The 101,376-nt window shown below is 33.6% G+C and overlaps 15 protein-coding genes and 2 pseudogenes across 22 annotated transcripts; 6 read left to right on the top strand and 11 right to left on the bottom strand.

Annotated features, from left to right (window-relative positions):
* Positions 1-19,012: 19,012 nt before the first annotated feature.
* LOC107929570 (protein DOWNY MILDEW RESISTANCE 6) lies at positions 19,013-22,978 on the top strand. The gene is made up of 4 exons (XM_016861037.2): positions 19,013-19,410; positions 19,502-19,749; positions 22,079-22,403; positions 22,473-22,978. Exons 1-4 carry the CDS (start codon positions 19,213-19,215, stop codon positions 22,713-22,715), a joined length of 1,014 nt encoding a protein of 337 aa, XP_016716526.1. The 5' UTR covers positions 19,013-19,212; the 3' UTR covers positions 22,716-22,978.
* A 298-nt stretch (positions 22,979-23,276) lies between these two features.
* LOC107929569 (caffeic acid 3-O-methyltransferase) lies at positions 23,277-25,379 on the bottom strand. 2 transcript variants are annotated; one of them, XM_041083642.1, is made up of 4 exons: positions 24,848-25,379; positions 24,036-24,346; positions 23,886-23,950; positions 23,277-23,812 (listed from the first exon to the last, which is right to left on the bottom strand). In XM_041083642.1, the coding sequence occupies exons 1-4, from the start codon at positions 25,330-25,332 to the stop codon at positions 23,510-23,512; spliced, it is 1,164 nt and encodes a 387-aa protein (XP_040939576.1). In that variant the 5' UTR covers positions 25,333-25,379; the 3' UTR covers positions 23,277-23,509. The 2 variants fall into 2 exon arrangements, with proteins under 2 accessions (XP_040939576.1, XP_040939575.1); XM_041083641.1 differs by having other exon boundaries at positions 23,886-23,953; positions 24,848-25,370.
* Positions 25,380-40,502: 15,123 nt separating this feature from the next.
* LOC107929518 (uncharacterized) lies at positions 40,503-41,858 on the top strand. The gene is made up of 4 exons (XM_041083640.1): positions 40,503-40,810; positions 40,882-41,055; positions 41,146-41,232; positions 41,330-41,858. The coding sequence occupies exons 2-4, from the start codon at positions 40,918-40,920 to the stop codon at positions 41,411-41,413; spliced, it is 309 nt and encodes a 102-aa protein (XP_040939574.1). The 5' UTR covers positions 40,503-40,810; positions 40,882-40,917; the 3' UTR covers positions 41,414-41,858.
* Positions 41,807-43,997, bottom strand: LOC107929519 (caffeic acid 3-O-methyltransferase-like; annotated as a pseudogene).
* A 1,420-nt stretch (positions 43,998-45,417) lies between these two features.
* On the top strand, positions 45,418-47,195 carry LOC107929592 (nascent polypeptide-associated complex subunit alpha-like protein 2). The gene is made up of 4 exons (XM_016861068.2): positions 45,418-45,661; positions 45,748-45,859; positions 46,424-46,542; positions 46,629-47,195. The coding sequence occupies exons 1-4, from the start codon at positions 45,578-45,580 to the stop codon at positions 46,974-46,976; spliced, it is 663 nt and encodes a 220-aa protein (XP_016716557.1). The 5' UTR covers positions 45,418-45,577; the 3' UTR covers positions 46,977-47,195.
* A 138-nt stretch (positions 47,196-47,333) lies between these two features.
* LOC107929591 (F-box protein FBW2) lies at positions 47,334-49,024 on the bottom strand. The gene is made up of 2 exons (XM_016861067.2): positions 48,455-49,024; positions 47,334-48,043 (listed from the first exon to the last, which is right to left on the bottom strand). The coding sequence occupies exons 1-2, from the start codon at positions 48,844-48,846 to the stop codon at positions 47,500-47,502; spliced, it is 936 nt and encodes a 311-aa protein (XP_016716556.2). The 5' UTR covers positions 48,847-49,024; the 3' UTR covers positions 47,334-47,499.
* A 3,034-nt stretch (positions 49,025-52,058) lies between these two features.
* LOC107929536 (F-box protein FBW2) lies at positions 52,059-53,967 on the bottom strand. The gene is made up of 2 exons (XM_016860978.2): positions 53,569-53,967; positions 52,059-52,270 (listed from the first exon to the last, which is right to left on the bottom strand). The coding sequence occupies exons 1-2, from the start codon at positions 53,862-53,864 to the stop codon at positions 52,255-52,257; spliced, it is 312 nt and encodes a 103-aa protein (XP_016716467.1). The 5' UTR covers positions 53,865-53,967; the 3' UTR covers positions 52,059-52,254.
* A 614-nt stretch (positions 53,968-54,581) lies between these two features.
* LOC107929494 (peroxidase 5) lies at positions 54,582-56,177 on the bottom strand. The gene is made up of 4 exons (XM_016860929.2): positions 55,879-56,177; positions 55,611-55,802; positions 55,365-55,530; positions 54,582-55,298 (listed from the first exon to the last, which is right to left on the bottom strand). The coding sequence occupies exons 1-4, from the start codon at positions 56,098-56,100 to the stop codon at positions 54,889-54,891; spliced, it is 990 nt and encodes a 329-aa protein (XP_016716418.1). The 5' UTR covers positions 56,101-56,177; the 3' UTR covers positions 54,582-54,888.
* A 605-nt stretch (positions 56,178-56,782) lies between these two features.
* Positions 56,783-59,791, bottom strand: LOC107929488 (pentatricopeptide repeat-containing protein At4g14820-like; annotated as a pseudogene).
* Positions 59,792-62,044: 2,253 nt separating this feature from the next.
* LOC107929533 (uncharacterized) lies at positions 62,045-62,987 on the bottom strand. The gene is made up of 2 exons (XM_016860974.2): positions 62,653-62,987; positions 62,045-62,459 (listed from the first exon to the last, which is right to left on the bottom strand). Exons 1-2 carry the CDS (start codon positions 62,774-62,776, stop codon positions 62,182-62,184), a joined length of 402 nt encoding a protein of 133 aa, XP_016716463.1. The 5' UTR covers positions 62,777-62,987; the 3' UTR covers positions 62,045-62,181.
* A 1,949-nt stretch (positions 62,988-64,936) lies between these two features.
* LOC107929600 (heavy metal-associated isoprenylated plant protein 9) lies at positions 64,937-67,039 on the bottom strand. The gene is given in 6 exon segments (XM_016861086.2): positions 64,937-65,411; positions 65,414-65,628; positions 65,849-65,939; positions 66,014-66,186; positions 66,287-66,467; positions 66,558-67,039. Coding segments are annotated over 6 exon segments (927 nt in total). The 5' UTR covers positions 66,579-67,039; the 3' UTR covers positions 64,937-65,165.
* Positions 67,040-75,216: 8,177 nt separating this feature from the next.
* Positions 75,217-78,517, bottom strand: LOC107929478 (WAT1-related protein At1g43650). Its single transcript, XM_016860911.2, has 7 exons — positions 78,006-78,517; positions 77,841-77,903; positions 76,877-76,993; positions 76,534-76,783; positions 76,266-76,424; positions 75,692-75,843; positions 75,217-75,597 (listed from the first exon to the last, which is right to left on the bottom strand). Exons 1-7 carry the CDS (start codon positions 78,197-78,199, stop codon positions 75,381-75,383), a joined length of 1,152 nt encoding a protein of 383 aa, XP_016716400.2. The 5' UTR covers positions 78,200-78,517; the 3' UTR covers positions 75,217-75,380.
* A 1,090-nt stretch (positions 78,518-79,607) lies between these two features.
* LOC107929520 (stomatin-like protein 2, mitochondrial) lies at positions 79,608-82,943 on the top strand. Of its 3 annotated transcripts, none has more exons than XM_041083638.1 (9): positions 79,608-80,047; positions 80,165-80,388; positions 80,479-80,628; positions 81,230-81,287; positions 81,375-81,467; positions 81,593-81,691; positions 81,942-82,033; positions 82,328-82,387; positions 82,488-82,943. In XM_041083638.1, exons 3-9 carry the CDS (start codon positions 80,554-80,556, stop codon positions 82,725-82,727), a joined length of 717 nt encoding a protein of 238 aa, XP_040939572.1. In that variant the 5' UTR covers positions 79,608-80,047; positions 80,165-80,388; positions 80,479-80,553; the 3' UTR covers positions 82,728-82,943. The 3 variants fall into 3 exon arrangements, with proteins under 3 accessions (XP_040939572.1, XP_016716452.2, XP_040939573.1); XM_016860963.2 differs by having other exon boundaries at positions 80,152-80,388; XM_041083639.1 differs by having other exon boundaries at positions 79,608-80,388.
* A 206-nt stretch (positions 82,944-83,149) lies between these two features.
* LOC107929479 (uncharacterized) lies at positions 83,150-84,018 on the bottom strand. Its single transcript, XM_016860912.2, has one exon. The coding sequence runs from the start codon at positions 83,653-83,655 to the stop codon at positions 83,260-83,262; it is 396 nt and encodes a 131-aa protein (XP_016716401.1). The 5' UTR covers positions 83,656-84,018; the 3' UTR covers positions 83,150-83,259.
* Positions 84,019-85,379: 1,361 nt separating this feature from the next.
* LOC121211179 (uncharacterized) lies at positions 85,380-86,105 on the top strand. The gene is made up of 2 exons (XM_041083637.1): positions 85,380-85,641; positions 85,713-86,105. Exons 1-2 carry the CDS (start codon positions 85,549-85,551, stop codon positions 85,929-85,931), a joined length of 312 nt encoding a protein of 103 aa, XP_040939571.1. The 5' UTR covers positions 85,380-85,548; the 3' UTR covers positions 85,932-86,105.
* A 1,178-nt stretch (positions 86,106-87,283) lies between these two features.
* Positions 87,284-96,549, top strand: LOC107929573 (endonuclease MutS2). Of its 5 annotated transcripts, XR_001692852.2 has the most exons (22): positions 87,284-87,588; positions 87,684-87,812; positions 87,931-88,098; positions 88,273-88,356; positions 88,461-88,511; positions 89,018-89,074; positions 89,164-89,246; positions 89,935-90,052; positions 90,141-90,200; positions 90,613-90,855; positions 91,137-91,212; positions 91,297-91,479; positions 91,858-91,985; positions 92,246-92,293; positions 92,416-92,546; positions 92,749-92,831; positions 93,017-93,120; positions 93,403-93,473; positions 95,285-95,583; positions 95,729-95,904; positions 95,988-96,029; positions 96,249-96,549. XR_001692852.2 is itself a non-coding variant. In XM_016861041.2 (21 exons), exons 1-20 carry the CDS (start codon positions 87,367-87,369, stop codon positions 95,884-95,886), a joined length of 2,496 nt encoding a protein of 831 aa, XP_016716530.2. In that variant the 5' UTR covers positions 87,284-87,366; the 3' UTR covers positions 95,887-95,904; positions 96,249-96,549. The 5 variants fall into 5 exon arrangements, 3 of the variants coding, with proteins under 3 accessions (XP_016716530.2, XP_016716529.2, XP_016716531.2); XR_001692851.2 differs by having other exon boundaries at positions 95,729-96,029; XM_016861041.2 differs by lacking the exon at positions 95,988-96,029.
* A 476-nt stretch (positions 96,550-97,025) lies between these two features.
* Positions 97,026-98,253, bottom strand: LOC107929574 (uncharacterized). Its single transcript, XM_016861043.2, has 2 exons — positions 97,926-98,253; positions 97,026-97,830 (listed from the first exon to the last, which is right to left on the bottom strand). The coding sequence occupies exons 1-2, from the start codon at positions 98,091-98,093 to the stop codon at positions 97,255-97,257; spliced, it is 744 nt and encodes a 247-aa protein (XP_016716532.2). The 5' UTR covers positions 98,094-98,253; the 3' UTR covers positions 97,026-97,254.
* Between the last annotated feature and the right edge of the window lie 3,123 nt (positions 98,254-101,376).

Raw genomic sequence — 101,376 nt, 5'->3', positions numbered from 1 at the left:
CCGATCTTTGGACGTAGCTATCCGTCCTATTTGAGTCGTCGGCTTATAAGGAGTCAGCCCATCCCGAATTTTAGCAGAAACCTTGATCTCTAAGCGCATGTGAAGAGCGGGAGGGAGTCATCGGATGCGCAAGTACTATTGTGTGGTTTATCACTTTGGAAGGTGGAAAGATCCTATCGATTTCTCGAAGACTCTCCCATTGAAGACAAGTTGCTACCAGACGAGGACATCACGGAGAGAAGTGGATGACGATTCTCCAAAATCTTCAGGAGGATGCGTTGAATGGAAGTCCTTGGATGGTACCCGACGAGATCCTGTATCGATGTGGGGATTTCGACTGGGTCCCTTTACTCGGAATTTGGGAGCTGTCGGTTATGCCCTTATCGTATTAAGACAATATAGATCGAGACAGTTCATACCAGCAACACAAGGGCTGGCTCAATGTGAGTTTTCTTATAAGGATGAAACTACAAGAGAAAACTCGAGAAATATCTAACGCTTGGAAACAGGTTCACCGAATGAAAAGATTACCGTAGGAGCGATGACAACTCAGATATTATGGTGTGGAGTAAAAGAGTCAATGACAACATCCCTAAGCCGAGGGAAATTGCGTTCAGTCTATAGAGGAGCATCTACAAGTAGTTCCGTCAGAATTAGAGATCATCAAACGAGACTTTGAGAAAAGAAATTCTGAGTTGGGAAAGAGGATAGAACAGTTAGAGAAGAAAGAGTGCATTGGGATTAGACATCGATATCCACAAGCTAGAAGCCGAGAAATTAAGGAAGGGAAAGAATAAAGCTGAAGAGGATTGGATAGTCTAAAAACAGATTACAAGAAGCTGCGTTCGATGAGAACGTGTCTGGTAAATCAGAGATGGCGAAGAATCAATGAAAAGATAGCCGATCTGGAAAGAAATTCAGATGCGAGTCGAGAACGTTTGGAAAGGAGTTTTAGGGCGAAATGAGAGGAGGATAAGGCAAGGTGCAGAGCTAGAAAGTCACTTCACTCGACCGAGTCGCAACCATGATCGAATAAGAGCAAGTTTAATAAGATCGAAGAACTGAAAGAAAAGGTAGAGGAGTGAGGATGCATTACACATTCTGAGCTACGAATGGAGCTTCTTGAGAGGAGTAATGATCAATGGCAAGAGCAATTCCATCATTCTCAAGGCAGATTAGAGATAGAGATTACGTTATGGCGAAGCTGTGACTCAAGTGCGGGAAGTGGCTGATCATCTGCAAACATTAGCAGTTCAGGCCGATGTATTGAGTTTAAAATATGAGTCAGAATCAAGCCGAGGTCGAGATTTAGCTTGGCTTCTTAGGAAGGTTAAGGCCTTGGGTATAAAGGCGAGGTCGTATATGTAATTTATTTTATGTAAATAAATTTGCTTTCTAGTTGAGTTTTCTAATGAAATTGAATTCGAATCAATGCCTCTTTTTGCATTCATCTCATACATTTGCATTACATCATATGCAGTAAGTTTCATAAAATGACCCTAATAAATTAAATTATGACAGTTACCCTGGAAACCAACAAAAATCTAATCAAATATCACTACGGTACTCGTCGCCAAACAAAAGTAATGGATCAAAGGTTGGAAAGATTGGAACAGTTGCAACGAGAGATGCAAGATCAGATGCATGAACGACTGGAAAAAATCCAGCAAGACATGTTAGAATCCCAGAACACTGTGATGAACCAATTAAAGCAGTTATTGGCTGGAGGAAATAACAAAGGAAAAGACCCGTAGTCGATGCGGGGGAAGATCACGATGACCCTATTTATCCTCCAGGTTTCACCCCAACTAACATTCAAGCACAACCAGAGGTGTACCACAGAGGGTACCGGTTACCATTAGACCTCAATATCTGGCTGGTGCCTCGGTACCATTGCATTTTCAAATGGGCTCGGGTTCTAATCCCGGGGATAATCCCACTAATCCTGTGGTCCCGGACCTCGATGATGTGGCAGAAACAGAAAAAACAAGAATGAACCTGCCAAAACAGCTGGAGGACCGATGTAGATGGTTAGAGGAAAAATTTAGAGTCATGGAGAACATCGACTATCATCGCGGGGTTGACGCCAAGGATCTGAGTTTGGTCCCTGATTAGTACTCCCACCTAAGTTCAAAATGCCGGAATTCGAAAAATATAATGGGACTAGTTGTCCTGAAGCTCATATAACTATGTTCTGTCGAAGAATGACAGGATACGTCAACAATGATCAGCTGTTAATCCACTGCTTCCAGGACAGTTTGATCGGATCTGCAGCCAAATGGTACAACCAACTGAGTCGTGCTAAAGTTAATTCATGGAGAGACTTGGCGCAAGCTTTATGAAGCAATACAGTCATGTAACGGATATAACACCCGATCGAATTACGTTACAAAACATGGAGAAAAGCCTAGCGAGAATTTCAGGCAGTACGCCCAACGATGGAGAGAAGTGGCAACACAAGTCCAGCCACCTCTTTTGGAAAAAGAGGTCACCATGTTGTTTATCAACACTTTGAAAGCCCCGTTCATCAACCACATGTTGGGGAGTGCTACCAAGAGCTTCTCGGATATGGTAATGTCCGGTGAAATGATTGAGAACGCGGTAAGGAGCGGTAAAATCGACACGGGAGAAAGCTTCAAAAGACCAGCCCCAAGGAAAAAGGAGGGCGAAGTAAACAACGTAAGCACATATAGCAAGAGCCATTCAAAACCGATTACTGTTGGCCCTCCAAAAATGATAACCACTAGTCACCAAGCCCCCTCGAGGCAGGAACCCAACACAAGGCCCAACACAAGGACTAACACAGAGAGACTTCAGTTCACGCCCATTCCAATAACATACGGGGAACTGTATCAAAAGTTATTTGATGCACACATAGTATCTCCATTTTATCTCGAGCCCATGCAACCTCCATATCCCAAATGGTATGACACGAATGCCCAATGTGAATACCATGCAGGGATACCAGGACACTCAATTGAGAACTGTATTGGGTTTAAAAAGGCGGTGGAAAGGTTCATTAAGATGGGGATTGTGAAGTTTGACGACCCATTAGACCCAACGTAGCAGCGAATCCGTTACCCAACCATGCTGATAAAGGGGTAAACGCAATAATCGAAGGTGAGAAAAAGAGAATCAAAACCGACATTGCAGAGATAAAAACCCCATTGAGTTGGGTCTGGAGACAAATGATAGAAGGAGGTCTCATCAAACAAGGTTCAAAAGAAAGGCCCGAAGGAACGAAGACGTACTGCGAGTTTCATGCTGAAGAAGACCATGACATTTAAAACTGCACTGAATCAAGGCCATGGTGCAAAATCTGATGAACAACAAAGAGCTAGAATTTATGAAGAGATCAAAGGACTTGAAAATGGAGAAGTTTATGCCTCGGAGGAGGGGCCTACGGGAAAGGCCCCAAATCACCCAGTGGTGATTATTTCAAGGCCAACGAGTACAGGATCTGGAATACAACTGGCGCCAAGGGTCATAATCCAAAAACCTGTAGCCTTTCCTTACAAGGATAGCAAAAAGGTTCCTTGGAATTACGACTGCAATGTGATGATCACGGGAGAGGAGAACCCGATAAATGCTTCAGAAGAGGCTAATGACGCAGGTTTCTATACGCGTAGTGGAAAACGTTACGACCTGGGAAATACAAAAAGGGAACTTATAAAAGGAAAAGCCTTGGCGGTTGAACAAAATAAAACGAAGACGACCGGAATTGAACCGCAAATTAACACACCGGTGACTGAAAATGAGGCTAGAGAATTCCTAAAATTCTTGAAGCATAGCGAGTATAGCGTGGTGGAACAATTGCATAAGCAACCCGCTCGCATCTCAGTGCTCGAGTTACTTCTAAGTTCAGAGATACATCGTAATGCGTTGGTAAAAGTGCTAAATGAGACCTATGTCGCTAAAGATATCTCAGTGAACAAATTGGATCGCCTGGTTAACAATATAAATGCCGATAATTTCATCTTCTTCAACGATGATGAGATCCCGCCAGGTGGTATGGGATCTACCAAGGCCTTGCACATCACGGCCCGTTGCAAGGGGTGTATACTACCGGCGGTACTCGTGGACAATGGATCGGCCCTGAATGTTTTACCCCTGTCCACATTAAACAGGTTACTTGTGGATTGTTCTCACATGAAATCATGTCAAAATATAGTGAAAGCATTTGATGGTACTGAGAGAAAAGTGATGGGGAGAATCGAGATACCTCTATTGATTGGTCCAAATACATACGAGGTGGACTTTTTGGTAATGGATATTAAACCATCTTACAATTGCCTATTGGGGAGGCCTTGGATCCATTCTGCAGGAGCTGTACCATCGTCACTTCACCAAAAGTTAAAGCTGGTGATACAGGGTAGATTGGCGACTATAGGTGCAGAAGAAGACATCATTGCATCAGTCACCGATGATATGCCATACATAGAGGCTGATAGTGAAGCAATAGAATGTTCATTCCGATCATTGGAATTCGTAAATGCCACATTTGTCATCGAGATGAGCAAAATCCCAGAGCCTAAGATATCCAAAGCTACGTCAATGAGCTTACAGCTAACGATGGGAAAGGGAGCATTCTTGGAAGAGGATTGGGAAAATACCTCCAGGGAAGGGTTGGAGTACCGATCCTAGTTAACAAACAGGACCGTTATGGTTTGGGATATAAGCCTAATGCGAGGGAAAGGAGGAAAGAGATGGAGAAAAAGCAAGAAAAGAGAAGAGCACATTTGGGCGGGATAGAAGTCAAGTGGGGACCGATGACCTTTCCCCATATATCTAAGACTTTTGTTTCAAGGGGAATTGTCTACCCTGAAGAGAAGGATGAGGTTACAGAAGGAAGGATTGAGAGGTTGGACATCAATGCCATATCCGCGGAAGAAAGGGTGGAAAGGAATTTATCAGGCATTCGTCCTTGCGAACCTGGAAGTGTTTTGAATAACTGGACTGCAGAAGAGATCCCTGTAACATTTAGAACTAATTCAGAATAATATTCAGAACACTTGTTGCCCTAAGCCTGGGGGTGATAAGAATCTTTTGTAAAAGGCACATGTCCAAAATCTAATTTCAGTGAAAACTTATCATTCAGTTTCATCTTGAGCAAATATTCTTTCATTCTTTTCATTCCCTTTATAATCATAGTATGCATACAAGTATTCTTAGATTCTTTTATTTGGGCCTCCATTTGTTCCAATAACAGGTCTTCAGATATCAACGAGATGAGCGACTCTGTTACTAATTCAGAGTCTCTATTTGAGCAAGACATGAGTATAGATAATCCTCAAGATTTTGAAGGTGACCAAGACAGCGTTTTATCTCCGGATTTGTTAAGAATGATGGAAGAAGAAGAAAAACAAATTCTACCCTATAAGGAATCAGTAGAAGTCGTGATCTTAGAAAAGGGCAGAGAGGTAAAAGTTGGCGCTTGCATTGCCAAGGAAACAAGGCGAGACCTTGTTAAGTTGCTTCAAAATTTAAAGATGTCTTCGCATGGTCCTACCAAGATATGCCAGGTTTAAGTACTGATATTGTGGTGCACCGATTGCCTATAAAGGAAGAATGCAAACCAGTCCAACAAAAGCTTCGAAGGATGAGGCCTGATGTCTTGCTAAAAATAAAGGAAGAAGTCAAGAAGCAATTCGATGCTGGTTTCTTACAGGTGGTCAAATACTCAGAATGGGTAGCCAATATAGTCCCTGTTCCTAAGAAAGATGGGAAGGTGCGAATGTGTGTGGACTACAGAGACTTGAACAAAGCCAGCCCAAAAGATAATTTCCCACTGCCTCATATCGATACCTTGGTAGACAACACGGCCGGATACTCACTGTTCTCTTTCATGGATGGTTTCTCCGGGTACAACCAAATTAAGATGCTTTCTGAAGACAAGGAAAAGACCACATTCATAACGATGTGGGGGACGTTTTGTTATAAAGTGATGCCTTTTGGATTGAAAAATACGGGAGCAACGTATCAGAGAGCCATGGTAGCATTATTCCATGATATGATGCATAAAGAGATAGAAGTTTATGTTGATGACATGATCGCAAAATCCAGAACAGAAAGGGAACACGTGCAAGTTCTGAGAAAACTGTTTCTGAGGTTAAGGAAGTTCCAGCTAAAACTTAACCCAGCCAAGTGTACTTTCGGGGCTAGATCAGGAAAACTGCTAGGATTCTTAGTCAGCGAAAAGGGAATTGAAATTGACCCAGACAAAGTTAAGGCCATACAAGAATTACCTCCGCCAAGTACTCAAAAGAAGTTCGGGGTTTCCTAGGAAGACTGAATTACATCGCTCGATTCATTTCACAATTAACTGAGAAATGTGACCCCATATTCCGCCTTCTTAGGAAACACAATCCAGGTGTATGGGATGAGGAGTGCCAGGAAACTTTCGAAAGAGTTAAACATTACTTGTCCAACGCCCCAGTACTGATGCCACCTTGCCCTGACAAACCACTAATACTATACTTGGCAGTATTTGATAATTCCATGGGGTGCATGCTCGGCCAACATGATGAGTCAGGACGAAAAGAAAGAGCGATCTATTATCTCAGTAAGAAGTTCACTGAATGCGAAACGAGATATTCGCCAATTGAAAAATTATGTTGCGCATTGGTTTGGACTACTCGGAGATTGAGACAATACATGTTGTACCATACGACTTGGTTAATCTCAAAGTTAGACCCTCTGAAATACATGATGGAGTCAACTGCTCTAAACGGAAGGATGGCTCGATGGCAAATTCTACTATCTGAATTCGACATAACCTATGTGAATCAAAAGGCTGTAAAAGGGAGCGCGATAGCAGATTTTCTAGCAAGTAGAGCCCTGGACGATTATGAGCCTTTGAACTTTGACTTCCCAAATGAGGATCTGATGTATGTGGCAACTACTGAAGCGGGCACAAAAGAAGGCAATACTTGGAAATTAAATTTTGACGGAGCCTCAAATGCCATGGGCAACGGGATTGGGGCAGTCTTGGTATCTCCAAACGGTGATCATTATCCTTTCACCAGTAAACTAGATTTTGATTGCACAAATAACATGGCGGAATATGAAGCATGTATCATGGGAATCCGCGCGGCTATGGAACGCAAAATCAAGGTACTTGAGGTATATGGGGATTCGGCATTGGTAATTTATCAGCTCAAAGGCGAATGGGAAACAAGAGACCCTAAATTGATTAGTTACCGAAGGATAGTCCTAGAATTGATTGAGGAGTTTGACGACATCACTTTTTGTTATCTCCCACGAGACGAGAATCAGATGGCCGACGCTTTAGCTACATTGGCTTCCATGATCAAAGTAAATAGACCAGAGGATGTGAAGCCTATCCAAATGAGCATTTATGATGCTCCAGCCCACTGTTGTAATATTGACGAGGAAGAAGAAAAGGACGACAACCCTTGGTATCAGGACATATTGCGATACGTGAAAAATTGTGAATACCCAAACCAAGCAACTGAGAATGACAAGAGAATGTTGAGGAGGCTGGCCAGTGGTTACGTCTTAGATGGGGAAATCCTGTACAAAAGAGGAAAAGATCAGGTGCTGTTAAGATGTGTAGACGCTGTGGAGGGCAAGCAGATCTTGGAAGAAGTCCATGATGGTATTTGTGGAACACACGCTAACGGTTTCACAATGGCCAGACAGATCATGAGATTTGGATATTATTGGTCTACCATGGAAGGAGACTGCATCAAGTATGCTAAGAAGTGCCATAAATGCCAGATTTACGGAGACAAAATTCATGTGCCTCCATCACCTCTTCACGTCATGACTTCTCCATGGCCTTTCTCCATGTGGGGCATGGACGTCATTGGGCCGATATCGCCAAAGGCTTCAAACGGACATCGTTTCATTTTTGTAGTGATTGACTACTTTACTAAGTGGGTAGAGGCTACTTCTTACGCCAACGTCACAAAGACAGCTGTCAGCAAGTTTTTAAAGAAGGAAATCATATGTCAGTATGGAATGCCTGAAAGGATCATATCAGACAACGCATTAAATTTGAATAATAGCACGATAGCAGAGGTTTGTAATCAATTCAAGATCAAGCACCACAACTCATCGCCATATCGTCCGAAGATGAATGGTGCGGTGGAGGCAGCCAATAAAAATATCAAAAAGATTGTAGGGAAAATGACTGAGACCTATAGAGATTGGCACGAGAAGTTGCCATTCGCCCTCTATGCTTATCGAACATCCGTCAGGACTTCTACCGGGGCAACACCATTCTCTTTGGTTTATGGAATGGAGGCAGTGCTACCAATTGAGGTTGAAATTCCCTCTCTCCGAGTTTTTTCAGAACTAAAGTTAGACGAAGCAGAATGGGTCCAAGCCCGATATGATCAGCTGAACTTGATTGAAGAAAGGAGGTTAAGAGCTATCCGTCATGGTCAAATGTACCAGAAACGAATGATGCGAGCTTACAATAAGAAAGTTCGTCCTAGAAACTTCCATGAAGGGGACTTGGTACTGAAGAAGATCCTTCCCATACAAAAGGACTTCAGAGGAAAGTGGATGCCAAACTGGGAGGGACCTTATGTAGTAAAAAAGGCCTTTTCAGGAGGGGCATTAATTTTAACTGGGATGGATGGCAAAAGCTTGCCCAATCCTGTGAATTCGGATTCAGTGAAGAGGTACTTTGCCTAAAAAAAAAAAAAAAGGGAGAGGCCAAGGCGAAAACCCGCAAAGGGCACCTTGAGACCAAAGGGGCTTTGAATTGAAAACCCAGGAATGGGCAATTCGAATTTTCGATCAAAGTTGAGGCATAGAGTGGTTTTGTCTTCTCCGAATTAACAAGAAGGAGAGATGCTACATCTTGGGGCATCAACAAAGTCTTTTAGGATTTCTAAACACAGAGTTTGTGCGGAGAAGCTCACGCTGCGATATCTGGGGCACCTGTTTTTTTTATCTTATTTACATCTTAGCAAAATTTGCTATTTGTTCATTTAGAGCTCTGCTCTCAATAAAATTCCATCTTATTCATTGTGATAATCTTTTTCATCATATCTCAGCAAAGTTTGCTATCTTGATTGATTTATTCATTTCGAGCTTTGCTCTCAGCAAATTTTATTTTGTCCATTTTGATAATCTTTCAAGCATTTTTCCTTAAATAACGATTAATGGATTGACAATACACATGCAGAAGGAGTTCTGCATATTACTCTGAAAGTTTCTAAATAACACGAGGACCTGAAAAAGGACTGTTGTTTAGAGCTGACCAAACTTAAGGGTTAGAAGCATTGGAAGAAGAATAGTCCAAATTGCATCTATTTCTTTAGGTTTTCTGTCAAAGGTACTGGCTGAACAAGAAGACATCAGTGATAGAACCTTGATGAACAATGAGGAATGATAACCTGAGCATTAAAAATGGACCATTCTCATGACATTCTACAAATATAATACATACACATCTAGTTAGGAGCATTTGATTCATTCTGATCATGTCATCCTAAACACTAGGCATAAATAGGTCCATGAAATGGATTTTGCAGGTCATGTTCCCCCAGAGAACAGATCAAAGAGACAAATCCTATACCCCTGAAGTTACAGTGGGATAGATTGAAGTCATTAAAGTAGATCTTGTCTTCATGTATTGGCGTGAAGTAGATCGAAGATATCAGATCCTATCTTCCTATATTGGTAGGAAGTGGATCGAAGATGCAGATCTTGTCTTCCCATATTGGTGGCGAAGTAGATCGAAGAAAGCAGATCTTGTCTTCATGTATTGGCGTGAAGTAGATCGAAGATATCAGATCCTATCTTCCTATATTGGTAGGAAGTGGATCGAAGATGCAGATCTTGTCTTCCCATATTGGTGGCAAAGTAGATCGCAGAAAGCAGATCTTATCTTCATGTATTGGCGTGAAGTAGATCGAAGATATCAGATCCTATCTTCCTATATTGGTAGGAAGTGGATCGAAGATGCAGATCTTGTCTTCCCATATTGGTGGCGAAGTAGATCGCAGAAAACAGATCTTGTCTTCATGTATTGGCGTGAAGTAGATCGAATGTAGCAGATCCTATCTTCCTATATTGGTAGGAAGTGGATCGAAGATGCAGATCTTGTCTTCCCATATTGGTGGCAAAGTAGATCGCAGAAAGCAGATCTTATCTTCATGTATTGGCGTGAAGTAGATCGAAGATAGCAGGTCCTGTCTTCCTATATTGGTAGGAAGTGGATCGACGATGCAGATCTTGTCTTCCCATACTGGTGGTGAAGTAGATCGAAGAAAGCCGATCGACGATGGCAGATTTTACCTCCCTGACTACAGTAGAGTACATTGAAGCCAATAACTCTATCTCCCTACATTCAACAGTGGAATAGAGTGAAGAGCACAAATCTTGTCTCCCTAAGCAGTAATTGAGCGGACGAAGGAAAACACAAATCTCATCCCCATGGAATTGTAGCAGAGTAGATTGAAGCTACAAGGCGTATCTAAAGTTGCAGTAGAGCAGATCGAAGAATCATAAGACGCAGTGGACTAGAATGAGGTTACTTGAAGAAAGGAAGCACCAAAAGAAGTCAAAACTCGACGAGCCCGGGCAAAATTGGCCTTTCTTAGTCTTTGCTCTGTTCTCGTTACACGATAACAAGCAAAGAGGGGCAGCTGTAAGGCCCAATTTTATGCCCAGGCCCGAATATTAAAACAATAAACAACAGTCCAATTACAAAATAACAAACCAACCCACTACCTAGCCCAATAGCAGAAACCCTAGCCCAAATAAAAAAAACAAATGTTTGCAGCAGAAAACCCTAGGCGCAGCATGCCTAGGGCGCGCCGCTCAGCCTCGTCTGTCCCCCTCACGCTCGCACGCCTCAGCCTTGGCCACCACGATGCCCACGCGTCTGACACTCCCACCTGCTCCACCGTGCCCACCACCTGCAACAAGAACAGACACCACAGCAAGGAAAGCATGCAAATGATGGGGAAAACAATAAACAAAAGGAACAAAACAAATATATTGGCTTTAAAAGCCGAAATCGGTCATGGGAACGGGGGATTTTTCCTTTCATTTTTCAATTGTAGTACTACTTAAGAATACAAGAATAAAAGCAGATTCAAGCAAGAAAGACCAAAAACAGAAAAGGCAGAGATCTAAGGTCTTTTTTTTTATTTCAAAAACTCATCTATTAGATATTTTTTACATAGCATAGGTTTATAAAAAGGAAATAGCAAAAAAAAATAAAAAATTTTACCTTTCCGGCCACCGCGTGCGGTGGCCGGCGCCGGCGAGCCTCCGGTGGCCGTCCGGTGACCCCCCCTTGGCCGGAAATCGCTCCGTGCCCTCCCTCTCCCTCTTTCTTTCTTTTTTTTTCCCTCACCTGGTCTCAAATGAATTTTTCAAAAAAACTTAGCTTTTATAGGGGACCAAAACGCACCGTTTTGGTCCCCCCTGTTTAATGATAAAACGACGTCGTTTCGGACGTGGGGCGGGTCGACCCGACCCGCACCAGGGCAGGATCCGCGTGTTTTTGAGCGGAAGGGCTATTTGCGCAATTGGCCCTTCCGCATTTTTATATTTCGCAATTAAGTTATTCGTTGTTTATAAATTGACCCCGAAATCCATTACACTTTGCGATTTAGTCCCCTTTCTAACGGTGTCGTTTCAAGTGTTTGGATAAATTACTTATTTGATCCCCCATAGTTTAACGCGCGTTCTGATAAGTCCATTCTCCTTTAATTTCTTTCAAAATTCGCCCCAGAGATTTGGTTTTAATCCAATCTCATCCCTTTTTCATCTATTTTTTTTACCTTAAATTTCATAATATTTTTGGCTGTTTAATTCAATTTTAAATATTAATCGTTATATATAATATTATTATCATTGTTGTTTTATTATTATTGTATTATTTAACTATGTATGTATTTTGTTTCGTTTCTACTATTATATACATATATCATATATTCTTTAATATTAATATTTGTTCACATATTTCATTACATATATATATAGGTATTTTTGTGTATATGGTATTATTTTCATGTATTCATTTATTTATATCATTTTTTAAATAATTATATTAAGCATACACTTGTAAATATCGTGCTATTCGTATATTTCCCATTATCTCATACAAATATCTTTGCATTATCCGTCATACATTTCTTTCATTTTTATGTATATGTTTTTAGATATCACAACATTTATATATTTTTGCATTATGTTACGTGTACATTTTTTATCTTTACTATTGTGATTATTAGTATATGTTTTCGTATTTATGAATATATCTTTAATACATATAAGTATATATTTATTATTAATAGATGTTTTCAACATTATTATTATATATATTATGTGAATATTTTAACATTACATTATATATGTATTTATATATATTACGCATATATATATACCCCTTTTTTAATATTATATTTTTTACACATATATATAGATATACGTACTTATACCTACTTAAATATATTTTTTCACATTTCATAATTCTTATATACTTACATATATTTATGCATATTTTACATCATATGCATACTTATATATTTTATACTCTTAAAAATGTTTTTTGTATATTTCACATATTTTATAATTCACATACATATATTTTATATTATCACGATTTGTAAATATATAAATACACATTTACATTTTTTATAATATTTACCGATTTTATATATATGTACGTACTTATCCATGTTTTCATATTCTGTAATTTATATATATTTCTTATTTTATGGTTTTAAATTATACATGCACATATATATATTTTACATAATTGTATTCATTGTCATCATTGTTATTTGGTGTTTGTTTATTTATCCATGTACACTTGTGCTTTTTCTAAAACGTTAGTTCTATTTATTTATTTGTATGCTTTGTTTATGTAATCGCCTCGTCATTTCATTTTGCCTATTGTATTGTTGTTACTCACTTTACTTTGCTTACCTTGTCGTATTCGTTATTGTTTCGTCAAGCATTAACACCAAACATCAAAAGGAAAATTTTTCTAAATAAGGCAATATTTCGCGTTTGGAAAATCGAGAAAACGTGCCCTAACGTGCTGGGTTTCGATTTCTCGTTCGACCAAATAGCCAAATATCCTTTTTAAACTTTTAAATAAGGCAATATTTCGCGTTTGGAAAATCGAGGAAACGTGCCCTAACGTGCTGGGTTTCGATTTCTCGTTCGACTAAACAGCCAAATATCCTCTTAAAGCTTCAAAATATGGTTTCATTAAACTATAAGGTGATCTTGGTTTCGATGGTTTAGGGTATCGTGTCTTAATGTGCTGGATGTGATATTCCTTCGGAACAAGAGAATCTTATATTTCAATTCACGTTATCAGAGTTTTCTTTTAAGGATCGTATTTTTAAAACCCTTCAAATTTTCAATTTTCGACACTAAGACACTAATTAATCAACTAGGTACCAATTTTGGGCGTATCGAGGGTGCTAATCCTTCCTCGTGCGTAACCGACTCCCGAACCCGTTTTTTAAATTTCATAGACCAAAATCTTTGTTTTAATAAAAATTAAATCGTTTATTAAAAACAACCACTTTTCAAGGTGACCCGATCACACCTCATCAAAAAGGATCGGTGGCGACTCCCGTTTTCATTCTTTTTTTAATCCAAGTCGACCCCGTTTTCATTCAAAAAATGGTGTCAACAAATAATAATAACAAAAACACTAAATCATCAAATTTAATACATATTTTAGAAATCAAAATCAATAATCATAATACATATATTTAAAAACCAGTTTTGAAGTATACCACCAATTTTCTATTTAAATAAAATCAATTTTAATTACTCCATTGAATGAATACTAAACTCCCAAATATTGTTTCACGTCATATTTAACTAGTCAATATTTTCAAAACTTTCATTTTAATTTGTAAATCTTTCACATATATTTCAATATAATTGATTTATATCCATACACAATTAAATCTCTCTAAATCAAACATTTTGAAATAATAAAATTTATACCATTTTGAAAGAGTTAGAACACAGATAATCTAGATTTATTTTACAAATATTATTTCCAAAATAGAAAGCATAAATATTAAATTATTTTATAATTTAATATTTTTTATTTGATACTCATAATTAAATATATGTGTCGCACGAGTATACAAACTAGTTAGTAAATAAAATAAGCACAATCAAATATAGGATAAAGTTTGTTGATGAGGGTATCAACAATGGGAGAGAGACAGAAAGGAGAATACAATAATGCTAAGGAAGATCGGTTCACTTTAGCGGGGTGGAGAGTTGAAGGAGGTATGCTTAAAGATCAGTTTCTTCCTCATCGTGCTAAATGGTATATATAGTGGAGGTTATAAACTTGCTACCAATAAGCCACCATTGTGGAATGCATGGGGGGATGTACGTGATGGGACTCATTCTATCATTCTTTTTGAACAGTGGTATAGGTTTGTTATGTTTAAGTAGGAGTTGGTGGCCTAAAGTGCGTATCCACATTAGGAGGAGTGTTCTTACTAGAAAAATGGATGCCCTGAGAAGCAGGGCCTGCTCACGAAGACAAATAGACAATATCTTTCCAAAGGGAGCAAATAATTTGTTCATAGGGATAAATGACCAAAACCCTTCAAGGAAATTAAGAGGTTGGGTGGAAGTAAACCTTCTGAGATATTGGTCATCTGATGACCAGTCAAGTAATAGAGAATGACAGATTGCTTGTGATTGGCGCTTCTTAGAGCTTGCCATGTTGTCACGTGTCCAAAGGAAGGAGGGGTATAACAAAGTTATAAAGTTTAGTTTAATAATCTACATCTATGAGGTTTTATCTAGTGAGAGCTTCACTATAAATTTTTGGTATAAACTATAATTTAATGTAAGCTAATCCTTTTATTGTTGCAGTCTCACTTTTAAACATTCTCAATGAAAACTCTCAAAACTTATAATTTTTACCCTTATTATTACTCAGAAAGTAATTTTTTTTGTTGAAAAAGTAGAAGAAGTAAGCTAATTACATAAACTAGACCATCCCCTCTAACGAGAAGATCTCAAACAAAATTTATTCTATGTTGGACTAATTTGACTAAACGATCAGCTTATTGATTATTCTTTTTAGAAATGTGTCGAATGCTTCACTTTTTGAACCGTGATAACATCTTATGGATTCTCCTGATTAAAGTATAATTGGACCCTTCTGAAGAGTTCTCCTGAATACTTATAACCGCCTCAAGACAATCAGATTGAATAAACACCTTTTCATATCCCCGCTCAATAAAACGACTCAACCCGTCCAAAATACCTCACGTCTCCGCATAAAAGCAGAACAATTTTCCAAATGTCTATTAAATCTAAAAATCTACTATCCATTTTGATCACGTACTATTCTGCTGCAGCCGCAAAACCAGCATCTTAATCAAAAAGTAATTTAATACATTGTATCTGCATACAATAAGTTCTCGGTAATCAACCAGACTTGTGCACTCTTTTAACGTTTTTACTTTCTAAGGTACATTGAAACTTCAATATATAGGACTTTATTAGACCACTTTAATTTAGTGTCAAAATCAATCATGACTCATGATTTTTTTTTCTTTAAAAAAAATCATGATTCATGATTTTTCAATCTCTAAAATATCGTCCATATTAATTATCTTTTAAAATACAAATTATTTAACAAAATAAACTAAAGTTCTAATTTTGCTATGTTATGACATCCTTAAAAATATGTTAAAAACAGGCAACTTAGGAACACGATAATATCAGAACTCGTGACAACCTCAATTGCAATTGGAAAAACAACTTACTGCACTAACAATGTACATTCTAAATCTTATAAACATCTAACGATTTAAAAAAATATATTTGCACCAAATCTCCTTCAAACTTTCGCTCAAATTTTATTGTAGATTCCAAATTTTAAAATATTTTAATTAAATACTTAAATCGTCAATATTGTATATCAATCTAGTCTTACTATTATTTAAGTTGTCAACTTGAGCTGCTTAAATCTAATATAGAGCATATTTAAAATATGGGACTCAAATTAAACAAATTTATACTTGTTACATAAACAACTTTATCTAATGTGTCAATAAAAAATAGTGTCATTAACAAAATTCAAATTTTCATTTTTTAGTATGACATATCCAAATTATTTTTACAATAAGTACATGTACTCGGAATTTGATTTACGTACTTTAGATATGCTTAACATGATATTTGAATGCATTAAGCCAACAACTAAACAGAAAAAAGAATCAGATTGATACAATATTGATATTTCAAAAATTCAAATATTTTTTTAAGTTTGAGATCAATTTAAATCAAGGATATAGTTTGTGAACCATCGGTGCTATAAACCTTAAAAAGTTAAAATTTAAATTCATTAATTAATATAATCTCTTTATATATATATATAACTACAGATGTTGTCATCCATGGTATAATCTAAACTTAATCTTGTACTATACGTTTTATATACGAGTAAACTATACTAGTAGTCACTAAATTACTGTTAAGTTTCTTTTTGGTCACCCAACTATAAAATAAAATTATTATCCAACTATTTGATTTTGTATTTTTTTGTTACCAGCTGTTAAATAGCTAAAGGAAATATGATGTGACAAGTTTTAAAATTTATATAATAGCAACTTTAACACTTAAGATTTATATATTGTGTCAATTTTATCTTGATTCTAAAAAAAAATAACATTCAACATTTGCAAATTGTGTAATTTGGTCTTCTTCTTTTTTCCCAGTTTTGCTTTTCATTGTGACCTTTTTACTTAAGAACCTAAAAAAAAATTATCAGCTAAATTTGGTAATTTCTTTTTACTAAAAATGGAAATATTAAAAAAACCCAATATAATAGTTTTAAATGCTGACAAGTTATTTTTCCATTAGTAATTAAATGACTGATGACCGAAAAAGAAAAAAGTCAAATAGTTGGGTGACATTTTATAATTTTTCATAGTTGGGTAATAAAAAAACTTATCAATAATTGAGTGACTACTAGTATAATTTACCCTTTTTATAAAAAAAAGTGGTTTCTTCTTCAAATAATTTGTTAAGTAAACTACACCATTAGTCACTAAACTATGGGTAATCTTCATTTTGGTCACTCAACTAAAAAAAAGTTACAATTCGGTTACTGAAATATTTGAAAGTTTTCATTTTAGTCACTGAACTATTCAAAAGTTTTATTTAAATTATTGAGTTGTTAAGTTTTTCTAAAAAAGTTCTGCCAGCGGGCTTCAAGCGATGATTTTGACGATCGGTACGGTGGATCATTACCCATAACGAATAGAACATACTTTAGACCCCAGTCGATATGACGATCAGTATCGAAGGTCGAAGAAAAAATTTGTTTGAATTTTAGTTCATAGATTTTTGACGTCTAAAGTTGTTTCATTAAAAAAAATTAAACTATAAAAAGATGAGGAAAGAGTTTTTTTATTTATGCAGTGTGAATAGAGAAAATTATATAATATTAATTTTAACAATCTAATGATATTAATAAAAAATTTCAATTAATATAATGACTAAATTATAATTTTTTTTAATTAAGTGATTGAAATAAAAATTTATTCATAATTTAATGAATAAAATAAGAATAGAGGTGAGAGGAAAAAAGCATCTCATAATTTAATCCCCAGTGTACGAAAGTTGATGAAAAGAGAAAAAAGTTGCATAGGGGGGGGGGTGTTAGCCATTTGTGACCTCATATTTATTTTTCCTCCACCCATATAAATGCATCATATTTATATTTTACTCGGTCCATATAATTATGACTTTAAAGAAAAACTAGCACATTTATTAATCATTCTTTGACAAATAAAATACCCAATTTTTATTTATTTGTCGGTCGATAGATTTATTTTAGGTGGTAGCGAGAGAAGTTTATTTTTTAAAGGTTAAAATATGTTACAAGTTCATGTTTTATTTATAGATTTTAGATTTTTATGTTTATAAATTTAATTTTTTTTATTTTTTTATTTTAAATTTCAGATTCTAGTATTATTTTTTGTTAAATTTGTTAGTGTGATAATTTAAAATAAAAGAAATACTCATTTGGTAGTTATGTATTTAACATAATAGTGTTAACAATTGGATAAATAATAAAAATAGTCACTTATGTTATAGAGTGATCACTTTACTGTTAAGCTCCGTTACTTCTCTATGTGGCAGTATAAATAGATTTTAAATGCTATCTTCGATGTCTAGTTGTTGGGATAAAAATAGGTTTTTAATTAAATAAAATTAATTTGGATTGTCACGTAAGATATCTGTTAGGGAGATAACGAAGCTTAACAGTGGAGTGAGCATTTTGTAATAAAATGATAACTTAAGTGACTAAAACGTAACATTTTAAAAATAAATAATTAAAATATAATATGAAATAAATAAAAATGACTATTTTTATAAATTACCCGTTAACAACTTTACCGAATTTGTAGAATTGAAAAAGTAAAACAGATGGGATATTCTGTATTTCCTGACTTATTAAAAATATGCTATCAATAGAGAATCGACAGCAAGCACGAAAGGTTGCTGTTATTTTGGCGTATAAAACGGATGAAATTGAAAAAAACTGACAAATAGATAGAAACAATGGGAAAAAGAAAAAAGCCTTAAAAAATTGGAGTAAAATAATAATAGTTTTAAATTAAATTAAAAGATCAATCAAACAATAAAATTAAGGTTAGAAATTTAAACTCCTAAGGTTTAATTAGCCGTAGCAACCAAAATTCGACAAGTGTTGGGCTGAAACTGGATACTGCTTTATTTTTTTTGGTAATATTAGGACATAAATTTTTATTTTCATTTATGGTACATTCGTGAAGAAAATGTGTTTCACAACGTGTGAACTCTAAATTTGGATGTCGACTTACAAATTTCTTTACCACTAAATTACTGATTCAACCGTTGGCCATATAAATATTTAAAATTTTTATTATTTTTAATATTTAATTGATTACTTTAACCAATATTAATATTATTTAATAAACCCTAAATATTAATGAATAAAATCAGGTATTTCTAAAGATTAGAATAAGAAGGATTTCAATGGAGCCACCTGCACCACGGTCTATAAATAAAAGTGTATTTTGAGCTTGAAAATGGGGTACTCAATTCATTTCAATGAACTTGAATGAAATAAGTAAGTAAATATTGCTCTTTACCTCTCAACACTCCCTCGTCTCCACTGTCGCCCCTCTTCTCTTGTATTTCCTTTTGGGGATTCCGATTTGGGATATGGATACAAAGGTACTTTCCTCTGGAATCCGATATTCTAACTTACCGGAAAGTTACGTCAGACCGGAATCGGAGCGTCCCCGTTTATCCGAAGTCTCCGAATGTGAAGACGTCCCTGTTATCGATTTAGGGTGTGAGGACAGAACCCATATTATTCAACAAATTTGTCGTGCCTGCATGCAGTATGGATTTTTTCAGGTATGAAATTAATTTTCTCAATATCATCGCCTCTGTCTTTTTCCCTTTTTAGTTTTTTTGTAATCATCGATCGTATTATCCATTTTTCCAGGTAATTAATCACGGAGTTTCCAAAGAAACAGTTGAAAAAATGTTGCAAGTGGCACATGATTTCTTTGAGTTGCCATTAGAGGAGAAACTGAAGCTTTACTCCGATGACCCTTCTAAAACAATGAGACTTTCCACTAGTTTTAATGTGAATAAAGAGAAGGTTCATAACTGGAGAGATTATCTAAGATTACACTGCTACCCTCTTCACAAATATGTCCCTGAGTGGCCTTCAAATCCTCCTCCTTTCAAGTAAGTCCGTCATCTTCTTCTTCCTCGCATATACTGGTTTTGCCTCACCCTTTTTCTCTTTGAACAATGGCTATAAAATATTGAAAATCGATGCTCTAATTAGACCCATTTGTCATTTCCATTGTTTCTGTCATGCACGTTCTAATGATATGATTCAACTATAAGTTGAGTATTAAATGCATTATTTATGTTTCTTCAAAGGAGTAACAACCTAACATCATTTAAATAATCTCTTTGACATTATGCATGGAATCACAGTACGAGTCTTTTAATTTTTCTCTTACTTGATTTGAGCACGTGATAAAATAAAACTGATAAGGTATTTTTTTGAATTTTTTAAATTTAAATAAGATCTTCTGAATGTTCTGAAACTTTAGTACCGTATAATTGATTTTATATTCGATTGATCATAACTCATATCAATTTTTTTTCCTTTGTCCCTACAAAATATCTCAAGATATTTTCTTGGTAGATTTTAGTACTTTTTAAGGTGACCTTAAAGGTGGAATTTTAGTGTTCTTCCTTTTGCTAATTAACCAAGTCATAAAGCATACTACATATCAAAGGAAAAGTCAAGTCCCCTCTCTTGAATTTTCCCCCTATTGGTCCCCTTCTTGTAATCTATACATGGTGTGCACTTGGCCATGTGGTCACGTGGTTTTCCTAGGAGTTTGTAGGTGGTGGTGTATTGTGGCCACTGCAATAAACATTACATAAACATGATGATCTAAGGGTTGTTTTAGATTGGCCTCCCATGGATGGATGAGTTTTGGTATGTATTTGTTGCTTATTCCATCACCAATAAAGCAACAATTACACAAAGTCAAAACTTATTAACGCTAATTAAGCTAAAAAGAAAGTTGCGTTTCTATTGGTTGGTAAAGGTGACGAAATGAAGAAAGATTCAAATCCCTCCCTGAAATAAAAAGGAAAAAAGAAAAAAAATGTACTTTTATTATGAGAAAAGTAACTGGGAATATTCCGATTTTGGATTCAAATTGTATGAACAAAATAATATTTATTTAGTTAGATATCAAAAGTTTTCGTATTCGGAAAAGGTTAAATAAGGTGCCTCTTCAGAAATTGGAAGAGTTAGAGCACGCGTAATTCACGTTTGTTGATATAAAGACTTAAAAACTACGGATGAAAGATGTCAGATTTTCAGATTTGGTTGCATGGAGTTTCAGGCTGTTGTCCGGAGAACAACCAAAATACCTGTCGGAAAATCACAGTAAAATCAGTTTACCAGTAGATCTTCAGGTTTTTTTTATTATAAAAACTCAATTATGGTATTATTTTTAAGAATAATATCATGACTGAGATAATAACAGGAATAGGTGGAAATATTAACTGAAAAGATTAATTTGTGTTTTGAGTATGAGGGGAAAAATACGAACTCTTAATATAGAGGTATTAATGGTAATTCTACCTTAATTGATCACGTATCTATACTTTTGGTCCAAAAGCAAATGTTATTTTCAGATTCATGACAAAATATTATAAAAATATCTTCTTCCATAGGGGAACACATAAACGTAATAAAGAGAAAAAGTTGTTCTTTTGATAGTGAAAAATAACAAATTTAGCCTTAAAAGAGTGTACAACTCGAGCTGGATGTTGATGCCGGAATTTATGATTACCTTAAGCCAAAATCGAATGAACACCGAGTATTATCGATCTCATCGTATAATTGGGTGGAGAGTGGGCCAATTGCCTTATCTGGTTAGATCTATCAGCTCAGACAGTGATTCAACCAGGTCTTTCTTAACCCTTCACTGTCAAGCTCCATTAGCGGAACAATAAACGGTCTACGGTGACGATGGCAACAAAACCTGAGAATAGAACCATGAAACTAAGTGTGGAGACCGAGTCGGTGTGGCTTATGATAAGAAGATTTTTAATTAGTGGTAACACTCGGCGGTGATAATGGTGATGTTGATGATGAAGTTGACATTTGACAATTGCCTTTGTGGGGGTGAATAAAAGTCCTAATGAACTTTTTTTTTATATACTCCATGCAGTGCATCTTTTTTTTATTCGAATCCAACTTTTCAGACTGCCATCATCCAAACGTATATTTGGTATCATCATCTTTTTTTCTGCATCTGCATATTTCTTTTTCCCTTCTTTTATTGTTGTTATACATCGTTTTCGAAGGGGCCTTTTTATGGTGTTTTTATTATTGGTTAAACACTTCCCCAATCAGATCGCTTTTATCTGCCCACTTGATCTCTTTTCTGTTTTTGAATTTTCTTCATGTGTTTCCAATGGACCCTATTTTGTTCTGAAATTAATATCAAAATGGGCTTTTTCCTGTTGAATTTTCTAGGAATATTGTAAGTAATTACTGTGTAGAAGTTCGAGAACTTGGGTATAGATTACAAGAATTAATATCTGAGAGCTTGGGCTTGGAAAAAGACTACATTAAGAATGTTCTTGGTGAGCAAGGCCAGCATATGGCTGTCAACTATTACCCGCCATGTCCCGAACCAGAGCTGACTTATGGATTGCCTGGACATACAGACCCCAATGCTCTTACAATTTTGCTTCAGGACTTACAAGTTGCGGGACTCCAAGTACTCAAACACGGCAAATGGCTCGCCGTTAATCCTCAACCGGATGCTTTTGTTATTAACATCGGTGATCAATTACAGGTAAACATAATATACCACTTTCAAAGGTAGCTAAGTATGATCAAGTGTGACATGTATGAATGGTTGCAGGCGTTGAGTAATGGGAGGTACAAGAGCGTGTGGCATCGAGCGGTCGTGAATGCCAATAAGGAAAGGATGTCAGTTGCTTCTTTCCTCTGCCCATTTGACCGTGCCTTGATCAGCCCCGCAAAGCCTCTCACTGAGGACGGATGTGGAGCTGTATACAGGGATTTTACTTATGCAGAGTACTACAGTAAGTTTTGGAGCAGGAACTTGGACCAAGAACATTGTTTGGAACTTTTCAAAAATTAATATCGGCTTTCGTCCCCGCCTGCTTCGGATGCTTGACTTCTATTGTTTCCACAGACTTGTCAGTTTTACCTGAATGCATGTATATTACTGCAGAATCACTAGACGGCCCCTATTATTATTATTGTTGTTATTATTATTATTCATTGCAGTACGCCATTTTTAATGCAGCATATTGCTGTATTGCTGGCCATCATTGCAGCCATTTTAGCAAGCCTACTCTGTAACTTATGATCTATATGTAGCATGGGATTGTTTTGTACTGATATTGCACTTATCTTTATTATTGTCTTCAAGCATACAGCACAACATTATCTGTAATAAAATGATTTTATGCAGATGATTTATATTATCTTTCATGAAAAAGGTTCTTGCTGTTCCTGAAACGTTCCAGATAATTCGAGCTGAGCCAGCTATCTATAGCTTTTCTGCCTACAGGCAACATTTGCCACTGCAAAGCGAACTGGATGCTGGATTCACGAAGTTATATACTGATTTAGCTGTCAGGATTTGACAATGATTTCCCGAGTTTTGCAGAAAGAAAACGGCAGCAAAGAAAAGGGGTATTTAAACAATCATCTTCTCCATGAATCATTCTCAAAGTAGAGGCTTCATGCCTTTTTAACTTTGTTTAATAGTTACAGTAAGGTAGTGGATATAATATGGTATTTCTTCTACGTAAAAACCATGAAATTTCATTCTTTATTGTTTTCTGTCAGACAAAAAGTATGTAATTCCAGAAAATCCACCTTTGAGACAACAATCACCAAGCTTCAGAATCCAAAAGCATGTAAGATTCAAACACTTTTGAGAAACTCCATGATGTTGGTGCCAAAAGCGGAACATGTAATTTGGAAGCCTTGAAATCCCGCACCCTTTGCGAGTGCCTCGAATTCCTTTGCGGTCCTCTCTTTCCCACCAGGGTTGTGAGCCAACATAATGCAATCAATATGGACAACCAACTTCGTGGCAAGGCTAGGGTCGGGGTAATCAGGAAGAATGCATTCGGCAACAATCACTTTCCCGTTGTCTGGCAAAGCTTCATAGCAGTTCTTCAAAAACTTGGCGCAGTGTTCGTCGCTCCAATCATGACATATCCACTGTATAAGCACATACATGTCAAGAACATAACATAATGCGGTAGGTAAAGCTTAGTGGGGGCACTGAGCATACCTTCATGAAAATGGCATCTCCTTTTGGTACACTTACAAACATGTCTCCACCAACATGCTCCACACCTACTGCCAATCCCATTGCAAAAACATGATAAACAGGAACAATGCAATATTGCCTACAATTTGTGAAGAATGGATAATTGCATACCAGGACAGCTAGGAGCATCCTCAATGACATGAGGCAAATCAAAGTTAATGCCTTTTATGGTGGGGTACTTAGAGACGATCATGCTAAGCGTGGCACCGGTACCACCGCCAACATCGACCAATGTTTTTAGCCCTTGGAAACCATCATATGTATCGAGAATCTTCTTCATGGTGATGGTAGAGTGATCAGACATTCCCCTGTTGAAAACCTTGTTGAATCTAGGATCAGTGCCATGGTACTCAAATGCAGTCATACCATAGGCCTTGTTGAATGGAATTCCACCATCCAGCACAGCATCTTTCAAGTAGTACCTGGAAACAGTCCAACATGAAGGTTCAATTATTACCTCCCCTGAAAATTGTGAAACAGAGAATCGGATCCCCTGAATATTATCCAGCACTGCATCTTTTGTATGTTGAATACATATTATAAAAATTAAAGTTTGACATAGCTGATCAAGATAACGACAAAAAATAAATAAATAAACGCAATCATTCTACTTTTCCCATATGGAGGTTGAACCAACCCACTTATCCAATAACATGATTGAAATATATATTCTCTCCTATTTATTAACAATGCCTTGGTTTTCAATTTCTAGATTTAAATCTAAACAAACGTTGGGAGTTGGCTAAAATAGCTGTTAAGGCTGACATTTCAAGCAAGCAGAGCATATTCATATTTGAACACTATGTAAAAACTACATGTAGTCATGAATGATTGTTGTTGTTATCAATTCATCAAAAACAAACTCATAGATAAATGAAAAGATGAACCAGTTAAGCTTAAAGTTTTGAAGAATTGAGGCATACCAGCTCTCCATAAGGACCTTGTCTTGATTCATGAGACTAAGGGCGGAAAGAGTGACACCATCTTCGTTCTTGGTCAAGAATTTGCAGACAGGGCCAAGGCCATAGAGTCTTTCCACTTTGCCACCAGGGAAGGTACGCAAGGAGCAAGTGAGGACGTTGTAGCTAGCCAGGAGACGCAAGATACGGTCCAGCATGACGGGTGCATCAGGGTTGGTGGTGGGGAGCTTGGAAGCCACTTCTTTTGGGGACAAGAAAGCACCTGGACCAGCTTTAGCCATGATCTCGAGCAAGTCAAGTTCAATGGCTGATTTGAGGACCATGGGGAGGACTGATGCACTGGCAAGTTGCATAGCGAATAAGTTGGCTTCATCATCTGAGACTTGGGTGGGTGTCATTTGAGTTTCACCGATTGAACCCATTGTAATATCTGGTGTGATGAAACTCCAAAAAGAAGAGATTGCAGAGAATAAAGAAGATATGGGCATGGCTGATAACACAAAAGTGTTGTTATATATAATGTTTCGGTTCAACAGCTTTGGTTATGGAACCCAATGTCCTCTCTACACATACAAAACATTGACCCCACTTACCTACCTCTCTCTTTCACCATTTTTTCTCCATTTTAAAGATTACTTACTCCTGTTTATAGTAATTTATACGGGCCCCTTCCCCCCCCCCCTCTCTTTTTTTATGGCAGTTCATATGTTTTCGTTTTCAAATTAATGCAGTTTTTAAATTGAGATTTTCTGTTTTGAGATTAATCTTTACTATTAAATTTGTTTAATAATTTAATGTGATTTATTTTAATCAAAATTTTAGTAAATTTATTTTTCATTTGATTATATGTATGATAAGATTGTCAAAAGTATCGAAAATGGTAAAACTATTATGGAGGTCTTTGTACGAAGAATTAGATTATATTTTGTCTCCCTTTATTCAAAAAATAGATAAATTATTTCTTGTACATTAGATCAAAAAGTAAATTAGATAAAAATTTCATTCATCTGTACGGTTAAAAACTGACGTGGTTGACGAAATAACTAGACAGTAACACGTGATGTGTCACGTTTACATCATGATGTATAATGACCAATTTTTAATAATAAAAACAGATAGAATTTTTAACGGAAGAACCAATTTGCTCTTTGATATAACGTATAATAATTAATTTACCTATTTTTTAGTAAAAGAACCAAAATATAATTCGACTCTTAATATAGGGACTTCTATAATATTTTTACCAATGGAACACATTCTCCTTGAGCAAAAGGGTGAAAGCATTTGCAAAGTAAGATTTTATATAATTAAAGTTAACCTTTATTCTTTAAAAAGTGACATAAAAGTTTATTATTATTATTATTATTATTATTATCAATTTAATTTCTAACAAAATATTTTATTTGTATAATCATAAAAAAAACTTTTAAAATATTGACATTTTTTAAACAATAAATATTAAGTTTATTGAAATCTGACCTTATGTAATATTTTTAATAATAAAAAAATTTAAATAATTTATTTAATAGTAGAAGGTATATAAATTGGTTTAAAACAAAGTGACCCATAAACTATATGGCCTGCAAAGGGATGAAGTGAGATTAGTGTTAGTTTAGTTAATTAATTAAGTTAAACTATTGTTTGATGCCAAGTTGCTGTCCAAACTTGTAAAATAAGAAAGATTAGAAAGCAACAAAAAGAAATGAAATTGTAATATTTAAATTAATGTTTTACTTATATGCTGAGACAACCTTCAAATTAAAGCCCTAAGTTTTTCAATGAATGCTGCCCCGCTTTAGGTTTTTTTGGTGCAATTTTATATTACGTAACGATTACGTCTTTGTGTTTTTTCATAAATTTAAGATTTTAGTCCTATTTTTCAAATTTTTAAATTCAAGTTTATCTATTAAAATTGTTAAATTTGTTGGTGTGATATTTTTAAATAAAAAAATACTCATTTGATAGTAATGTAGTTTAAAAAATGACATTATAATGAACTTAAATTTAACAAAATAATTTTAATCTATTTTAAATTCTGAAAATTAAAAAAATTAACTTCTAATTATAAAAGCATAATTATTAAATTTTAAATTTATAAAGAATACATAAACTTATATCATATTTTAACCAATTTATAAACACTTTATATCTACTTTTTATTGTCGTGGTAGGAATTTTGTTCAGTGTGACATGAGAACTTGGACTAATATACTAACTTTATATATGAATTTAAAATATCTAAATAAAAATGGATTAATTAGAAAATAGTAAATTCGAACATTATAATTAACAAGGACTTACATGTTAAAAATTCAAATCACTATACAATTATAAAAATTCACATAATTTAAGTTGGTATAATCAAAAAAAAAAAAATAAACTCAAACTTGAAATTATTTAAATAGTAAAAAAACAAATTCAAATAATACAAAAAGAATATACATTTTTATTACGCAATTGTCAACGTAGAGATTAGAATAGAAGATTGTGAGTTAATTCATAGAGGGATTAGCATTGCCATCTCACCCACGTTATTAAGAAAAAACAAAAGGTAAAAGGACATAACATCTCACCTAACTATTGTTACATGAATAATAGTTGCAATCGATGACCAGAAGAAATTCAAACCAACATGATCTGACCTCTTTTAATGTAAATTTTACGATTTAAAAGAATATTAATACTTTCGAAATTTATATTTACTTCTTGAAAATAAAAGATTTCTTATTGTTATGGTGATTCCACCATTTTGTGTTGGTTTATTGTCAACATCTCAATTAAAATATCAACGTGACTCCATGTCTTATATAAATTTATGGACAAAAAATATATCACCATATATATGCTACAACTACACGTAGCCGAATTGTTTTGGTCAACACGCTATCGTCCTCACCAAACTCTCCCACCAACTCTACTACCTTCCAAGGGGTGAAAGGAGATGCGAAACAAAATGTAAGTTCACATTTAGGGGTCTTTACTTTAAGAAATGGAAGATTATTTTTAACAATAGATTTTCCAGATTACTTTATTTGATTTATTCGGTTAAAATATAAATTTTTTAGTATTTGCTTGATAAAAAGTGTTCCTTCAATAATTTTGTCATAATTGTGTTATTTTAGGGGATATTTTAATCTTTTTGAGATAAATTTATTTTCTCAATATGATTTTATTTTATTTTCTTATAATCATTATATTTTTACTTATAAAAAGTCAAATATTATAAAATAATAATCAAGACATTTATCATAAAAACAAGCAATTCGTGGTCAATTTACTTTTCATCTATCATGTAATGTCAATAAGAAAATATCATTTACCCATTAGTTTGACTTAAATGATGTTATATTGTAAAAGTCATATACTCAACACATCAACTTTTTTTTAAAATAAAAAAATATATATAATGCAATTTTAACAAAAAATATTTATGGACTAATGAGGCATCTTTTTGATACTTTTAATGTTTAATTAGATGAATGATATTTCATTAATTTTAAAAGTAAATACAAATAATGTTATTATTAATGACTACATTATTCTAATATTCACAATGTATATCAAATTGGCCTTGTAAACTGGATGAGAACGTGACACCAAATGCTAAAGTTGCATTCATTTATACTAAAATTCCTATCAGACTTGTATCTGAAAATCATAGATTTAAAATATGCATATATATTTAAAAATAATATATAATAAATAATTAAATGTACCAATTTAGAATTAATTAATTATAATAATACATAAAATATGTATGATATTAAATTAAAACATTAGATTAAATTATGGGTAAAGTGACATTTAAACACAAATATATCAGAAAAATAGTACTAAATGCACTACAAGTATTTGTCCTGATTTTGTTGTCAATTGTGAGTTAGTATCGAGTTGACTTGGTGATACCAAGTCAAGTAACAATATTATTAATATATATATATACACACACAACTAGTAGAGATAGCAAATTGTGTATATTAAAAAAAGTACAAAAAATTTCAAAATAAAATTTTGCTTGAGTAGTAAATTTAAGGTTTTATTAACTTAATTGATGTGGGTTTTATTAATAGTATAGATATAGGTACAATTGATACGGTAATAAAGTGCATATAATAAAAAGTGAAATGTATAAAAATATCAAAATAAAATTTTACTTGAGTGATAAATTAAATGTTTTATTAATGCAGTCAATTTGAGTTAAAATTCATCACATATTTTTATTAATTTTTTAAATAAAAAGATTAAATTACCCTCGACTATGATTTTACGCATTAAATATTATATTTTTAATTGTTGTAATTAGTAAAATTTATTATTTGAATTATTGAATATAATTAAAATATTAAGGCTTTTCAATTCAAATATTATAATAGAGAAATTTCAAATCATAATTAAAACATTTTAAACATATTTAACCTATAATATAGTTTTACCTTATGTAATTAATATAAAGTAACATTATTCAAAACAATAGCTGATTAACATAATTAAATCTAATATATTAATTAAGTGATAATTAAGATGATTAGAATTATATTCAAGTAATAACTATATTTTACACAAATAAAATTAGCACAATTTTTATTTACATAAAAAAATTAACTAATAATTGTAATTTATATTATAATTATCACAACTTGTTTTCTTATATTATATGTTTAACGTTCTATTTAAATAATAACTCTATTTTAAAATTAGCACAACATTCTAATTTTTAATTAATAATTTTAAATTAAATTATACTATTTTTAAACGCGTAATAGTGATCACAACTTTTATTAAATTATAATTATTTTTAAATGTATAATTATCATAAATTTTAAAATATTTTATTTTAAAATGGGGATTTAGTGGTATGACTCGAGCTTTTATATATTATAGATAGATGATATAATTTATATGTCTGACATCAAACCTAAACTGAGAAAACCATTCTGCCCCTCTTAGAAGTTGAAGATGAGGAACTATTTTCTGTTTAAATTTGAGCATTTGAGGAAATGAAGACATATCCATTTCTACCAGAATGTAGTATCCTGTAAGATGAAATTTGAATTTTGCAATACCTTTTTTTGGCTGCAAGAATTTCTTTAAATGTGAAGTGGTGATGAATTTCTGCTTTTGAAAATCTTCCACTTTTATATCCACAGAGTTGTTTCTTGCCATTTCTTTTTTCAAGCAAAATTGCTCTACAGTATTTGTCACTGGCATCTATTTGCAAGATTCTTTCTCCATCTGAAGGGATTTGTAGTGGAGGCAAATTCTGAGTTATTTCTTTCAATTTTTGAAGAGCTTTTGTTTGAGAGGAAGACCATTGTGGATGTTCCTTTTTGAGCATCTTTTTCAGGGGGTTAATATACTTAGAAACTTTAGGAATCTAAGATAATTAACAATCCCAAGAAATTGCTGAACTTGTTTGAGAGACAAGGTTTTTGATGGAAATTTGAGGAGCTCTTGGGCAATGTGTGGACCTGGGGAATATCTTCCTTCTTTGATGTCCATTTTTAGAAACTGGATTTCTGATTTGTTTGTTTGCATTTTCCTTTCTGACAACATTATCCCAAATTTGAAAATAAGAGATTTGAAGTCTTCAAGGAGTTGTGCATGAGAATCTTCATATTTGCTGTAGAGCAGGATATCATCAATGTAGACTAAAGCATTTTCCTTCAAAGGATGAAAAATATTTATCATTGCTTTCTGAAACAATGAAGGAGCAGTTTTTAATCCAAATGGCATGACTTTCCACTGAAAATGTTTATTAGGAATACAAAAGCCTGTTTTTGATCTGTCATCAAGATGAATTCCTAGTTGCCAAAATCCTGCCTTGAGATCAAATTTGGAGAAGACCCTTGCTTTGGACAAACTTGAGAAGAGTAAGTCTCTGTTTGGAAGAGGAAACTTGTCATCTTGGAGGAAATAATTAAGGGGTTGGTAGTTAATTACCAATCTTAATTTTCCTCTGGCTTGTTCAGATCTTTTGTTCACATAAAAAGTTTCACATGCCCATTGGGAGTTCGAGGGTTCAATCAGATCTTGTTGTTGTAGTTCTTTGCATTCTTGTTCTGCTAGCAGCAGATGATCTGGATTTATTCCCTGATGGCTGGCCTTTGTTAGGTTAATGTCTTCATTTTTCTTGAAAGGAAGATTAATGAAGAAGTTTGGGTTTTTCCACAAAGGATTTGGGCATTTATTCAAGAATTCAGAATGAGATTCTGTACATGATTGGGTTTTTAATTCCTAAACAATATGAAGGATTTTTTCAGATTGGATTGCAAAAAGTTTTGGTATTTTGACAAAGGGTTGGAAAAGATTTTTGAATCTTACTCCTGCAGGGAGTATTCTGAGATGTTGAGCTTTCTTGTAGAGGTCAAAACCTACTACAATGTCTTTTCCAGGAAGTTTTGATCCCAATACTGTAGTTTTAACACAACAACCTGGGAAAAACTGAATAGTAATAGGCTTACTAATTAGGTGAGTAGCAAAAGGATGATCAGCAGCTAAATTAAAGTACCTTATATGAGGCTTTCACCATTCTGAGGGTAGAACATCTGGGTTCATGATGGTTTCTGCTGCACCAGTGTCTATAAAGGCAATTATAGTAATGGGTTTACTATTGTAACACCCCCTACCCGTATTCCGAGCATAGAATAGGGTACGAGGCATTACCGAACTTAATATGATCAATCATGTAAAAATCAGCCATAAAATTTCTTCTAAATTAAAAACTTTCATACATATGTTTAACGTCCCTTATATGGGCCTATGAGGCCCAAAACATACATTCAGGGTGGTTCGGGACCAAACCGTAAACATATAAACTTTTGCAACACTTAAAAAATTTTCACACTTTGGAGAGTCACACGCCCGTGTTTTCAACCCGTGTAACTCTCTGTTTATAACTTCATCACCCTTGTTAGTCGTACACTTCATATAAATAACAGGAAACGTGTATGGGCTCATTTCTCATTAAATTTCTCAGATATATACACAATTTCACGTTATGTAACCATACAACATATATCAGCCATATCTCTGTAATCTAAATATATTTTTATAACAACTTATCTTGATTTTATACTGTTTCAAATAACCAAAGTATTTGAAATATCATCTTTATGCAAATAGTACACATGAGGTATATAATTCCATAATTATGAATAAACACATTTACCATACATTTTCCATATTCATATACCAATGTCTCATGTCTCCATATATCAATAACCGTCATTTTCATGAATTCCGAGTTCAATTTCATAATTATTTGTCTCGTGTTCAATTTATTACATGTCGAAACTTTATTCATTAATACGTTTGAATTATCAATACATATGATAGTACATTCAAGATGAACAATTATATAATCACAAATGAATTCATTTATCAACCAAGTTCTATACTCATATCTTATCAACTCGTACTTCCTGTATCACATAATTCCATGTAACACTTACCAAACTTTGTCAAATTAGTGAACGTCTTACGGAATTGAGTACTTCGTTTACTCGATGTCATAGTTCAACTATGGTCTTACACATCTTCATATATAGATGTCATAGCCCAGCTATGGTCTTACACGTAATCACATATCACATATCGATGCCATAGCCGAGCTATGGTCTTACACGAATCACATATCTCACTGATGCCATATCCCAGATATGGTCTCATATAGTAGCATATATCACACCGATGTCATATCCCAGATATGGTCTTATACGAAAATCACTTGTCACTTGTAGCCGAAGCTACCACTATCCACTGATCAAGTAGCCGGAGCTACCATTTTTCACTGATCAGGTAGTCGGAGCTACCATTTTTCACTGATCAGGTAGCAGAAGCTATCACTTTTCACTGATTAGGTAACCGAAGCTACCACTTTTCACTTGTCATTTGTCCTTGATCAGATAAGTGTAGCCGAAGCTATTACGTATCGCTTTCACTTATCCTTGATCAGATAAGTGTAGCCGAAGCTATCACTTATCACTTGTTGCCATGGTCCAACCATGGTCTTTTCCTTCAATTCATCTTGTCACTGAACTGAAATGCTCAATTTGATCATTTATTCAATTTTCGTGCTTTTACATTATTCACGATTTTATCATCAATACATATGAAATAACACATCATGAAATTCATAAAATTAACAAATAATCACTAAAATTTAGCCATATAAACTCACAAGTACAAATTTTGTATTATAACGATAATCATAATTTCATAATAAATATTCCACATAAAACATTATATCATTTCTAATCCAACACTTACCGATTATAATCGGGCATGTGTTTAATTTATACACGAGTCATTCATATATTTTTCCTCCTCCTCCTCTCCATCCACATCCTTGGTATAAATAACACACTTGTAAGTAACCTTATCCATAATTTTCACTAATTACTTATGTGAATATTCAGACTATCCACCCGTGTCATAGTCACTAAATTATTTATATCTGGAGCTACGGAACTCAAAATTAAGATCCGCAAATTTTCCCTAAAACTAGACTCACATATCTTCTTACCATAAAAATTTCATGATTTTTGGTCAGGCCAATTAATACAGTTTATTCATTAAAGTCTCCAATGTTCTGCTGTCTGACAGTTTCGACCCTTCTTCACTAAAAATTAATTATCTCCTCATACAGGATTCAAATGATGTTCCCGTTTGTTTCTCTTGAAAATAGACTCATTCAGGATTCTAAAAATATAAATTTAAGCCCATAATTAGTTTTATACAATTTTTTATGATTTTAAAAATTCAGAATAGGAGAACCCAAAATCATTCTGACCTTGTCTCACAAAATTTATCATATCTCATGATTTACAATTCCATTGCTTACATCATTTCTTCTATAAGAAACTAGACTCAATAAGATTTAATTTCATATTTTATTCATCCTCTAATTCCATTTCTATAATTTTTGGTGATTTTTCAAAGTTAGACTACTGCTGCTATCCAAAACAGTTTTAGTGCAAAATGTTAATTTCCATTTTGCCCCAAATTTCACAATTCATACAATTCAGTCCTTGCTCAATTAACCCCTCAATTAAGATAATTTTTTCAATTAATACTTTTCCTAGACATAATAAGTTATTTCATAACTATTGAAATTCAGAATTTCTACATAAAACTTTAACTTCAAACTCTTATACAATTAGGTCCCAAACATTCACTTTCTATTCAATTCTTTCAATAAAATCAGCATATAAACAATTTAAAACTCTAATTTCATGCCAAATCATCATATAATTCCAGCAAATGTTCATAGCAACTTTAAATTTCTTTCATAGAATCAAAAACTAATGAATTTAACAAGTGGACCTACTTGTAAAAGTCATAAAAACACAAAAAAATCAAGAAATAATCAAGAATTGAACTTAATTGAAGTAAAAATATGAAAAACCAGCTTAAGGGAACTCTTCCATGGTGTTTTTGCTGATGACAATGCAGAAAAATAAAGAGAAATCCAGATAATTCCACTTTAGTCCTAGCTTTAGTAAGTAAATTTTGCAATTTTCTAATTTTTCCCTTAATTCTCCTTATTTTCTTGCTGATTTCATGCCATTTCTGTCCAGCCCAAAGAGACCTTGGGTCTATTTTCCTTTTAAACCCTCTTTCTTTTATCATTTAAGCTATTTAATCATTTCCCACAATTTTGCATTTAATACAATTTAGTCCTTTTTGTTGAATTAACTATCAGAACTTTAAAATTTCTTGACGAAACTTTAATACTAACTTATTAACACTCCATAAATATTTATAAAATATTTATGGCTTGATTTAAAATTCTCGAGGTCTTGATATCTCGTTTTCGATTCTAATTATTTTAATATTTATTTTTAGTACACTATTCACTACTTCAAAATTTTTCCTAAATTCACGTTTAACTTATACTCACTAAATTAATAATATTTCCTACTCATTTGTCTGATTTAGTGATCTCGAATCACTGTTCCAACATCACTGAAAATTAGGCTGTTACAACTATACTTGTCTAAATAGACTTTAACAGGTATATGAGGAATTGGGACTGTGTCAACAGACTGAACTTTAGCTTGCATCATCTGTATATCAGAATAATCTGATTTCATAAGCAGGAATAGCACAAATTGTTTTATCTGATGGCTCATCTTTAATAGAGCAAACATATTCAATATCTTCTTCTTGTATTCTGATTCCTGATTGTCTCACCATTTGCGCAATCTTCTTAGCTTGCTTCTTATTCTTTGGACAATTTTTTGAAAAATGTCCCATTTGATTACAGATGTAGCAACGATCAGGTTTTGTTGACTTTCTTTTCTTTGTAAGATATCTCTATTGAGGCCTGACTTTTTTCTTTCTTGAAGTTGGGAAAGAAGAATGTTTTTTGAAGTGTTTCTTCTTTTTTATGCGACAGTCGCATAACTGATCTTTTGTACATTTGTACTTCAAATAAGAATCATCACAGGCTCTGTCAATTCTTTTGTCACCGTGGAGATAATCTTTGAATATCTTTCTTCTGTTGCAAATGTCTTCTAAGGCAATAAAGATTTCTTGTTGAAGTTCTGCAACCGTAATTTGGAGAATATCTTTATTTTGCTTTTGAAGAGCTTGATTGACTGCAACTTGAATTGGATATGGAAGAGATGAAAGGATGACTGGCTTGAGATTTGGATTTAGGCCTAAAACACAAAATAACCTGGTCATTATTTTGAAATGCCTTGCCAAATCCTTCTTGTCATACGAACAACATTTTCTTTTGTAGAATTCTCTTCTCTTTAGTGTTAACAAGTCTTCAGGGTTTCCTACAAAATGTTGATATATGATTCTGATTGGTTGAGCCAGGTCTTGAAGAACTAGAAACTGCATTTGATTATGTTGATCGATAGCATTCCATCAATCTCTTAACATTCCTGTAAATCTGGAAACAAATTCCATGAGAATGTTGTAATTGCTATCTTTAGTCAGCTTGTGAGTTTCTAGCCAAGAATGAAATTCTTGGATTCTGTCTGGCCATTTTGCTGCTGGCAAATCATCAAAAGTGAAAGTGGTTCTTCCTATGGAAGTTTTTGGCATCTGTCTCTGTGGTGTAGAAGATGATTCTAGCATATCTTACATTTCATCATCGCTTTGCTCTTCAACTTTAATTGTTTGAAATGCTTTCTGCAAATCTTCATCTTCTGTTTTTGTTTGTTTGTCTAATGAGAATTCAGACTCTTCTGATGATCCCAAATTTTTTCCTGAACCAATTTCAGTGCTTGACTCTGGATTTTGTAAAGTTGATATCTTAGGAATCATAGATTCTGTACAATCTTTTAAAAATTTTTTTAAAGGATTTTGATCTTCTTCCTGGATTATCAGGGATTTTGAGACTTGTTTTGGAGGAGGTGATCTTGGTGGAGATTCCTCTGAAACTGGTCTTTTTCTAAGTTTCTTCTCCATTTGATATGCTTTACTTTCACTTGCTGCTTTGGTTTCTTCAGTGGATTTTTTCTTCTTTTTCTCAACTTCTTGTTTTTTAATTTCCAGAAAAATTTCATACGTACTTGGTTTGGTACGTTTTGAAAATTCTGGAAAAGTTATTCGTACTCTCTCTGTTGAGAGTGGATTCTTCTGTCTGATAGAAGGAAACAACTCAATTGTTTCTGTTCTTTGGGTGGGCTCAGGGATTTTTCCCGTATCTTGAAGAGTCTTGATTTGGTCTTTTAATTTTTGGATTTCCTTTTCTCTTTGAGCAAGATGAGAAAATAAATCTTGTCCTGGTGATGTTGGTTCTTTTGCTACTGCATCCAATTTTTTCTATAGAAGTTGAATTAGATCTCTGACCATCTTGGTGTTGTCATCTATCTTGCTTCAACATTTGAGATATTTGAATCAATTCTTTTCAAAACATGGTTTTGAGCAATAGCATTTTCTGTTTGCCAATTGAGAGTGGCTTTTACAGTACTTATTTTGGCTGGTGCACCTGAGATATCAGTCTGGATTTTTGAAGGTATTTTTAGTGCATGGGTATAACTTTTCTCAGAACACTCTTCAAGAGGTGGAAAATCTTTATCATATGATGCTGTGGAATGCATCATGCATACAGTAGATACTGGTTTCTGAGGAGCAAGGAAACATGGGTTTTTCTTAACCCATTTGTTTATTTTCTTGTAACATGGCTGGGAGAAAAACTTTGGTTTTCTGGAGGAATTTGAATTTTGTGAAGGAGGGGTGTAAAAGGATGGTGATGAAGGAGAAAAAGAAAGTTTACATAGTTTTGGAGGATATTGTCTTTTTGGAGGAGATTTGTAGGGTGAATAGTCAATAAGGTAAACATATTTACCATTATCTTCTCCAAGTGGTCCAATATCTGGATCTCTTTCCATCCATATTTTATAAAACTCGTCTTGAGTAGACTTTTTCTTTTTCTTTTTTCCTGGCTTTGATGCAGACATGTCCATACCATCAATCCAGGCCCTCAATCTGTCATCTGTACAAAGATCACATGGGCAGCTTAGATCCCAAAGGCAATGTCCAGTTACCTTGTCCTTGAACATGTACAAAGGTTTTCCATCAGCAGAAAAACTTTGTATCAGGTTTTTTTCTAGACTAGGTTCACACAAAGGACAATAACAATCCGAATCTTCTAGATCATGTTTCTTTGCTGGATTTTCAACTGGTTGCATCATCAGCTGAGTTGGGAAAATATTGGGGTTCTTTGGACTGTGAAGATGACTATGATCAAACTTGATCTCAGTTGTTCCATCTCCCTTTGAGGTAATCTTGCTTGAAGTTGGCTGAATTGGTTGGCTATGCTCAAGAAGCCGTTCATAGCTAGTAATCCATTTTTCTGGAAGTAGTTTGATAAGTTCCTTCTTAGGAATCTGCCTTAGAACATGAACACAATGAGGCTGGTCATTTGTGTTTACCTAGATAAGTAGGGAGTCATCTGTCCCATGCCTTGAAAGATTAAAAGCATGATCTTGAATTCTGTAGACAATCTGATAATGAAGAGTTGCGGCAATAGCTGATGCTACTTACGGTGCCCCGGCAATTTGAATTTGAACCTTCAAGGTTGTGGTCAAGTTGGGGTCTGCCAAAGCCATTATGAAATTTGGAAAAAGGGTGACCATAACAAGACCAGAATTCAAAGTTGCTTCTATGGTAGCTATACATGCATTTTGATATTCCAAATATTTGGAATCCAATAATGCAATTCTTGCAACTACAGGCTTTCCAACTGTGCCATGATAGTTTAAAGCAAGTCGTATAACTCCAAAATGGATATGAGTGTATTCTGTGCATTTCCATTCTGCTAGAAACTCTGCTGGGATTTCAAGAGTAACAAACTACTCTAGTAAAGCTGCAGAAATGGGATAACTATCAAACCGTGAGGCTTGAATGTATTCCCTTACTTGTTTAGCAGAACCTTTGATTAAAGTTCTGATAGACTTTATAGGGGAAAAAACGGGCTTTCTATAAGCAGCATAAGGATTTACAGTAGGAAGATCTGTAGGCTGAACTTTATCTTCTTCACTTAAGTATTCTATTTCATAAAGGGAAGAGATCTTTTTTGCAGAGTGGGATTTTAAAGGAAAATGTGGTAAAGTGAGAGGAGTTGAAGAAGTAGAAGGTTTGGTTAACATATTTTCAGTCATGAGTAAGAAATCTTCTCTAAATCTATCTATCTTCTAGACTTACTAAAGATGAGTTATAATGAACCTCTGGCTCTGATACCAATATGGGTGAGGATAAACACAGGGATTGCAAGAAAGAAGAAATTGTAGCAAGTATGCTATACCAAAACTTAAACCCTTTCTCCATACGGGTTATTCAACAGGCACTGCCTTTTAATTACAAAGCCTTAATTCAAGAGACATATGCTATCCTCAACAATATTGTTATCATTGATCAGAATTCAATATTTTTGATGTGCAGGATCCATTATATGGCAAGCACAGAGCATACTATATTGTAATCCTTTGTTAACTCATCTAAAGTTTTCTAGGAAGAAGAAGACTTAGAGAAATGGAGAGAATTTAGAAAGCCATGGATAAAGAAAACACACTAGGATTTTATTTAGGAAAATCTTGATGATTCTACAAAGAAAACCCATCTTCCTTTTATAGCTGAAAGAGATGTAATACAACAAAATAATAAACAGTATACAGGATAACTATCAGACATTAAAGCATAAAGTAAATAGTGCATAAAGTAAAAGTGGTACTGATATTAGACATTATTTAACGTAAAACAGAAAGCTATTTAATTATTAAAGTAAAGTTCCTGACGAGTGTCTTCAGCTGTTTGCGTTTGAATGAGGATATTGAGCACTATCCATGGAATCTTCACTGCAGTAGGTCATTTCTTCATCTTTTTCTTTTTCATCATGCATCTCCATTCTTGCAAGACTGATTTGACTGTATTGCCACGGTTAATCTTGAGACCATTCTGTTGGATCAAGAATTTCTTCACGATAATCATGGAGAGCTTTTAAGATTCCTTCATGATAAGGTGTGTAGGTCCTTGGCCAGGTGTCCCATGGTGCATCAATATTTGGAGGTGGCCATATCTCAAATGGAATAATTCTATTAAGCTGGCAGAGAAACTTTTGTAACTCTCGATATTGATCATCAGTCTTGAAGATATTATTTTCAAGAGATTTGTGAATCCAAGAGGTATGAAAGGAGTTGAGCTGAGTTGCTCTTCCACATTTGACAAAGTATTGAGGCTTATAGAAAATTATAATCATATAATTTCCATAATTTCCTCTTGCCTGATTGCAATGTTGTTCAATTTTCTAAAGCCATTGTGGTAAAGGATGGAACCAACTAAGGAAAGTAAAGAAATTTTATTGTTCTGGTTCAATATTTCCTCTGATGGCCTTTTTCAAGTAATAAAGAAGGTCAAGTGTGTTGAACTGCATGGCAATATGGTAGAGATGAGTGAAATACCATAAAAACCATTTTAATTCATTTGGTTGTTCAACAAATTCAAACCTAATTGAGTGAATGAAAGGATAATCAGGATGGACACCCCAAGGTTTAAGAATAAGTCCTTCAAAATTTTTGAAAACTTGAATTTGGTATTTGAACATCATATCTCTGACCTTTTGGTAAAAGCTATTTTTCTCCACAAGAGTATAAACTTCTGGTGGATATTCAGGGTGAAGGTTGGGAGTAACTGTGTATGGTATAGGAAAGGTAGATGATGAAGAATAAGGTCGATACATCATGATTGGCCTGGGCCAAAAAACTCTTTTGTAAGCAAATATTTCTGGTTTGGGTATGGAAAGCAAACCAGCAAGAACATTTTGCTTATAAAGTGAAGGTGACACCTTAATTAGGATTGAAGAAAAGAGATAAAGTGAAGGTGACACCACCATTTTCGTGACATTGACCGGCATCTGGGCCTTCTTGATAAGGTCACCTCATCATTCTTTCGGTTGAAACAAGCAATTGTTTGTTTGTGAACATATATAATATATCATTTCAATATAATAATCCTACAGTACTCATTGTGTATAGTTTTAATATTAAAAATTTTGTATTGTTATAATAAAATTAATTAAAAAGCCATATATCCACATATCTAGTTTTTTTATATTGTTTCTGAATTTTTTTTTTTTAAAAAAGCACCTATAGTTGATGGCATAATGATCTTATATGCACAGACCGAACGTGAGTCTCGACCTAAGGCCACCACAGGTATATAGGTAGCTGGGCTTTTATAGTGCCGTATCATGGATTTATCTGAAATGTGAAAGCCCTGTTTTCGGCCAGACCTTGATACGTTCATTTGTCGTTTAAGCTTTAACGAATTTTATGGTTAAAAAGAGGAGCACGAATAGTTTCATAAAAATAAAAATAAGAAACTCAAAACAGTATCATTTCCGTTTCCCGAGGTGTATTTACGGCAAACCAACGGTTCTTTAATATAGTACCGAAGATAATTGGCGACGTACGCCATCAACAAGAAGCAGAATGGAAGAAACAATGGAGGGTAAGGAAATAATAGTCATATCATTGTCGTCTGTGAAAGATAGGATGCTAAGCAATATTAGATGTAAACAGGAGGATGATGATGGGAGTACTTTACTGAAAAAGAACATGGACATGATGGAGGATTGTTTTATTCTTGATTTTAACCCTTTTGATTCGATGGACATTGCCAAGCTCTCCATCACCATCCAGGACGCCCATGATGATGATGATGATGATCTCACTGTTGTCGCTGAGAAGGGCAAGGTTTGTCTTTATTCTTTTTGTTTATATGGATATTATGTTGTTGTTTAAATTTGTGATAACGTTAATGACAAAATTTTGAGTTGAATATAGGTTGCTTGTAGAGATTATCCACATTCAAGGCATCTTTGTCTGCAATTTCCCTTTGATAAAACACCTCATGAGAAGCATTGTTACCTGGTATGTACTATAAAAACACTCTTTTACTTTAGCTTTATTTGTTATATGGTCTGAGCATTGGCATTTGATGAAATAGTTGTGGGTGTATTCATTGCAGTGTTACTGTTATGTTTGTGATTCAGTGGCGCCATGTGAGTTTTGGACGAAACATTGTCATGCATCAGAGCATGTTGAGGATTAGAAGTCCCAAAGGGAATTGAGACTGAAAATTCAGCGTCAAATTGGTCAAACTCAAGTAAGTGTGCCTGTTTCTTTCATGGAGTAAATAGGCTTCTAACATGTAATGACAAGTTTGAAGTGGGGATATCTCAATGTAGGTGGCTTAACGTTGTTATTTTTTTGTAAGGAGAGTCATTGTCAAGTGAATGAAATATCTGGTCGAGAAAAACTTGAATTGGTCATCAAATTAAACCGGAAAATATCATTTTGCCCCTTTATTTTCAAGTGATGAATTAAAATTTAAACCTTTGGCATCTTATTAATTCATATATTAGAGCCCATTCTATTAAACTAAACACATTATTCTCAATAGCATAAGGAATAATAATTAAGCTTTTTATTAGTAACTTAAAATTCATGGTTCAAATCTTGTTGCCAAGGCCTCAAATTCCTTTTCAGTCCTCTCTTTCCGACCGTGGTTGGTAGCCCACAAGGTGCAATCGAAAAGTCCAACTACCTTTGTGGCAAGGCTAGGATCTGTGTAATCCGGAAGAATACTATCGGCAACAATCATTTTCCCATTGTCTGGCACATCCTCATAGCACTTGTTCAGAAACTTAGAGCAATGATCGTCGCTCCAATTGACGTATAATACCCATTGCATGCATCAACACATACATGTCCAGAGCGTAAGTTATGATTTCATCAAGATCAAATATTCTTAATTTACATGTTTCTCTAACTCACCTTCATGAAAATGGAGTCTCTTTTTGGAACACTTGAAAACATGTATCCACCAACATGCTCCACACCTACAACCAATACCAAAGACGTGAAAATCAATCTGTTTCAGCTTTTTAAAAAAATACTTGTGAAGCATGGATAATATCATATATATACCAGGATAGGTAGGAGCGTTCTCAATGACGTGTGGCAAATCGAAGTTAATGCCCTTATGGTGGGGTACTTGGAGACGATCATTCTAAACGTGGCTCCTGTACCAACCGCCGACATCCACCAGTGTTTTTAGTCCCTCAAAGCCACCATATATCTCAAGAATCTTCTTCATGGCAAAGGTAGAGTGATCAAACATCCCCTTATTGAAAATCTTGTTGAGTTTAGAATCTGTGCGGTCATACCACCACTGGTCTTGTTGAATGGAATTCCATCTTCCAGCACTGCCTTTCAAGTAGTAGCTGATCAAAACAGACAGTCCAACGTACGGTAATCTCAGTCCAATCACAGTTTATTACAAATAAAACGAAGAAGATAATACTTGCTCAAATAAAAATAGTTTAACAAATAAGGAAGTAAAATATTAAAAAGGTGTAGCAGTAGCACTTGCTTACCAGCTCTTCATAAATACCTTGTGTTGATCAGGCTCGGCTCTAGAGGTGGTATAGAGGTGTGTCGGTCGTTCAGGGTTGAAGGCCAAAAAAAATATAAAATCTTGTTGAGTTTAGAATCTGTGCGGTCATACCACCACTGGTCTTGTTGAATGGAATTCCATCTTCCAGCACTGCCTTTCAAGTAGTAGCTGATCAAAACAGACAGTCCAACGTACGGTAATCTCAGTCCAATCACAGTTTATTACAAATAAAACGAAGAAGATAATACTTGCTCAAATAAAAATAGTTTAACAAATAAGGAAGTAAAATATTAAAAAGGTGTAGCAGTAGCACTTGCTTACCAGCTCTTCATAAATACCTTGTGTTGATCAGGCTCGGCTCTAGAGGTGGTATAGAGGTGTGTCGGTCGTTCAGGGTTGAAGGCCAAAAAAAATATAAAATATTGTTTTCCACTTTTTAAGGGACTAAATTTTTTTAATCAATTTTTAAGGTCTAACAAATTTTTTCTCTGACTTTTAATAACCTAAAAATTCATTTTATTATTTTGTTTAAGGCTCTAAAAAGGTTAAGAACTGGCCGGTGTTATTCAAGAGACTGAGGGTGGAAAGAGAGACAGCAACTTCGTTCTTGGTCAAGAAGTTGCAGACAGGGCCAAGGCCATAGAGTCTCTCCACTCTGCCAACAGGAAGGGTGCGCAAGGAGCAAGTGAGGACTGAGTAGCTAGGCAGGACGCGAAAGCTCTGGTCTAGCATGAGTGGTGCATTAGGTTTAGTGGTGAACTTGAGGACCATGGGTAGGGCTGATGCACATTCCACCGTAATATCCTCTATCACAAAATAGCCGAACGAAAAAACAACGGTGTAGCAGAAGATAGCAACAAACAAAGTCAAGAACAAAAGATAATGGAGAGATACCAATCTCGAAACTGGACAAGCACCCTATTTTTAGGCACTGAAGCGATAAATGAAATTGACATTCCAAGCGAAAAGGAAAAATGATGCCTCACCAAACACCAATCAATAAAAGCCACGATATCAATCAATATGAAAGACGGTGGCGATTGGAGGAACAACGATGGCACCTCAAAATGGCCAAGTCAACTCAAGTGGCGAACTTGCCCTTGCCCGCATAAGTCACTCGAGCCAAATAACTTTATAACCTGTGAGGATAATTATTATATCTCTAGCCTTATTGCCGGAATAAGTAATTAGGGTGGGTGAATGAAACTTTGATTTAATTTGATTTTTTTTTATTTTGAGTTAATTAATAGGGTAATTTAATTTTTTCAAATCTCGTCGAGTTGAGTTTCATAATTCGCATAATAGATTAATATAAATATTCTTTTAATTTCTGTCAATTTCAAATATAAGTAATCAATCTCTACAAAAGTTGCAAAAAAAATTAAAATAATTTAAAAAAATTAAATTAAAAAAAACTAAAGAATATATTTAAAAAAATAAAAAAATCAAAATAATAATTTTGAGGACTTAAATATGTAAATTACCCATTCCAGTTCACCATACTAAAGTATTTTTCTCTTAATTTACTTAAAAGAAATTTCAAATACATATAGTTTTAAATTTATGTGCTTTAACATGGAATTAATTATATTATAAAAAGATTTTAATTTGATATGTTTGATTTTTTTTAATTTAAAAGGTTTTATTCACTATTTGAATTTTGAAGTATATTCATTTTCTCATTTTGGTAATCTAATTTTTTTTTATCCCAATTTGATATTTAAAGTATCAGCCACTAATCAATTTGGTGCCTAAAGTATGTTTCTGTTATATTTTTTTAAGTCTACTTAAAAAAAAATCTTATAGCCAATAACAAAGCACCACGTGGTATCTTTATGTAAAAAAATATTTTATTTTATTAAATGTATATACATGGTAAAAATATAAAAATAAAAAAAATAAAAGTACAAGTAAAAATAGAAAAATATAGAAAAAATATGATACCTGAAAATAAATTAATTGAAAGTAATAATATTATTAAAACAATGTAAAAAATTTGTAAAAATAAAATTTTAAAATTTTAAAAATTATTTTTATAACATTCTAAAATTTATTCAAATTTCAAGGTTTTCTTCAAATAATTTTTTTTACTTCTTATAACATTTTTAAATTTTTATATATTATTTTTACTTTTAAAAATTTATAATTGTATATTTTAGAATTTTATAAAAAATATTTTAAACTTTTTTATATATTATATATGATTTTTTTATATTTTAACCAATATAATATATATAATATTTAAAAACGACACGTGGTGTATTTTAATAGTGCCACATGGTCGGCCAACGTCGATAAAAGATTGGTCTAATTGTTAACACTGTTAAATTTTTCTATTAAATTTGTTGCTCTAAAATTTTTTTAAATTAAAAAAAACTCACACTTGGTAGCAATAAAATTAAAAAAAATAGTGTTGAAATGAACATAAATTTTAAAAAATATTTTAAACTGTGTTAACAATTATATCTGAATATTAATATTTGAAAAGTAAAAAATTAAGTTCTTAAAAAGAAAAGTAGAGGAATTAAATTTTAAATTTATGTAGAATACAAGATTTATGGCATATTAAAAAAAAAAAAAACTAATGCCTATAGGTTCGTTTCAAAGTATGGGCTTGGGTATATTATTTTTGGGTTGGGCCTAATATTTCATATGTCGAGAACTAGCAGAAGGGATCCTCCTCAAAACCCTCGTCACCACACACAGAACCCATAAGAAGGGCTAATTTCGATTGAGTGTGGACGCCCCTCAAATTCTCTGATTATCCTTTGTATTTTCTTCCCTAGTCGGCGAAACCCTATCCAACGAAACTTAAGGATGTCGCCAGCTGCTGTGGTTGAAGCCGCCAATCCTGAGACTGAGCAGGTTCCTTCTACTGAGGAATCCAAGATAGAGCTTCAGGTTTCCCCCCCTTTATTTCACTTATTTTTTTTTTATCTTTTTTTTTTGTTTCCTTCGAATATATGTTAATAATGTATGATTTACAGAGCGAGGAGGCTGTGGTTGAAGATGTTAAAGAAGATGAGAAAGAACATGACGATGACGAGGAGGATGACGACGACGACGACGACGACGATGATAAGGAAGATGGTGCACAAGGTTTATCACATTGTTTATTATTTTCCGGAGTTTTTTCTTTATTTATTTCCTTTTTTTAACTTGGTTTTGGGTTCAAATCTTTATTTTCGTTTCTGTACAATTACTGTTATTGTTATCTCAAATGATACTTTATGAATGAAAGGAAGCTTTGCTGTATTCTTTTGGAATTTGACCCGTATATGTTATTATGAAAGAAACTTATGTACATCTGTTCAAAACGGCTTAATGTTTTCCAAGTATCAAATGCTCTGGAATTGAATTTCATCCAATCATCTCGTGCATATCTTATGCTTGGAACTTACAGTCTTTGGAATTAGATTAAAGTTTTCTGGTTCTTGAAATCTTGTTAGCATTCATTTTCTTGCAATGCTTTGTTTTGTAGATATCTGATTTGTTAGTGGCTATGTATGCCGTCATTTTTGTATTTGCTGGTGTTATTTCTTTGGCTATTATAGGTAATTGGTGTGAGTTCCTGACCTTTTTAGGTACTTGACTTATCCAAGTTAATTGCTTGGATATTTCTATGCAGCAGCCGTTATGATTTGATTCGAATATTGGTTGCAGGTGCTAATGGAAGTTCAAAGCAAAGCAGAAGTGAGAAGAAGAGTAGGAAGGCCATGTTAAAGTTAGGCATGAAGCCTGTTACTGGTGTAAGCAGGGTCACCATTAAGAGAACAAAAAATGTATGGTATTTGCTGATGTTCTTTTCGATTCAAATGGTCGAGCTACCTGATGAATGGTAATTTATCCTAGTTTCTCTTGGTTTCAGGTGCTATTTTTCATCTCGAAACCTGATGTCTTTAAGAGCCCGAATTCAGAGACCTATGTCATTTTCGGTGAGGCTAAGATAGAGGATTTGAGCTCTCAGCTCCAGACACAAGCTGCCCAGCAGTTCAGGATGCCAGACATTGGTTCTTTGGCAGCTAAGCCAGACACTTCTACTGCAGCTGCTGCACCGGCTGATGAGGAAGAGGAAGAAGTTGATGAGACTGGTGTAGAGCCTAGGGACATTGACTTGGTCATGACACAGGCTGGGGTTTCGAGGGCCAAGGCTGTCAAGGCTCTCAAGAGTAACAATGGTGACATTGTGAGTGCTATTATGGAGCTTACCACTTAGGCAGTCTCTATCGTATAAGTCGGCCCTGGTCGACTGTCAATGAGTGTTTCGGAATTAGTATCAATGTTTTAGTTGTTATAGTCAAGGTGGCTAGATTTTTACCCTCCCATTTGTTTCGCTTGTCATTGAGACAGTTTTCTTGGAACTTATGATCAGTGTCACTACGACTGATTGTTTCCTTTGCCCATTTCTATAAGCAAATTTTGCAACTCAATTAAACTGGTTTCGTGCAGTAGAGAATTTGGAGCAAATGAATTCATGTACGAGTGTTTGGTCATAAAGTTGATAATTTTTGTTGTTTATGCTTTGTTGTTAGAACCGGCAAAATAATACACTCGTGGACAGGCAGTTCTAGACATTCAAATACTTGATGAAATCACCATATAAACCAGGAAAAAAAAAACGAAATATAAGGAGATTATAGGATCATTGGTCTCATTGAAACAAGGAGTATAATGTTCAGTGAATACTGTGAGTCTGCAAGCAAGATAATGGTGTTACCAAAAGAAACAAAAACCATCAATCACAAAAGAAACAAGATCTTCTGTTCAGAATCCGAGGAAGAATATTCATCATCCTCGTTCTCATCATCTTGTTCATCATTATCAGTGAACAAGTCATAAACCCAGGGGCTCTTAAAAGCCGGCAGTTGCAGGCACCTGTCCTCCAACTCACCTTCCAGTTTAACATTCCAGCATCCTTGGATGTCAAGGTGCGTAAGGGCCTTGCACTTAGCAAGGATTGCACCAAGACCAGTGTCACCAAAGCAGCCAAACCCGAGTTGAAGATGCTGGAGCAATGGCATTGTATCAGCTATGACCATTGCTTCAAGCTCATTGACCTTTGATGTGCTTGATAACCTTTCCAATTCTTGTGGGGGCATATTTCTCTTTAACTGAGTCAATGATTTACAGTTCTTCCCAAAGACTTCGATGCCTACGTGAGTTATCTTCAAACAATAGCTGATATCCATTACAGACAGGTTTACAAGTGATTCTGCAAACTTTGCCACTATTTTGTCATTTACTTCACTCATGGGAATCTCCAACACTTTAAGACACCTTCCACTGAAGAAAAAAATAAGGAAGTAGTTCATTCCAGCCATAGTTCTATCAAATATGTTTATATATTTAAGCTGACCAAAAAATTTTGAAGTCTGAAACTATATACAGTCATATCCATTGTCACTAATCAGTAATACCCTAAACATTTTAACACGAACATTGCGACCATTGGGAGAGAGACCCTGATTATGTTGGTAATCTTACAATCTTTTTATCTTTTTCAACCATTATAAAACAGACATTCAAAAGTTGCTTTTTTTACCCTGTTTTTCTTAAAAAGGAACGAAAATTAATGGAAAAAATGACCTTTTCTTTTCTTCCTTTCAGCGACAAAGGAAAAAAGGACCCAACTTTTTTTTTTTTGAAGGAGAACGTATGAAGAAGATACGAAATAAGAGTAATGAATAGCAGTACCAGTTTGCAGCGAAAGCGAAGCCAGAATCACCAAGGCGGAAGGCAGAGAGGCGGCGGAAGGTGCCCTTACTGCGACGGACGAGCTTTCTGACAGCAGAATCAACGTATTCGACAGCCAGATGGCGGCGGCGGCACCAGTCTTGAATGTCAATGTCGGACCAGCAGAATGGACCCAACACACATGACATCCAGGACTTGCAAACCAAAGAGGCTGTTGCCACCCTCTCCTCAGCTGGGATCCTGACCAGTATTAGAGCCAATATTTCAGGGTTCAGGTCCTCCCACTTCCCCCATTCTCCATTACTATTGTACATCATCTTTTTTCCATTTCTCTTACTCTTTCTTTCCCTATAACTGCCAGGAAACTCACCCTCTGCCATTTCCATTTCCATCTGAAAGCATGGTATGAAACCTGAAAGTCAAGAGAGAGACAATGACTGGCTGACGCGTGTACTCTTTTTCGTTTGTTTCGTCTTAGGAAAGGGCCTGTAATATCAGCCCACATCAAGTCCTCAGCCCATGATTCGTAAAAAAGAGTTTAAATTCTTCAATTAGATCCTATATTTTATGTAAATTGTGGATTTAGTACCTGTACTTTAATTTGATAAATTTAGTCTCTATACTTTTTGAATTTTGAATTTTTTGTCCTAACCCAATGATAACAGTTAAATCAATTTGGTTAAATTATGTCATTAGTCTTGTATATATGCAAAGTCATAGATTTAATCAACGTTCACTAATTGGATCATTCTTAGTGGCTATATTTTTTAAATTTCAAAATTTTAGCCTTAATATAAACGACAGTGGTTAAATCTATTAATTGAATTTTTCTGAGTATTATGTGAAAATAACAAACAAACATAACATTACATATATAATAATATTAATAATATGTTTGACAAATCAAATTTTAAAAATAACATAACTTAATGAACTTAATAGTTATCATTTAGCTAGGACTGGAATTTTCAAATTCTATAAGTATAAGGACTAAAAATGATCAAATTAAAGTACAAGTACTTAATCCACAACTTGAGCAAAATACAAGGTCTATTAGCAGAATTTGACTAAAAAAACCATCCTTTTTCACCATAATCATCTTCAAAGTTGAAACAAATTTAGGAAAAGCTAGTGTGTTCCAACAAATTGGCTTATGTTCATGTAGTTTAATGCACCACCAAGAATATGCATGTTACCATTTCTATATTTTTTTTCTTTGTCTGATATATATACTTGGTGTTATTTCCTGAAGTTTGCTTTGAATATTGATTGCAGGTGCTAATGGAAGTTCAAAGCAAATCAGAAGTGAGAAAAGAGTCAGGAAGACCATGTTAAAGCTAGGCATGAAGCCTGTTACTGGTGTAAGCAGGGTCACCATTAAGAGAATATAACCATACTAAACAAATAAAAGAAGATACGAAAATTTATCGTTCTTGTTGAATTGAACTCAGCCAATTTTCTTCGGAGAACTTCTGATTTCTCTAGGAGAGTCATGTCTAAAAGAGTATCTTTAGACAAGAAGCAAAAATTTACCTGCACTATAGTATAATGTTTAATGAATCAAGTTTTGGTTACGTGAATACTAAACTTGATTACTATATCTGTGTAAGCACAAAGAACACCTAGCGCAAAAGCAATTAGCCTGGATGAAGAAACAAGATCTTCCATTCGGAATCCGAGGAAGAATATTCAGCATCGCCATCATCTTGTTCATCCTTGCCAGTGAAAAGAAAGGGGTCTCCTAAAAGCAAACAGTTGCCGGCACCTGTCCTCCAATTCAGTTTCCAGTTTCACATTCAAACATCCATGAATTTCAAGGTGGGTGAGGGCCTTACAATTGGCAAGGATTGCACCAACCACGCTCACTAAAGCAGCCAAAACCAAGGTGAAGATGCTGGAGCAATGGCATTGAATCAGCTATGGCCATTGCCTCAAGCTCATTGACCGTTGATGTGTTTAATAACCTCTCTAATGCTCGTGGGGGCATATTTCTCTTTAACTGAGTCCATGATTTGCAGTTCTTCCCAAAGGCTTCGATGCCTACTTGAGTAATCTTCGAACAGTAGCTAATATTCGAGACAGTCAGGCTTGCAAGAGATTCTGCAAACTTTACCACTGTCTTGTCATTTACTTCACTCATGGGAATCTCCAACACTTTAAGACACCTTCCACTGAAAACAAGGAAACAGCATCAAACAAAAACAAAACTTTTTATAAAGATAATGTAACACCCCCTAACCCCAAACCGTTACCGGAACGAGGTTATGAGGCATTACCGGACATATCAGACAACTTATGAATAATTTACAATTAATATAACTTTCATAGTATAATATAATAATTAAGTCCCTATCTTGAACTCTCGAAGTTCAAACACGTATTAAAAGTAGAACGGGACTTGTTTGAGTATTCTAATTTTTTTTTTATAAAAATTTCGGCAGCATTTCTGCTTATTTTTACCTAAACCTCCTGCAAATTCAAACCAAAACAACCAACACCAATATTTCACATTCATATACTAATATTTATATTATTAACAAAATTTTAATTTAATAACTATCGTAGCATCATTCAAAATTGATTAAAAACTTCATTCATTTAACAACTTAATGTTCATGTATCAAAATATCATGTACTTTCCTTACCATTTCATTTAACCATCTAAATTTTATAATTCATCCTTCACTACCCAAAGTAATATACATATTCAAGTGACTAAATAACATCTATGTACATGCCACATTTACCCAAAAGAAAAATATACATCACCAAGTTTGTGTTGGAGTCGGGATTGTTCTGGATGCTGAGCCGGGACACTTGACTTCTACTAACCTTCGCACGGAAACAACCGTACGCTGAGTATGGATATACTCAGTGGTATTACTATGAATCAAGACTTTTTAACATTAATAAATTACAAATATCAACCATAAATTTTATAATTATTTAAACTACTTTTATATAAAATTATTTTACTTCATAAATCTTAAATTCATAATTTATTTTTCTCATACTAACTCAATTCATAATTTAGTTCATACATTCTTTCTCGTACTTTTAATAGTGCTAAAACAAATAATCTCATTTTCAAAATTTTATTTCAATTATTTACCCTATTAACAAAGCTCGGTCTATGACAGATACGCGAATTCCATCCAAACACACCAGAATGTCCAACCCAAACACACCCGGAATATTGTAAATCTTCCATAACACACTGGTATAATATATCCTCCCAAACACACCAATAAGGCATTAAATGCCTATTCGGATAAACCGAAGTATATAATAACAGAAACATCCTCTCGGCCGAACTACAATCTCTTCATCACATCACAAATCCAATGGCATGCCATTTGTACCGAATCTAGTCCGACAAGTTAATAGGGTATTATTTTACTTTTTATAATTTCAATTTCATTTACACAAAAATTTTCAATACTCATTCAATTCAAATATCTATTATCTTAATTCATATACAAATTAATTTTCACACAAGTGTATACCATCAACACCATACATTTGTCACAATTTATTTATTTTCAATGAATACACTTTTCAAATAATCACATATTCCATAATTCACTTATTCAATTCAATTTGATTCAATTTATATCACTTTCATTTTCACTCAATATTCATATCAATTTCACATACTTACCTCAAGTCTTATTTACCATACATAACAATTAAAATTTCAGCAATCAATAATAATTAAAATTTGAATTATAGTAATACACACCGTAATTCTCCTGTTTTAGTCCTCGATGACTTTCTCCTTTCCTTTCGATGCTGATGCTTCAGGTTCTTTGTTGGCTACGAAAATAATAGTAATTTACATTATTATTTACAGCATTAATTATAATAAATAATTAAATTTCTAAACAACTCCTACCTTATTCCCAATTTAATCCTAACTAAACTTAATTATTTTCTTAATCCAATTCACTCTCTTTTTCTATTCAAATTTTGTCTAAACTTATATTTAACTATAAAATTTCCAGCATATTTCCCTAATTTCGAAATTTCTTCAATTTAGTCCCTACAACATAAAACTTATAGCCTAGTTTACAATTTAATCCCTTAATCAATTCTAACTTAGAATTCATTCAATTAAATCCCTAATTCCATAATTTTTCCAACATGAACCCTACTTGGAAACATATGAACTCTTGAACTATCAACTTAATTTCATCAAAATCTTGTTTCAAAGCTCCTAAAACATCAAAATTAACTAAAAAGGACTTAATTGACTTACCAAATTAACTCCAATCTTCAAATCCTAATTTTCTCTTTTATTTTTCTTTCCCTTTTTCTTTCTCTTTTTGTCCCCTGCTTCCCGTTTTCAACTCTGTTTCTATTTCCTTTTGTTTCTTTATTTCTTTAATTCTTTTATACTTTATTATTTTATTAACATAATATAATATTAATATAATATATTAAAATATCTTTTACTTTAATATTAAGTAAATTAATAATTATATAACAAGTGTACATATTTATATTATTACAAATGTCATTATCTAATTTGCTTATTAAATAAAAATCTCATGATTTAATTAATACAATTAATAATTATAAAATATTTTTATACTTAAATTATAAGTAATTAAATATTTAAATTACAAATGTACCCATACAATTCTTACACATGTATATTTTATTACCATACAATTGTCTTCTATTTAATTTATTTATAATATATTATCAATTAAATAATCATAACAATTTAATATAAAACCATAATAATAATCATTATAATATATAAAACCTAAAAAAAATCTTTGATTTTATTTCACCAATATGCCACCTCATTTGTAGTCAATGGCTTAATTGCCATTTTAATCTTTTTTATTTTCTATTGCTTTATAATTAAACTTTTACCCTTTATTCAATTTAATCCTTTTTATTACTTACTCTAAATTAAGCTAAATTCACTTAATTAGATCCTAATTAGACACATCACTAGGCTCATAAATATTTTTAATAATTATTTTCGAACTTATTTCACTAAGACGGAGACCCTATAACTCACTTTTCCGGTGCCCGTGAATTTCAGGTCATTACAGATAATGCATGAAGAAGATACGAATCAGAGTGGTAAATAGCAGTACCAGTTAGCAGTGAAAGCGAAGCCGGCGTCACCAATGCGGACGGAAAATAGGCGGCGGAAGGTGCCCTTGCTGCAACGGATGAGCTTCCTGACGGTAGAATCAACGTATTTGATTTTCAGATAGGGGTGGCGACGGTACCAATCTAGAAGGTCAATGTCGGACCAGAAGAACGGATCCAACACACATGACAACCAGGACTTGCAGACCAAAGAGGCGGTTGACACCCTCTGGTGAGTTGGGATTCTGAGGAGTATTAGAGACGGTATATCAGGGTCAAGGTCCACCCACTTCCCCATTCTTCATTAGCACTGTACCTCATTTGTTTTTTCCATCGCTCTCTCTAACCCACAGGAACTACGTTGCAGATGAAGGGGGCTCTGTTTTTTCTCTCATTAATATATATAATACAGTAAGTAAACGCATCATCTATTTATATTTAAAGGGCACCTAAATATTAAAGATTTATGGCAGTTAACTTTTAAGAATGAAAGCAAACATAAACCCCATTAGTATGCGTAGTTGATGGGCAATAAAGCGAGGCTTAAGTCATAGATTTCAATTTCAAATAGAAATTAATAAATAATTTTTGGATTAATATTTCATGTGTATTTTATGTTATTGTTTTGAAATTTTTATGGTTTTTTTTTAATTTTTTAATTTTTGAATATTTTATAAAATTTAAATTATTTTTTAATTTCATGTGTTGTTATGTAACATTAGTGAAATATAATGTTTTATTCAATATTAAAATAGATTATATTAAAATTTTATGAGGCAAAAAATAAAGTTACATTATTTTAAAATAATGACATAAGGATAATTTTAAAAAGTTAAAATATTTGAGGGGCAAATATAATTTAATCATCTCTTTAAGAAGCTGAATGGAGCAAAGGGGGACCAGGACTCTAAATAATATGAATTTTATCCCAGATTATTTAATGAAAACTAATGATTTTGTAATAAAATATCATCTGATACTAAAGCTTCTGGAAAGAATTCACCACCCACTTCAATATTTAAACCAAATTTATTCATGTTTTCTTGTCAAAATGTAGACAAGTTATCATGCAAAAATATCCAGAATGTTTTCCTTGACTGCGTGTCACTGTAACATTCAAAATTGGAAAAGGGTTCATTGTAATGATAATATGGTTGTCACTTTCCTTGATAATCCTATTTTACGAACCATAGTGCTTTCAACTAATCCAAATTTTGGTGCTTATGACTTTTAACTATTGCAAATTATGTGACATCCAGCTTTAAAAAGCTTCAAGTTCACTTTTTTAACTTCATCATCACACATTTGATGTGTTCAAATCTCTAGCTTTTGATCACCCTACAGTTGGCTCGAATCTCTCCCTCGGATCCTGTCAAGACATCAAGCTGCCCCATCTTCACCATTGCCGCTGCGAATTTTGCCTTCCACTGTATAGGATTCTTTGCATTCTCAGCCACTTGGTTCGCTGTAGCTGGACTTGTTAGCAGCGTGTGGTCTGATGTAAACAAGCCCCTGTTTGCTAGGATATCGATGTAGTAACCTGCATCTGCAATGCTCGGAGTCGAAGTCATCGGTACCACCACGTTAGGATCCATGCTACCCTGAGGGCATTGCTGCTTCAACTTGGCTGCATATGTTGGATCTAAACTTGCGTCCTGCTTCAATGTCCCACTGAAATTGTATAGTCTGTCACTGAATGAACTGCAGTGTGACCGCCCAAGGGTGTGTCCTCCTGTTGATCATAGAGTTGTTTGATAGCATCAATATATGGTCTAATTGATTGAATCTAAATCCTTACCTGAGAGAGTAACCATTTCTTCTTGTGTAAATCCCTTATTTGCGAACATTTGAGTCAGTTGGTCGACATTAAAGGTTGGGGGAGGTAAGTTTCCTATTATCTCTGAGGCGAGTGAAGTTCTACCATCTCTTCTTCCAGCAGGGACATCATAGCCGAGGCCTCCCGCCTGCACAAAAATTCGACAAGAAAAGAAAAAGTTTTATTGAATTCTAGTTGCTTAAATAATGAAAGCATACGTGTTTTTACCATCTCTATACTGTCCCTTGCTGCAAATGCAACTATGTCAGCGCAGGAAACTACTCCTTTACAAACAACTTCCAGTCTAGCCTTTGCATTGTCTATGACTTCATATCCTCGTAAACTCGGGTTATTAGCAAAAGAGTCTTTCTCCGCTATGCTGGACGGAGTTGAATCAAGGAGTATCGATGCATCACAACCCTATGATACAAAATAAACTGATGAAATTAATCTAGTTCTGTAAAGTTGTAAAAGTGACTCAACCATCCAAACTCACCCTAACAAAGCAATCATGGAAATGCATTCTCATAAGAGCTGCAGCTAATCCTCTATCTTTAATGATGGCTTTCACCACTTCTTCTTTGACAATGAATTCTACTAACCTGCATGTATCTTTGTAAAATCCGACTTGAAGCTGCGAAAGAACACACTGGGAAAACAAAAGCACAGACAAAATCACAGAGACTAGACTTAGCTTGCTTGGTCTCATCTTAATCATCTTTTAATAGATGATGCTTATGATTCAATGCAGCCCAACACAGTCACAGATACTTATAGTTGAATAAAAATGATTTATCTTGAGTGTTAAAAAATATGTAGTGTCATGTGAGATGGAAATGCTGCGGAATGTCATTGTCACTTAAGGGGCAGAACATTATTGGAGCTTTTGAGAGACTAAGAGAAACGACAACAGGAGTGGGTTTGATTAAAAACTGGACAAAGAACATTATTGGAGGCAACTGGAAGGATTCAAGCGACAAAAATGGAAAATACCCATATGTTTTGAAATACCCGTATTTGACATTTGTATCCAAACATATTCGTACCGATTACGACAGTCATCTGAGTTTTGGTGACATGAACAGATGATAAATGCAGAAAATATGCTGTATACCATAAGGTGTGCGACTATAATCATATTAAAAATAGAATCCATCTTTATTTTAATGTTTCCATGCTTTTTTAACAAATCTTGCTCCTGCAGCTAAGATCAACTTCAAATTTCAAACACATTTAAGAAAAGCTAGTGTGTTGCAACAAATTGGCTTATGTTCATGTAGTTTAATGGACCACCAAGAATATGCAGTAGCTTATGATTTTTTATTTTTTATTTTTCAACAGAATGATGTTATAAAATCAGACTTTCAACAGCTAGCAAACACGAAAGAAGAATATCCAAGTTGAACAAGAAAAGAAAAGGTTCCTTTAAATAAAGTTTTTAACAAATTTTTACAAGGTTTGGAGAGCAGTCATGTTCCAAGCAACTCACTGTTGGTATTCCAATACAAATTTTACCATAATCCATAAACAATTCCGAGCAGAGAAAAGGCTCAAGAAACATCACCAATAGTCTCTGCAAGAACAAACTCCATCTCTGTAATGGTGGAACCTTGTCCTATCCCTGACAATAATTTCCCTCCTATACACCTTCGAAACTAACTTCAAAAAGGTATGGCAGTCCTCGCAAACTCGAAGATTCTTAACTATCCGAATGCATGAATCTTTTGCCCCATTTATGAGTCCATAACAAAGTGCTAACTTCTCACTATGCCATAGAACCACCTCCCTTTTTTCTTCCTCTTCTAAGTCAACAAGAACACAACCAGTATTTGGAGCATAGCCATCCAACTTCAATCGACTAACCACCTCATTCAATTTTTCATATATCTCATACGCTTGTTTGTGATTCCTATCTGCCACTAAAAACTCATGCACCTCATTGTTCAATTCAATCCTACTACATCCCCTTTCCTTAGATATACCTCTTTCTTTCATTAATTGCCTCAAGTCTCCAACATTTTGCCATTTTCTTTCTTTGGCATAAATATTTGATAGTAGAACAAGAGCCCCATCATGATCTGGCTCAAGCTCGAGTACCCTTTTGGCAGTGAATTCTCCTAATTCAGTCTCACCATGAATTTGACAAGCAGACATGAGGGATCCCCAAATGACAACATTGGGTGCAAAAGGCATCGTCTCTACAATCTCAACAGCTTCTCTCAAGAGATTAGCACGGCCAAGGAGGTCAACCATGCAACCATAATGTTCATGTTTAGGAGTGATATTGTGTTCATTAATCATGGATGCAAAGATCTTTCGGCCATCCTCAACCAGCCCTGCATGGCTACAAGCATAAAGCACGCCCACAAATGTAACTCCATTTGGCTCAACACGAGCCTCTTTCATTTTCTGAAAGTATCTTAAAGCATTATTGGCATCCCCATGTATAGCAAATGCATTGATCATACCGGTCCAAGATATTACATTTCTGCTTGTCATTTTCCCAAAAACATTTCTTGCTCTTTCCAAACTCCCACATTTGGCATACATATCAATAAGAGCATTATTAATACGTAAACTTCCTCCAAAACCGTTCTTATCAGCATATACATGTATCCATTTAGCTTTATCTAGTACACCCAGATTTGCACAAGCTGATATAACACTCAGCATGGTCACCTGATCAGGTCTTATTCCTAGTATTTGCAGTTCCTTAAACAATCTAAGAGCCTCTTGAGGTTGATCACTCTCAGCATAACCAGATATCATTGCACTCCAAGACACCAAGTCCTTCTCTACCATTTGGTCAAAAATCAATCGAGCATCCTTGACTCGCCCATGTCTTGAATACCCTGAAACCATGGCTGTTGAAACAACCACGTTTTTTGGTTTCATCTGATCATACAACTGCTGAGCCATATCCATGCAACCACAACTTGCATACATTGTCACAAGAGCACACCTTAGATGAGCATCAATCACAAGCTCTTTCTGAATAATGTAGTCATGTATTGCTTTCCCACAATCCAGATTCCCAGCTCGAGCACAAGCAGAAAGAATACCGGAGAGAACAAACTTATCAGCCTCGATATTAGCCCTCTTCATCTCATCATCAAAAAGTTCACTCTGGCAGTAGCTGTTAACAACTGAAGTCATTAAACAAGCCCACATTGGTTTATCTCAAAAAATAAAAATAAGAATAAAGTTTTCTACTACTTCCTCATAAGTTTACTTCACTATTAATACAAATTTTATTCAATCTTTAATTACTCAAAATCATTATTTACTTCACATGTAGGCCCTCTGGGCCAATAGGTCTCATCGAAATTACACAAGTCTTTTTGTATTCAGAAGTATCTATCTTTTATTTAAAGTATAGGGAACTTTTAAAAATTGAAAAACATACCCATCTATCATAATCCTCCATGCAACAATATCTCGGTAAGACATTTTATCAAACACCAACCGGGCCTCCGGAAGTCTCCCACAGCCGACATACATAACCATAAGGCCGGTCTGCACAAACGGGTCGGAATGGAAACCCGACTTAAAGCCAAAGCCATGAATCTCTTTCCCTTCAGCTAACCAGCCAACCCTGGAGGCAGCCTTTAAAAGCGGAGGAAAAGCGAACCTGTCAATTGGTATCCCTTCATTCCTGAGTCTTTGGTAAACAAAGAAGGCGAACTCGGGTTTGGAACTACGAGAGAGGTGGCGGAGAAAGGGAGTGGAGAGGGAAGGGAGAGGGTGAGGGAGGTGGGAGAAGATGGAGAGAGAGTAAGGGAGGAAGGAGAAGAGAGGAGTTTGAGGATGAGGGAATGGGAGGGCGAGTGGGTGGAACGGAGGATGTGGGCGTGGACTTGTTTGAAGTGGGCGAGGGAGTGGGAAGAAGAGAGGGTTTTCAGGAGGGTTGTGGGGTTTGGGATGGAATTGAGGTTGGGGGTTGGCAGAGAAATGGTGGGTTGGGGAACAGCTGACATCGGGTGAATGCCAGGACAGAGAGTTCTGTGACTTGTCTTCAAACTTTCAAATTCCAGAGAGTGGTGAACTATTAGTGCCACTGTGCTTACTTGGTTACGTCAACATGGACACTCTTTCAACTGTTCATTTGTTTCGTAATTGGAGAAGCTCGTTTATAGTTTTCTGGTTAATGATGTAAAATGCGAAATAAAACTTATTGGCACTCCCAAAAATACTAAACATTGTTTATGCAAGCAAAAAGGAGCATAAACATGTATTGTATTAGTAACGATCGATGGCATAAAGATCAAATATTAGTTATGTTAAACGGTAGGATTAACAAGGAGGAAGGTACTGGTTTATACAATGGAGTTCTTGAGTGAGGGCCAGTAAAGAAGCTTTTTGGTGGGAGCGGTTAAGGATTGAGAAAGAATATGCGAGAGAATATGAGTTGTTTGCATGATGATTTTATAATGGGAGATAAGCTTAATTACATTTTTTAAGGTCATTCACATGAAATTTTAATTCCATATTTTTAATAATATCAATAAGATGTAGAATATTACATCTTAAGATAATACGTCTTAAAACTATTGACAATTAATAATACGTACTTCCACGTGGTCCCATAAAATCTTAGTTAAGATGCATAGTGTTAAGATTCGCTGCTTAACTCAAGGTCCATTAATTGATAGATCAACTATGCCTGATTTACAGTTATGTTGACATCATCCAGAGACAGGTATCAAATACTGTACAGTGACATAAAACTTGTATATTTGGATTAGTTAATTTATCATCCAACCAGTTCTTAATAAATTATAATTCTATCACCAAAAAAATATATATATAATTCTAAACAAGAATTAGGTAAAATGTCATGTCATCGAAATCCAATTTACCATTTTGGTTTTTCATTTAAATTTTTTTTTCTTTTGGAGTTTGAAATAATAACATAGAAAAATGGTAAATATAAAAACAGTTGGTGAGTGGGGGAAGGAGAATAGGAGAGACAATAATGGCAATGGTGATTTTCAAAACTAGCTTCATGATAATGGATTTAGCCCTTTGTTTTTATTTATTTTGGGGTTCTCCAAAAAATTGACATCATTCACTCTCGTGACTCAAAACGCCAAATCTACAATAATTAGTGAGTGGGATTAACCCAATACGTAAGTCATAAAAGATTTAAAGAGATATCCTTTATTTTTCAAATAAAATTTTGAATTAAAATGAAAAAAAGTCTAAAGAAATAGTGAAATGTGATGGATTTACTGTTAAAAATAAAAAGCAACCCTCATCTATCAAATTAAAATTAAAAAATATATATTCTTTCACCTTTTCGAATAAAGTTTAAAATGTTATTATTACCTTTCATTTCTGCTCACATTAATTCATAGAAACAATCTATATGTACTGATTATATATAGAATATAATACAAATATGCATAATTGCTAACAAACTGAAATTCAGAGCTCACATTTGCAATCTTTTCTTTATTTTTTCATTTATTTTAGTATTTTCCAAAAAGAGCAAAAAATATGGAAAAGAAAAAGAAAAAGAAAAAGAAAAGCTTGTTCAAGAACTGGTAGCAGGGACATAAATGCATAGAAATTAATATAGAATTCTGGCCACACCCATGAATTAAATTAAGTACTCTCACATATATAATTAAGCACTTAATTGAAAAAAAAAATAAACAAACAAAATGGGTTTCCTCAAAATTTACATGGAAGAGTTCTGATAAGTGATAACAATTAAAAATAATAATAAATAAACAATAATAATTATAATAATAAGAGGTTCTGATATATACTAAAAGTAAACAAGGAAAGAAGAATCCTGATTGAGGACGGCAGAAGCAGCAGAATATGAAAAGCTGAGACGACGGAAATGAAGGGTCGGCCATGGTGCTAACACCCTCTCCCTCACCGTCGCTAGTGCCGCCGTGCATTCTCCTAACAGCTCCGCCATAGTCGACACTTTTATCATCTTCTCCAGAGAAAGCTTTCTTATAATTAAAAATTAAAAAAAAAAAAACTGAACCCCCCCTTTTTTTTAAAAAGACCTACAATTCCAAAATGTTATTTATAATAAGCAAAAAAAGTGAATTCACTTTACGCTTATCCAATGAATTTGTTTGAATCCTGAGAAAATAAAAAAGAGAGGAAGATGCAGCCAAATTTATAAACTGGCAATGGTAGTGGGTTATCATGTTAGTATCTACCCGACTATCCCCACCTTTTTTTTTTTTTTTACTTTGGATTTTTTGTTCATCTTTCATTTCATCCATGGAATTATTACTATTTTATTATATATACATTATTATTTGTCATCATGAATCAATAAATTATTGGAGTTGATAATGATGGAATGAATGTTTCTCTTTACATGTCAACAATATGTCGTCAATTGAAGGTTGGTTTGGGCGTTAATTAGTAATCATTAACTTGATTAGTTTTTGTATTTCTAGTCTGAAACTGCAAAACCTTATCAATTAAGCTCGATGAACTTAATTAAACTATGTTATTAGTTTCCATTAATTATTTTTCCCTCTCCATATGGTTAGCTATGTTTGAGGAAAGGGACGATGACATTTTTAAACGTGTCATGGATGTATTAGAGAATTAATTTGTTTGGGATTTTATTTGGTCAGCATCCATTAAAACTAAGCAAATTTCACAAAACATTGGCAAGGACCGACTATCTTGAAGCCGAAATTTATTTACAAAATGAGAGAAGAAAACATAGATAATATCAAAATTTACACTCATTTCCGTTTTCCTTGTTTTGGAAAAACATCAAGACATGCATGCATGCAATGTCATGTAAAATCCTCTATTAGAAAGAAAGGGAGCGGGCGAATACTTTTTTCCATGCTTTCCAGCTTAGAGATCGAGCCTTCATTAGAGCCAAAGAAGGCTTGTTGAATCCCTTACGAGGAAGAGACGGTGACGGCTCTTCCTCCTCGACATCTTCCATCTCGACGTTGTCTTCGGGTTTCCAAAACCGAGCTTCTTTTCTTTTGCTTCTCATCGTTGATAGCACGTCGTATTTGTTGCATATTCCCCATGCTGTCACCTTTTGTTGATCATATTCCACCGTCACTGAATATATTCCTGCATATACACACATAATAAACAAAAAAAGAGCTTAATGGACCAAATTCATTCAATAGATTTACAATTCCAAGTCCTTTGACAATATTAGTGGGCTTTGGGCCTGTAATCTAAGAATGGAGTAGCAGAAAACATAGGGGAAACATTGAAATTAAGTGACAAGGGTCTTAGCTAAGAAAATAATTAGGTATACCTTTGAGATGGGACAAAGTCTTTTTGACTTTCCTTTCGCACCCGTAAGAATACAAAGGCACCATCATCTCCACGTACTGCGGCTCTACTCTCTTGCTAGCTACAACTATTTGCATGTCCGCCATTCTAGCTCCTAATTGAAACTAGATCTTTCTTCTTTCCGGTGTTGCTATTTTCTTGGTGATCATTGCACCCAATCCAGGAAAGGTCTTATATAAGAGTTTTTCAAAGACGTAGGAAGAGCCTGGATTCCCTGAAAAGTAACCCTAGTATAGCCTCTTTTTAATTTCTACCCCACCTTTTCTTTAATTTAATTAATGATTAATATGGCTTCATGGTTCATCATAGTAGCTTGATTCGGGGTCTGTTTTATTTGTATAAATCAAAAGATACTTTATGATCAGCGAAAATGAATCCTTTCAATGAAGAGGGTGTCATGTTGAATTGGGTAGGGGGTACATGATGTGTCAGCATATCTGTTTGTTTTTATAAAAAGTGCATTGAATCATCTCTTTTTTTCATCCTGGGGTTTGGATAATTCTTATAAATTATTGTGTATATGTAGTTTGGCTCCCATGTGGATTGTTGTTTTCTTAACAAAGAAGTTGCTTTCTTTCGGATATTGGAACTTAAATAAAAACAAGAGGTTATCCTAAATGCAGTTGGATTATATGTATCTCAAAGTGCCTTTGCAGGTCCCCTAATTTCAAGTGTTAGATAGCAAATTAATTAGCCAAAAGAAAAAGCAGCATACATGACACTGTAATCTTCAGTAGTAATAGTCAATAAAAGCAGTTGGGTCACTTTATTTACAGTGATGGCAGTTAGTCAATAAAAGCTGCTTTAATCAACTTACACTTTTTCTTTCTTCAACTTTTTAATCCACAACCTTTCATGTTTACCCCCCCCCCCCACCTTTTAATAATGGATTTACTTTAGTCTCTAATCTAACTTAACTTCCAAAAGTCTATACTTTCTGACGTTAAAGATAACTTGGATTGGTTGAGAAAGTTGTGGATTCAAGCAGTAGATAGAGGCGGCACCAAAGGACCAGTTGTAAAATTATTTTTTAGGCTCTTAAAGGTTTTACTAATCAATTTCTAGTCCTTACTAAAAACTTTAGAAGCAGACAAGGGCAACGCATTGATCGGCTCTAAAAGGTTGCATGTGCCTCGTTAGAATTATACAGATGGTGGGCGTGGGATTCAGGTGCCTGTCTTTGGCATTTTTTAATAGGATGACTCAGACCGCATAATATAGGAGCAAGGAGAGAAAGAGAGGTCCTACCATGTGAAACCCATACCTCTCGTTTCCTCTGAGAGAATCTCCCAAACCTACCATTTTTATACCTTCTTTTTTATCACTTTTGTGATTTTATCCTTTACTTTTAACGTATGATTTGATAATACAATTGTTTTTTTAAGAATCTATTTTTATTTTTTTTGGTCATCGATATTTATAATAATTGATAGTTACGATGAAGATGTTTTAGGTTAAGACGAAGAACTTAGTACCAGTAGCTGATGTTCCACTAAGGAATCTTCTAAGTCATAGTGAATCATTTCAGAAACTCAGGCGCTGCTGCTTTCTTTCTTTTTGCGTCGGATGAGATGAAAAGTTAAACATCCCAACACAAGCAACAAAAGATAACTGGTAAAAGAATAACAACTTAAAAGACTAAAAATTATTACGTGTCCCTTTTATTTATTTATTTTTAAATCTATTTTTTTAAATGAAATTTCATTTAGGTAAAAACTCGTGATTTATTAAATATATAGAATTAAAAACATTTTACGGTATTCAATTTATCAAATTCTAATACACTCAATGTCTTATTTATTTGTCAAGATTTTAATTGTTATAAAGAAATGGTCCTCATATAACAATATTTGATTTTTTTTAATTTTTAAATTAAAAATTATAATATATTAATAATATTGATCAATGAGATTTAGATCATATTTTTAATAAAATTGAATAATTTAATTTCCTTCATTAAATATTATTTTCATATAATTAAAATGATTAATAGATTTTTTATTTTTATGCAAAATTTAAATAAATTATTAAAATATTATTTTAACTAAAATTATTGGTTTTTTTTTATTTCACTTGAGATTAAAATTATTTGTACTAAAATTTGATATAAAAAATTGTTGTTATAAATAGAAATTTATTATAGAGAATAAAAATAAATTTTACAATAAACTTTACCATCATAATGTTGTTGTAAAGGTAGGTTGATATAGAAAATTTGTGTACTCTATTTTTTACAGCAGGATACATTTTCATACAATCATATTATTAATAACAATATGATACATTTTAATACATAATAATCATATTATTATTAACCTCACTTGTATTATGATTATCCCGAGTTCCCCACATTCACTGATTGATCATCATGCGATCCGTCCACCGCTTTGCTCTAAAATTCTCATAATCAGTGGCACGGACTCAACAAAATATATACATATACACTATATACTGTCAACTAGTATGATCATTTGACTATGAAATGCAGCAAGCATTGGGATTTTCATCGCTGAACAACTGAGGTGCCGGTGGCATTCGTTCAATAACGTAGAGCGGCTGATAATAGTAGATCATCTTCTTCATAGATTCATCCTCATTGTTGCTGCCATTGTTGTCTTCTTTCTTATCTTCTCCTTCCTTGGTCTCACCAGTAGCTTCATTGTTGCCTTCTTCCTTGGCTTCTTCTTCGGCTGCTGGTTTTTCTTCTTCTTTTTATCCGGGTTTTCTTCTGGCTTAGCTTCTTCCGATGGCTTCTCTTCGCCTTCCTTCTTCTCTTCTTGTTTTTCGGGTTCCGGTTGCGGTTCAGGCTCCGGTTGAGGCACGATCCGAGCCTGCTTTTTGGTGCGTCTATACACGTAATCAACTAGCTTGTTCGCGTCCATGGTACCCGTCACTGTAACTTTCCCTGTGCTATGCTCTGTTACTGCACTTTGTATGCCTGTATCAATTATTAAGCTTCAAAAATCAATAAAATTACCGATTGAGTATAATGTTATGTCACATTATACTCTTAAGAGGAGAATATATAGACAGCTACGAAACCCAAATATGCACAGTAAAAATATGCACAGTAAAATAGACATGAAAGATAAAAAAAAAAAACTCAATAAAATTGGCATCAACCAGATCTATGCCAATGCTTAACTAACTATATATACCTCTCATTTTCAGTATCTTTTTCCTGAGTTGCTCAGCACAGGCTTGGCAATGCATGTCTACGTTAAGTTCCACGGTTGTTAATCCACTAACCTGGAACAATTAACCCAAACATTAATATTATTATTATTATTATTGTTTATCTGTGCTTTTGGGTGAAATTATACCTGTGAAGTAACAACTTCAGGGATAGGTTCACCCTCAGCTGCAGGCAAAGGAGAAAGGACTTTAGCTCTTCTCTTGGTTTTTTTCATGATTTTAGCACATATAGCTTGGGGTTCGATTATTCCTTTTATAGTAACTTGGTTTTGAGCCATGTCGATCACAACTCCTTCCACACCTGCTACCCAAACAATTCCAATACAAAAAAAGAAAAAAGTATTAATACCCAATTAAGTGATTCATTATAAGGGATTAATAATGGAATATTCCTAATTTACCTCTGATCTTCATGATGGTTTTTTCAATCTTCTTTGCACATCCAACACAATGCAAGTCCACAAACAATACAAAAGGAGGTGGTGGAGGCGGTGGCGGTGGTGGCGTTTCTTCCTTATTTTCTTCGGCAGGCTTCTCCTCCACCTTGTCTTCTGTTTTCTCCTCTGCTGGAGGTTGTTGTTCCTGCCAAACATCAATCAAAACAAAAAGCCAATGTAAATCTATGTTGCATGCAAATTGTTTTCCCTTAATTCCATGAACAAAGACCCTCACCTGCTTAACTTCCTCACCCATTTCCTCTTATGAATTAACAAAGGAAGAGTAGTAGAACAGTTTTTTTTATAGATGGTAACGGAGATGGACGGTGAGGTTAGTAGTTAATAGCATAAAAAGCAGTGCAAACTATGGGATTCCACGGCACATGTAGTATACAAAGAACTCTTCTTAGTTTAATATTTATTTCCAATCTCCGAGGCTGAATCGATAGAGAGAAGAAAGGAGGGGAGGGAGGAATGAGTGGAGCAGAGTTGGGAGATTATATAGAGAAGATGGTGGGGAGAGAGATAAGTTAATTGGAAGGTGTTGGTGGTGAACCCAAAGTGACAAGGATGGTATCATAATAATACTTCCATCGTCCACCGACATTTGGTAAGCTTTTTTTCAATTTTCTGACGTGGTGATTTGTCAGATAATGGCGTTAAATCTTGCCTTCCAGTCATCCAGTGACAACGCCGATGTAACATGCTGCTTTTTTACTTCCATATTTCTTCATAGGTAACTCCGATAAATAATAATTTGACTTAACGAGAAAGAAAATATATCTGTAAAGAATAATTCTTAAAATTATTAAATAAAGTTTTAATTGAAATAGTTAAATACTGTTGCACTTGTTCTGAGTTGGCCATCTGATAGCTTAAAAAGTAAAAGGATTTGAATAAGAATATAAGTTTCAAAAATCGACTTAAGTAAAATATAATGCTTGTTTAGATAATAAGTTGGGTATCAAGTAAGGTTTTTTTTTTACCTAAACCTAGCATCACCCGAATATGCAAAAAAAATATTACTTTTTTACCATTTTCTTGCTATTTTTCACTATTTTGTTGTTATTTTATTGTTATTTTTTTTACTATTTTACTATAATTTTACTATTGTGTTACTATTGTTTTATTGTTATTGTATGGATATTGTGCCATTCTTGTTTTATTGTTAATTTTTGTTACTATTTTAGAGACATTTGGTTATTAAGTTATAACTATATTAGTGTTATTTAAGTATACATTTTTTTAAATTTATTTTCAATTTTTTGGGAAACATTTATTTTAATATTTTTAGTATTTTTGATGTATTATATATATTAAAAATTATATAAAAATAATAATATAAAAAATTTAATACGGGTGGGTTAGTCTTAGGTAAAATTTTAGACTCATTTTTTGGGTTGGACGAAGCTCGAGCCTAAAATTTTAGTTGGGCCCGACCCATCCCAATAACACTTCTAAATACTGTAATATTGTAAAAACATTTAAAAAATACTCATAATAATTTTACTTACTTTTATCATAAATATAATTTTTTTAATTATTTTTTCAAGGAATATCAACTCCATAATCATACATTTAAGTTAAAAATTTTATTTATAAAAAGTTTCACGTAAGAAACAAAGAGATTTTGGTTGGAATTTTGAAGTTAAAATATCTAAAATTATGAGTTTTTTTTTAAGTACAAATATATTTTTTAAGTTTAAAAAAATTATATTTTTTATTGTTTTATAAAATGTTTGATAATTTCTTAAAAATTTTAGTTGATGTTAGATTAAGGTTGGAATTTTGACAACTCAATATTTCTTTTTGTTATAAAAAATAATAAAAAGACAAAAATAATAAATAGAATCTCAATCTGGTTTCTTAAAGATGCATGGCTTGTTTGCCACGTCTGCATCAGTGGGGTTAACTGATTCTTTCGGCTTTAACGGTTATAGTTGAATTAAACTCCGGAGGGGTCCCTGCATCGAATTCGAATGAATGATTTATTTGGAGTACCAAATTAAGCATCGAGAGTGGTTGACGTTTAAAATTATGAATTTATTTATTTATATTTCAAATTTTATTGAGAGAATATATATCAATATTGTGAGACATCACTGTTGGTAAAAAAACATATAATGTTTGATAATTACGTCTTCCAAACACTTAGCTTGCCTTCAAAAACCAGTTGTGTGGAACATGATTTTGTACTGTCTTCCACCTACTGATTACTTAACACTTAGCTTTGGAAATTGGATACACATGACTGTCTGTCCATTTTAGCTTTAGTGTATATCAACGTTTTAACTACTTAAAACTTTGTCTTATTTGAATTTTTCATGTTGCTACCCCTTTTCAAAATCCAAAAAATAGACCTATAAAGCATGGGCTATTTTGGGTTCCCAAAAATGTATCCAATTGATTGCGTGTAGAGATCACAAAAGTAAAGTTGATACATCACATGGGATAATCACCTTCGATTCAAATCACAAAGCTTCATTTTCCATTCTTTTTACTATTTTCATAACATTTTTTTTCCCTTTACTTCTTTCTTAGGTTTTCAAAAAGCTCCAAGATAACAGTTTGATTTACTATTTTGATCTGACTTTTAATATATCACAAGGGGTACTAAACCCTAAATACTAGATTATAATAATTTAATTAATTCAAATTCAAAATCAAGTAATCCAAAGCAGTAATTACGATAAAAATATACTATTTTTTGGTTAAATTCTACATCAAGTCCCCGTAGCATATATATTCTTTTTTAGGATTAACCTCTATTATAAAATTAATTCAATCATTTTTAATTTCTTTATTTTGAAGTGCCTTATTAAAACAAAAAACATTTATCTAATGACATGAAAAAAAACGCATGATATATTTACATTTAACTCACACGCCCCTCGTAAAAGTCAAATCACTACTAACTCATACATTACAAACATGATTACTTTTCTGGTTCAAACCCACGAAGTAGGTTTTGGCGTAAACACCAAGTGTGACTAGGCCAAGAGCTAAGATTCTAAAAATATAAAACTAAAACTAGTCAAATTTTAATATGCAAAAAATATAAAATACAAAAAGGAATAATATTTGATGCATTGTTGACGCATGAGTCTTGTGTATTATCAGTGAATAATATCATAACATATCATCATTAAATAAAACAATAAATTATGAAAGATTTAAAAATTTTATATAATAACATAATTGAATATTAATCCTAACGATCATAAATAAATATTAATAACCCTTGAGTTTAAAATTTAGATATAAAATTTAAAGTTTAATGTTTTAATATTTATTCATAAAAACTTCACTATTTTTCATTAACTCTACACATGAATTGGTGATACATCAATAGAAACATTCTATAAAATATGGAGTATTCTTTACCAACAAATAGGGATAGCAAAACTCGGATCGTTTCATAGATTTCAAATCGATTTGCTTTGGATTCTTCATTGGAAAGTGAACATGAGTTGGTTGGGTGGGTGGAATTTTCCTTTTAGACAATGTATATAAAGTAGTTACAGTAATTACTTATATCGTACTACTTTATTATATAAAATTATCATTTTATCATTGTATATATAATTATTAAAAGGCTAAAATTGTAATAATATATTATTAAAAAGTTCATATATTTTATCTTTAAATATTTTTTTAAAATATTATGTTTAAATATTTATGTGATTAAAAATTAAATTAAAACAAAATAAAATAAAAATGGTAATAAATTTTAAAATTATACATCACATTTAATAATGAATTAAGCCAAATAGTGAAACAAAGTCTACCAACTGTTTCATTTCCATCTCTACCAACAAAAGGGTGATCTGTTATATTTCTCCTTCCATAAAATTCATCAACCAAACCACAAGTAAAAAAAAGGGAAGATCCTTTAAGAAAAAAGCCGACCCAGCTACATTGGTTTGGCCTTCCAAATATCGTACTGAAAAAAGCAACTTTGGACCGAAAGGATGGATTCATTTTTCATGAATGTAGAAAGGGAATACCCAACTTACACGTGGGAATGAGTCAGCATTACTGAGACAGCAAAAGGCGATTGAAAATCGAGAATTTTGAGTCATCATATTCAATACCCGACACCACTCTTTTAGCTTTCCCAGCCAAAACCAATCCCACCAAACAACTTTTCTTCTAATTCATGCAATGTACACCAAATCTGTTTCTGATTTAACCACACATCAACTTCAATCTCTTACGGAGTCTACTAAATTAATAAATTTATTGGGTTAATTATTTTTACTGATAAAGTGGTGGTTTGGACGGTGGTTCACCTTGGGCCTTGGGAGTTGATTGAAGGTTGGTTGGGTGTTTTTTTTTATGAATTTTGAGGTTGGAAGAGAATGATCTCTAGAGAGGGACTTGGTTCCTGCAATTCTTATGAGCTTTTATGTTAGGAGATAGAGTTACTTGTGTATTTAGAGGTTGTTAGCATTGGGATTATACTTATGTTACCTTGTAGTGACTGTAATGCGATGTTTTAGGATATGATGTATTAAGACAGTTGAATAATTAATTTTATTTGCATCCTATGTATATTCAGCGAAAATTATCTTATACAAATTTACTATTACAGTGTCGTGTAAAAATTATTACATACAATTAATTTAGAGACTTACTTATTATAAAAGATAAAAAGTTCACCATTATATGACACGTGTAAAAACATGTAATGGAGATATAACAATTACTTATTATCCATATTTTGATCTAAATAATATATAAAATCAGACCGATTCCATTAATTCTATCCCTTTAACTTAATTGTTTAAACATAAAGAATATCACCTGCTAAACCTCATCAATTTCATTTTGAGAAAAAGATGAAGAGAATTGAGATTGACCCCATTTCAATTACTTTTTTCTTTTCATCATAAAAAAAAATAGTAGTTGAGAATAATGTGGACATTAAAGGGATAAAGTATGGTGATGGGGGGGTGTTTGTTAGTAGAATCTGGATGCATGATTGATTATAAAGCAAAGCCTTCACAACCACCCATCACTTGCTAAATTCTAATCACACTATATCTTCATAATTGCACATTATCTTAGTAATTAATTCTTATATATTATTAATAATTTTTAATTTATGATTACCTTAGAAACAATATTCTTTAAGTAATCATAATAATTTATATGGCCAGTATAAATAATGTTATTAACTAATCTTAAAAAATAAATAATATTAATTATTATTAGCTTAACACATGTCTTGCTCCTATCGGTGATATCAAAAGTTCAAATCTGTCAATCAATTTTCCTGTTCCTGCACAAATATGATTTTTTTTTTCGAACAGATGGATCAACTAATGGTGGGATTAACACCCAGTAGAAAATAGGAAAATACTTTTTTTTGTTAGATGTGAAAAATAACAAATGTGAGTTGAAATTTAAATTCAAGCAAATGCAAACTTAATTTTAAATTAAATATAATTATGTGTATTCATGTGCTAAAATAATTTAAATTTGGGAGGTCTTGATTTGATAAGATTGAATTTATTGTTTGAAAGTTAAGTTTCCGGTGAGAATGAATTTTTATTAAGAAATTTAAATCAAATTCATATTACCTCGCAGAAAGAAAATCAAATTACGTGTATTATATCTCTTTGTTACCTGGACAAGTGTCAATAAAACAGAAAGTGTTAGATTTCCTCTTTGACTACACCTGAGATAATGTCCTAGTTAATCACTCATCCCGACCATAAGAGTGACACCCTTTTGTTTTCAAGGCCATTTGTTAGTTAAGCACTCTTGACAAGCCCACCGACTCCTAGATAATGAGATAAGCACTCGCTTTAAGTGTGAACACGTCCTCAATGCAATAAAGGGCGTCATAACCTCGTATTGATTGAGTGCATAATGGAATGGATTCCATGCAAGGGCAAAACTAAAAAAAATGAAATTAGAAGGGTGAAATTAAATTGTATTTTTTTAGCAAAAATATAATTTTACAATTTTAATAGCTTATATCTTTATAATTTAAGGGAGGCGAAAGTGTAATTTTACTTTCACTAATTTAAAATTTTAAAAGATCTAAGTGAAAATTTATCTATTTTAGGGGGTCCTACTAGTCCCCCTAATTTCTCCCTTAATCCCATAGTGCATGTCCTTCACACTTTGCATGATGACAATTTTTTTATAGCAACTTATCACATCACACTAGTGGACAAAATGACATTTTTACTATAAATACCTTTATAACGACAAAGAAGAGATTGACTTTTTCAACCCTAAAGTTACTCTAAGCAAATCTTTTTTCTCCCTTAGTTAACATGTCCTCTTGTTCTTTTATGGCTTTCAGCATTTTTAGGTGAATTAGCTTCCACAGACCCAGCACTAACTCTTTCCTACTTCCTCTCTACTCTTCTCCCTTATTGTACTTTGTATCAACCACTCAAATTTTTTAAAAAATATAACTAATTTATATATTCTAATTAGGTACTTTTTATTTAATTTTATAATAGTTTAATTAATATTATAAAATTTATATTATTTTTCCAAAATCATTCCAAATATTAAATTTCTAGATAAAATCAAATTAGAAACAACATTAAAATGAAAATATATAAAAACCACATGGAATTGAGACAGAAAAAACAATCCGTTCTACACGATTGTCATCCCTACAAGGAGAAAGGCAAAGAGCTAACAAACTAAAAAGAGAGGCACATGGTTAATTATTTCGCATTATTAAAGTTTCATTAACGCCTAGTGCCGACTCATGTGATCTGCTAATTATCTCCATCAAAAGGACTACATATTTATGCATGCATGTATAGAAGGACAAAGGACAAAGCGAATGTGGATGCCACCCCACTCCCTAACACAAATAAAAATGAATTATTTTTGATAAAATTTGATGTAATTTTAGTAAGTTTTTTTTATATAAAATTTGATATGATTTTGTTAATCATTGGAAAAAAAATAATTTTGGTGAATTTTATACATATTTTTTTGTTACCTTTGGTAGCATTATGGTAAGTATTGGTGATTTTTTTTTTGTGAATAGTATTGGTGAAATTTTAGTTTTCTTGTATAATTAATATTGGTAATTAACCTTTTATATAATTTTGGTAAAAAAAAAACTGATATGATTTTGGTAAATTTTGATATAAAACTTTATATGTTTGGTATGGTTTTATTAGTCACAAATAAAAATTGATTTTTGGTAATTTTTATACAGTTTCGATAATTTTTTTCGGTAAATATAAATAAAATAATAAGAATTAAATTGTCATCATTCTTTGTATTACAAAATCATTTAAATTTTATGTAGAATCTGAGGAATTATATCTGGTGGTTGTGGAAAAACACAAATACTTGGTTCTAGGATGAAAGCCATGACCGTCGTTCAATCCGCTAATTGATTCCCTTCACGAGGCATAAGCTTGAGTTCAATTTCCCAAATACAAGCAACTAGTCTTTTATTAGCATAGCTTTATCATAATCCATCTCACCTTTTATGGGGATAAAATTCAAAGCTGCTAAACCGTCAATTTCCAGGATCACCCGCCTTGCTTTCATCTTCCTTACTAACATCAATCCATCATAAATACACCATAATTCAACTTCAATAATACTACAAATATTTATATTCCGTGCAAAACCAGATTGCTAAAAATACCATTCTCATCTCAGATAGAGCCTCCAACTGCATAACCCCTCTTTATCTTTCGTGCACCATATGACATAATCTTTGGTATAATTTTGATAAGTTTCAAATGCCTTGACTTAAATTTGTTTATCCTAAAATCCTTTTTATTTTTTGTTACATTAGTAAATCTCATCTGCAACAACTTACCAACTGTTAATCGGTTAAATAATTCCCTCTTGCAATATTATTTCTTAAATATTCCGTAACTTTTTAATCCTTAAAATGAAAAATATTATATATTTAAATGTGTTTAAATCTATAATTTTAAATTATTATAATACCAATAATTCATCTGCATATATATTTGATACATTTACATTATTAAATTTTATAGACTAAATCAAATGATAACATGTCATTGGAAGTAAATCAATTGAATTTATTTCTATAATTAAATTTATCCGGTATGATAAACAAATAAAATAACAATTATAATTAGTATATTCGTATTATTATGACAAGAAATAAAATGCTAGTTAATTGAAATATATTGAAACTTAGATAATAATAAATATGAATAAGATTAATATAAGATTAAACTTAACTAGAATAAAATATAAACGGAAATCCTACACGTGTAAATACTCAATGTGACACTTGTTGAGGGGAGGTCAGACTTGCATTGGAAGAAGTCTTTGAATTATCGTTCGTCGAGGGTCGATAAATCCCTCGACAGTGAAAGTATTGTGCTGAATTTTATCTGCAAGTTTTGTCTTTTGACTCCACGAAAAGCTCTTAATAGGTTCACGAAGTGAGAGCGCCTTGTCCACTAAGGAAATGTGAGCAATTGTTCTTTGTGGGGCTTGAACCCATGCCCTTGTATGATGTTTCTGGGTAAAAGTGATATAAATAAAACTCGAAGATAAAATCGAGCACAAACATCTCAAACATATTATTTTTACTGTTGAGAGATAAGTCAACTCTTAATGAATAATATTTTAAAGATTTCTCCTAAAGTAAGTTGTTAATATGAAACCTAGATAGTAAGAATTTTAATAGCTCGGTACTTACCTTCCAATGACATCAATTAATTTATTTTTAAAACTTTTCATAATGAATTATATAAATTTAATGTTTTTCCCCGTGACATGTTGCGGATCCTTCTTTCTTGCCCGGTAACAGTTGGGCTTCCTCCTGCTGTATTATGGACCCAAGCCCGACAAGGAAAAGTCATACCAAACCTGTCGCTCGTCATTGTAATCGCGAATTAACACTCGAGCAGTACTGTAAAATGCATGAACTTTGCATTACTGGATTTGAAAGAGAACCCTTTTAAATTATTCATCCAAATATTAGTGAAATCAACAGCCTAGCTAGTTTCCTTGGAACTAAGGTAAGTGAACATTTCTGAGTATAAACATGACCTTTACAAAAAAAATGGGGTTCCTATTGATTCCAAGATATTACACTATCTTTTAGAGCTCCTCCTTCCTTAGCATAAACGCTTTTAACAGGTGATGGTGTTACAAAGCTCTTCAACTGCATCTCTCCCGACTCCAGATCCGCTTTGGCCGTCAATGCTTGACCTAATAGTTTCGTTTCCTTCCTTCTTCCCCACAAAAATGAGTACAATCCAACTATTATCATAACCGTGCCTAACACACTGAAAACATGAAACCATTGCAGTAAATGTGAGTAAGAGAATTATAGATTTTAAGCATCGCTTTGAATTTGTACCAGGAATTAATAGAACATACATTCCGAGTCTCATCTGTTCACCGAGCAATAAAGCTTCTGATATGGCAACGAATATTAAGGACAGCGGGTTGAACATTGGGGCATAGGTAGGGCCTTGCTTAGCAATCGACCATGTAAGTAAGCAGAATGTTGCTGCAGTACTTAGTGCTCCCTGCACAACCAAAATCTTATCTATTTTAAGTATCATATATATATATAACTAATTCTAGTACGTGGGTATTACTTGCAACTTTTGTCATGTCATAACTATTTTATCTTTCTTAAATTTTGTTGTGCTCGGCTCGTGTTTTCCATCATTCAAAGATGAGCATTAAGTTTTTAAACTTAAAAACTGTCATTTAGATATATCAATTCAAACTAAAATTTAATTTTATTATAAAATTTCAAAGTCAATAACCCTAATTTATTTAACCCCAACTCAAAATTAATTTAAAATAAAAATATCCAAATTAAAAGTAATCAAAATTAATATTTTTTTCAACTAAAATTGACTTAAATAATGAACCCAATCCAAATTCACCTGACTCAGACCAATTCAATAAATAGGAAAGAGAAATAGGTTAGTAACATTACCGAGTAAACTATAGTAACTAGCTGCAAGTTCCACTCTATTCTCCAAGCAGCCTTACTCCTGTCTAAACACAGGCCTATGGCTGTTGATTGTACGGACGCCATGATGCATGTTATCAGCGTTGCCCGATATCTCGACGGAAATACTTCCAGCAACTTCACCTGTTTCAAAGTTGAAAATGAAACATATTGAAACATCCTTAAAAAGAAAAAAAAAGAGAGGGAAAAATGGACATAGTGGGATGATGACATTGTAACATTTAGTTGATACCTGCAATATGTACCAAGTAGCATAGCACAAGCAACTACCAACAAGCATGAAAGTACCACGAGTCCAGTGAGGACTCGAGACTGCCATGGTAGCAGCAACAGCAGGTGAGTGGTAATGGGGATGATGATCATGCGTGAGATAGAACGCTTTTCCCTTATAAAGACTCGTTGTCAGCGCTCCTCCAACACATATAATTGCACCCACAGTCTTGATTTTGCCTGCTTTGCTGCCTAATCCCAGCTTTTCCATTCTACAAAAAAAAAAAAACACAATATTCCTTTATTATACGTCGACCCTTCCCCCCTGCAACTAGAAACCAAATTTGGATCGCTTAATGTATTACCGTAAAAAGATGGAGAAAACAAAGGTGACAATGGGAATTATGTTGAGGAAGTTGGTGGAATATGTTGCTGTTGTGTCTCGAAGACCATAATAAAACAGTCCCATCGCCATTGTTATCCTGTTCATGTGGTTAATTAGAAAAATTAAATCATAATAATAATAATTAAGCATGGTCAATGATTCCAGTGGTAGCTGCGTGTGCTTGAAATGATACCATGGGAAGTCAAATTGGTTGTTGAATTAAGCAGAAGTTGTTTGGTTGAACTTGAATTCGTATTGATTGGTTCTAAAAAAAGTGGGGGAACATCTTTACTATTGCTCGTATTCTTTATTGCTTTAATTCAATTCTTAAAGTACATTTATGCAAAGTTTATGTTGTATTTCATATCTTTAGCTTTCCTTTTTATCTTTCGGCAGGTGATTAAAATTCAGCTACGTGTCTCACATCAAATAAAATACGTAAAGAAATCCAATAAAAAAAAACTTAAAAGAATCCAGTCAAGTGTAGAATATTTATTATGAACACATTAAATCACACACTGACACCTCATTAAAACCCTTTAAAAGTTAAAAGAGGCAATGAATTCCATTGTCCTTTGCTTACATTATCAAAGACGTCTATATCCACAAAACAAGAGTCTTTCTTTCACTTATAATAACGTCATTTATCTGTGTGATTCAGATAAGTATTTATGTTTGTCTAAGGGAAAATAAAGAAAGGAATGTCTCGTTTCTGCTTTTTTTTAAAAAGCCAGATACGAAAGTTGATGGTGATATATGAAATTATTGGTTTTTCTCGGGGGTCAAATCGGTATAGATTCTCTAATTTTTGTTTATTTAAAACTCTATAATTAACAAACAAATTTTACAGTCTTTTGATGTTTGCTTTGTAATATTAAGTAAAATAAGAAAAAGAGTTTTTATCATATACGAAATGCTTAACAACCAAAACACAAATGGTTTACCCTGTCAAGGCATTGATGAAGAGCCATAACCATGTCGACCAAGCCATCTTCTTTGAATCAACTCTGCAACCATGGCGAAAAAACATAGACAAAAGCCACCTTAAAACAATGTACAACAAAACAATAACAAGGAACATAAAGTAACATGTATGAAAAAGAGGAAACCTTTCCAGGAAGAAAGCAAAAGGAGCGACACAGAGAGCGGCGACTAAATGTCGGTAAGCCATGAATGAAAAGATGAAGGTTCCTTGATTCAATATAACTTTAGAAAGAAGCTGTTGCCCTGTTGCAAATAGTTGTACCAACAACATGCTGGTTACCATTTGAGACCAACTCAACCATTTCTTCATTGCTCCCATGGCTTTCGGAAAAAGAGAGTGAAAGAACAGGGATCGGAAAACCGGTTGTCGGTGCCACCGGTTTTTGTTTTCCGATTCCAGATGGAAACAAACAAAAAAGAAGAGTGAACAAGAATGGGGTTTTCTAAGAGAGAAGAAATAAATGGAAAAATACAAAGGAAAAAGCGTTTTTTAACAGATGCTCCATGCCATTGGCATTGGCATATATATTGTCAGTCATTGGCATATTCATAATAGACATATTTAAGCTAAACAAGTAATTAAACTGTTTACACAGTGGACTGCCCCTTTACTTTAAATATGGATAAAAAAACCCTCGTTTGTTTTAACTATTCTGGGATATTGGACTAAGAAACTTTCTCTTTAATTATGGCGGATTTCTATACATAAATGATTCCTATATATGTCTACCAACATACCCTTATACGGTGAAGCCCAGTAAGGTCCACCAAAAAGTTTATCTTGTCAGGCTATTGAATTGTAATTAATCGAAATTTGATGAGTACATATCTAAATTATTTATAGATGGATAATGTGGTGAAAAACGGAGTGCAAATAATGAAAGAGTGGTGACCACTGGGAAAGTTGCAAACGGAACTTTCTCGGAAAAATCAGACAGATAGGTAGATACAGCTGGTGTTGGATTGGAGCCTGTTTTCCGCAATTTCAATAGGAGATGAGACAGCAGCTGAAAAGCACTTGTGCCTTTATCTTCTTGTGTTTTTCTTGGGACATTCCTGCGTGAGTTTGGTATTACAATTTCTTACTGCAGTGATGGATCATTTATTACTCAAGGTTGTCAACGGGATCAAATTGGCTAGTTAGATGTTAAAAATTTTTAATGATTTATTTAATCCGATCAAATGAATTAATTGAATTAGTTGAAGTAGTGACCTCACTCATAAAATAAAATTGATTAGGAGTGTAAATGAGACACTAATGCTCATAAACTACTCAAGTCTATATTAATTTTTTTTGTTTTGATTTTATTTTTAATAATCTCGATAAATATGATTATATCTAAAAAAACCGTGGCACTGTTAATCATCATGTCATAGTATGATGCTAGTAATGTATTTTAAGGTAAGAGAGGTTGTACTTTGAATGAGTTTGAATTATTTTAAGTTTAAGAATTGAGTTTTCCGTATTAGAGTAACGTGGTTTTAAATATTTTAAGTTCATGATTATTTGTAAGTTTGTATGTTTCGAGTTTAAATTGATATCTAATTTTTGTGCTTTTGGATTTGAGAGGGACAGATTTAGATGATTAAATAGAGTGGGCTAAAATTTGGATTCAGATGGATTGATTTGAAGTTTCTGAATTGGGGTCATATCAATAAGTCTATGAATTGCAATTGTGGTTTCGGCTTAATAAAAAAGGCTTTCAATGTAGTTTGGGCTTTAGAGGAAAATGGGACAAAGCTCGGTTCAACCAGTATTCACCGGAGAAAGAACAGTGACTCGCAGAAAATGATTTTGATTTTCCAATTCAATTTTCAAAGGTTTTACTAGGGCTTTAGAGCTTATTAATTAAAACCCTTTTGGGAATTGGTACGTGTTTCTTGATTGGGGGAAAAGAAGAACGAATTTAGAAGAAGAAAAAAATTCATAGAAATAGAAGCCAATAGATTCCCATAAAAAACGGAATAAATATCCAAAGATTGAAATGGGTAAGATTTGGAGAGTGAATTCCCTGAACAATGCGGTGAAGACTCTTAGATATCTCCAGGAATCCTCCTTCTCAACTGCCGTTATCCGCCAGCATTCTTCTTCCACTCCGCGCCTCTTTTCTCCACCGTTCGCCACCACCGTGCGTCATCTTCGCGCCGGCCGCGATCCTGGCATCAGGTAGTTTTAAATATTTTTATAATTTGATTCTACTTTAGACCCAAAAATGATTTCAATTCTTGCTTCAACTTTTTGTTTCAATTCAATTCCTTTTTACGTACGAGGCTGCACCTCCAGTAAATTGGGGAATCCGTATAGTACCGGAGAAGAAAGCTTACGTGATAGAAAGGTTCGGGAAATACTTAAAAACGCTGCCATCTGGTATACATTTCCTTATCCCATTCGTGGATCGAATTGCCTACGTTCATTCCCTTAAGGAAGAGGCTATTCCTATCCCGGACCAATCCGCTATTACCAAAGACAATGTCAGCATTCTCATTGATGGCGTTCTGTATGTTAAGGTCTTTCTTCCATTCCACTCCTCTTCTTTGCCCTTTTTGCTCAATTTTTATATTCTTTCTGGTCTATAATTTTCTTTGGAACCTTTGCAGATTGTTGACCCCAAGCTTGCTTCTTATGGTGTTGAGAACCCAATTTATGCCGTCATTCAGCTTGCTCAAACAACCATGCGAAGCGAGCTTGGTAAAATAACCCTCGACAAGACCTTCGAAGAAAGAGATACTCTCAACGAAAAGATTGTGGTTCGTTTTCTTTCTTTGATTCTATCTTTTTTTTCCTTTTGTTCTTGAAATCTAACTTTTTAGAAAAATCGACCCGACATATGATGAATTGGGTTTATAATACAATTCTGGTTCTATATCAATAATTGGATAAGTGGAAAATAGGTAGAGGCTCTTTATAAATTTGACTCTTGACTTTGTGTTAACAGTTTGGGAGGAGGCATATTTGTTGAATTTGTATATTTCCACACATTTTATTCTATGGGAAGGCTAATACATACTTTTGATGGTTCCTGTCAAATTCTTTCAAGTTGACAATTGAAGGCTAATGCTTGTTATATTGATTTTCCCTCTGATGTCAACAAGGTTTTCATGATTAATATCTGTATGTGGCTGCTCTGATAAGTTTATGCCTGATTGGATATATTTCTTTTAGGTAGTTTGCTAAATGTCTTTTCTGATGATTTTCCAGTGACAAGTGATTATGGAAGTGTGAAAACAGTTGGAATGATATCCTATTAGTCTTGTACTTGTTTTGCACCATAAAAGTCTCAAATTCCCCCTCCCTTTCTCTCTTACAGAAAAGGATGATGATTTTTTTTAAATGAAATGACTATTGCAGGAGTCCATCAATGTGGCTGCAAGAGACTGGGGCCTTCGATGTCTCCGTTATGAGATAAGTGAGTATGGTTTAGCCAATATTTTCTTTCTGGAATTGTTTTATGTTTGCAATACATCATATATATTTCTCTTTCCTATCAAACCAGGGGATATATCTCCACCTCGGGGAGTGAGGGCAGCTATGGAGATGCAAGCAGAAGCAGAGCGTAAAAGGAGAGCTCAAGTTCTTGAATCTGAAGGTAATGCAGTAATAGTTCTTTTCCTTTTTAGGGTAAGGTAGTATAGTATCTAATGGCTCTATGCCATCTTCTTTTAATGGTTAATTTAGACAACATGATTTATTCATAAAAGTTAATTCTAACAGGAGAAAGACAGGCCGACATAAATATTGCTGATGGTAGGAAAAGTTCTGTGATCTTAGCATCTGAAGCAGCAAGAATGGATCAGGTTAACCGAGCACAAGGTTAGTGATCATCAACTAGTAAACAGTCATAATTTAAAAAATGGTGGGGCTTTATATGAATTTAATTGAACTTGATGTGGGTGATTAATTTTGATTTTTTAGCATACGGCTCAAGCAATTGTAATTGTAATTGTAAAAAATGGTGGGACAACACAAACTGATCAAGCAATGATTTTATTATTGTTCTTGTCTCTTTTGATTATTCTCTTCATGTCCATAAAATTTCCTTCTTTACAAACTCATTTATCAGGTGAAGCTGAAGCCATCCTTGCTAGAGCCCAAGCTACAGCCAAAGGAATTGCCTTGGTGTCGCAGTCCTTGAAGGAAAATGGGGGAGTTGAGGTGAGATTCTTCCATCATTGTCATCATGTGTGTGTGTAATAGGTGCTAACATTTCTATCATGAATTTCCTGTGATAGAATTGGTAAACATGTTGGGCTGACCATGATACTTGTAAATGTCAACTAGTATATGCCCAAGAGTCAAAGAGACTTCGGTTCCTGGTTCTGCACTTGTGTAATGATTTGATGCTCATTAGTTGTCTAGATTTTGCTGATATAGGGAAGGTACTTCTGATATGCGAGTGTCATATGAATCAAGAATAAAGTGGGAACTAAAATTTAATCTCTTTTATAGGCAGCAAGTTTGAGGATTGCGGAGCAGTATGTTCAAGCATTCAGTAACATTGCCAAGGAGGTAAAAGGGAGAAATAGCTGACACCTGTTGCCAGGATTAATGTTATCAATGTTTAGTCATTCAATCATGCTACTGAACATGTCTTTTGTTAATTTGTTAGGGTACAACAATGTTGCTTCCTAGTTCTACAGCAAACCCTTCAAACATGATTGCCCAAGCTCTCACCATGTACAAAAGCCTGGTAAAAAATGCTTCTACAGATGGTTCTCATGCAAAAGATTCTCCTTCGGAAGAGCCTGAAGGTGAAACTCGAGACCTCCCTACATCTGTGGAAGCGAGGGACACAAGTCATGATGATCAACCGGGATTTTCACTTCAGAGCTCCAAGAAAGAAGAATAGAAACCAAATTTACCAAATTTTTATCGCTTGTATGGACACTACTTTGATACTAGTTAAGAGGTTCTGAATATTTCAAAAGGAAAAATGTAGGGGATTTAGGGAAATTTAGAATTGATAAAATGATGCTCATTCATCTGGCAAGACATTAGGACTGCCATGTAATACAGGCTGGTGTTATTTTCCAGCCTCGAGAATCAAACTAAAATGTTGAAAATAGTTCTCAAGAATTACCTGCCTTGCCCTTCTATCTTCACTTACATATAAGCATTTCATTTCATATGATTTCTTATGCTTCTGATAAGAAAGCCCCTTCTGTCTTCATTTCTTTGCACGAACTGATTTCGTCAGAGATTCAAATGCAATAGGAAAAATAGATAAACTGGGCAAAATGATGGTCAGGAAAATGAAAAACCTAATGCTTGCTTACTTAAATCAATGGTTACATATATGCTTCTGTATGAATTACCACTAAAAGTTCAAATTAAAAAGAGCCCTCATTGTTCTTTGTCGAGGGTGAAAAAAAAACAAATATTCATATAAGGCCCAACAAAACAGTAAATCCCAGAACGATGAGCCAAACTATGTGCACCAAAAGCAGTGCTTGCACAGTGAGAGATCCATTTCCACCTTTGTTACCTGCCTCGCAAAATCCTATCCTGGCAACTTTAGCCCCCGCGCAATAAGCATCGGCACACCCGCACCAGTAGGTAACACCGTTGTCACCACAAACAGGGTCTGCCATGAAGCAGTTAACAGGGCAGAAATTAGGCCGAGGGGAACTGGTGCATGGATCGACCTCGGAAGGCAAACGTATGGCCGAAAATTGCTGTTGTGGTCCAAGAGTGAAGGAATAGGAGAAAGGAACGAGCAGCAGCAACAACAACAGCAACAGCAACGACAATGCATATTCACAAAACAACATCGCCATGTTTGATTGATTCGAATGCTCTAAAACACGAAAACGGTGAAATGGGTTGCCTGCAAACGGAATTCGTAAGAATATTAATAGGCAAAGGACCGAGCTTCTTCCCTTTTGGCAACTGAAAAAGAAAAAGGAAGCTCCCTTCGTGTTTAGTTTCTTTCCCGATTCAGACCAATACCAAAATTCTTCAACAAATCAAAGCTTAAAATCCTTGAATAGAGTTGTCTCGATAGCAAATGAATTCATTCACCTTACATGTAATCAATGTACAAACGCCGAACAAGGAAAAACGAGTACAAGGACAAATGAAGGATTATCTTCGTCTTCGTATAACAATAATGAAGATTCCGTTTCCTTTGGACAAAAAAAAAAAAAACTAAAAATACTAACACACGAGTAAAGAAAGAAGCCGTCAAAGCTGTTGAAATTTATCTTTGTTAACGCCTTAATGGCTAAGAATTACCAGTATGATGATATCTTTAGCTTCCAGAAAAGCTTGTCCTTCTGTTTCTTAGTTATCCATTAGAGTTTACTGATTTTTCATTGTGATCTAATTTTTATAATTTCATTTAACATACATAGTATCGGCCGAGTTAACTAACACAAGTATAAACTACCATAAAAAGTTAAAAACGATACTATTCAGATTACCAAAATATTAGTTTAAAGATATTATTTAATTATTTTTTATTTGGCTCTAAAAAATTATGACAAATTATCATGATTTTGTTAATTAATCCACTAACCATTTATTATCTATTTCGGTGTTTGTAATAAACTATGAAAATCATAATTAATTAAAATTTTGAATTTCAATTCCAATCCCTCTTAGTCCGAGGGATTTGTAACTCTAAATTTATTAAAGTGTGAGATCTAAATAATTGTGGGAGATTTCATAGATATCTTAACAATATAAAAAAAATAAAATATTGTATAATAATATTTATTAATAGTTTTAAACTAAATGAGTTGAGGTTAAGTCAACTCGTAATACCATTTCACCAAAATTATAACTTATCTGTTAAACTCTTTTATAAAAAAAACATGTGTCTCAAATTATAAAATAAAAATGTAATTTTTCACTTGCCATGAATTTCAGCTTCAAAAGCCACCTAAGGAGTAAAAGCATTAAGGAAGCTCCTGTTTTTAGTGTTAAATTGCATTTCGAAAGATGCAGATTAGTCTTTTTTGTTAAATTTTTTCTATTAAATAATGATGTAAAATGTTAAATATATGCTAAAAATTATTTTTTATGGATAAATTATAAAAATGTCACTTAATTATGTCTTTCGTTTTATTTTAGTCATCCAACTCTTAATTTTTTAATTTGGTCTAATAATAAAATTAACAAAAATATTTGTATTTTATTACTAACCATATCAAGCATTGTTCTATACATAATACATATTTACATTTTTATATATAAATTTTGACACAATAAATTAATTTTATAAATTTCGAAAAATTCACTAATCATATCAAATTTCATATCGTATTAAATTTTAATTAATTTTTTTCCAAAATAGACCAAAATTTCCATTTTCCGTGCATGTAGAAGGGCCATAAATTTCCGTCGATATAACAGTGACAACCAACTCCAACCAATATATACATTTCTCACCCCTCACCCTGCCGTAAAAGTCGCCGTGAAAAACAACGGCGGTCAATCTATATACCAATTAACAGAAGGTGACAACTATAGATATACAGCCTACAACTGAACCTAACATTGCCATGCCAATGCCCGACGAACTCTCCTAATTATTAGTAGCCGATATACCTATTTTAACGGATTCCCTGCATTGCTTCCATTTCTTAAACCACAACAGCGTAGTACAATCCCACCACCACCACCACCGCCGCCGCCAATCATCCCCGAAAGTTCCTAACGTTTTAATAATGGGAGGCTGCGCAAGCAAACCCAAGGAGTTCGATACTACTGCTGGCGTTCCTATGAAGCCCGAGAAACCTAAACCCGATACCGCTGCTGATGTACTTTATATTGATGCATGCATAATATACGTGTATTACACTTATTTGTTAATAATATCTATTATATGCAGGACGATGCCAACGGAGGTGAGAAGAAGACGGAGAAAGATATTTCTGATTCGAAGGAGGGTGAATCCTCGTCTGCTGAACCGGAAAAGGATGACGGTAAACCCGAGTCGAAGAACGATGATGAAGAAGATGATAAGGTCAAGGCAAGTGGAGAACCGGTAAAGAAGGATGAAGTTGAACATGATGGTGCCTCTAGCAAGGAAGAAGCTAAAACCAATTGACGATAAAGGATGGAATAGCAGGGGCTAGAAGGTTTAATTCAACCAAATGATTACAGGTTGGGTTATATCACGTATCAGCCTTAATTGGGTTGATGATGATCGGCGTTATATCTCCATTATTGTTATGTTTGTAATATTATGAGCTGTGGATTATATATACTATTCCTGTTTGAATGAGTATGGTTTAACCTTTTTTAAAAATCCAATGGGAGAAATCATAAGATGAAGATAGTGTTTGATTTATCTGTATTATCACCACAGACTGGGAGTAATATGAATGGCATAATTTTTTTTATTAACTAAATTTTAATAATTTTTTATTTTTTATTTTTCAATCATAAAAGCAACTCAATTTCCAATTAACAGATTTATTAATACCACTTGCAAAACTTCAAAATTTTTTGGTTAATGTTATAAAAAACAAAATATACCTTGATTTAAAAAAAACTTAAAATTATCTATAGAAATAAAATTATATAATTAATATGAAATTTTAATTATGGTTGAAGTTTATACATGAAACTTTAATTTTAATTCAATCATATACATTTAAAGAAATAAATGCATCAATTTAAGTTTATATTAGATAAATATTATTATTTGTGTATGCAATAAGTAAACATAAATTGATGATAAATCAATAATTAGTGTTAATAATTTATAAGTTTTGGATTAAATCAAAATTTTAAATATTAGACCAAAATTCATGTATAGTTTTAATATTTATCCCTACTTGTAATAATGTCTTTTTATATAAACTACAAAATTGACCTTTAAACTATACTATTTTTCACTTAGATACTTAATGTTTTCTTTTTGCCAAAAATGATAATTAGAGGATCAATTTCTGTGTCATTTTACAATATTTTCAGTATTAAAATAGGTTCTTATTTTGTGAACTGTGAGCGGAGTAAAATAACTCAAGGATACTTAGAATGATACGAAGTGTCTTTTTTAATTATTTATTATTATTTTATTATATCTTAAAAATAAATAGTATCAACTAAGACTCACTTGTGGATTTTTTTTTTTACTTCAGTATAAGATAATAATCCTTAAAAAATAATTTTATATTTTTAATATTTAAATTAATTGTAGAGAAGTCTTTAAACTTTAGTAAAAGGTCATAAAAAGAATGTCACTTTCTTCGCTCAATTGGTCACGTGTCATGTATAAAAAAATTTACCACATTATGGTCTAATAAACGGGATTGAAATTTATATACCAAATTGGACAGTTTGAAAGTAGAGGTACTATATTAGAAGAAGTACTAACGAACAGGGGCCTAATCTGATATTAACCCTTATATTAACGATTAAAATTAACGATTAAAATTAACATGTTAACGGATAAAAATGAAGCGAACTTCTGATTTGGTGGTGTTAGGGTGGCCGTTGAATACCAATCACCATCCTCCCGCCATTTGTAACAGCTGATGAGCATGCCAGTGCCACTTTTTGCAGCAGTGGGCACCATTCATGGTTGCCCAATCAATATAATCCGAAGAAGGAATGCTTATTTCAAAGTATCATCCTCGATGGACCACCATAATCTATCCAAAGTCAAATCCAATTCTCTCAGGGTTTTAGAATGGGATAAGCTTTGCCACTCCGTTGCCTCTTTTGCCCGCACATCCTTGGGTCGTCAAGCAACTAAGGTTTCCTTTCAGTTTTTCTCTTCCTTTTAGATAAAACCCACAATTTTTTTTTTTTGTTTTCTTTGATTGGGGTGTAACGATTGATAATTTGATAGGCCCAGCTTTGGTCTCTCGATCAAACATTCCAAGAGAGTTTGAGTCTTTTACAAGAAACCAATGCTGCGATCCTAATGCACAATCATGACTCTTTTATCTTGGACTTGACTTCCGTCGACCTTGCTCTCGTAAATATCTTCTTCTTTTTTCTTTTTTCTTTTTTCTTTTTTCACTTTCTTCCAGCTTTTAATTTGGTATTGTCGATTTATGGCTCCTCCAAGTGTTTGTGTTTTTGTCTCTGTAAAGGTTGAATCTGCTATCAAACATGCACGGAGGGGTTTACCTTTAGATGCAAACGAAGCAATGGCTCTTCTATCTTTACTGCAGTTTGTTGAAGCTTTGCAGCTTAGTTTAAAAGCTGCAATCAAGCAAGACTCTGACTGGTATAAGCAATTCATGCCTCTCAGTCAAATGGTAAATTTTGCCCTTCAAATTCTTAGCCTCTCACCCTTCTTCCAAATGCAAATGCGCATTTAGATTTAGTTTCTTTTTCTTTTTCCAATATTAAATTTATTTTAAAATTATAAGTAAGAGCTATTTCAAACTGTTAATCAGTCGAGGTTGAATATTTAGCGGAATTGCTTGCAGATTACTCAACTGGTTGTAAATAGGTCAATAATCAAGTTGATTCAGCAAGTTATAGATGAAGATGGCTCTGTTAAAGACTCTGCGGTTTGTTCCTTTTGCCTCAACATTTCATCTGTGAAATTAAGTATAGAGTTTTGTTTTTAATCATATGCCATTCATCTTATTCTATCTTGAAATTCCTTTTTCAGAGTTCTGCCCTTAAAAAAGCTCGTGATCAAGTCCGAACACTTGAAAGAAAGGTGAAATTTCTTGGTTTTTCTTCTTAGGCTCCATGGTAAAAGAACTCAGTTGTTATCCCGTCCTTGCTTGGTTGTTCTCAACAGTCCCCTCAGAAAGAACGAGAAATTAAATAAAACTATGGTTCAAACATCTTAGTGTGAATGAGATAGAAATCTTATTAAATTCAGCTAAGCCTTAAACCTGTAACTCACACTTTTTTGCCCATGCAGTAGGCTACATGAATCCTTTTATCTTCATACATCTCAATTAAGGTCATACACTTCAAATTATATCAATTTTGGTCTAGCTCTACCTATGTTCTGTATTTCCAGCATCAAATCAATCCTTGTCATGCTCAAGGAAAATGCTCTTATATATGCTAAATTTTTGTTTATCAGGTTAAATCTACCATTTCTGATTTACCTGTGTTGTTTTGACATATTTTTCTGTTAATTATAATATCGGCTCGAGTCCTTTTTTCTTTTCCTACTTTGCATTTTAACTGTCTAGTTGCCTGTCTGTTCAGTTGCATCAATTAATGGACAAACTAATTAGGAATGAAACAAAAGAAGCTGCCCTTATGGTAAGATGCATTTTATTACCAATGTATGCTATATCAATCTTCATGGAAATAAGTCTGTTATCCTAATTACAACTGTGCTATTGATTAAGGTGGCGAGCAGTGTTGATGGTAGATGGTGTATAAGTTCAGGGACTGATCAGCCAACAGGTTTTAAGGGTCTTCTACTGTCCAGGTGCGTAAAATTGCTGCATCAATTTATGCAATTACGTCAATGTTTGATATGAAAAGGTATAGCCCAGTTTTGTGTCTTATGTGTTAGAGCTTAGAGGTTACTGCTTAGCAGGGCCATGCCATGGTAAATTTTGTATTATTGAGGCACACAAAGACACTGGCAAACCCTATTTTGGATGATAGGAGAATACTTTCATTAACTGTTTCAACAAGTTGGTTTGCAGTTTGTTAATCAGGGACCTTCAGTTAATTTCTAAATGATGAATCAAGTTGAAAAGCCTTATAGAAAAGATTACTTTTCCCCTTTCCCACATCCTTATTAAAATGTAAAACTTAAACCAAATAAAATGTAGCTTAATCTTCAATAGTTATGAAATAAAATTTGACTATGGTACATAGAGATTTCTTCTCCAGCGACATTGTTTGAGAAAATGCACAATTCATTTACTTTTTGAGACAAATAACTGACATCTAAGAGGACCATGGGATGAAGAGATGGGTCAATTTGTATTAATATAGCTAATTCACAATTTAAACCTGTAGCATTTCCTGATTTTGCCAGTTTTCCTGGATCAGTGCTAAAATATTTTTGAAGGTCAGATCTTTTTGTATTGCTTTTGTGCTCATGAGCTGTTGATGGGAGCTTACCTTTTAATTCCAAGTTCTTGAAAGGATATAAATGGTTCTAGTGGTTCAGGAAGTATCATAGAGCCACTTGCAGCTGTTCCTTTGAATGATGAGTTACAGCAAGCGAGAGTATTGGTGGCAAAGGCCGAAGCTGATGTGCTTTTGATGGTGACAGAAAAGGTTGCTCACTTTAATATCTGAAATTACTTTCTTATCCAGACTTTCATTTATCTCTCTTTATGTGTTTCTGTTGCTACTATCTATGCAGATACAAATGGATCTTGATGACATTGAAAAAAGCTTGAGAACTGCAATTCAATTGGATATGGTAGGTGATTTCTTGCGACTTCTTCTTGGATTATAATTTATTTATGAAAAAGGTGAAGAGAAAATATGCTTAGAAAGGTTTAGATATGATATTTTTTGGATCTAATAATTGATGCCTTAAAGAGCTTTAGGAATATCGTAATTGTACCAGTTTGGTTTGTGATGGGTATGTTCTCCTTTGTGCTAAAAAAAGGCTCAAAGATATGTGTGCATGCTTAATGCCAACTATGAGGAAGACCTATCAGGTTCTCACAAAGTAGAACCTGTCATAATTCTACATCACCAATACAAGAGCTTCAAAATATTTCTCTGGATTACATTTTGTAACATTCTTTTTCATTTTGATGAAATAATAGTTTATTTTTACTTATTGATTATCCATTGTCATTCTGTTTCTTTTTCTTGACATCTAGATTTATGCTCGTGCAACTTATAGTCTTTCATATGGAGGGACATACCCCAATATTTTCCTGCCAGAAGACATTGATGGACCTTTAATGGCTGAACCCTACAGATCAAAGGAAAAAAATTCACAGGCCTCAAATCCAAAAAAAGAATGGATTTTTTATCTGCCTAAAGCTTATCACCCTTTATTACTTCAGCAGCATAGGGAAAAGCTGAGCACAGCCCGGAAGAATGTCCGCAGTGCTGCTGCTGTAAGTAACATATTTCTAACTTTTGTTGTCCTAAACCTTTATTTGTCTGAAAACACGTTTAAGAATTGTAACTTTCATATAAGTTTATGAAAATTGAATTCTTTTGCTCTTGTGTCCTCAGTGGTGTTTAGAACTGCTGTTTATCTACTAATTGGCACAAGAGATAGCTACAGTTAAATTTTGCTCAAGCAACTCTCAAGAGTCAAGTGGTTAACTTCATTCTAATTACTTGCAGTTATCTATTCTTCTACTCCTTACTGTCTTTTGCCTTAGGAAATCAGGAGAAGAAAAATGCAGGCAGAGAATATGGCTGTGAAAGGAGAGGCAGAAATAGATCTTTCATCCTTGCAAAAGCAGGTAACTAGTTAAATAACTTAATATTATCCATAATCTATTAGTTTAATCAGTGGCTAAATAATATTAATATCCAATCATGTCAAGGTTCAGTTTCAAAAGGACTATTCTCTTGGTTCCAGGTTAGAGCACTAGAAGAAGCTCCCCCTGTACCAGTTGATTTTTTTATTTCTCAGAAGACAAGAGTGCTGGTCATAACTGGCCCTAATACTGGTGGTAAAACTATATGCTTAAAGACAATTGGATTGGCTGCTATGATGGCAAAATCAGGTCTATGTTTTTCTTTAATGAATCATTTATGCTCCTGAAAAACTGAATGGAGGCGTCAGAATTATATAATGCTCCATGGTTGTGTAGTTATTAACATATTAGCTTTCTCCCATTCTAAGCTTTTTGCTTGCACTGCAACTGTGTTGACTTGTATGCATGACAGAAACGCTTGTGAAACAAAAGATGAATCACAGCATTAATGTTTCAAACCATATGCTAAGTTTTCCGATTTAACCGAGTTTTCTCTTAATGCTTATGGTGAATATTAATATAACTTCACTGAGCAGTAGTTTTATTTGCTTTACCTGTTATATTCTTTTGGTCGTTATTTTTTGCCCTATACTGCATAACCTTATCCTAATTTCTGTAATATTGCAGGTCTTCATGTTTTATCTTCAGAATCTGCAAAAGTTCCTTGGTTTGATTGTGTTTTTGCCGATATTGGCGATGAGCAGTCCTTGTCTCAATCATTATCTACATTCTCTGGCCACTTGAAACAAATTAGTGTAAGAATGATATACTTTCTTTAACTCTTCCTGCTTGTTTGAGATGAACCAATTTCTTGGACGGTTCAAAGTGTATGACTGGCTGCAGTGTAAATATTCAGCATTTTAGGCCAACAAACTCATCTCTTCAAATTGGTTGGACATCATTCCTAAGATTAAAAGCTTGGTGACTTTGATTCATTCCTTATAGAGTTTGGATTTTAGTTGTCAACTATGAATTCTTTAGTTTTGGGGATTAAATACCACACATTGTGTTGCAGGAAATTCAATTACAGTCCACAAGGCGATCACTGGTGCTGCTAGATGAAGTATGTTTCAATTAAGCATCTTTGATTACTTACCTCAATTAACAGTGAGGTTGAAGGGAAGAAATAACTTCTCAGTTACAAACAAATCTAAAACGGATTTTACCCCATTCCATATCTACTAGGTTGGTGCAGGAACTAATCCCCTTGAAGGAGCAGCACTGGGAATGTCTCTGCTAGAATCTTTTGCTAGAAGTGGTGCATTGTTGACAATAGCTACAACGCATCATGGCGAACTTAAAACTTTGAAATACAGGTATATAGTTGCTTGCTTCAGTCTACTGACACATCTACTTTTTGAAGGAAATATAAACTGTGATCAGGTTTATGGTTTATGATTATTGTAGTTTCAACTCATTCATATAAATTATATGTTGTTATCTATCTCCTGTCTCTTTCATCTATAATAAGGATTGTGTTGCCGCACCAAATTCTTGATGTTATATTATGTTTGGCAGTAATGATGCTTTTGAAAATGCTTGCATGGAGTTCGATGAAGAGAATTTTAAGCCAACTTACAAGATTCTTTGGGGAGTACCAGGTATTCAGTCTTGAGTATGTGACAATAATCAACTACTTGATTCTTGGACTGTTTTCTGCTAGTTAACTGTGTCTTGCACAAAAGGTTCTCAAGCCAAGTTTTGCAACAAAGGAACTTCTGGTTATCATCATCTTGTTATAACGAGTTTTACCATGACTTACTTTGGCAGTGTAACAATTTTTTAGGTCGTTCAAATGCAATCAATATAGCTGAAAGATTGGGTGTTCCAAGCACTATTGTTGATAATGCTCGCGAATTATATGGTGCTGCTAGTGCAGAGATTGATGAGGTAATTGGGTAATGATGTAATATGCTTGTTATTTGTTAAGTTATGATATCTGATAGGACTGGCTCATGGGTTAATTAACTATTATTGTGTACTTTGCTTTACAAAAGTTACTATTGTTCAGTTGCACAGTTGTATGATTACTGATTTTACAGCTACTGAAAATGACTGTTTTCAGGACTTGTATGTACCATGTAGTTGAAAATTAATACTGAGCTCTCTGTTTCATCCTACTTCCTACATAATCAGTATTCCTTATAATATTGGGTTCATTTCTTAATGCAGGTAATAATGGATATGGAAACATACAAGCAAAAATTCCAAGAGCTTATCAAGGAGTGTAGGCATTACCTGACGTATGTATCTTTCTTGAAAATTTGATTACCGGATGTGAAGTAAAAAATCTTTAATGCCCATTGATTTAATTTTAAAAGGCTAGGAAGATAACTGCTCTCAATCATGCTCTTTACCTTGTTCAGCATCTTTAAAAGTTATTTCTGATCAGCTAGTCTTTTATGAGTTTTCTAATGGATTTTGATATATTTATATCCTCACTGAATGAGTCTACACTCTAACTATTCTAAAATATACAGGGCAATGATATTGGTTAAAAAGAATGCTAATTTTCAAATCAATTTTATAAAGCATGCTGTTTTCCATTTCATTTTCCCTGCTAATTGCAGACATTTTAGACAAACGTAATTCCTTTTTGCAATTGTCCAATTTTATCTGGCAACTGTGTCCATGGAGCTTTATTTTTTTGGCTGGTCTACAACTAGAATTTATATAAGGCTATCGTAGCATTAAGGGTGTGCTTGGTTGAGTGGAAAAAGTGGAGAGATAGAAGGAAGGAGTGGAAAAGTGGAAAGAAAATAAAATTTGAGTCTGCTTGGTATGGGAGAAAAGTGAGAGGAAAGAAAATAGGAAAGTTGATCATTTTCCATCCTAATGCATAAAAACCAACTGCTAAATTGGAATGATGGGATGAGAGAAAATGAGAGAGGTGCATGTTAGTTCAAAATTATGCATTTTTCAAATGTTCTATCTTATTCTTTCTTTTTTTCAACTCTACCAAGCAACAGAAGGAAAGAAAATTACTTTTCCTTTCAATTTTTCCATCTTTCCTACCAAAAACAACTCTGGAAAAAAAATTTTGTTCTCATCTTTCTATTTTTCTTCCTCTTCAAAGAAAATTAGAAGGATGGAAAATTTAAGCGGTAGAAAAATAGAAAGGTGGAAAATATAATTTTTCTTCCCATAGGTGTGCTTTGTAGGAAAGATGGAAAAATTGAAAGAAAAAAATTTTCTTTCCCTCTATAGCTTGGTTGAAAAATGAAAGGAAAAAAAATAAAAAATTTGAAAATTGCATAATTTTGAACTAACATACATTTCTCTCTTATTTTCTCTCCACTTATCATTCCGTTTTGGAAAGATTTGTTTTTATGCCTTAGGATGGAAAACGATCATCTGCTTTTTCTTTCCTCTAATTTTTCTTCCCTATCAAGTACACTCAAAATTATTTTCTTTCCACTTTTCCACTCCCTCCTTCCATCCCTTCACATTTCTACCCAGTCAAGCACACCCTAAGAGTTTTTATTATTTGGTGAAGGAATTTTGCCTGTACATTATTTCTAAAGCAAAGACCTTGGATGGTGGATTTTATGGAAATGATTATTTTTAGACTAATACATTATTGAAATTTGAAAGTATCAAAAATGAAAATATAATGATGTAACCACATTCCATCAGCTTTAGGCATACTAATCTCTCCAAAATTAAGAATAGTTAAACCGGCCTAACTAAATAATGCTACCTCTTGCTTTTTCTGAATTCAAGGTATTCTAAAATTCTTATTGTGAATAATTTAGTGATTCGCTTCCTTGTAAAGGAAGCTGTGATTCAGCTCTGCGTGAATTAAGCTCTCTTGTCATGTCGCCTATTACTGTTTGACTTGAGGACAAAATATTTAAGGTCCACTTGCAGTCTCCTATGTGATAAGCCAATAACCATGGAAAACTAAATTATGGAGAGAAGTAAGAGTTTGTCAATGCTGCATTTATCCATTATGTAAAAAATGCTTTTCTAATCATGTAGTGTTGATAATTACTAATTATAACTTTGCCAGTGGATGCTGTATCTAATGTCTGGGTTCTGCTTGTTATTAAAGGATGTCAAGAGATCTCCATGAAAAGCTATTGGTCAGCAGAAGAAAGCTCCAGGATCTTGGCGCTCAACAAAGATATAAGAAGATGCGAGAACTGTCTGAGGCTGCTGCAGTTGCTCGATCTACCCTTCACAAAAAGGTACGGCAGCTTCGTACATCTACAATGAAACAATCTCAACTCAGTAAAGCAAGCAAGCGTAAGCTAGCAAATAATTACAAGCATGCTACGGCAGTTGAAAATGAGCCGCAGGGTACCAATATGAGTTCATCCTCCATTCAAGTTATTAAGCAACCACAATCAGGTATCATTTATAAGAAAATGAAGTTTCTTGTGTAGAGTAGGAGTGGAAAACTCCTTGCGCTGGAATGTCTCTATTAAGCTTAGACCAGTGAAAAAGTCATTTGAGTTTTTATTAGTAAATATTTCCTTTGGCCTTTATGATGCAGAAAAAATTACTGAGCTTCCTAAGGTTGGTGATACAGTGCATGTTTCATCCCTTGGCAAGAGAGCAACAGTTTTAAAAGTTGACACATCTAAAGAAGAAATAGTTGTTCAAGCGGGTATCATGAAGCTGAAGTTAAAAGCAACTGATGTTCAGAGATGAATGATAGTATGATAATAGGTACCTAGTTTTTACTGGCACAGTTTCATTGATTTTCTCACTTGTCCATAACCTTTTCATTCAATATTATTTATACAATACAATAGCATTGTGCTCAGAGAAAACATGATTGAAGACACCTGAATGTAAGAACAAATCCTTACCAAATGTAGTCTCTTCATGTTACATGTTATTCCTAAAACAAATGCGCATCCTCCAACCACTCGACCCCTCATCATGTTTGGTCTGTCCATTGTATGCACTCAGTCTTGTTGCTTACATGCTTATTTTCAAACACTCAATCATATGGTATATACTTGCTGAACATGGTGGTTGTATGAGCTGTAAGTTTCTCTTGCCTACAGGTCATTGCATGAGGAGGTTTTGCATTATATGGAACAGTTTATTCATGATTGTTCAACATACCAAAAAAAAAAAGAACCATAGATAAATGTTTGGAAATGATGAGGAATTATGAAATTTCAAGAAAAAAAAAAAACTAATCACAAGCTTTGTCAACAACCTATAAGCATGTCAAGGTGGAGAATTTATACAGTATACAACATTCTTGGCAGCTCAGATCAGCAACACATATGAGAAAGGAATGTATTAGTGTAAAAATATTTCTTGAATAATCCAAATTTAGTAGCTAGTGTTTTGTTGAAATTTGCTGTTTGCATGTTGCCTATAGTTTATACTCTTCTCATTGACTAACTATATATATTAGCAGATATAAAATGATAGAGGATTCATCTCCCTTTATTATATAAGCTATTGCAGTGCACGTGGAGAGTGGCGAATATCCCTTCAACGGAAGCGAATAATATATCTGATGTGAAAGTAGGTATCTGAGACATCACCAAGTTGATGAACTCAAAATTCCAAAAAAGTACAAATGGAACTCAACTTGGTACCACAATGTCTTGTAGCTCAGTTCGTGGAGTCTTCCTCTTAATCTCTTTTGTCTTTTCTGTCTTTGAATTAACTACCTTAAAAAAGGATTATCATAACCCTAAACTAAAATCTGCAATACTTTCTTCTTTTAAATAAACTGCAACTTTTGGTGAACTTACACGCCATCTCCTTTTTTGGGGTAAATTTCTTAACACTAGAAACCATTGCTGACTAAGGGAAAATGAATATTTATCTAAGAAAAAGCAAGCTTTCATTTTTCATTTCCTCTTTATGGAACAATTCTCCTTCATTGCATTTTCATATATGAAAAGGCTAAAAACCCTTTTCGAATTATCAAACCAGCTCCATACAGATGATAATTAACGTAGAAACCTAAAAGAAACAGTACCCTTATTTTCCCGAGGAGTAAAAAAGGCAATTCGATTCAACTTTGATTGCACGAATTATTTAACGGGATCAGGATCGAGTACTTGAAACTCCTAATTCTTCATCGCCGTTGTGGCCGTTGTGGCCATTGTCATCCACAGCCCCAACCGCCCACCCGAATTTAAAAGTGATGTCAAGGAAATACAGCAAGAAAACAAGGGCAATGCAAGAAAAGAACATAGGAAGGGGTCCAAAGATCCACAAGAAGAGGGGGAAAGAGAAGTAAAAGGCACGGAGTCCTAGGGACCAAAAGTAGCTGCCTCTATTCACTGTGTTAGCTACATATTCAGCTGTGAGATGTTGGTGGCGGTGGGCCATCTTCTTCAAGGGCACGTTGATGAGGATGCTTGCATGGCTGTAATACCTAATGGACTGCAAGTTGAGTAAAAAGGCCACCATGAAACAAACCAATATGGCAAAGAACTTGATCGAAAATGCAAACTCGCTTCTATCTCCGAATAAGAACCAGGACGATCTATTGCTGCTCCCACTCGTCATCAAGATGGCGATGAGGGAACTCAACATGATAGCCGTCGATGCTAATAAGGTCGACGCCATTATATTGTTTCGCAGCGACTGCACTGCCAATACTCCTTTTGACCCGTCCTGCATGCGCCCCCCAATAATTTTTTTTTACATCAATCAGTTACCATTTCTATAGAAAGGAAATCAAGATTTAAAGAAAGAAGTAAAAGACCAACCTCCATCATAGCTTGAACCCAAAAACGGCGGTTGATGGCGTTGACGCCGATGACAGTCTTGGTGGGATGTTTTAAGATTCGATAAAGAAGCCATAGATGGTAGGACACCATTAAAAGAATCCCCATCGGGACTAGTATCCAATCCAAATATTGTTTCTCCATATTCATATTGGACAGAGCATAGTTTCAAAGATGGTTGGGCTAGCGTTCTTCAAAGCCTAAAAGACGAGTGTGTATTTGTCTGAGGGGGAAAACAAAGAAACAGTGCTTAGGTTGAACTGTTGAAGACACTGCGTAGTTTGCTCGTATAAATAGAATGAAATGAGAGGCGTATTTAAAGAGCATTCAGGGTTCTTAATTATGTTAATTAATTTAGACTCTATTGTTGAGATCCCACCCAAATATATTCCACTACAGCACTCCAAAACTTTATTCTTACCACTTCATGTTTCTACACTATAACATTCTATCAACAATTATAGTTGTTTTTACTTTAATATATATTATTCATTCTTTTTTAAAAATATTACAAATGTATTTATTTTATAATTAAATAATTATTATTACTAACTTATATTAAAAATAATTTCTTTAAAAAACAATTAGACTCCAACCACTCCCATTGATTAATTAATTCATAATTATATTTTTTGCAAAAAAAAAAATCAATATTAATTATAATTGTAACGCGAGTTTTGATGTAGTGGAGTTAATGAAAAATAAGAGTTAAGAGGCATTAAAGCGAGAGTCTAACGTGGAGCGCAAAGTGGAGAGGGAAAACTGCACTTGGCGGCCTGCCAAAGTCTAAACCCTCCCCTCCCACGACCTGTTTTTTTCCAAATTCAATTGAAATGCTAAACCCAAAGCAAATAACATATCAACATTGGCTGTCGCTTTTTGACTCCGGTTCTACCAACCGGATGGATCATTAATTTTCACTTCATTAGATTTAATTATTCACGAGTCAATTAATCTGGATCGGTCACTAATTAATTTTCATTCCCAATAATCTACAGTTGACTCAATTTAATTCTGAAAATTGTGATTTTACCCCAAGAGAAAGTAAATTTCTTTCTTGTATTAAGGTTTAATATATAGGTTAAAATATATTCCATACATTTCAATTTAATATTTTTATTTTTGTTTTAAGACATTTAATTCTTCTAGATTTTGGATTTAAAAATGTATGTCAATTTATTAGTATTTGTAAAAAAAATTGTTAAATTTAAGTTTGTTGCAACACTTTTTTTTTTTTTTGATAAAGCAAAAACCTTTAAAAAATTACAAAATAGCAACACTTTTTTAATAGCTACTAAGTGTGTTTTTTTTTTAATTTTAAAATGTCATGTCAATAAATTTAATAAAATAATTTAACTAAAGTTAACTGTTAAAATTAAAATTTGAAATCTGAAAAAGTAAAAAAATTAAATCATTGAAAATAAAAATAAAATAAAATAATTAAATTTCAAACGTGCAAAAAATATAGGAGCTTAGAGCATGGTAGTATATTTAAGGGGTTAGCAGGAGCCTTGACCTCCCCTAAAATGAAAAATAATCTATTTAAGCTTTTTGAAAAATTTAAAATTTTAAATTAGTAAAAGTAAAATTACATTTTGGGCCCCTCTAAAAATTATAAAAATTTAATTTAATCCTTTAAAAATTATAAAAATACAGTTTCACCCCGAAATAAATTTTCTAATTTCACCTCTATTAGAGTATATTTTATCCTATAATATTCATTTTACATATTAATAAATCTTAAACTTTAAATATTAAAATTAAAATTAAAATTATATTTTTAACTCAACCCATTTATTAGGTTTAATATTTTTAATTCAAATTCTCCTTTTTCAACTTTACATATATATAAATATATATAGGCATTCATTTTTTATTGGTTTCATTTTTCACGTTCCGTTTAAGAGAAAACCATCTAAATTTTAACAAACCAAATGCAGAAATACTGGTAGTTCTATTTATATACGTTCATAATAAAAATATTATATAAAAATAACTTTAAAATATATACTACTATTAGCTTTTAATCAACTTTACACTAAAATTAATATTATCTTAAAATTTTAAAAAAAAATCTATAATTTGATATTCAAGTTGAGGTTTCACTTTTTATCAATTTAATTTAGATAAATGCTTACTAAGGGAATATTAGATTAGGACAAGTATATGAATTGGGTAAAAAATTCATGTAAAAAATACATTTATGAAGAATTATGTAAACATCAAATAAAATTTTTAATTGACATGATAAATTTGAAGATTTAAGAATTACCATAAATTAATTATTATTAAATTTATATAAAAATATAGATAGACAAAAACAATTCTAAAATCATTTCTTAACTGAATTGGTACTCCGTTGATTAAATACACTATATCAACTAAGATTATAAGGATTGTGGTTTACATTACTCCAAATTTAGAATTTCATTTTACAAATGTGAATTAGGAGGCTAACCTTTTGAAATACCTTTACAGATAATTGGCTTTTGACACCGACGGTCCACCAAATTCTACCACGAGCCGCCTTATTCTATTTTATGCACCTTAAAGCTTTATTATTATTATTGGGAACATCCATTGAATTTGCTTGCTTGGTAATATGTTCAAGTAAGTAAATGAGGGATAAAGTGCATAAATGCACTGCTCCAAAATCCTTTTCTATGGAATATGATATTTATGCTGACAGTAAGAACATGGTATTTAAATATATATCTATGTTTCTGACACTTAATTACTTTTAAATTCAAAAATTAGAACCTTGTGCTAAGAAAGAATATGTAATAACAAGATTCTTTTTTAAGGATTTATTGTTCTTAAGAAGTGCTAATAAAAAAGTTTAATTTTGAGGGGAGGCCATGATATTTCATTGTTGTGAAGAGAAATTTGAACCTTGGCTAGGAAAGAACAATGTATTGTGCTATTTTGTGGTGGGTTTTAGGGCAAAAGGAAACCCATGTTGAACCCAAAAACTGTAGTTAGAATAAGCCACTTGGACTTGATGATTCCATCCACTTTTTAAGATAATTGTAGGACTCACTCTTATCATAATTCTAATAGTCACTCTATTGTTTGGCTACGTACACCAATGTGATACCATTTTCTCACATTATTCTGAAATGAAATTGTAGGTAAAAATAAGGGCGGGGGAGTTGGGTAGTTTGGTTATTATATAAGCAATTAAGCAAGGCAATGAATCCTTGTCATGTCATGTTGGTAAATAAAATTCCATTTTTATAAGGTGAAGGTCAAGATAAACAAAGTCAACCTTAAATGGGGAGCATTCGGTTTAATACTTTCTTAGTACCACATTTTTAATTGTGTAAAGATTTTAGAATATAGAGAGTAATTTTAATATCATTTCTTCTTTAGATAAATACTACTATATATTATAAATAAATATTAACAACTTTAACGGACGAATAAATAATTT

The sequence above is a fragment of the Gossypium hirsutum genome, chromosome A12 (assembly GCF_007990345.1).
Source record: "Gossypium hirsutum isolate 1008001.06 chromosome A12, Gossypium_hirsutum_v2.1, whole genome shotgun sequence".
NCBI classification, from domain to species: Eukaryota; Viridiplantae; Streptophyta; class Magnoliopsida; order Malvales; family Malvaceae; genus Gossypium; species Gossypium hirsutum.
The sequence above is the reverse complement of the archived record's forward strand: the minus strand, read 5'-3'. Positions and strand labels throughout refer to the sequence as shown.

Excerpts from the sequence above, each read along its gene's own strand:
- LOC107929570 (XM_016861037.2), top strand. The coding sequence starts at position 19,213 with ATGGATACAAAGGTACTTTCCTCTGGAATCCGATATTCTAACTTACCG. Across the intron at positions 19,411-19,501 it reads TGCAGTATGGATTTTTTCAG|GTAATTAATCACGGAGTTTC; the intron begins GTATGAAATTAA and ends CCATTTTTCCAG. Across the intron at positions 22,404-22,472 it reads ACATCGGTGATCAATTACAG|GCGTTGAGTAATGGGAGGTA; the intron begins GTAAACATAATA and ends GAATGGTTGCAG.
- LOC107929569 (XM_041083641.1), bottom strand. The coding sequence starts at position 25,332 with ATGCCCATATCTTCTTTATTCTCTGCAATCTCTTCTTTTTGGAGTTTC. Across the intron at positions 24,347-24,847 it reads AAGGTCCTTATGGAGAGCTG|GTACTACTTGAAAGATGCTG; the intron begins GTATGCCTCAAT and ends GACTGTTTCCAG. Across the intron at positions 23,954-24,035 it reads GGATGCTCCTAGCTGTCCTG|TAGGTGTGGAGCATGTTGGT; the intron begins GTATGCAATTAT and ends TGGGATTGGCAG.
- LOC107929518 (XM_041083640.1), top strand. The coding sequence starts at position 40,918 with ATGGACATGATGGAGGATTGTTTTATTCTTGATTTTAACCCTTTTGAT. Across the intron at positions 41,056-41,145 it reads TTGTCGCTGAGAAGGGCAAG|GTTGCTTGTAGAGATTATCC; the intron begins GTTTGTCTTTAT and ends AGTTGAATATAG. Across the intron at positions 41,233-41,329 it reads ATGAGAAGCATTGTTACCTG|TGTTACTGTTATGTTTGTGA; the intron begins GTATGTACTATA and ends TATTCATTGCAG.
- LOC107929592 (XM_016861068.2), top strand. The coding sequence starts at position 45,578 with ATGTCGCCAGCTGCTGTGGTTGAAGCCGCCAATCCTGAGACTGAGCAG. Across the intron at positions 45,662-45,747 it reads AATCCAAGATAGAGCTTCAG|AGCGAGGAGGCTGTGGTTGA; the intron begins GTTTCCCCCCCT and ends TATGATTTACAG. Across the intron at positions 46,543-46,628 it reads CCATTAAGAGAACAAAAAAT|GTGCTATTTTTCATCTCGAA; the intron begins GTATGGTATTTG and ends TCTTGGTTTCAG.
- LOC107929591 (XM_016861067.2), bottom strand. The coding sequence starts at position 48,846 with ATGGAAATGGAAATGGCAGAGGGTGAGTTTCCTGGCAGTTATAGGGAA. Across the intron at positions 48,044-48,454 it reads TTCGCTTTCGCTGCAAACTG|TGGAAGGTGTCTTAAAGTGT; the intron begins GTACTGCTATTC and ends TTTTTTCTTCAG.
- LOC107929536 (XM_016860978.2), bottom strand. The coding sequence starts at position 53,864 with ATGGGGAAGTGGGTGGACCTTGACCCTGATATACCGTCTCTAATACTC.
- LOC107929494 (XM_016860929.2), bottom strand. The coding sequence starts at position 56,100 with ATGATTAAGATGAGACCAAGCAAGCTAAGTCTAGTCTCTGTGATTTTG. Across the intron at positions 55,531-55,610 it reads CAAGGGACAGTATAGAGATG|GCGGGAGGCCTCGGCTATGA; the intron begins GTAAAAACACGT and ends ATTTTTGTGCAG. Across the intron at positions 55,299-55,364 it reads AGAAATGGTTACTCTCTCAG|GAGGACACACCCTTGGGCGG; the intron begins GTAAGGATTTAG and ends TATGATCAACAG.
- LOC107929533 (XM_016860974.2), bottom strand. The coding sequence starts at position 62,776 with ATGGCGGACATGCAAATAGTTGTAGCTAGCAAGAGAGTAGAGCCGCAG. Across the intron at positions 62,460-62,652 it reads GACTTTGTCCCATCTCAAAG|GAATATATTCAGTGACGGTG; the intron begins GTATACCTAATT and ends GTGTATATGCAG.
- LOC107929478 (XM_016860911.2), bottom strand. The coding sequence starts at position 78,199 with ATGGGAGCAATGAAGAAATGGTTGAGTTGGTCTCAAATGGTAACCAGC. Across the intron at positions 75,844-76,265 it reads TAGTTACTATAGTTTACTCG|GGAGCACTAAGTACTGCAGC; the intron begins GTAATGTTACTA and ends TTGGTTGTGCAG. Across the intron at positions 75,598-75,691 it reads GAACAGATGAGACTCGGAAT|TGTGTTAGGCACGGTTATGA; the intron begins GTATGTTCTATT and ends TCATGTTTTCAG.
- LOC107929520 (XM_041083638.1), top strand. The coding sequence starts at position 80,554 with ATGCGAAGCGAGCTTGGTAAAATAACCCTCGACAAGACCTTCGAAGAA. Across the intron at positions 81,288-81,374 it reads ATGTCTCCGTTATGAGATAA|GGGATATATCTCCACCTCGG; the intron begins GTGAGTATGGTT and ends CTATCAAACCAG. Across the intron at positions 82,034-82,327 it reads AGGAAAATGGGGGAGTTGAG|GCAGCAAGTTTGAGGATTGC; the intron begins GTGAGATTCTTC and ends TCTCTTTTATAG.
- LOC107929479 (XM_016860912.2), bottom strand. The coding sequence starts at position 83,655 with ATGGCGATGTTGTTTTGTGAATATGCATTGTCGTTGCTGTTGCTGTTG.
- LOC121211179 (XM_041083637.1), top strand. The coding sequence starts at position 85,549 with ATGGGAGGCTGCGCAAGCAAACCCAAGGAGTTCGATACTACTGCTGGC. Across the intron at positions 85,642-85,712 it reads AACCCGATACCGCTGCTGAT|GACGATGCCAACGGAGGTGA; the intron begins GTACTTTATATT and ends TATTATATGCAG.
- LOC107929573 (XM_016861041.2), top strand. The coding sequence starts at position 87,367 with ATGAGCATGCCAGTGCCACTTTTTGCAGCAGTGGGCACCATTCATGGT. Across the intron at positions 90,856-91,136 it reads ATGTCCGCAGTGCTGCTGCT|GAGAAGAAAAATGCAGGCAG; the intron begins GTAAGTAACATA and ends TTAGGAAATCAG. Across the intron at positions 93,121-93,402 it reads CTAGTGCAGAGATTGATGAG|GTAATAATGGATATGGAAAC; the intron begins GTAATTGGGTAA and ends TTCTTAATGCAG.
- LOC107929574 (XM_016861043.2), bottom strand. The coding sequence starts at position 98,093 with ATGAATATGGAGAAACAATATTTGGATTGGATACTAGTCCCGATGGGG. Across the intron at positions 97,831-97,925 it reads GGGTTCAAGCTATGATGGAG|GACGGGTCAAAAGGAGTATT; the intron begins GTTGGTCTTTTA and ends GGGCGCATGCAG.